The sequence below is a fragment of the Aphelocoma coerulescens genome, chromosome 13 (genome assembly GCF_041296385.1).
Source record: "Aphelocoma coerulescens isolate FSJ_1873_10779 chromosome 13, UR_Acoe_1.0, whole genome shotgun sequence".
In the NCBI taxonomy this organism is placed as follows: Eukaryota; Metazoa; Chordata; class Aves; order Passeriformes; family Corvidae; genus Aphelocoma; species Aphelocoma coerulescens.
Genome location: NC_091027.1, coordinates 12440557 through 12562452, shown reverse-complemented (window position 1 = coordinate 12562452; position 121896 = coordinate 12440557). Strand labels below are relative to the sequence as shown.

Here is a 121896-nt window from a genome sequence, read left to right as displayed (position 1 = left end):
ATACTGCACTAATTGCAAACTTAATGATAAGTGTCACCTTCTCAGAGACAATCCAAGTAATAAATACAAGTTATAAGGTGCCTCAAACTCCAGTGCAAAATTATCTGCTAATAAGGTGTAACTAAATCATCTAGTGGATGAAAGAATAATTGGGAATATATTTCAAAAATTAAATTAAAAAGCAAAGTACCATTCATCCCAATAAGAAATGACAGGGTTTTAATAAAGACCAAATTGATATTCAAGGAAAAGCACTTGATGAAGGTAAATGAAATTTGTTTATTCAGGCTTCTCTTTGTAAAGTTTCAACATCTATGTATGTAAAATTTTCATGATCATATACACTAAAATTGTTTTCATTTGGTTATTAACTTATTGAAATTACTTCTTCTGGAGATTGGGAAGGTTAAGCTTAATTAGGAAGCAATTACATTCTATTTAATTATCAGGAGAAACTTTCAGGAGTCTGATTTATGTAAATATATCCGACAGTATGCATCATGCCATTATTTTTGTAGGGCAAATAAAGATAGATTAAGAAGAGATTTCAAGTCTACTTGTTATTGTAAATAGTTTGACAGTGCTTTTACAAAAATGGTGGGTTTTTACTAAAGTAGTAGAGCTCTAACCAGGAAATAGCAATCAAAGAGGAAGAAGGAAAAGCTTACTTGTACCTAGCTTTGTGGCCTCTCTTCCACTGCATCAACATACATACAACATACAACATACAACAAAAACTATAAATCACTGAGATGTAAAAGTGGAATGTTTTAAAATACCAAATGCAATACAGGGCAATTCTCCTAAAAGCCTTTTACATTTTAAATGGTACTTCAATGCTTTCTGTAAAATGAAGTCTAGCTCCTTTAGAGAAAAATCTTTAGTTTTTAGTGAATTTGCTATTGATCAACCTGAAAGAATTGAGCCAAACATTTAAACAATAGTCTCTATGTTTTTAGGGCCACATTCCTCTATGCTTCTAGTTTGGGTAACATAATTTTCGGTCTTATTTACAAATGTACAAATTTTATTTTTGGAGATTGCTCATCACCTGAAAATGAGGACTTTGAGGTTTTGCCACATTTTAGTCCGTGTTTTAGTTGCTGACAAAAATAGTCCACTTTTTTTTTTTCAATAGGAAAAGCTAAAAAATATGTGTTGCTGGTGGAACTGAGGTTGTGCATATGAAATCTGAATCATTAGAAGATCTTTGATTATACTATGACAAATTGGACTTGCTATATTTTGCTGACACTGCACTGGAAGAGAGGACCTAGCACTTCTTTTCTATAGTCTTTTTCAATATAACTGGTCAGCCATAAATGAAAATATACCAGGACTATAAAATGAGCAATGAAAATGATCCCTTGATAGCTATTAAAAATTCATCCTGTAGAATCTGTCTTGTTGTGATAAAGATGGCAGGAGCAGAATCAATTGTAAGACCTTTCAGAAAAATGACAGATTTCAGAGATAAATATGAATATCTTGAGGGTGGAGTAACTTTATCTTAGAAAACTTAATTCTATCACTTCCTTTTCATATCTGTATAGGCAGGATTGGAGTGATGGCAACTGTCATCAGGCTTGCATAGTATAAGTGACAATATGATCTTAAGAAAATTAGTATGTTCTGTGACTTCTAAGACTTCTGCTTGGGGAGTCTTAGATCCTAAGCTGTAATTGCAATTAATTACTTATAAAGCTATAAAATTTTAATTATTGCTTTTTAAAAAAAGTATTTCAGTGCTTTTATAATGAGATTCAAGGTGATGTCTATCACAACTTGCATAATAATAATTCTGGGAAACTCAACTATATGACCGGAAAGATAACCTATAAGATGTGCACTGATAAGATCCAAAACTAGACTTTACATATTGCCCTGATCAAAAATGAAGCTTGTCAGCTATATTAGAGGCAAAGAAGTTGTCCATTAAAATGGTGATAAATTTAACAGTGATTGATAGAGTAAGTCACTTAGAGTGAGGGCAGCACCAAGAGTCTTTAGGGGCTTTGTCAGCTGCTCATGTTCTATGATCCTTTTTCTACTCTTGCTTCTGAAGAAAGTAATGCTTTATATCACGTATATCCATATCGCCTGTATCAGAGACATTGTGAAGCAACCAGCTAATTCCACCTGAATGAATTTTTTTGTGAATACCTATGTTAGGAAAAACAATGTAGCATGAGAAATGCTGCCTGATAAATCTTGACATGAACAGTGATCACACTGCCATGACTGGGATTATATGTGTGGATTTTTTGATGTGTGATCCAAGAGTGCACTCCCACTGCAGCATTAGTACAATTCAGTTTTGAAAAGACAGTTACTCAGAATACAGGAATAATAGAAGCCCAGAATTTTTCATGCCAGTCCTTACAGGACTACTCTCTCTCATGGCTGGGGCATTCGGAAGAGATAACTCAGGCCAGATTAATAGCCCAGCAAAGGGTCAGAGGGCCCAGCAAGGGGTCACCTCCAAGCACTGAGAGTCTAGAACTCCAGCCCCAAGTACACATCGTGGTATGAGAGCAGATGTGGAAAGAGATAAAAGAAAATAAACATCAGTGACCAAAAGACATGGTCCTTATGTCTATAAAAGTCTTCATGAGTTATCACAGAGGCAGAAGTCTCTTACACACTCCTTTGGAATGTCAGGTCACTTTCCTGAGAATTGAGAGAGAGGATTTTTCCATATGTACTCCACCAAGATTGGATGGTAAGAAACAATGGATCCTAAATTATACTGATTCTTAGCTAGCTGTAAATTTAATGGTACCTTTAACTCCACATGTATTATACTAGTATCCCCTTTTTGTCTTATTCCTGTGTAGTAATAGTATGTTTTAAGTCTTATGTGTGTTAGTTTTGTGCCTATTAATACATAATTCATTCTATAATAGACTGAATCAGCTGTTATTAAAGAACTTGTGAGTAAGAGTGGATCCTGGGGTGATGGACACCTCAATAAAACCACTTCCTGCTGCCAGAGGCCTGGGCAAAAGGCAAGAGCAAATTTAAACCTACATCATCCATTCATAACAACTACACACTCAAAAGTCGGAGCAGTTAATGGTGTTTGATAGCAGTGACGCATTGTAGCACTATTAGCATATGCCTTCTAGCTTTACCTATTTCAAGAACAAGTAATAAGTAGCTCAGGCCACTGTAACTTTGTTTTTTGACTGTATATTTCCTTGCATTTACAACTAACTGTATGTTCTCTTACACTGTGTCCTCAGAATATCTGCCCTTTTTCCCGTGCTCCAGCAGTAGCTTACACACTGCTATGGGTTCCACGCTTAGCTTCATACTGCCTGAATAATATTTAGACAGCTGCCCCTCTGTCTCTGCCTGTGTGTCTCCACTGGAGTGATGTGTGTGCCCCAGACAGAAGAGAACAAACAATATATGAGCAAAAATGGAAGTTTCCAGTTTTGAACAGGAGCAGATACCACAGAGGCATGCAGTCATAAACTGGGAGGCTGACCATCACCTCTGAGACATCACTGGTTTTTGTCATCTCTCAAGAAACCTCAGAGAGGTCACAAACAAATGCTCAACTAATTTCTCTGAAATAAACCTGAAGGTGGACATCCGGGGAGATGCCTAGAAAAAAAAATCTATTCAACAAATCTCTTTAAAAAACAGTTTTGATGCAAAGTACATTTCATGGACTAAATTTCTGTGACGGAACCTACTGAGACTTTGCAAAGATAGGAGATTTCCATCACATTTTGTAATATTTTGTGGATGTAAATTTGAACCAACAAACCATCTATTAAAACTTGGAATGTTGTGTCTCTCACTCAGAATATGTGGAGTCAGATTAAGATTCAGCTTTGGTCAGTAACATTTATTAGTTCCAGGGGGACCTGTGAGTAGAAGCAGAAAAATAATTGGGAAGAGAAGTTGCATCTATATAAAATGGAGGGTAAATTTTACAAAGTGTAGGTTTTAATTTTCTCAGAAGAGTTTCTGAGAGCAATGTTTTTCATGGAAGCAGTTAAAAGGGTATTTTTCCTGACTTGCTTGGGATTTCTTGGGGAGATGATGGCTAAAAATTCCATATCAGTTTGTACTGCTTTGCACAAAGAATGTGAGCTCTCCTGCCTGCATGGTACCATACCCTCAGGGTAGATTACTGCTTGTTATCTTATGAGGTGTATTCAACTCACTCTTTACATTAAGGTGGGAAAATAGATTATTTTTCAAGAAAGGACTGTTGTTAGCTTGGAATTTCCCCTCCCTTTCTAGAGCAATATTTAAAAATGGACCTACTAATTAACTAACTAATTGTGTTAGTGACCAGAGTAGTCGGTGAGTTAGATGTTACTGGTGAAATGAGCTATAGGAAGAAGCTCAGAGTACTCCGTGACTTAAATTTAAATCATAAAAGCAAGTACAATAAATTAAAGCAAAAGAAAAAAAAAGGTCTACATAAAAGTGGGATGTATAGCTTCATGTGAATATTCTTGGAGTTAAAAACCTCCACCTAAACAATATTCACATTAAGGTAATGTTTTTAAGGAGGTAAAAAAATAGGAATGACAAAAGTACAGAATGAGTCAGTGCTAGCCAATGGGAAAAGTGGAGGATCCACCCCAGAGGGGAATGAAATTGGTTATGACTCAAGTGTCTGATATACTGAGCTTCTATTTAAGCCCTGATTTTGATAGGGAAAACAGTGACAAGAAGTTAAGCATTTAGGCTGCAGTCCGAAACCTCCTGACCTTGACAAAATTATGCTTATTAATTTGAATGCATGCTGAATTAGCCTCATGATAAATAAACATAAGCACCTAAAGAAAGAAGTGTGCATGAAGTGCAGCCTGTCAGCCTGGTGATAGGCAAATGAAGAGGACAGGATCTAGTTTATCAACTCACCATCTCTCTTTGTCACCCATTTACTATTTACATCCTTAGTTACCAGATATAATGAAGCAAATTTGTGCTTGACAAATGAATATCGATGAGGAAATGACTCATGGTTTTTAAAAATTTATAATAAAGAGCATAGAGGAGGGTGCCTGATTTCATAAAAGTATTACACAACCCTATGCCATGGAATTCCTGATGATAAACCTCTTTAGACACAGAGGAAAACCGCCACCTGCTTGAGAGCTTCTACTGCTTCTTGTGGCTTTCTCCCTGTATTATGATTACAGTTTAAAATTTAGTTTTTTCCCAGTTATCTGTTTTTCTGCTTTGCACAACTTCTGCTTGAAGAAAATAAAATAGAAGAGTTAAATGTGAAACTTGAATTTAGTAACAACAACGCTTTTCTTTTGGTTGCTTTAAAGGCAAGTTGTGTAGAAATCCTTTCTGCAACCTGAACACAGTAGGTGGTGAATAAGCTCTCCACGTCAAAACCTCACCCTCTTTACACAGAAACTCCAACCTCTCTTTCGGATACAAATGCTGCAACCAGTGAAGGGCACTGAATTTTTTTGTAGTGATTTATGACAAAATATGTCTGTTAACCATTGGGGAATGAGGAACACTGAGAAACTTGTCATGAAATAAAAGGGACAGCTGTGTGGCTTTTGGGGTTTGGGTGTTTTCCCCCAGTTACAATTAAAATTATGCTTGCTATAATAGTAACACTGGTGGTGTTTGCAATAACCTGATACAGATATTTTTTTCTTATTGATCCTCTTTTTTTTACTGATCCTCTTTTTTTCCTTTCTCAGTAAACTGATTTTAAACTGACTTTGCTAAACAAGCTATAGCTTAACAAATTCTTTAACCGGCAAAAAGGAGGGGAAAATGAAATTATTTCTTATAGAATCAGAGTATACCGCCGAGTCTGTTTCCCTTAATCCATGACTGTGAAAGTCTTATTCCTGTTATTGACCATTAACTCAAATTTATAGGGAAAACCCTTGCAAGTGAACACTCGTCCATGAAGCAGGCTATTCCCTACCTGGCTCACAGTCAGACAAAACTTGAAAAAAGGCTGCTTTAAATTGGCCCCCTGTCAAACCTCTTGCTTTATCAACCATTGTAAGATATATCTTCAAAGCATATTTAGTTTGCAAAGGAAACTGGTGTTGAATCTCTCTCTGTGGGCATTTTAAACCCATTGTTTTGTTTTGTGTGCTAATGTTTTCTATTGGTTATGACAATCATTAATGTTCTATGAAGTACTGTGTTTATTTGCTTAATGCTATTCCAAATCTTTTCTAAACAGCCCTGAACCAAGCATGGCTGGCTGCCTGGAATGCTGACAAATACCAATGTTCATGGATGGTCAACAAAGCAATGAGCTATGCACCACCCTGTGTAGAACATACTGTATTTTTGAAAGGCCTAAAAACAAATGTATTTCTTTTTCATGTGTTCCAGAATGTGAATGAGGTTTTTTAGCTGGCAATAGCAGAAATAGATTAATTGGTATGGCAAATACAAGCTACCTTTTGCTTGAGCTTTGGGGCAGAGCACAACAAAATTACTTGTTTTTTGACAGAAAACTCTTTTTGCACCTCATAAATTAGTCAGTCAGTTAAGGCTCACTGATAATGCACCAGAATATATAGGGGGTCTTGTTATATGTATTATACCTGCACTACAGCACCCATGACTCAACCTGGAAATGGGGCAAACTGCTGCTTCACCATTTATATAAAATTTTTCTTCTTTGCTCATGTGAAAGTATTTCTTTGCTTTTTCATTGGTTTGTTTGACTGTTTTTACAGTTTCAGCTTCAATTTGTATTTTACTGGGTAGTGATGGTGACTAATAGGTATTTCATTAATATATTTGTTTCATGACTTTTCAGAAGTACCTGGGACTAAAAATGGGTAATGAAGTACATAATTTAAACTGATAATATCCTCTGAGATGGTTAGTCATGGGCATTTCCTGTGTTTATCCTGATCAATTTGTTGCTTAAAATATCTATATAAAATATCTATATACATAAAATACCTATCTAAAGATTTTTTGTGAAGAAAAAAAAAAGAAAAAAAAAAGCTAAAAAAAATGAAAAAACAATCAAATTTGGTGAGTTGGTATAGTTGGCATATACTGACGCTTTGAGATCAGAATGGTTTGGGTTGCAAGGGACCTTTAGGGTCACCTAGTTCCAAATCATCTGCTGTGGGCTGGGACACATTTCACTCGATCAGGTTGCTCCAAGCCCTGTCAATGAAAACTTCCAGGTATCTGAGTTTCAACCAATCAGACACCAGAGCTTGAGGCAGCTTACAGCAGTCTTCTCCTTGAGAGTAGATCTTCCTAAAAAGCCAGAGGAGGTAGCAAAAAGCACTGGCATGATCAGGTCAGAAGCCAACTTTATCCATCAAGTAGTGATGCAGTAAAGCCCTGGGTTTGCCAGGGACAGAGGCCACTGAGCTGCACTCAGGGTTATTGGCTCAGGCTCAGAACCATGTCAGTGGGAGTACCATGGCCCTTCACATACTAAATTCCCTGACCTCTCAAAATGTCCAACTTTAAACTAGCTTGCAGCATGTAATTTTTTTAAAGTTTTATCGCTATTATTATTATTTTTAGAAACACTGTATTGACTTTGCTGCAGGCAATAGGTAGCAGGATAACAGCAGTGTGACTCAAGAAAGGATTGTTAGCATTCAGTTAGAGTAGATGACTGCTGTTAGCATTCAGCTGGAATAAATGATTACTGCCGAGACAGCTATACTGCAAGCTCTTCAGCTGTTCTGATTCAGTCTTAGTGCTTAGAGTTGAAGAGCCTTCCAAAATCCTGCATTCAGTCTTTCAGAAGAGTTATTACAATATGAGATTTCTACTCTTCTTGGGGAATGAAGGGGTGGGGGGTAGGAATGGGGCAGGAAATAAGTCTAATGTTTGGCATAAGGAAAAAGCTGTAGTAACTTCAGCAGCCTGAGAAACAGTCCATGCTCTAGATTGTTGCATTGTAAAGCTGCTAATGTTGATTAGAGGAGAAAAAGATGGTGAGAGTTGAAATGAGAGACATGTTTGCTTGTGAATTTTTGAATGTGATACCAAATGCAATTAGCCACCTACACACAGAATTCATTAATACAGAATTTTATTTAATGTTGGAACAGCAGGAATTTACTGAACATAATTGGATTAAAAAGTCCAGTCCATTGAACTTCTTTCACAGAAAATCTTTCTTTCAGAAGGTGCTCTGAATTTAGGAAAAATGTAGGTCTCATAGTCATAGGAAGGTGGCCTATTTCTAACAAAAAAATACAAAACAATAGATCAAATCATACTATCATGAAGCTGAGAGCCACTTTGTGTTGTCTCATTTATTGGGAACAACAACTCTTAAAGATTCCTGTGAACACACAAAATGTAATCACATGGCCCTTTCCGCTTTAATCATGCAGGTAGAATGCACAGCCCTTTGCAAACTGAATTCTGGCCTCTCAAAATGTGCACCTTTAGCTTAGCTTCCAGTGTAGGATATAAGAAAACAAAAGGTTGGACAAGGGAAGTGGCTATTGAGAGTGGCAGTCTGTTAGAGGGGGGAGGATGGTTTTCCATGGAGAATGAACCTGACTTTTCCAACAGTGTCACCTGCCCAAACAGTGTTGAGCTTCTGCCCATGTCCTGGTGCTGCAGGACAGAGCCAGACCCAGAGCTTCTTCCCAGGGCTGGAGGGTTGGCTGCTGCCAGCAGCTGCCCATGTGGCATCAGGAACAATGAGATTCTCCTTGCAGCTGCAGGAGGAACAAGGAGCAATGCACTGCTGAAAACTCTTCATCTGTAACCATTCACAATCATGGTCCTATTTCTTCTGCTGTCTCTGAGCAGGCTGTGATCAAAAAACATCAGCTGTGCAGAGCCCTGGGAAGAACTGCAAGTCGACTTCTTGGAATGGGAGTGTACTTGGAAGATTATTTCAGGCTTGCAAGAGGGAAGATAGGAGAGAATAATGCAGGAAGTCTTTAATAATACAATATATAAAAACCAGTTTATGTTTTTTTCTGACAAGAATCTGTCAAGTTTGAGGATTTACCATTACCTCTAAGTGGCATAATTATTCTTTTGAACTCTGCAAGAAAGGATGTTAAATGGTGTACACAAAAAAGTAACTGTCAGTGTACATGGTCATTTGAACTTCCATACAAAATAAAATTATCCCTGTTACTGCTGTTGGTTTCACTGATATTTCCCATATTAATTTCCTGGTATTTGTCATAAAAGGAGTTTCCTTTACTTGAGTTTAAAATTCTTTTCCAGCCAAAATGCCTTTTTTTTTAACAATACAATGAATGTGCTTTTAAAGAACGTTAATGTATACGGCTTCTTTCTGAAGCTCTACAAGTATGAGAAGGCTGAACTTTTAGCTCTCATCTTGTGCCAGCTCAAAATCAAGTACAATATCTAGAAGAAGAGGTAATGGTTCAAAGGCCTTTGTGAATGTACAAAATGTGTTACACAGTTTGTCTTTTTCCAGAAAGATACTTGCCAGTTATTCAGATTTAATTTTAGGCCACCAGAAACAACCCGTTTTCTTATCCTAATAGTTAAAGAAACCCCTAATGCAACCTATATTGGTGTGCTCTTCAATAGGTTTTGAACCCAGCAATTGATATGCTGGGTATGTCCTAAATTTATAGCCAAGTGCTGAGGAAAAGAGCTACAGAATGGAAATGAGGAGAGGGTCAGAGTGAACACTGGAACACTGCTTTATAGAGTCAGCTATAGGTAGAAATTTTTTTGGCATCCTGAAGGCAAAACATCATGTTTGTAATGCCTCAGGGACAGGAACTAAAACAATGCACACAAAAGTAAGATCATGAATAGAGTAAGGACTATGCAGATCCTGGTAGTTTTCTTAAACTATTCAAATTCAAAAGCATGAGGCCAGATTCTTGACTCAATGGAATGTCTCTGTCATTTGACTGACGCTTGGATATCTGTGTTGCCTTTTAGAAGGGAGCCACGCACTTGCATTGAACACTGTTTTGGAGGATTGTAACAGTCTTTACTTTGTTTGAACAATGACAGATACTTCTTCCAATATTTATTGTTTCCACTGCTATCACTGCTGTTGTGTTTACCTCTGGCTAGTTTCTACCTCCTAAACTGGCAAATTTAGCTCAGTGTCTATGAATAGATGTTTTTCATTAAAAAAAAATCAGGTCCTGAAAGCGGTCATCTTCTGATGAATGTTTTAAGTGGCTATCTGAGATCACATATCAGCACCTGCTGGTCAGAGATTTTTTGTACTTTGTGATTCACTGTCTTAAGTAATAGTATTTCAATCAATATATATTTGAAAACATCTTAGTCTTTCATAAAAAAAAAATAGCCCCATGAAAATGCCTTTAAATAGGCAAACTTAAATACCTTCTGGCCTATTATTCAGTACACATTGCACAAGCAGATATTACAAAGTAGTTAATGGTACATTCTTGTCTTTGAACTCATGAAAAAGGACTTCTATAATTGTCCAGAATTCTTTCCTTCCTAAAGTATTTCAGCATATTCTTTTAACAAATATCTATGATCTTCATTTTTTACTTTAGAAATACTGTAGGCTGGATTGCAAAGTTAAATCACAGGCAGCTCAATTTCTAATATTGAGATGTACTGTAACAGCCTTGAATCAGTATTGACTTCATTTCTCACTGTCTCATTGAAAAATGCATACTTTTGATGTCTTGGTTAATTCTGAAGAGTCCTAAGAACAGAGAAGAGAGGAGGGATAGCTCCTATTTCTAAGCCGTAATGTCTTTCCTATGAGGCAAAACGTCATTTTATTTGTTCCTCTCCCTTCACTCTAACCTCGACCTTTTCAACTAAGTATTTAATTCAGGATATTAATACTCTCACTATGTTCGCAGTTTATGACCCTTTTGGACAGTTTGTTACACAACTTTAGGAAAATTGACTTAAGGCTTTCTGAACACATAGTCCTCTGTGCAGGAGCCTACAGTTTCTCAAGGAAGCACTCTGATATTCTGTGACAATTCCCTTCTACTGGACAAATTTGCAACTAGACACTTCAACTCCTTTGTCTGTTCTTGCTCCCAAAGAAATTCAGATTTTCAGATGGAGGATTGGTAGCTTAACTTTACAGCTGTGTGTTTTTTATCCCTGGAGGCTCTTCAAAGAGCCAATAAAGCATTGAAAACTTAGTGAGCTTATGCAGGAAAGCGCATTTAGGAATAAGGATTTTTTTAAATTATTACTTGATTTCTGAAGACCAACTGGATTTCCTATTTTGAAGCTGTCCACAAGTTACAATCTCTACTTGTTTTAATACCTGTGATGTTTGCAAATATTTCAGCTGTTTTATGATGCAATGACTGAAAAATGGGCATTCACTGGCTCCCAATGTTCACAGCTTCAGGTGCACCTGAACCAGGTATACTCATATCTGCCTGCCAATACTGAATATTTGAATAAGGGGATGAAAAGAAACTAGGTGCCCAAAGTTCCTTCTTACAATATAAACTGCTGATCCTGGTTTCCAGTATATCCACAGAATTATCTTTCCTTTCAGGTAATTCCTAGAATATGTTTATGACCTTGTACAATTTGTCCTTAATTGCCTTTTATTCCTGTGTTGATTGCTAAAAATTGTTGCTTATGGCAGTGCAAGTGGCTCCAGCCACTCTGTCTCCTGAGGAGAACTCAGACAACCAGCTGTGGTGGTCAGCAACCCAAGTTTAGCATGTAACTCACAGTCATGGTAACAACCCACGACTCCCTTGTTCTGCCTTTTGCATGTTTTCCCCCAATCAGTTAATGTTTCCCCTCCCTGTTTTATGTATGAGGTTATGTATATTCATTTCCCTTGTTTAATATGTATCAGTTCTAGAAAGTTCTTCGTTCCTCGACACCCCATTGGATCCTTCCCTAAGTCCCGCCTATGTGTTTTTCCCATTGGTTCCCTTCCTGTCAACCCTGCCTACTTGCCCCTATCCCATTGGCTGTGATCCCTTTCCCCACCTATTCTGTACCCAGTATAAAATCCCTGGACCCTCCTACCAATCTGGCTCTTCATCCCTGCCATTTTGCTGGAATAAGCCTGTGTGGAACACGTACAGAGAGTCCCCTCTCTACTTCTTTGCCTCTGCTACTGTGCGCTTACTCAACCAGCTTAGAGGGAAGCAACAGTTCAGGTGGGCATGAAAAACACACTGTGCATTCTTAATGCTTGGAGAAATTTTCTGTTGGAATCCAAGTGCCCATTTCCCATTTGTATGTGGGGTCTAACCAAACTGGCATTGGCATTACTGAATGCAGTAGTTGAGTAATCAGTCTTACTTGTGATACAAACCCAGAAGTATGCTAAGATCATACTTAACGATGATGCATAGCAGAGCATAACTGATGAACTAGCATATTTATTTCATCACTGTAGAAAGCATTTTAGAAAGCCTGCCAATTTACATTTCCACTGTTACAAAAATCTCATAGTTTTTTGGTTTGAGGTAGGCTATACCATGTCCTCTCAAATTTTGTTTCCTGGTCTGTAACCTTTACGGTTGCTCATTACATGTGGTGAAGTAAGACATTTGACATAAAGGGCAGCCCAAAACTAAATGCATTTGACATTATAAATTAATAAATAGTATATGGATGCCAACATGACATTTCTGTGAAACTGTATTCCCAATTAAGAGATTGACTGTATTTTTCTTATTTATAGTCTATCATTTGTTGGTAGACAGTTTTTTGTTGGGTTTTTTTTTTGTTTTTTTTTTTTTTTTTTTCTTTTCTGTCCGGGAGTTCTTGACAGAGAATAGGGTGAAGTCTGCTTGCAGATGAGGAGGAACAGAAGTTGGAATGGCTACTGACTCACCTAAACAGTCAAGTTCTGAGATGCAAAATTGATAAGTACTTTCTAAAACGTAAACTTCGTATTGATGAGAAAATGTACCAGCAGTGACTGTGCTCTTCTGGTATGGACAGCATAATCTGTGAGTGACAGTTCTCTGCTTTCTCCTGTGCACATCATGAAATAATCTGTAGGAAGTGCCACAGCTTGTCATGTATATGCTTCACAGATATAGATGAGTAATGAGGTAAAAAATGTATAAACTAAAATATTCTAAAGCATTTATCAGCTTTATACAAGGATTTTTTTTTTAAATTCAAGATGAAATACAGTGAGCAGGAAGCCTTCAACATTTTTATAAGGCATTTCCTCTTAATAATTATCTTGGACACAAACTTATTACAAGGAATATTTCATTAAGCAGACAAACTGTAAGCTCCAGAGTGAGATTTTTATAGTGACAAAGTTCAGTTCCATTACTGAGAAAATAAGAACTTGGCTCTGCAATCAAATCAAAATGTGCTGACTGTAGCACTGGCCCCCAGATTTAGTGAAAGACTTCTAAAGAAAGTAAGTTAAAATAAGTTCTTAAGTAGTTTTCTTGTTTGCTAGTATAAGGTATGCTCAGGAATATTCACACGTTTCAAATTACAGGATTGCATTTTATTTCTCAAGTGTGAATGGTTTTTAATTTTAATTCGATTGTGAAATGTTTGAATTTAACCTGCTTATAACAGAGATGAGTCTTCCATGTGAGACTTAGAGTAAGGTTACTTTCCAGTTTGTGATGTCTATGGACACTGCACGAGGCATACATACTCTGTTCCACCTGTACCATCACAGGATAAAGAATAAGGGATGTATAAGCTAAATGAGAAATGACATAAACATCATCTTTTAAGGTGTGTTCATGTAAGGTGCTAGAGAAGAGAGTGAAGCTTTTGTTTCTTCATCGAAGATTAAAAGAAAAATAAAGCCCTAAAGCTTGAGATGACAAAAATAAGCTACACCAGTCTGTAAGGCAGCTGAGTAAGAAAAGGTGCATGTGATCTGGTAGTGAGAGCAGTTCTCTTAGGTAGTTAATTATATACATGCATAGACAGATCCTTCCTCTTATAAAGAGGAGCTGTATTTTATTTTAAAAACATGACTATATTTGTCTAGAAAAAAAATTCTAAAAATTCTTTACAGAAGTAATGGTCTGGGACATAAATGGCTGATAACTGCCCAGTAGAGTTTTCATGTGACAGATATATTGCAAAATAGGCATGGTCCTGACCAAGCAGGATTTATGACTGTGAAGGTCAGCAAATGTTGTAATAGTTTCTCTCTCATTTGAAGTTTATTGTGCTTATCTAGATTGCTGTGACTTCCACATGGATTATAAGTGGTAGTGTACAAATGTTCTACAAATTTTAATGCACATTACGTCCTAAGTTATTTTAGTGCTGTTAATAGAGGTGTAAAACTATTACAAGATCAGTATTGAAGAATCCAGAATTTCCTTCCTAATCAGGCCCAATACAAATTAAGAAGTTACTGTTTTTACAGATAACAGGAAGACCAGGAGGGTAAAACATGCAGTGATAAGTTTGAGCATGTTTTATAATGTGTTTACAGTTGCTAGCCTTGTTGGCAACCAGGTTTTTCCCTGGCAAACACAGCCTCTAGTTCAGTTGCCCCAAGCAGTTTAGCTAAAGAAAACCAGTATCAAATAACTTAGCTGACTGATCTAAATGTGAATTTGTATATGCTTCTTAAAGGACCTGCAAGCGGCTGTTTCTATAAGCACAAAGCACCCAGATATACTCAGGACATCACTGATAGCTGAGAATGGCAACTAATTTGCATATTGTTAAATCATGAGATATTTTCCAACCCATAAAATAAATCTGGCTTGTCCAGATATTATCTGCTTATCTTCACAGTGGCTTTGTTATGCATCCTCAGAAAGCAGCTAAGGAAGAGTAGGAGACTCTGCTTTGCTTCTTTTGGCAAATTACTTTGTCTGCTGAAGCTGTGTTCTGGCACCAGTGCCCTTTATGGATCAGAAACAGTGTGGATTATTCTACTGGCTTTGGTTGGGATGGAGTTAATTTTAAATGTGTTTTATATTTGTGCTGAAAACAGTGTTGCTAGCACAGGGATGTTTTAGATACTGCTGAGCAGTGCTTGCACAGCATCAGGGCTTTTTCTCCTCTTCACCCACTGTGTTTTTTCACTTCTGTACTTCCGGTTGTCCCTCCTGTCCCACGGCAAGAGGGTGAATGAGTGGCTGTGTGGTCCTTGGTTCCTGGCTGGGGTTAAACTGTAATTATGCAGGGAGCTGCACTGTGCAGGTCTTCCTTGGAATCCTGAGGGCTTTTCTGTGTCCTTCTGCTAGCAGTGACCAGAGGAGCTATGATGACATTCAGTCTGGAACAGGCACGTCATCCTGCAGCTTTTGGCAGCCAAATCTGCTTAGACTTTCAGAGAGTCCACTGCATTTAAATGAAACACCTGAAAACAGAATCCAAACTTCTCAGGTGCAACATAGCAGTCTGGTAAGCATAGAACACAGCGACCTTCTTTTTCCATTTGGAACATAAAAGAGGATGAATTTAAAGACAGAAATTTTTTTATGATTGAGAGAAATAATGAAGCTTAACATCAGGTCATACAGAAAAAGTGTTGGTCCTCCTTTAATTTCTCCAGTATTTTTTTACAAACAGGACAAGCAGGGGAGATATTAAAATACATGTGTTATTCTGCTAGATCTAGTAATGGCACAGTGTCTAATAGTGCCTCAGTTATGGCACTGGGATAGCAACAGAGCTGTTTCCTATTATGCATCATCTAAAGAAAAAAAAGCAAGGACTTCTGTACTTGTACTTGATATTGCTTTTATAAACACAGGAAATATATTCCTTTCATTTAGAAAAAGACTCCAAGACTCCAGATATTCATCTAGTTATACAGATCAAATATTTAACTTAAAAAATCATGTTGAATAAGCAGCATAAAACTAAAGAAATTATAGATCTTCACAAAGGATGCTATTGCACAGCAGTCCAGAAACATCCTTACACTACTAGTGTAAAGTAAGAATCAAGTCATCACCTGGAACCAGCAGGGCTGCTGTTGCCTCATGTGACTTAGCTCATATCTGGCTCATTTTCTGACTATATTCTACTCCTAAAATGGTCAAAGACAGCTTCAAGGACTAAGCAGTAGAACAATATTTGTTTGTAAAAAGTGTCTTTCAGAGGAAGGTTGTCTGTTATCTCAGAGGTTGAGGGGATTTTAGTGTTTAGTCTTAACATTTTTATTCACAAGAAAACCAACTTCAGACTTCTTGAGCTGACTTAAGTGCAAATTGTGTGGAAATTTACATAAAATAATGAAAATTGGAATGGTTGGAGCTACATGCCTGTTTTAACAATGTTAATATTTTTAACAGTGTTTTCTATAAAAGTAAACATTGGATCCTGCCCAATATACGGTGGATAGCTCTTTACTCACACAACTTTTTCTTGCTTCTTATTTTATGAGAGATTAGTACCGCACAGGTTCAACAAAATACAATATTTAAGGCTTGTGATACATAAACTTCAAGACAACTGTCATTTGAATTTTACTGATCTGTTTTCCAAGCACAATATTCCTCTATGCAACAGAACAGTTGTTTCTCTGTTCCTAGTTAGCAATGTGGAAGATCTGCTTCTACTCACAATTACAGTCTGACTTGCTGGTCTGGTTATGGAGCAGGAACCCTTGATTTGTCATGTGATAAAAGCTGCAGCTCCGTGACAAAGCTGAGAAAAAAAGGGAAAAAGCAGAAGAATATTTGTACAAGTAGAGTTCGACCTCTAGTAGCTATTAAAGCAGGAATAATTATACATTTATATTTTTGAAAGAACTGTGCTTTTTCCCAGTATTCAGCAAATACTTTTTCCACTCTTCAGTAAAGCAGAGAGGAAGAAACACAGGTAGAAAGAGTGAACTAGAAGTGATAATACTGAGGAAGGATAAAGTTTCCTAGACTATGATAATAAAAATAAAATTAAATAAATACTTTTCTAATATTATTTTCCCAAATGACACAGAAAAAAATTCAGGATTTTTAGCAATGGAGTAGTGTTTATTGAGTTACATGGGCTAGATCATTGCAAGGCAGCTCAGAAGTAAACACATGCACAAAGTATATCCCAGGAGTCTTGATATGAAGTGAATGCATAATATTAAGTAGATTTGGACAAAATCTTCTTATATGTAAGAAGCACTAATCCATTATAAGTTTTCTATCCTAATTTTTATTAAATAGGGGACAGTACATGAAAAACCAGAGTATTACAGTTTGATCTGATCAAAATGTCAGAAAAAGTTATAGAAAAATATTTTTACATCTTAATTTTTTGCATTCCATATCTTGGAACTAAAGGTTTATTGTGTTTTGGATCATGCAGACATTATTTAGGGCAATTTTTCCTGTAAGTCCTTAATACCAGTGTGAATCTATTTAACTGTAAAACAGTTCCAGAGAACATGCATTTTAGGAAGATAACAATATGTAGATATGCCAGATACTTCAATGTTGTTATAAAATGTTATTCGATAATTTTATGATCTTGTAAGGTTTATGCTAATGCTGCTATGCCAGGACCCTCTTGTGTACAAGAGGAATTAGAAACTTGGCAACTTCACATCAGAGTAAATATCTGGTGAGTAAAGATGTTGCCTGTACTATTTTCATAATGGGTATCAGTAGCAGCAGCAAAGCCCAGAATTTTCATATCACAGCACTGAAGATTATTCCCAAGCATACACAGAGACTGATTTCTTCCTCATTTTCAAAACCTGAGCTGTCATAAACTACAGAGCATAAGGAAAGCAGTCAAGTGAAGAGAATAAATAGGACACAATGATGTGCACTAAGAGTCTGTGGGGCTGCTGTACAGCTAGAGCTCAAGTGGAAGTAGGTTTCTGAGAAAACAAACAAAAAACCAAAACCCCAAACTGCATCCTAAAGAGGGTACTGAGAGGAATTAGAATCTCTTACCAACATATATAGAAGAAATAAGAAATGTTGTTTAGAAGTTAGACTATGCTGCTTCTGCAAGCTAAGGTAGAAATCAGATCTGTGAGCATCCATAGGCAAGAAAACACACATAAGTCAGTTGTTTTGATGGGAAGCTGTTTCACTACAGCAAAAACATAAAACCCAGCAGCTATGAATAACAGGAAGAAGGGGATTAAATCATATTACATGTTATAATAATGCAACTCTACCTGGAATTAGGGATTATACTGCTGTTAGTATCTCAGTTAGGAAAAAAATAAAAATACATTATTAACTGGAATAGTTACACTAGCAGAAAAGTTAGCAACTTTCCAGGATGCTCCTACTTTTTAATTTCTTTTTACTAATTTTTTCCTTCTTGGGTTTATTGCAGTGACAGTGGTGTATATTACAAATACTTAATTTTATTTCATTTAATTAGGTTGTTTTATAGAAAAGACAGATATTTTTATATAGGCCCTCATGAAGTAATTTCCTCAAATTCTTCAAATACCCAGGTTAGGAACTTCCATTGTAGTGCAATATGTGGAGATGAAAAATGACTGGAAAACTCGTTTTTGTCATTGGGATGAAGGTACCAGGGGAGGGGTGTGAAGGAAGAACTGAGTAAACCACCCTAGCCCTGTCAGTAAGCTAAATAAATATTAAGAAACAAACTGTTGGATTTTAACCATTTTGTATTCCTAAATAAGAGCAACTGAAAACTCACCTTGAAAGAGAAACAAACCCAGAAATACTTTCTCATGTTTTAAATTTTTACATGCTGTTTCTTTTTTTCTGTTAACTTTTCTGTAATATTCAAGATAGGAAACTTATTGTATTCTTGTTAAGTTAAAAGGCTAAGCCAAAAGTCCACAGAAATGTATTTGCAATTGAAATGTAATTTGCAGCAAAGAGAATGCTCTCACTTGAAGCAGTATTGGTTATTTACATGAATCACCTAATCAGAAACTTTAAAAAAATTACATTGCATTACTTAGTTTATTAACACCTCATACATATTTTGAACATGAAGCACTTGTGATAACTACTCCAAATGATATTCATGGACTCAGAATTGTCTGCTAAGGGATGGGATTGAACATTTCAGTTGATAAAGGGAACCACAGGCAGCCTGAGAATGAAAAGAGGGAAAAGTAACTGACTATATCGTTCAAAACAGCTCTGCATCAATGGGTGCAGATTCTGCATCACTGCCAATCTTCAGGAAAAATTAGATAAAAATTTGTGGGAATATGTAGCTAGGCATATCCGAACCTGCTTTGAGGCAGGAGAATAGACCATTTAACTTAAAGGAATACCTTCTTCCCTAAATTTTTTATTTTGTTATGACTCTAACATTGATTTGTTTGTTTTTGTCTTTGTTTTGGTCAGCCTAAATGACAGGAAAGACATTGGAACATTTCTACTTTGCTCTGCTTTGTGCTTAACCTAAACAATGAAATGCTTTTTTTCTGTTCATGAAAGGAGGCATATTTCTGTTCAAGTTTAACAGAGGTTTGGTATCTGTCAGTATAAGTGTTCTAATATCAAACTATAACCTTACAAAAAGAGTTACGAAAATGTGTTTGTTCAAACAATAAAGTTTTTAAATGCCTGCCATTGAACAGGTTCTGTATTGTATGAAGATGTAGATGGTTTGAAAAGAGACAAATAGCATTCCCAAAGACCCTCTTTCTATTAAATAAATAGGGATATTTATGAGACAATGGGAAAAAATATGTTTATGCTTTCTTACTGATCTGTCTGTTGCCAGTAAATGCATTTCAGTGTTAACATAACTGCTCTGCAGTTGGCCGCTGAGTTTGTCTGTCCATACCCTGTACGAAGTGTGATCACCTTGGCACGAGGTGGGGAGATGTGTGAGTGCACTGGCAGAAAGCTTTCTTTTATGGTGATGAAGTGTAACAGCTTGGGAAAATGTCTTTCTGAGGAGTTGTCTGGACCGAAAACAAGCCAGGCACATCAAAGAACCTAAATCCCTGACAAGGGGCTTGAAAAATAGATCTGGGCACACAGAGGAACAAGAACCTGACAAACACAGAAGGGAATAAAAGTCTATAGTATAATGACCAAAAAAATGTTTGAGAATGGACACCTCTTTCTAGAGTCTGGTACCACTTTACTGAAAGCTTCTCTTGGAGGGGTTTCAGTCAACCATGCAGATGTTTTCTGTCAACAATTCCTCCAACACAGCTGCCACTTTATTTATTTCTGGTTTGAATAACACTCTTAAAAAGTACCTTTTGAGAATTAGATTGAGTTGTAGTTTGTCACCTTCAAGAGAATAAAATCTTTTCATGTGTCAGGAAAAGTAATAAAGGATGAAGGGTTGAATTTGGAAGGCTGGCATATTTTTATTTGTTTTAAGGAGACTTAAAAACCAGAGCAGATGTAAGTGGGCAAGGAAACAGATAGGAAGAGGTCCGGAGGAGCAAAGTATATTTTTTGAGAAGGTAGCTCTAGTAAAATAATCAGAGGTTTGGTTGAGTTGAATTTAGTAGAGTTTTTTGAGTTTTGTCTATGAAAGCAGAAATAAGAAGCAATGCTTGAATTGAAGATACTCCAACTATAGCAGTGCAAGGAGGAAGACATCTAAATATGCCTCTCTCCTCAAAGTCAAGCTTTAGGAATTACGTACTCCACATGACCTGGTTTTAAATCTGTTTCATTTGCTTGTGCTAGCTCTGGAGAATTTGAAAATCAAGTTAGAAAATTTGACTTGCTGTGTTTTTTTGCAGTTGTTCTGACTGTGGAGAAGCAAACAGGAAAACTCTCTTTGCTGGTCCACTATATATTTTTTCAGCTTCCATTTAGATCTACAAGCCCTTTTTTGTCAGCAGAGTGTACTGTTTAGTTTGTTTGTGCTGATGTTTAAGGGCATTGTACTTTGTTTAGGCAACACAACTTGGACCCAACCTTCTGGCATTTAAAAACTCTTTTCATTAAATATCCTCATAGCTTTTCTTTTCCCCACCAAAATCACACTGTAATCTTTTAATACAATTGTTTTTCAGCCATATCCATTGCATTATAAAAGTATTTTAGGCAACTTTCCAGAGACCTTTTGGGTTTATTTGGCAGTGCTTATTAGTCATAATTTCTCCAGCAGGTCCCTTTTTTCTGTCCTGCCTCAGTAATAATATTTAATATCTAACTGGTACTTGGCACTTGGCCCAAAACTGGTTTTGGTTACTTCTGGTGACCTGAATTTCAAATCTGAAGGCAATAGAAGCTGTGGTGCTCAGAAGCTATGAAAAAAAGTGAAGACAAAATTAGGTAACATGAACACTGTTGTCTTGGTCTTTCAGTTGCAAAAAGAATTTCAGGTTTGCCTCTGAAGAACGCTGCAGTGACTAATCTTTCCTGACTATGGTCTGTTTTGCAGTACCAGTTCCAGGCAGGACCAGCAGAACTGTCAATACTCTCCTGCCTTTTCTAGGTCACTGACAGCCCAGGAATTTGAGATTTTCAGTCCCTCTCTAATGGATTCATACACAGTTAATTACAAAGGGCCATTTTCCTGGATTACAACCAGTGTAAAGCTTTCTGAAAATCACTTTTCTACAAGTATCTGAACTTCTTGCTCCCCAAAGGTGAGGACTGTGAAGTTTGCTGTTCATCCACAGAGCAGATGGTGGCAGTGCCAATTTCTATAGGACCAGCTTACATGTGGAAGATCAGTCCTTTGGAGTGAAACGTTAATTAAGTGCCTTATGCTTTTGAGTACTGCTATTTCTAATGATGGTGCTGATTTAGTCTCACTGCAAATTCAAATTAAGCAGCACTTAGCAGGTGTCTCTGTCCATTATCTTTCAGATATTCAGGAGCCAGATTCCGTGATTCAGCTAGACCTATTTTTTTCAAATTTCCAGTGAAAAGTAGCCTTCAAGTTTGAAATATTTCCACTCTGTGAGGCAACTTTGGTCAGGCAGAGATGATACTACTACAGCGATGTCTTGTGTCAGCAAAACATTGTCTGTAGTATGAATCAAGGAGAGTACATGGTTAAAACCCTTTTAAATATAATTTTTGGGCTTGAAAATGGAGAAAAAAAAATATTTGATTTATAGTCAACTGTATTTACTTTCATAATATGACACTGTTTCAGAAAGAAAACCAAACTGGCTATTCCCAGACCACCTGGTGTTTCATGAACACCTGAAGTCTTTGCAGTTAGACTGCAGAGAGAGCCAGAAAACAGGCTTTCCCAGGATAAGCTTTTCCCCACCAATTTGTGTAATCCTAGAGTGACCTTATGATCTTAGTTTAAGTCAATGCTGCTGCTATCGAACGATGAATTATGAATTCTCAGTAGATCCATGCCTTGCACGTCTGTACTCTAAATCAGTCCCTGATATTTCATTTTTTCCTAATTAATTAATAATTAGGAGACTCTAGGAGCAGAATGGATTACAGAAAGCCAATGAATGAGATCAGATGCTTTTCCTAAATTATTTCATTAATTAATTTGAGATAATTTTTTTTAAAAGAAAGGAAAAGATGTCCTATTTTTCTGGCTTAAGGAAACTAAAAGAGAAAACAGGAAAATATCAATAGTTTTAAAATTAAACATTACAGACTTTTCTTCAGAGGAAAACTGAAGTGTACTTTTACATTTGGGTTTTTCCATTAGTGCTGTAGTGCTTCAGAACAGATGAAAATATGTATACAAAATGCTTAATAGTCACACTTACTGGAGGTCTAAAGTTACACATTGCATAAAAGAACCTACTTTAAATAGTTCATAGACGGCAACAATACTTATCTACATGTCATATTTGACTATCAATATAATTTGCACAATTTCAGCCTGAATAATCATCAGGAAAAAATTCATCTTTGGGATATGAACAAACTACTTCATTACAAAAGTTGTAAAATGTTACCTCTTGGCTTTTAGAAAATGGGGGCTTTTTGTTGTTCTCCTTCTTTAAAAATTAAATGTTAAAAATGCGGAGGGTTTTTGTTTCACAACTGAGTCCCCACAACTATGTACGTCTTGTTCTTAAGTTTCTGAACAGCTGTTACAACAGGAAGACTAGGAAAGAATTATAGGTTGGGGATTGATAATGAAGTCCTACAATTGAATAAATATTGTATTTCTGTATTTTCCTGTCTAGATAGCTTTTAGTATTTCAGAAGTTTCTAACAAAAGTATGTTCCTGTTTACAGGGTAGAGAGAAATGGAACATATCAACTGCCTGCCTTCTTTTCTCTGGCACAGTTGCTGCTGTCCTGAAAGAGGCACAAACTTCAGAGCAGGGAAACAATGGGGTTATGTGGTGTGCATTTCCATTTTCAGAAAAAGGAAACTTGGAGGTCCATGAGTGCAGCTGAAATGTAGAGGGGTAAATTATTTTCTAAATATTTTGACTTTTAACTAGATTACTAGCTAGGTCTACCATATTTACCCCTCATGTGCTGCCTCTCCATAATTTTCTTTTAAAATGAGATTTGTTTAGTGTGAATGCTGATTAAATGCAATTTTTTATGTAGTACTAAGATTTGTATAATCAAAACCTGATTTTAACAACTAGAAATAGTTTACAAAGTTCATATTAAACAATCAGGAACAAATGTATCTAATCTGAGTTTGGTGATCAAGGCACAGGACTGAACACTTGAACAATGCAATTCATATTTTGAGAGTTCTCTATAGGCTGCAATGCAGAACTTGTAATGAATTGATAAAATATAGATAGTTTTGAGTGAGAAAAAGGGTAAATCAATTCAATTAATTGTCACCACAATGTTTGTGTATGGCTGTTCTGTTCATAATGTAACTATGGAATTTATTTTAATACGTGTATTTAAGGAAATAGGTTTTAATTTTTTTCAGTTTTGATTTTTAGATGGAGCTCCATCAAGATTATAGAAGCTAGGAAAAAAAAAGCTGTCATGATTTTAGTAAAATAACTTATTTAAGAGTTCAAAGCAAGCCACTGATATGCAATACATACAAATTTTTAGGTTAATCAAGAAATTTAGAGAAGTTAAATACGGAGCAGAATGTTTCCTAATGCCAGAACAAGCAATATGGATATTTTAATGTGAGTTTGCTGCTAGAACACCCTGCAATTTCTTGTTGGTACTGAATATTGAAAATTGACAAAATAATTAATAATAATGTATAAAATTATTTTATTGATTTATATTTACAGTGGAAACTGGTGCCAGTTAGTTACAAGAGACTCAAAAGTTTGGACTCCCAATGGCAGAGTTGGAGGTTCAAAAAGGAGAAGGAGATGAAAATGCAATCCACTAATGCCGCAAAATAGGAAGTTAAAAAAGGTTTGCAAACTCATGTATTCCTACTAATAGATCAGATTGCTGCCCATGCTAAGAACTTTCAGATATATATGGTCTTTAGTCTTGATTTGAATTATCCCATTATCCCCTTGTAAACTTAGGATGCATTGGACTTTTAGAGAGTGCTCTGTGTGCAGGATGATGGTCCAGGATGCTTCTTCAACCAGAGACATTGAGGTACAAAGGTATGTGGAGTCAGGGCACTCTACATTTAGTGCTGTCAAAATACAATACAACGGAGCAATAGTTGTGACTTGCTGACATTTTGCTCAAGAGAAAACTGAAATCGAGTATGTCTGTGCTGTTAGAAACTGATGTCAAAGCTTCAGGGAGCTGCAGAAGTACAAGAGAAAAAGATGTAAAACAAAATCACAGCGTGATCTTGGGGTCTTTAGAAGTGACACTCTCAAAATGATCCTTTGTATTCCTAAAAAAGGAAGGAGTACTTGAGACAGTGATGGCTAAAAAGGTTTTGTCCCAGTTACAGGGATTTTTCACCCCAAGCAGGTGGACACAATAGTGCAACATGTTTTCCAAATTCCTGTGGAAGAAACAGGAGGGAGTGTTCCATGCAATCTCAGGCCAACAGCTATGGCTTATTAAAAAACATAGCCGTGGGATGCAGTAGAATCAAAACAGACAGTCTTGCCACCTCTTATCACCCCTGGAGTTTGGTTTTAAAGTGACGAAACAACCAACAAGAACCACAGCTTGAGAACCAATCAATTAAATTCACTGTAGACAGAAAATACTGGCTTGCAACAGCTCATGTTTTATATTGTATGGCCACAGCACACAAGTGCCAATGTTCTGCTGCATCTTCCAAGATTCAAAGTGATTTTCAGAAGAAAACAGGTCAGAGATTTTTGGCTGCTGTACATATGATATAACCTGATCTGTTTTGCCCCATTATTGAGACACTCTTACGGTTCCATTCTGACCTGGGGTACATGCAGGATTGCAATACATTCTCAGCAGGTTTGGTACTGGTGGAAGTGGGTACACTAGGGTTCCATACATTGTGACAAACTTCTGTTAGGGTCTAAGAGATATGGAAGATGCTCACAGTTTGTGATAGCATCAGTTGGGGGTGCAAGGCTCTGTATCACATTGCCATTAACATACTTCCTCTCCAGAATTGCACATGCAGAACGTTGAAGTCCTAATGGACTTTTATCCAGAACAAAACCCCTCTTGTCCCCTCCCGCAAAATTTGTTAGATTTCTGTATGACTTTAAGAAAAGGGCAATAAGCTTGCCTGGTTGATGTAATTGTGAATTATTTTAGGATTTGCATTGTGTCATTCTTTATTCTATGAGTAGTCCCAGGAAAAATTACAAGGGCTGCAGAATTTGTGGAAAACGAGTCATTTATTCAGAAGCATTTGCAGAAAATATTTACTGATCCTCTGTGAGGGATGGTGAGATTTTTCACATATTTTTAATTAAACTGAAAACTTCTGTGTTTGCATAATAGGCTGCTTTGCTTGCTTGGTTGCATACTGGTTTTGCTCTTTTTAATAATTTCTGTTTCTTATGCAAGAATCCTTTTCACCTTCTCTTTGCTCTAAGCAGTTTGTTGTTGTTCACAGTTGTATTTTCACTGACAGTTTGCTTTGCTGTGTTTTCAGTGCATAAAGACCAAAACATACATTTCAGTCTCAATGACTTTCATTTTAGATTAGGAAAACTGAAATACAAAGTGAGAACAAATATAAAATCTTCATGAGAGAGAAAGCAAAGAATCTCTAAGATCTGCAGTTTAAAAAACTCTGTAAACCTTTCATCTTTAATCCTCTTATAATGCTGTCACTGGCTGACAGGCAGGTGGGGAGATTTTCCATTTTATGGCATAGAAAGGACAGATCTGTGATTAAGGCATAAGTTGGGCCTCAAAGGATTCTGGTTCAGTTTACATCTTTTGATATAAACTTTGTACGGATGTCAGTTTAGTCTTCACATTGCTTGTATCTTTTTTTTTTTCCTTTTCTCTGTAAGGATAGCATTCCTCTGTCTATTTAGATGTCAAAGTATCAAAAATGTTGTTTTTTGCAGTGGAGCTCTAAACTTTGCTGTAATCTGAAATTTAGGCCTCCAGTTCAGGGATGCAGTTGTGCATGTGCCTGATCCCTGTGGGAAGTCAGACTAACAGTGTATTCAGTGTGTCTCCATACACCCACCTGACGCTGAAGAAGGAACCCATATCAGAGAAATTCAATGTACCAAACAATGCATCTATTAACAATATAAAATTTGCATAGTACAAACATTCAGCAAATTTCAGTGTTGGAGGTATATTTACATTTCAGTGTATTGCTAACTCTGCACTACAAGCAAAAATGAGTATTCATCTTTTTGGTGCTGCACAGACAGCAGTGATTTCAAGGGCAACTTCAGTAGAGTTTGAAATGCATATCAACATTTTAAAACATTCTTATTGGAAGGTTTCACTTTTTACTCATCATCTGACCTAAAGACAGTCTATTTTGATGTTCACATTTAGTTGTTGAGAGTTTATATCCCATCTTTTATTCTGTTCATCTCATCATGGAATCAGGTTCCTTTTCAGCTGAGAGTAACATGCCTTGTTTTATTTTAACCTAAGTTTTGTGGAATGGGCAGCTGTGTGACCCCTCAGATCATATTCAATCTTTTAGACTTACAGTATCAGTCAAGCAAAGATTTCTACACAAACAAAAGAAATGAATTTGTCATGGTTTGGCAAGCAAAACATTTTTTTTCCAACTAGTGAAAATAGAAAGTTGTTTTTTAATTGCACATGGAAACCTTAAATTGATGGCTCCTTGAGAGCCATCTGACATCCTCTGCTTACAATTTTAATGTCTATAAGAAAGGCAAATGGTGTCTCCAGGTGATTTCTCACTTTTTCCAGAGTCTGTAAGATAGATCAAGGAGGAAACAAACCAACTTGAAAGAATGGAAAAAGTGAGAAGAGGCTTGAACAAATGGCCTGTGCATTTACCACTTCTTCCAATAGCAATATAATCAGAAAAGTTCTTGGCAGGAATAATTGCTTGGCAGTGTGAGCCAATTTATCCTTGTTTTGCTTGCAGATCATGGAGACTATAGAGCACTACAGGTAGAAAGTTCTACCTGTGAACTTGTGAAGGTGTCCCGGATTGCTGCAGTCTCTGTCTCCCTGGGACTTTTGTCATTTTGTCCTAGACAACATAGAAACTGAGTCATCCTCCTACCATCTAGTGGATTTACATTCATTTCCACCTTTTAGTCTTCTTCAGAGACAGCCTTCAGAAATACATTTTCTGTTCCTCATTGCCTCCAAATATGTATGTCAGTCTTAAATGGATTAAGCTCAAGAAATGGGTGTAGGGTCCACATCCTTGGTTTCTATGGTAGCAAATGGAATTTCTTCCAAGACTGCCTGCATGAGTTAGTAGGAGGTACAATTGTAGGGTGATCACCTAGGGTGATCCTAGAGGAGGATTCTGGTGTCTTGAAACAGGAAAATCTTAATTTTATGTAAAATTCTAAGTCAAAAATTAGGGAATTACTATGGGGACAGAGAGACTAAATCCTGGAATTTTCACTGCTCATGAGTGACCTGTTCTGACATGTGAGATCATATTTTCCTTCTGGTGGTAAGGAACGAAGATGACTCCTTTCATAAGGTTAATAAATAAGCTGAAAGAGCCTGAATGTTGGCTATATGTTGCTACAGGCTTTGTTAACTTGAGGTAAAGGGACATTTTAGATTCAAAATAGAAGGAATAATGCAGTATATCTTTATATGTTATCCCCCAACCTGCAAAAACACCCAAACCAGAAATCCCTTGAGGCAAGAGGGTCTACTTCTGTCTAGAGGTGACATTCATTGTGCTTCCCTCCTTAATGGGGTTGGGCAGTTTGCTAGACAGTTTGAAAATGCAAAAGCAGCACTTTTCCTTCTCTCCAAGTAGAATATTTCACAAAGAATGTTTGGGTATACTTATGAAAATCATAAAATGGTCTACTTTCTTGTTTTCAATATTTACTGTAAAATATAAATAATATAAATAAATAGAAGATTACCTATGAAGATGGTACATCCAGCTGGTACTTTAAACATTTAGTGGTAGAGCAAGCATATTAAAGGTATGAGTGAGATACACAGTAATGAATATTGACTCTTTATGCACCTTAATATTTAGCTTTATATAAAAAAGTGTTACAAAGAGATGATGTATCACTGAAGTGATAACTTTTTAAAATCCTGTATGTACCTGTCCAACAATCTGAGGAAAAAATGTTCATTAACTTGTGAAGAACCTTGTAACTGTCTCCTACATTTATCTTTTTTATGTTAATCTGTGGATCTCTGTTGCCATCTATACATTTCTGTGAGTTTGAGTGTCAGAAAAACCCCTGACAAAATGTGACAAGGCACACCTAAGAGATAGTTCTGCAGTTTTTGCGGGCATTTTTGCTAATGCAGGTTAGAACATTGTTCTGCACTTGTGAGTTTGTGTGGGAGATCCCAGCAGGGATTTCTTTGGTCCCTCTTTGGTTCCTCCACCTTACATGGCGGGTGTGTAGGATTGAAGGCTCCTTACGAGCCTGGACACGTCACAGGAAGGAGCTCTGTCCTGTGTCAGTTTGAAGGCCATTTCACCTGAGTTTTACAACATACACTATTGAAATGTCAGCTTTTTCTCTACGTAAGATCTGGAGAAAAAGTGAAGATATGAATTCTGAAGTTCCCATAGACAACTAAGTGGTAACTTGCCAAGTTATGTTTTTTTGGTGATCTAACTTCTCTCCTTAGGTTTTAATGGTCTAAAAATATCACTGTCCTGGGCTCTCTGTGGCTTCTGTGCTGTAGCTCGGGGTGCAGCGATATTCCAAGAGCATCTTGTTAGCGAAGCCACTCGGCAGGATCAGCCACACACTCACAGACGTGTGCACGCACAAACACGCGGATGGCTTCAGTAATACGGCTCGACGGCAAAGAGGCAGGAAGGGTCTCTGTATATACAGAGTTCCACGGACGGAGGTTTATTGCAGTCACACTGTAAAGTGACCCAGGGACAAAGACAAGAAACAACAGAGGGTCTATGGAGGGTCTAGGTTTAAGTTCGGGAGGAGGGCAAGCACCAGAGGCCAATGATCTGAGGGCACAGGGGCAGTACAAAGGTGGGACTGGGGAATGGGAGCCAAAGGGGAAGCTGTGGGAGAGTGGCAAGGGACAAGGGCCAATGGGCGGAACCTGGAGTGGAGAACCTTCTAGGACATGAAACATGTAAGGTAGCAAGGGGGCTGGGCAGCCAACAGCCAGCCAGGAATGCAGAACTGGGGTACATTACCATAACAGAACAAAGCATTCAGGGAGAGGCTTCTCTTCTCACCCTCAGCGGACTGAAGTCTCTGGTATTAGGGACTGTCTTACCCGAGAGCTGTTTGCCTGTTGTAACTCAGGCTAACCAGCCACCACAACAGTATACTAAGGACAGGTGAACGATATTTAAATTTTAAGAAAATTGTGCAAAGAAGGCTTTAGAAAGAAAGTTGGTATCTTGTGCTGAACAGGAGGAAACTAAACAGAAATGCAGATTTACAGAGCTAATTATGGATGGTAACTTTACTTTCAGGTGGGGATATATTCATTGCTAGTTGTGACATAACTCTCCAATGGTTCTGATTTTTGAATAATAATGTATTCCAAATTAGTGGAAAAGAGAAGTGTAAACTTTAAGAATGTTAACTCTTAAAAAGTATCTAGTGAGTTTTTAATTTATGGTTTCCATTATTTTACGATTTTTTCAGAGATACAGTTCTTTTGACTGCTTTCTTTTTACTTTCATTTCCTATGTAATTATTTTAATTTTTTTCTTTGTAAGTAAAGCACTCCTTTTGTATTCTAACTCTTCAAAAAGCATATTCCTCATAACTGGTAATAATTGCAGAACATCTTTAGAAACTGTTGCTGTTTAGGATAAAATGCATCCTGTTCTATTGTGGCATGAATGATTTTGATTAGCATTCTGATTAATATTTTGCCAACTACTTATGAATTAAACAGAACTTTTCAAGTTAGTAAGATTTTTATAACTAAACCTGAAAAACTGGTACCTTCCTTTTCTGTTTCAAAATGTTCATTGAATACATTTTCTAGGCAACATCAGAATGTCAATCCATTTATTGGAACTGTGATAAGTGATTCAGGTAGGATATAATTATTTATTTGTACTAGTAATCAAAATGATGTAGGGATCCGGTGTACTTCTTATAGGAATGGTCATGATGGTCTTAGTCTACCAACACTAATTTACTAAATTACTGTGCTCTTAATTTTTCTAAGATGTTTAGAAAGACAAATAGAGAACAGAAACTAAACTGCCAACACTTGTCTCTTTCTTTACATAGAAATGTTTATTAAAAAGTTAATTTAGAGTTTTTTATTTTTTAAAACTTCCTCCCAAATACCACTTTTTAGTTCTGTGGGTTTTTTTGGGATTTTTTGGATGACACGGTAAAATAAGGGCATCTTTAAAAAGGAGCATCTTCTGCTCTTCTACTTTTCCTTTCCACCATGTATGAATTCAATAGTACTGGGATCTCGTTTCTTCTGTGCCTGGATGCCAGGGAGGGTGGGAGGGAAGGTAGAAGGAGCAATAACAGAGTACTTAGCATTTATTCGACAAAATCCCCAGAAAATTTTTACAATTATCTCAGATGTACATGGGATGTGAACTTCAGCCTGTTTGCATAATCAAAACCCATGTGTCTGCATTAACTCAGCATTATAGGCTCTTCCCCTTTGTACAGGAAGGGAAAACATCCTCTGGAGACTAAAATGTGTGTTCATGCAATGAGCTCGTATTCAGCTTATCCCCTAGGAAATACTACCATAGCAAATATTATTTCAGATTTGGGATGGATTTTATCCTTAAATTACCTGTTTTATCTTTAAATTCCCTGTAAAGGACAAAATCGCCAACAGAGGGGAAAAAAAAACTGGATCAGATTATTTGCAAATTTCAAAGACTTTGAACAGTGCCATCCAGTTCACTACTTTACCAGGCAGGCATCCTGTAGTTTTGTTCACATCTCAATAGCTCTAAGTTATGCAATTACAGGAGAGATGTATCATTTACACTTTACATTTCTTAAGCAGGTTTTGCTGCAGTTTTATTTTGTGGACTGTTTTCATTTTTTAGACTTATTTCTTCTATATGCCGAATACTTGAGCTGAAGAACAAATGTTTTATTTTGATTCAAACATAACATGTAGTAAACTACCTTCTCTCCTGCCCATATAGTCTCTACCTGTGATTCTTTGATGCTGAGAATCTCCCAAGGGCCATCCAGGGTAGATTGACCAGTGTATAATTTTCCAGCAGAGTTGCTGAAGACTCCTAATAAATTGGCAAAGCTACTGGAACCAGCCAGAAATGTGTGGAAGGTGTTACTTGAGGTTTGAAAGAATCGATGATGTCTGTTTTGGCTTGACCATTGTCTTTGCTTTCCATAAATACTTGAGGAGATTCAGCATCTGTAGGCAGTATCCTCAGGTGCTTGAGGCCAGCAGGACAGGTCCTATATGGGAGGGCATGGTTTGGGTGAGATTTATGCCACACCTGGATGTTGTCAGGGTCCGCAGATTATGCCGATATGGGCACTCTCTGCACAATTCAGCATAAAGGGATGGGCCATAACAAGAGCTGGCATCAGCTCTCCTGAAAGCAAGTAAAATAAAGGTGAACTTGAAGTTAGCAATTGGTCAGTCTTACCTCTTTTTTGTTTCCTGGTATTGAATTCATTAACTTTATGATTTCACTTACAGCTTCTTTAGAAGCAGTAGTTTTCAAATTGCAATAATTTTTCAGGGTTGAAATGGAATCACCGATTTAGGTGAAACTGTGGGGTGATGATTTATGGGACAGAAGCATTTGTGCAAGAAAGATCCAGAACTGCTAAATCAGCAGGAAGCTGTCAAATTCAGGTGAATGTAACTGAGGGCAAAGAAATTGGAAAGCGCACAAGGAAAGTGCTCTCTTCTATAAGAAATCTCACTGTGGCAGCAGATTAAAGAGTTGTGATATAAGTAGAACAAGAATGAGAAGCAGAAAAGCTTTTGAAATCAGAATAGATTTGTGAGACTGTAATTGCTAAAACTATCTGAAGAGTCTTTCCCTTCTGGTCCTAAGGGAAACACTGAAATGAATTCCAAGAATTTATGGTTATTCATTGTTTTGTCTATACAAACATGGAGACATTTTAAAATTTTTTTATCTTAGTAAAAACATGGTAAATTTACATGGGGTTTTTTTATTCTTTAATACAGCAAAGTATCCAGCTATGCTAAATCATCTCTAGCAGGTCTGTCTGACTTTCAAGCAGTTTATAGCATGATTTGCTATTTTTATAGACATCTTGTAATATTAGCTGTGTGGATGTCTCTGCGCTTTTGTCTCATTTTAGGAGTGAAGTGAGAAGTCTTGATTTGGAGCCTTTTTGGGGAAAGCTGGTGGCAGTTTTTGTGGGTTTTGCTCCTTTTTTTTTTTCTGTGTGTAAATTAATTAGGCTTCTCATAGCAAAATAACTGAATCTATAGTTAGGCTTATAGCATACACCTGAAAATTCTAAATAGAGTCATGGCTGAGTAAGTCTTACCAGATACAGGTTTTAATATGCCAGTATTAAAAAGCATGTTTCTGGTGGAAAGACTGATATTTCTAATATTTTTCATACTGGCTGAATTAAAGCGATATTAATATTTTCTCTCTTTTTTTGTTTTCCCTTTTCTCACTTTGATAATCAATATGAATTTTATGTGAATCCAAATGAGAATGTGTTATCCAGTCTAACATACCATGGTTTGGTTTTTTGTTTCCCACAAGAAAGACAACCTTTTTTAAAGTGTTTTTGTGAAGTAATTTGACATTCCTGGAATTAATTATTCAAATATGTTTTCTGACTTGTAAGCAAGCTTTTAGTTCATGCCTGTTATTCAAGATCCTTTAAAGGTCACGAGCTGTCTTCGTGTATTCAACAGGTATGTTTTTCATTGTAAATCTTGATTTTAAAAAAAGCCCCACAGTAATGTGTAAGTAGGAAGTCTAAATCTTTTCATCTACAGAATCCTACTAAATAAGGAGGGGAAAGTGCACTGGCTTTTAATTTTTATAAATGGAACAATAGATCTCCCATGGGTATAATAAACTGATTTATCTGTGAAGCTTTTCATAAGATTTAATTAAATTCTCAGCAAAGCAACTGAAATTTTGTTTTAAAGACAACACTTGCTTTTTAAAATGTTATTTTGTCCCCTGGGCTCTAATTAAGTTGCGTTTAGATGGATTCTTTATATTTTACTTTTCTTCTTTTCTTCACTCTTACTACTTGGTTCTGCCTCGGATGATCCCTTAATTTAAAATAACAGGCTTTAGTCCCTCAGCTGCAGAAGCCCATGAACAGACTTTATTTTTCATGAAGTCCTCATCTTCTAGCTAATAATTTCCAAATAACATTAACTTTCTGCCATGGCATCACTAAAATCTGTGCCTTCGTGCATGTAGATGAAGCCTGAATCCCAAAGTTACTTTATTAAAAGTTCAGAGGACTGAAACCTTCATTATTTTAGCCTTTAAAACTATTTTCTGTGGATCATTTTGCCTCTAATATGCCTTCTTAGCTTGTTGTTCTGGGCTGCCACTTTAGTCCATTAATGTATAAATTCTTTTGTTTGCTTGTCTAATTCAGTTCTCAGCTGCAGCCTGGATAAAGCAGATCGGGTTAATATTGACTTCAGCGTCTCTGTAGTATCCAAGCCTCAGTTTCTCTCCTTAATTATCAAATTCTCCCGCAAAGTCTTTTTTCACATTCTCCTCCTTTCCTCTGACGCATGAGAAACACTTCATCAAACCTGGAAAAGTCCTTGCTTTCCGATTCTTTTTTTTTTTTTGCATCTCATGTCTATCATAGTCCTACAAAACTCAGATTTAGTGGTAAGGCAGATAATCCAAAACTATATTTTCCAAAATATTTTTGGTTGCATATAAAAAAATGCTATCCACTAAAATTTTTGCAGTTAACAGATTTTTCTTGTTCCTTTTCTAAAATTATTCACTTGCTTAATTATTTTATAAGTATACTTTTTTTTCCTACACATTTTAATACTGAAGGGCTTTGGGGGCACAGGTGGAAGGAGGTCTAAGTATTTGTACCTCCAATATTTGCTGCAATAGCTGTGTCATTGAAACTGACACGTTATTGGGCCAGTCCAGCCAAGTTATAGCTTTATATAACTGTGGGAAAATGAGGTAGAAATGAGGTAGAGTGGATTTAAAAACAGACTCCGTGATTATTTCCCCCCCTTTTTGTGTGTGTGCGCGCATCGTTAGCATTTTTTATTGTACAGAGGCTAAAATTATTCCATATTGGCTTGGCAGAATGTATTTTTTTGGGGGGCTGGGTAACATAACAAATAGAAGAACTACTGTTGAGTCACATGATCTCCCTGAATACCAGCTCTTTATTTACAATCTCTGTTTGTAAATGGTATAAGTGTATGAAGATTTATAAATGCTTTGAAGGTGTCTTGTTTTGGTACAATCCCTGGGACAACAGTGTCTTGTCTCGGTCAGGATATTACATACTCTTGGAATATAAATAGCAACTGAATAGTTGTGCCACTAGAGTACACTTGATAAAACTTTCAGTGACGATCTGAACACCCTCAGGCACATCCCAGAGCAATAATATTTATTTGCAGTGTGATGAGCTTGAAAACATCTCAGCAAGCCTGGTGCATCAGCAGTGAGTTTCTTCCCTGGAATACAACTGGGAGAGTTAGTATGTATAATGTACATACTAGCATAATATTTTCTATAATATGTATATGTGAATGTGTCTATATAGATAGGTTTCTGGGCAGTTTTCTTCTGAATAATAACAGTTAGCACACCCAACTGTTATTTTGCCTACTGTTTTGTTTATTGTGGTGGCGGTCTGGCTTTACAACACGAAGGTATGTTTCTGTACTGATAAAATAATCCCTGTTAGAGGAACACTTAATTAGGACTAGATTACACTTTGGTGTCAAAATGTTACTGGGAATTATGTGTTTCTCCATGAACCATCGTTTTGAATCTCCTCCATTTTCCCCAGGAGGAAATGACAAAACCCCTCAGTACATGTGGCAGGACCGAGGTGTTGGGTAATGACTAATTAAAGTCTTATTTCCTGTACTTTGTGTCGTGATGTATGGTGAGAAAAGTTCATTCACTTCCTTAAGGCAGATGTGGCACACTTTTTCGGTTTGTGTGGTTTGCATTATTGAGGTGGGGATATAACAATTCTTAACTCATCCATTGCTGGAAGGAGAAGCCAAACTTGCACAAGTGAGGGATCTGATCATTTGTTTCTCATTATTGCATCTGGTTCATCAATACCACAGGTTTTCTTAGCCACAGGTAATCTGATGGCTGAAACTAGGTTAAAGGGCTCGGTGTCACTAATTAATTAATTTCACAGATCATGAAAAAAAAAAAAAAATTCTATGTATGTTAACCAAAATGCACTTGGACTGAGGGCTGGTTTGGGCTGAGTTTCATACTGATATGTATAAAATTTATTTGGGAGCAGAGAAAAAATCCAGGGAAAATTGAAATCTTAAATGTATAACATTAGTCACTCTTATTAGTTGCAAGAGATTAAAAGAAAGCTCTTAAATCTCTGACAACTGGGAAAAAAAAGTTAGAGATCAGTCTGGTACCAGTTGAAACACCTCCCCATGTGAAAGGTGATTGACACTCAATCAGACAGTGGAGACTGTCTAAGTAAATAAAGGAAGGTTATTTCTCTTCATTAGAGTACTTCCAATTCAGTGATTTCCTAAGTATTTTTTTTTTAGACTAAGACAACCTTCAAAGGAGTTAGTCTTCATTCTTGAAAGTTATGTGTAAGCCATTTGACTGCAAAATGAGACAGTGCAAAGGGTTATAGGGATCATAGTCACTTATATTTAGGCAGCTGATGAATCCAACTGGTGAAGCAGTCCAGTTCTCAAAGCATGCTTTTAAAAAACTCATCACAGAAAAACTGTAGTTGAGTGCAGCAGTTTTATTGAAAAAGTCCCAGGTGTGTGCAATTCCTTTATTAAAATGTTTTAAAATACACTGGAGTAGGAGCAATTGATGATCAAGGGATATTCCTTTTTTATACATTTTTATTTCCAAAACTATACAAACATTGGAAAACTTTCCTTTTCCTCCATTTTAATTAATAATAATTCTCTTGTGATAAGTTACAGATCTCCCTTTTCAAGCTGCGAGCCCGGTTTTCTGGAGGTGACATTTTGCATCTTTGACAATAAAAAAAAAATCAAAACTGTCAGTCATATTTACATGTGCTTAAGGTTGCATAATTGAACATCATACAGGTTCTGAAAACCAGTGGTTTTCCAGATTCACCCAGGTGGGTTGAAGGTTTTAAATACATACATAACTGCATACATGTGATTTAGTAGCCAAGACACCCTTTGTTCCATTTTATTTTCAAGGCTATCTATAAACTCTGTGCTAGCCATGGTAAAGGTTTGATGTAGTAAAGGTACTCACTGAGTGAAAGCAGCACTGACAACAACTATTGCTGATCAAGGACATGAATGGGCAAAGAATTGTGTGTATATATACAATACGAAGTCTAATGTTCAAAATTAACTTGAAGCTCTTATGTAAAAATAATGTCTAGAATAAAAGCTATTTCCTGGACTAGATTAACGAATAAAAGACCCCCACAAACACTTGTGTTAGGAAAAAAGGTGGAGCTCAACATGGGAAAGGAACAATAGAAGCACATGGGTTAAATTCGGAAGCTGATCTTGCAATGTATAGTTACTGGAGACTGAGTTGAAATAGAGCAACATTATCAATGGGAAATGAAGGCTACAACTGCAGAGGACACATACATTACACTTTATGAGCTATTATATTGGCCATACAGATTTGTCTATATGTTATTTATTTGAATCCTTAAGGCTTCTCTAATGTTTTGCGTGACAGTGCTGTCTGCTTGGATCTTCCATGCATGAGGGAAACGGGCAGTTTTTCAAGAAAAAAGAAAATTAGGTTTGTCCACATTTCAATTACAATAGCACATCCAGAGACACAAAATAAAAGACAAAACTCTATGGTACCTTTTTTCATTTATTTTGGCCCCAAAAGATGCATGCATTAGACTTTATGTACTACAAGGTATTGAAGTATTTACAGCATTGTACATGTGCTCTTAAAGGGATGGCAAAGGGAAAGTTCTGGTTTCATCTTTGTGGGAGTAGAAGTTAACTTTCCTAGCTTAATAATACCTATTCAAAGTGAGAGATGACTCTTCCAAAAAGAAAAGCCCACAGAGAATAAAGCTATAGCATAATTATAGCCAATGATAACAAACTGTACAGCACTTTACCTAGGAATTCTCCTCTCTCTCACTCGTTTGGAATCACAGTATCAACTGTTAAGTGATGTTGCTATGCTCCCCTTGCCCTGTCTGCCCTGATTCTCTCTATTCCAGTAGATATAGCTGTATATTACCTGTTTACAGGATTTTATTTTTAAATTATTTTGGCATATGGAACGGACATGTAATTCACAATAACCTGATGGCAAATTTTGGACAAACGATATGACTGATATTTACGGGATTATGGCACTAAAGAATTCAGATCACTATAAAGCGCATCATAAATACTTCAAGTGGATTTAGGAAACCATCTCTCTTAAGAAATACAGTGAATAAGGCTCATATCACTGATTTCCTACTGCTCCTACAGGTACAGATAGGATACCCAATACACCAGGTTAAACAAACAGAAGGCAGTTGGGAAGAAGATGCGGGCATAGGAGTCCATTTTGGCAATGCGGATGTGTATTCTGCCATGCCGCCACGCTCCCGTCCGACAATCCTCAAAGCAGCAAAAAAAACTGGCACAGTCCTTGCCATCAAGACACTCATACCCATACTCTTCATCCCTTTCTTGGAGGTGTGTAGCATTGTTCATTTGAATAGTAGCTGATCGGGGGCGGATGTCAATAGTAGGTGCCTAAGGTGGAGTAGCAAAAAAAGAAAAATATGGCAGAGGGAGAAACGTTGTTATTATCACCAGACCAGCCAGGAGATAATGGTCAACATGAGCATGATGGTTGTGCGGCAGGTACATGGGAAATTGCTGAGGTGTTCTAATGGTGGTATTACCTTGAACTAATTAAAGTTAATCACATCATACCCTTTACAGGAAAGCAACACAAATAAGTCTAAAGTTAACAGCTATGGGCAATTAGCTTCAAAGCTAAACCAAATAAATATTAGAGGTTAAATGAAGCACCCAGGAATGTAATTGATGGTATTTTGAATTTTTGTTTTATATTTTACATAGTTGCTTGATATCTGAAAGCAGTTTGTGTATCACATGTGAAAGGAACTGAACAATTAGAAATGCAGGATTTTAATAGGGCCGGTTCATGTTGAGAAAGTAAATATATGTATACAAGAAAAAGGCAAAAACTAGGTCTTTTGAATAAGATTAGGAGAATCTCTATAAAACTCTCCAATTATTTAATATATGCAGTTTGCCACCTACTAATGTTCACCAACTAGAAGGTTCAACATGTTCCGAATTTTATATAGTAGCTGTACATATATATATACACACATATATTTAGAATGAATTGAGCAATTTCAGCATTTAAAACACATTTTAGCCCTGGGTGAACACTGGGATGATAGGCATTGAAATTTCATGGTTTTAGGATAACATAACAATTCTGTTTCATAAGTATGTAAATGCAATGTAATTTATTTAATGTGGTTTCTTCTCCCCCCTTCTTTTTTTTTTTTTTTAATAAAATATCTGCATTTCTGAATGGAGATAAGGTTTAGATGTGGAACACAGCTAGATATATTTGCTAATTTGCTAAGTGTGTTGATCCAGTGACAACATTAAAAATCTGTATGCATCTTAAACCCTTTCAAAACTCTGACTTTTTTTTTTGCAATAGGAACAGCATTTGAGTAATTGGTGATGACATTGAGTTTTGTTCAGGTCAACATCAGAACAGATTTGGTTTTATAATTAGGAGTGAAATCACAAAGGTTAAAAATCCAGGGTCAGAGCTGAGTTCTAAAAGGGTATATTGCAGGTTTTTACGACAGCTGGTGTTATTGGATCCCATGGCAAATTCAGAGAGAGGAGCAGAAATGTTTTAAAATTAAACTCTCTTAATTCATGCAATCCAATAATGTTGGTCATTCTTGAACTTAGGTAAGTTCAGAATTGTAGTCCATTTGTATTTGGGCTGCTGAATCAACTCTACAAATTTTTTAGAAATATGTAACCATTCTACTTAATTAGGAAGTACCTAGAGTAGAATGCTTAGTTGTCTCATTAATTAAAAGATCCAACAAAACACCACTCTTATCTAAGCTCTAACAGTTAAATTCAGCAGTGGCATGCAGTGAATTTCCATTCCAAAAAACATTATACCTTGAAGGAAAACATCCGAAGAAGCTTTCATTTTGTAGACAGAAAAGAGAATCAGAGGGTTTTGTTTTAAATTAAAGAAAGAGAGACAAACATAATGTAAATTAAAAATACATTTCTGAAACATGGTAAGTCACAAAGAACTAAATTTATAGAAAGGTTGGTATTACAGCAATTGAGACAATTATCTGTAGCATAAATCCCCACATTTTCAACTTGTCACTGTCTTGTCTACATCTGGGCCAAAGACATAAGATATCAAACTCCTTTTAGATATTCGTATCCTGAGGGGATTCTAGTCTTTTATGCTGAACTGTTTTGAAAAAGACCATTCACAGTTTATAGAAGCACTTTTTAGAAAGAAGACTTTTTACCTGCAGACTGTGCCCTGAACACTCTACTTTTGAGGGTTTTAGGCTCTGTGATTAGGATTCAGGCAAACATTTATAGTTCTGTTTCTTCCCAGATGCTCACAATAAGCAGTGTAAAGAACAAGTTATTTGTCCTTATATGGATGCTTTAAAGTGAAACAACTAAATCTGAGATGTATTTAGTTTTGCTCCTTTACCTGACTGCGTAAGACACACATACACGCAGACACTTTTATTTCCACCTAACACAGGACACATCACTTTATAATTTTACTTTGTTTTATTACAGTCTACCTCTCAGCAGCTTTTACACTTGAAATTATAGGAATAGTTTGTAGTGAAAGTTCCTTAATTGCTATTTTTTCTATATCCATTTTTGTGATGTATTTTAAAACTGAAAGAAAATATCTTCAAAAGTCCTTGAATATTTTACCAGAGCAAATCCAAATTACTTTATTCTTTGTTAGATGCCTGAAATGGAGATGAAAATACTCTTTATTAACGTAAAACATTTTTCCTTTACATAATTCACATATTTTTTTGGTTGGTTGGTTTGAGGGTTTTGTTGTGGGTTTGTTTGTTTGTTTATTTGTGGGGTTTTCTGTTTTGTGGGGTTGTTTTGGGTTTGTTTTTGTTTTTTAGGTTTTTTTGGAAGATGATTAGGCTAAATGGTTTAGAGATTCTAGACAACACATTTGCCAGCTCAGTTGCCAAAGGCAGGGAGAAATCTGTCCTGGACAAAATAAGCAGCAAATTCTTTTCCTCTCTGGGCAAAAGCCCAAATCACTACTGAAGGTATTTTCAGGATTTTTTTTACTGTTGCTATTACATACATTTTTTTTGTTATTGGGTAGCATATATCATTATAAATAGCATTTATCATTATAAACTACTATGAAATCACTTTCTAAGGCAGAGAAGTAGGTAAATGAGGTAAGAAATACAAGAAAAAGAATTTAGGGAAACAATGGAAAGGAAAGAGATGCTTAAGGGGAAGTTAGAAAAAGCGCACACCACAGTTTGAGTGTAAAAGTTTAACTGTATTCCTGATAAGCAAGATTGTCATGTCAATAATGTAGACATAAGTTAATGGCATAGAATATTGCTAATACCAAGACACAGAAACTGAGATCTTTTCTATAAAGAGATGTATAAATAGCATAAATAATGGCTTTGGTAGTTGTGATTTGCAGAACACTTTGGTTAAAAGGATCTTTATCCTAAGAAATTATTTGTGGATACAAATATGCAGCTAGCAAGAATTTCTCTTGCTTCTTTTCAGTCCCGTGAGATATTTTTCTCTCTCACGGAAGATATTAGTGGAGTTCTATAAACTATGAACACCTGCGACCTTGCAAAGCTTTGTTTATAGTACAGTAGGAAAATATTTTGACAATGGATGTTTTAGGATTTTAGCCAATCACCCCAAGGGGTGGATGATCCTTTGGCCAATTAGACTATGAAGAAAAAAGTCTATAAAAGAGTTGTAAAATAATTAAATAAAAGAATCTTGCTGCACAATTTCTGCCTGTTGGATTTCTTCTCTCCTCCCTTCCACTGCGGGACACCATGATAATTATTTTCTCTGGCATCCAGAAAACTGTAATATATGAGCTTTTGGTTCTCAAGGTGAATATTTGCATTCCTATTGTTACAAAATATGGGTTTATATGTAATAGAAAAGTATGAAAAAAGGTACTATTATAAAGAAGGATTTAAATGCTCTCTCAGAAAAGCTAATTAAATTTTAGGTCTTGCTGGTAAAAAGATACATACTGGGTTTTTCTTCTTTTTGTCTTTATCCTTGCTTGGTTTTCTGTTGCTGACAAAGTAATGCAAAGTTCCATATTCCACCAGTGCAGAGAACACAAAAATAAAGCAGACTGACACAAAAAGATCCATTGCTGTCACATAGGAGACCTTGGGAAGAGATTTACGAGCAATTGTACTTAGGGTGGTCATTGTCAGGACAGTTGTAATTCCTAGCAGGTAGATAGAAAACAACATAAATAATATTACTTCAAGTAACAAACTGATTTTGCCAGTTATTTCTCTCTGATTGGTTTTGAAGTGTGCCTAGAGTTCAAACATATAGCACAAATATTCAATAGCACATTCTAGCAGTGAAATGCCAATTCAGTGGGAGCTTAGAGGATTAACAGGGGTATGCAACATTTTTACATGGTCACTGCCAGTGCTGCTCTGTAGAATACTTGTTTAGATGGATTCTGATTCTAAGAAATTTAATTTAGGGTTTTGGTTTTGTAGTTGGCTTCTGGGGAGTCTTTATTGAAAATTGAAGTTTAGTGTTTATGTGTTAAATGCTTAAACAGAGCAAGAGCAGGGTCTACAAAAGAGAAGTACTGTGACATGCTTCACCATCCCTTCCCTTTAAGAACATTATTGTATGTACTGTGATGTGAAAAATGTTAAAAATGCATCAGAACAGTTAAAATCTACCACATTTTATATGGCAAATTTCACACCATTGATATTACCTTCTTAGTGGTGCACATAGACTTATTCTCAACAGAGGGATAAGTCTGTTTTGTGTATCCAAGTAAAATTTAAAGTAACAGCTGAATGCCTTCATTAATTTTGTACTACTTTAAAGCAGATTTTATAACCTCTTTTTAAGGAGGATGTGAAAAAAAACAATAAAATGCTTAAAGCTTTCTGTTATGGGAGCCACTGGCCCTCTGTTATGTTTCTTTCTAGGGAGACTGGAATGACAATTGTGTCCCTTATTTTACACTCCAGTGCTCTCTGCTGTGGTTCTGTGAAGAAATGAAAATGCAGAAGGAAAAACTGAAATAATTCTCACTTGTGTGAATTTAATGTAGAAGAAGAAAATGTGTTGAAAGTTTCTCTAGCTGAATGTTTGTGCTTTGCTATTTCTTATGGCTACAGCTGCTTTGCACAAGCAAGATTAATTTGGTCTGTCTTAGTTTATTTGTGGATAAGTTGCTACATGTGTAGAAATTTCTAATTCTGATTAATTGCATGTCACATTTTCATGTATAAGGTTTTGGATACTACCAAATTCAGTTGATTTTTTGGCCTGAAGTCTACATTTGATTGTTGGTCTCTAAAGTGGTCATGGTGTACATTCTCCCCTTGTTACCACTTGGACACACACCCCACAAAGATGGATTCCTTCTTGGTAATTATTTAATTTGTGTTGCCAGTAATTATTTATTTTGTGTTGCCCGTCACCGAGATATGGAAGTAGAACGAGTGAAACTAATGCATCCTGCCTCTAATCCAACCATGTGTCCCCATCCTCTTGATGTTTAAAAAAAATACTGCTGTAACCAGAAAAAATGTGACAGCTTTTTTTGTTGACAATTTACAATAGTCAGAATCTGACATCGTGAAAAGGAAGAGATGCAAATACAGCTTAGACCGTGTTATTCCTTGGAAATTACTGCATTCCTCTAAATGAGGAGAGTTCATGTGAAGTTGTCTCTTTTCATATTTGCAAACTGGTGATCTGCAGAAGTGTCAATTAAACATCATAATGCTTGAAGAAAAACAGAAAAGATAAACTCACCCAGTGATGTTCTGGCTGGAACTGCATCCTTATTAATCCAGAAAGAGACCCAGGACAAGACAACAATAAGTGTGCAGGGAATGTAGGTCTGAATAGTGAAATAACCCATTCTCCTGCTCAGGTTAAAGAAGACAGACATGACTACATAGTCTCCTGTAAAACAAAAGCAGAACAAAACAAAATATGTTAAAAAACCAACATAAAATTTGTATGTAAGAGCTAGGGGTTTCCTATTCCATGTCTGGGGTGTGTGTATATAAATATTAAACTGATTCACCAGATATACTGATGACAAGTACATGCATACATCTTCTTCAACACTGCTGTAGCTCAAGAACCGGTGGATTTTCCACACTGTGAAAATAAAGTCGAGCAGATTCACTTAGGTAACTTCACTATATGATTTCAAGGGTAACCTCCTTTGCATAGCATGACTTCTACCCAAGTCACTCCTCATAACCAGACCTGCCTGGTATGATCCTCTTGCAGCAGCCCAGTGTGTGGTGGGGGTCCAGCCTTCTGCCAGTCTCTGTGTCCCTGTAAGTGTGCTCCCAACTCCACTCTCAAATGTAGCATGCTTTCAGATGTACTTCCTAAATTATTCATGTTCTTAACTTTCTTCAGGGCTATGCTGTGTCAATAATTCATTTTATTATTTGCCTGCAGATCATCTGTTGTATTTTCTCCTCTAAAATGATTGGAACCCACATTTCCTAAGTGACCCCAAAAGCTGGGTTAGAAGTTACTCTGGTGTACATAACACATCATTCTTATTCAGTAATTTGTGATTGTCTTTTCAGGTTCTTTTTCCCTCTCAAATTATTAAGTAAATTCCATCTGGATTCAAGGATGCAGCAAAGCTTCAGTTTTTGATCTGTTTTTTTTTTTTGGGGGGGGGGGGGGGAGGGCTGGGGGGGGGGTTGTGGGTTTGGTTTTGGGTTTTTTTTTTTCAGGTTCTTTTTCCCTCTCAAATTATTAAGTAAATTCCATCTGGATTCAAGGATGCAGCAAAGCTTCAGTTTTTGATCTGGTTTTTTTTTTTGGGGGGGGGGGGGGGGGGAGGGCTGGGGGGGGTTGTGGGTTTGGTTTTGGGTTTTTTTTTTGGTTATGGTTTTATTTTTCTAAACTAAAAAAAACAACCCTAGTTCTGAGTTCTCATCTTTACTTCAAATTACAGCACTCCTGGGAAAAATCTTGATTGCAAAGGAATTACAGAACCCCAGGCTACAAAGACTTCATTGCAATTCAGTGAAATGCAGCCCAGAGAAGTCTTTAATGGAAACAGGATATGATTTGCAAATTTAGAGTGAGATAGTTTTCCAGCACTATCAAAGAGTCTCTGTGGCTAATACAAGTTCTGCTTAGATCAGTACCTTTAGTTAACATTGTGTTCCTCTTTTCAGGCATAATTAAAATTTTAATTTCCCCCAGAATAATCCCTTTGAACCTGACCAGAGAAGAAACTTCAGAGATATTTTTCGACTAGTGCTTTTGTTATTTTTTAAAATTTGGATGTCCATATTCCTGGAATTAACTGGTTTTAATTTAATTATGTTATAATTAAACCAAGGACATGAAGCCCCCAAATTTTATATATGCAGTCTATAAGGTGAAACATCTGAATATGAGCAAACAGTTGTAATAAGTACAGTCTTACTATTTCCTTAGTTCACAGTTAACATTGCATTATATGTGCATGTCCTTCATATACCAAAAAAGCCCAACCAACTTATCTAAAAAACCACCACTCAGCAGCAGCAGCAGTGCAAAGCTGAAGCCATAAAATTACAGTATGACTCATTCTTCATCTCTGTGGATCATGTATTAACTTCCCAAGAAGTGATTATTTTTTCAGTTTTGGGAATCGTCCTTTTATTCATTCACCTTCATATATGCTATTAATAGCATTGGTATTTTAATTTTTTTCTGCTGTGATATCCCAGAGGTCACTTTAAGCATTAGCTCTATTACTTCCCTGCAAACATTTTTAAAGAGAAGTGTTTCATGCTCACTGTTACTATATAAATTTAATGGGACAATGAATTTCCAGAAGTAAGAGGTGAAATATAAACCCAAATACAGATGAGAATAAAAAGGTACAAAAGTCTCAGAACTGAAGTTTAAAAATCAGATGTTTTATTGCTATTCTTGTTTTTTCTACTGAAGTTCCAACTGCTATGGGCTCCTTTGGAGTAGATGAGTGATGTACCAGATCCCAGGTAACTACTTTCTCCTCATTTTTTGTCCTATACTTGGACAGGTCTTTTTGCCCAACTGTTTGGCAGCTGCAGCCCTCCTGCCTTGTATTCAAAGGAACAGAAAATATCAGACTCAGTACACAAGCCAGAACATTCCTACAGGTATTGGAGTCAAATCTAAAGCTCAGCACCTGTGCTGAGAAGGAAAAGAGCTGAATAGAGATGACCTAGACCAAGGCATAGTGCTAAGCCCTCCCTCACTGTCCTTGTTTAACAGCTGTGTGTGCAAACCCAGCCCAAGGGTTTGGGCTATGGATAACATATTAATGTTATTGTTAATATACATCTATGTGTGGAGAGAGAGAGAGTAGCCTCAGACCTTCCATTTTATAGACCATTTCCATTTCCATTTTTTTTGGTCAGTTTTTGGTGGTAATCCCCTGGTGTCCGTGAAGACTTGTCTATATTTTATGCTTTATTTTAATTTTTTTGTTGCTGTTGATAATGTAATCCATAAGATCTTTTAAAACATAAACCAACTTGTAAAGGCCTTAGTCCAGTCACTGGTGGTGAAACAGCACTTTGAATTCTCTGTCATCTCTAAGATGCACATCAGAGTACAATTCATTCCCATAGAGCATTAGCTGTGCCCACAGGACATTTGCTACACAAACTGGAGACACTCCAGATACAAGTGTTTCACATCTAATCAAACACAATTCCCTCTGCTTTTCTTTCTTCTTTTACTTTCTTATTTTTTTTAATACATGAATTCATTAACAATTATGTTTAGAAAGAACATCTCTCTGCTAACAGATTCCAAAAGTTAAAAAGTCATTTAATTGTTGTAGGATTTTTCAACCCTCACAAATATTGTTGCGCATTCCTTTATGCAAAGACTTTCTTCCCTAATTGACACTTGCATGAAAAATCCAAACTACTCCAGAATTATATCTGTAGGAAACTCTATCAGTTTCTGAAATTTCAAAGTCCACAGCACTGTTCTGGCAGACCTTATTTCTTATGCATTGTAGAATTCGAAATGTTTTACTGAAAGCTCAAGGAAATAAGAGACCGTATATATTTTATATGAGGTTTAAAGTTTCTACTAATGGAGAAGATAAATCAGGGGAAGCAAAAACTTCAGTGTCAACTATAACTTGCCAGGCAGTGTGGAATTGACCAATCTGAAGAGTCATTCAATGATGTGTAAATTCTTTTGAATTACATTTTACTTTCTAATCTGAAAGCCTGCTGATGCTGCAGACACTGTTGTGTTATGGAATGTTTCAGAGATCCTTACAAAATAAAGGATTAATGTTAATATTTTACCTTGCTTTGTTGGGGTTTTGGGAAGTGGGATGTACAGATGACTTTTTTTTCAAGGTAAAAGTAGAAAAACAAATGGAATTTAGGAATTGCCAAGACAAAGCAAGTCAATAATTCTGTAATGTACTTCCTATCTCTTTGGGCCTTGAATATGTTCTGGTTTTGACTGGGACAAGGGTTTCTTTTCTTCTGAGTAGCTGGCACAGGTCTGTGTTTGCGTTTAGCATGATGATGATGTTGTTGCCACACTGATGTTTGTTGTTGCTAAGTAGTTCTTACCCCAAGTTAAGGAATTTTCTGTCTCATGCTCCACCGGTGAGTAGTTGCACAAAAAGCTGGGAGGGTGTATAGCCAGGACATCTGACCCAAACTGGCCAAAGGGATATACCACAACCTAGAATGTCTTGCCCGGTACATAAACTGGGGGAGTGGGCTGGGAGCTGCCAGTCACTGCTCGGGGATGGGCTGGGCATATCAGTCTTTGGTTGTGAGCAACTGCATTATGCATCACCTGCTTCTCTTGGGTTCTGTTACTTTCTCCCCTTATTGTTACAGTTATAATTTCTAATAATAAAAATATTTCTAATAATAATATTTTGTTTTAATTATTAAGTTGTTCCTATCTCAGCCCATGAGGTTTACCTTTTATTTCTGATTCTCCTCCCCACTGGGGAGAGGTGGTAGGTGGGGAGTGAGTGAAAAGCCATGGGTACACAATGGCCAGCCAGGGAAAACTGTGACAATAAAGAGATAAGGAAAACAGGACTAAGTGGTGGGATGCTCCAGAGAAGTATCTTGCTGGGATTGCCAAGTTTACTTTAAGTGATGTCAGAATGATATAACAGCAGGTGTTCTGAGATTTTGAATAACAAAAGTACTCTGAACATACAAAATAATGCAAGGCCAAAGATGTGAAGTTCAGGACTCAGTTGTCACAACACATACATCCAAAACGTCAAATGCATTAAGACCCCTGTGGAATGTGGACTTGACAGTACTTTGCTTTAATCACACCTTTCATGATAGAATCTTGCCTCAGCCCTGTTTTTATCCAGATTTGGTTTATTTTCTGACTATATTCATGCACTTCTCAGCTCTTTAGCTGAGACCAGCTTAAATACTCTGTTATTTTCAGATTATCTCTGTGCCTCAGGTGATTTTCACTCCTGGTGTGATGCCTGCATGAAGCTGTCAAACTAAGACATTAGTTTAGTAAAAAATGGCCAGACTTGATCCTCAGCACAGTGTCATTTATTAGTCCTCCCTGGGCAAATTGATAATCTTTTCATTATTACTTCATCCTCTTTCCCTGAGCTCTGGCTCTTGTTTGTCCAATATTGTCTACTGCAGCAAGAAAGCTTCTCAGACTGCCAGATTGCTGTTTGGAGCACTAATAGACTTTTGGAGTTTTTTAGAAATGAATGATAGTGCAACCTGGCAGTATCTTTGTAAGACAACATCCTTAAGTACTTGACATTTGGCATCCTAATTAGAAGATTTTGGATTACTTAGCCTTTCACCAGAGACCTTACATTCCTACCGTACATTCTGAGATATGTAGAACTATTACATGTGTCTAGAAAATACTACCTAGATAATTTTCAATTTTTAAACAAATACAAAATTTCTCTGGAAAAAATAATCTTATTGCAATGAGGAGCATAATAACTCATCCTTCATATATTTAGACCCTTCCTCTCTGAATATACATATTTCTCCTATTCCTCTGTAGTCGTCTGTGTTTGCATCTGCATATAGACAGACATAATCTTCTTCCTCTGAAGATACAATAACAAGTTAACCAGTTTCTTCAGTGAAATATATTCAAACCAGAATTCAGTCCCTCAGGAAAATGGTATCCAGGTCATGTCTATCCTCATGTGTAAATGCTCGTATCATATTTTCTACTAAGTGCGTATTCCTCCCAATTATGTTTGGAAGGTCAAGAGAAAGATAAAGAGATGCAGAGCAGTGTTCTGACTTGAGACACAGCATCTTCGTGCTGCCACTCAGAATGGGAAGTTGAATATTTCTCTTGGGGCACACAGAGACAGTGCATGGACCTTAAGTCATTTCCAGAGTAGGAGATAATTTGAAAATTAGATTCATGCATCAATGTTCAATGCATGTGACCTGAGTAAGCCCTTGCAAAAGGTTTTGTTTCTAATAGTCCTGTTCCATCCTAATTTACACAGGCTCATAGCAGTCAACATGAACTTTGGAAATTGTGGGCTTTCTCCTACCCTGTACTTGTGGGATATAGTGATTTGAATACCAGGATTTGGGCTCAGTAGGGGAACAACAGTAGGGGAAGTGAATTCCTGATTTGAAGAACCATCTGTCCTTATGTGCTGGCCTAGGTCCCAAAGGTTCAATAGAAGAAATTAGTTGTGCCAGGAAGCATAGCCGGGGGAATGTACACTGTACTTAAGTGATTTAATCAGCGCGGTGGGTGTGATCCTTCATTGCTTCCTGGTTGGAGAATCATTTATACCTGTGTGAAGCGAACGGGAAATTATATCCATTAGTGCGCTCTTTATGCATGTTTAAGTGACTGTGTAAAGTGTAAGGTACTGGGGAAAAAGCCTCTAATTTGTACTCAGAACTGATTTGGAAGCTAGTGCAAATGCAAGAGAGAAGAACAGCTTTATAACACCCCAAAAAATTGGTGTCTTAACTATAGTTCAGGTAGCAACACTTAGAGATAAGATTGTCTCACACTTAGTATTATGAGATTCTGCTTTCTGTTGTTTAAAATACTGCTGGATTTAAATTATTCAAAGAACTGCAGAAGAGCTTCAAAAATCATATATTGGCCACATGGTCAGGTTATTTTTATGTGTTACTTCAGTTCGTTCTCAGATGGTTTTTGAGTGGGGAAAATTCATTGTTTCATTTCTGTTAAGGATATGGAGTTTTGACAGGGAAATTCAATTAGGTGAAGGGCTGGCCTTGTTATGGGTTCACATTTTTAAGTCATTTTTGGCTAACTTAAAAGCTTTGGAAAACAGTGAATGTGTGTGTAGACATGTCCATATGCATAAGGTTTTTGAAAGTTTATGAGAAGAATTTATTTCTCTCTGTTTCTTACAAAGCTACACACCACTCTGAATGGCACCGCAAAAACAGATGGATGGTAGAAGTGGCTCTCTTCTTCTCAAACTGGGTTCCTCTATATATTCCACTACCTAAAATCTCCAGAATTTCTTTGTGTGCTGAGAGTTTACAGCACATGAGCTCATCACCTCATGCTGACTCCACGGTGTCAGGAGTGTCATTGTGGAGCTCTTCTCCCTGGGGAATGGCAAGTGTTCTATCCCAGGGTCTAAAGAGGATTTTCTTTGAGTATTTAGATACCATAAATATTTTTTTCACTGTTTAGTAGTACAAAAATCAAAGTCTGTTTTAGTAATTCTGAAAATGTTTCTAATTTAGAGCTTTTTGTGCTTAAAATTTAAAAATCTGTGGAGAAAATAAATTATGTAGGAGAACGTTGGTAATGAATCAATAATTGCCAGCAAAAGCTATCAAGTGTCTTTATTATATTCTTTTAAAATTTGAAGTTTTTCTCCACTACATGAATTTGTGAAACTGCCAAAAAAAAGTCAGATAGAAGAGTAATGCATTATCCAAACTCTCCCAGAATTTCTAGCCATCATTTGCTCCTTAAGGACAGATCAAATGACTAAAAACTAGGATTGATGTAGGTCACAGATTATATGGTATGTAATAGGCACAATTTTGCTAGTGCAGCAAATAACAACCACATGATTCCTACAGACACAGAGATACACCAGCTGTCCAGATTCCCAATGGGCTTTTAACTCCTAAAGTTATACAGAAACCATACAGAGAAGAGCAAGCACTTTTAAAAATATTTGTTTAAAGAGACGTGTGAAAATATAGATAGAAATCGAATGTTTTCTCAAAATATAAACTCATATAAGCAAGTATATAAATAAATGACATGCTTCTAGATGGGAAACCCTATCCAGTTCATCTTTCTGGATGGAGTATGCATAGGTGGAAAAGCAAATAAAAAAACCTCGTGCCACAGGAGGGCACTGTCACCTCAGGATAGAAATGAGAAAAGCTTGCAAGTCTGCCAGTGGAAAACTGAATCTTAAAAATTTCTAATTATTCTTGTCATTGAGTGTTTATACAAACACTGAATGGCACAACTGACTTGTGTGGGTCTCTTATTAGAAGAGCACTTTTAAGGACTAAACCAACTCTTGTGTGATAGAAATATCCCCAAAGTAGCATCACCTTTGTGCTACAAGTGATGAATATAAACTGCGTAAATTGTTAATGAAGAGCAACTGTTGCAACAGAATTTATCTTCTTTTTCTCATAAATAGCTAATAGATACATCCTTGTTCTCTCTCTCTCTCTTTTATTGTTAGTATGGCCAGCAGTCTTGTTTTCTGTTAGGCAACAAACAGAGCTAGTACTCTTGGTTTATTTTAAAAGAACAATTGGTAAATGGTAGTTTGATGGAATAGATGTGTTTTCTTGGGTTTAGTTATGGTACGTAGAAATACCATTAAAACAGTGGTGCATGATGTCTATGAACATCTCCTATAGGAGCTTCTAATTCACTCTTAGTTCTTAAAAAGTTGCTGCATTAGTACAGACTATAAAAACAATAGTAAATGCAACCAAAAGGATTTTAAATGCATCCTTCGTAAAAGAGTTAGGCTTGTTGCCATTTTTAGACAGATATTCTGCAATAATAGAAAATAACTAGTTGGTAAACTTACGGGGTTTTGCCTGTAAAGCAGCCGATTTCCTTCCCACTGTGTGCCCTCCTGGCATGCTGGAGGGCAGCAAGGTTACCAAGAGCTGCTGCAAGTGGTGAGAAAATGAAAGAAAAAGAAAAGAACACGAACAAAGCCTTTTCTCTTTTATGTCAAATCAGGTGTTGGTACCAGAGTTTTGGTGTACGCTCTGCTCAGCAGTGGCTGGAGACAGATCCCTGCTGCCAGAAAAGGTAGGAAAAAGGGTAAATGGGAGACAGGAATTACACCTCTCTACCAAATCAAGCAAGTATCAGACGGTGCATTTCATTGTACAGTGCAGCTCTAATCTAGGATGAAAAATCATGTAAATAGTTTAAGATTGGTGTACTTGTCCTGATGCATCTTCATTTTGCTTTTGTGCCCGTCTCTTTTCTTGCCTTGAGACGGTCTATATTTGGAGTTTCGCTGGCATTTACTGTCTTGGTGAGGGTACTGAGCCAGCCTGCAGATATGGTTCAGTGAGATGTCATAAAGAAAATATGATATTTGTTCTAAACACATAGTTTTCTATGAGGATTCACATTTAACCTATTCAAATATTTGTCTTGTGTGAAACCTAAAGTGACTTCTTCTTTTTCTTTTTCCAACAGATCAGGAAGTTCATAAGTCTGTCAAGTTCAGTACCAATGTACTTCTAAAACTGGTATTTTGTCACATGGAAAGATGATATTCCCTCTTACAGTGCAATGTTTTTACATATATGTCAGGAAAATAATTTTGGCTGAAGTATTTGATCACTGGGCACATGACTGAATTCATTTTCATAAAGACAGGACAGAAATTTGATCACAGTGCTAATCACAAGCTGATATGTATGAGACTTATTTGTTCCCACAACCAGAAATGAAAAGTCTGGGGAAAAGGTAAAATCAGAGGGAACAGTGTTCCCTAGGTATCTGACCATGAGACTTTCTTGTTATCTCATTCTTGCCAAGTGCCCTTTGCATTGGTTCTGTCCTTCACAGCTTTTTATTCTTTCATTGACAGATTTTTAGACTGCATAAGGACAGAGAGTTAAAAAAAAACCTGAGTCTCTTCCTTTCCAAAAATGCTCAATAATCTCTTTCCCTCTGAGGTTTAGCTGCAAAATACCACTGTTGTGTCACAGAGAAGTCATGATGTGAAATAAAATGCTGTAAATATTTAGCCTTTAGGACAAAGGAAGAAAATATGCCATGGTATTGCCGGTATTTGCTTTTAACAGACTTGCACATGGAAGCAGTGCCATTCCCTACCTGACTGCTGGCATTGCACAAAGAATGGGGTGAGCCATGGTCATTGCCAATACAGCACAGCAATTGTACTGACTGATTTCCCCCAAAAATATAATAATAGAAATTTTTAATATCCATTTCTAAGCTGTGATTATAGTTTGATTATGCAATGAGTAAAACAACATCAAGATTTTGACATAGCTTGCACTGTAGTCCATTTATATAAGATTATCTCTGAGATTCAGATAGTTGGAAGACTGCTTTTCAATTTTCATTCAAAGGGATGAATCCTAACTGCATTGCACAGCTGGATAGAGAACAGGGGATGGGAGATCTGCTTTCTTTTTGGGGCAGTTTTTAAAAAGTAGGAAAGTAAGGTGTATGTCTGTGTGTGAATATGTCTGGCATTAAACACCTTGATTTCCTGTGGGAGCAAGCAGAAGAGAGCTGCAATTAGTTTATGTTTTTGAAATGAAAATCTTGGCTGATGAAACTTCTGCAAAATGAGATGAATCATTACACTCATCCAAGCAAATGAAATTTCTTTATGTATGACATGACTTTCTGCCCAACAGTTCTGGATTTTGTTTGGTCCTTGGCCGCTCATTCCACTTGAAGTGCTATTTTCTCAGTTCATTTGACAGAATGTGTTCCATATCTCATTAGTTTCTAATTATAGGAGGAAAGAATGTAATGACACTAGACAGTAATTAAAATCTATTACTGTTCCCACCTTCTCTTTGAAATCATAGAGACAAGATTTAGCCTGAGAATTTTCTGTTGCTGAAAAATATCAGTATGTGGAAATGTACTGAAGGATTGAATGTAAACTTCGGTGTGTTTATTTCTAAGGTTTCATCTGTGAGTGCCAGAAGTCTGAAAGGAAAATGAACGTTACTGATCCTATATATTTTCCCATGATATGATTTTTTTCCTAGTTTGTGACATATTTACAAACAACTTTTTTGTTTGCCTGTCTGTGAAGGTGGATAAGCTATTACGTTGGCATTAGCAAACACAGGATGGCTTTTAGTGTGCAGGATTAGTATTTAGATGTGGCAGCAGCAATAAGCTGCAACTTCTGTGAGTGAACCATTATGCTCCAGTGTGCAAATAATCTTAAAACTGTAGAACCTTCTGCTCTTTTTCCCATTCCCCCCTTGCCTAGGAAGCATCAACCAAGGATGTGAGCTCAGTGTCTCATCTCTGAATGGTCAGGAGTCATTTGGGCTCTAAAGAAACTATTTGAGTCACTGTCATCCAGTTCAGAGATGAGAAAATGGGAGGATGACTGGAAATCCCAGGTAAGGTAAAAAGTAGAGAGTCATCATTTCCAGGCAGCAGCACCAGCTAGGGCTCTGTTCTGTCAGGAATTTTGCTGTGCCTGACACATCCTGTGTCCTTGGCTTTTTTGGATGTCTGCTTGTTACCTGAATACCTCAAGAAAAGCTGTCTGCTTCAAGAAAATTATGTACCTATAGCAGGGCTCTGTGAATGTTTAAAATAATGACTTGCTTAATTTTGATTATTTAACCTATTGCCATAATAATACGGGTTTTGATATGGTGCAATCACCAATGTAAACAAATAAGAAAAATATTTTATTATATTTCATTCATTTCAAGGTATCCAGATGGTATAACTACTTTCTGACAGCATCCAAACCGGCCTGCTACAGGGAGAACTGGAAATAACTTCTGTTTCTGTACTTCAAAGCATGAAGTACAACACATCCATGGTACTTCAGATCAAACACACTATTGGAATTATGAAATGGCATGTAATAAATATTGTCAAAACTATGTAAATTTTATCATGTTGAAATTTTCAGCGGTTTGCATCTGAGAAAGAAAGTACAAAATGGTGATTGTCTTTGTTTTATTGGGTGGCAAACCACAAGATTCATACTATACAATAGGTCTATATATTTGACTTTCTAGACAACTCTGCAAAGGATTTGTCTGAAAAGAGAGTTTGGGCAAGTCCAGGTGTAATAAGAGAAATGTAAGATGTAAAAATGGGAATTAAATAAATATGATACTTCGAGTCTAGGTTAAAAACCGCTAATAAAAATTCAATACAGGCCTATGGGGTGAATGCCATGAGGGAAAAAAAATCAAGTATTTATTAATTTTGGGCTAAATAACAACAGTCTTACAGACATGTTGGAGAAGTCCCTTGAAATTATTGCTGTTTCATGAGCTTTGTGCAAGTCCAGGTTGCTGAAAGACTGCACATGACTTACGTAGTTCATGAACACCCCTTCTTATATTTGCTTTTATATCTTTGTGAATTGTCTTGCATGGCAGAGGTCATTCTTGAACTCCTCTGAACGCTTTTCATTTGGAGAGAAGAGGAATTTGAGGATACAGTACCTTTAATCTTTGATTTCGATGTTTCCAGTTATTTTCAGGGCCCGGAGACAGTAGTACATAACCTGAGGCTGCAATAAAACTTGATGTTTCCTTCTACTTCCTCTCCAGAGGAGAGAAGGCATGACTGTGTGGAGGCAATGTTCTGCAGGGGAGCTACAGATTTCACAGATTCATTCTGTCTGAACGCCCCAGCAAAAGAAATATTTATACAAGAAAGTACGACTCAAATACCAGCATCTCACTTCCAGTGGGTGCACAGGGAGATTACTGGGAAGACAGTACCATAAACAAAGAACCCAAGGGATGTTGGGAGGGATACGTCCTGCTTTATTGCTCAGATTCCAGCATTAGATAGACCTTTTTTTTTTCTTATTTTTGAGTGTTTCAATTCCATTTATTTTTAGCTTCCGTTAAATATTTTAGGATATTTCATCAGCGGATATTTAGTCTTAAACCCCCAGGAAACCAATTCAAGAAAAGACTAAATTTTACTCGAATATGAGACCCTGGAAGGCAAAACATCCAAGAACAAAAGTTGTACAGATCAAACCCAATGCAGTGTGGTCATCTACCAAATGTTGTGGGCTTTAGAGATCTCAGTAAGAAAAGAAAATGTCTTTGAGCACAAGAACCCAACAAAGATACATAGTTAACTGTAAATTGTCCTGTTGGAAAACATCGTAGCCCGAAAACATCGTAGCCCAAAAACATGTCAAAGAATGGGTGTGGATTATTGATCAGGACACTGAAGAAGCAGGCAAGAGATCTCAAGTCTAGTCCCATGTTTCTGATGGAACAGCTGTAGGACAGCTGTTTCTCTTAGCCCATGAAAGTCGTTTGGAACATATGCACACTGTGTTCCAACAGCATCTGGAGATTCTGCTCTAAACTTAACGTGGGAAAATGCATGACTGTTTTATTATGTCATTGACATGTAGGATTGGACCTTTCACTAAAAAAATGTTTCCGTATTCAGAATATGACAAAACACTCAGTGATATGGCTTCTTGAATGACTGTGGTAATTCTGAACTTCCTGATACCCTTGATTCTTATGGGATATTTATGTAGTTGAAGAGTAACCAAATGTTTCATCTACTAGTTAATTTATATCTGAGTAAGTGCATAAACCAGGTAGTGATTATGCCTATGAGAGAGACAGTCCACAGTTTTCTGTTTATCAGTGACAGATACAGCTGGCAGAAAAACATAAATGCATTTTAAACCTCTGTTACTTGCCTCTGTTGAATCTCGACTTAAAATGAAATCACATAACAAAGATAATTCTGTTGCTTAAAAATTAATGGGTTTATCATAAAGGCTTTCCATGTTGAAAAGCTTGCAGAAACCTGCAAGGAATTCTCCCAATCAGCTTTCCACGGCTACTTGTTGATGTATTCAGTTCTTCAGAAACCCGTGGTTTACCCAGATACACAGGTAGGAAGGAAGTATGTTCACACACCTCTCTGAGTTCTAATGCTAATTTGTTGCGTGGGAATTCCAGTGCATATCTTAGTGTTCATCTTTGTTAGCAGGTGGACATGGAAACTGGGTACACCAGGAGGAGTTGCTGTTTGAATTAGTCTTGAACATTTCTCTATATGTGTATTTCATGTAAGGGGAAAGAAGGGAGAAGAATAATACATTTTTTGTGAAGTTTCAGTATTCAGTTTTGTTGAGGTGGTGTTATTGTTATTTTGCTTGTTAGTTTTTAATTATAATTTTCATTACCATGGTAATCTCAGTACCTCTGCGTAGCAATGTATGGTCCCTTTGTATACCAGGAAAGGTGTTACATGACAACTTTCTGAACCCACAGCCCAATGGAGCTGCACTCAGGGTTCCCAGCATCACTGCTGCTCAATTATAGGCAGAGTTATCTCTTTGCTTATATAGAATGCCATGGGACTGCTGAGGAATGGAATGATTACTTTTCTTGAGACACAGACGCTGGTAGAATGACCCTTAGAAACAGTTGCCTGATAGAAGTACTGATTTCTTGGACTATCAAGTACAAGGAAGCTTCCCACCTATGCCTGCAACTTACAGTGCTGCTCCAGTTTTGAGTTCCTTCCCAGATGCTTTATGGTGACAGTGGTGATAGGTCTGTGTAAATGATCTTAGTCTTTTTAAAGGTGGTTGAAAGTGCACTTGTTTTCCTCTAATTATTAATATATGGCTGCCTAAAATTGAAGCCAACATAGTTGTGATAGTTTTTAGCTCTAACAGAGTTCTAAAGTGCTCAAAAGAACAAAACAATTTCCTTCATCTTGCGTGGTCTGTTCAAGGCATGTGAAGCACAACCTTCTGTCTCAGTGATTACATATCTGTTGCCTACCTCCTTTGTGAGCAGAACATGCTGTCTCACACAAGTGCATTCACTCCCACATGAGCTGTGCTTTTCTCCTGCTGTGCATGTGAAAGACCATAAAGGAGCAGGCTGCTCCCACAGATGTGCATTTTTCAAGAAGGGTGACTGCCTCATAGGATTTAGAGCTGTAGTGTTACATTTTTCCATGAACTGAGCTTAATAAAAGGAATATAAATTTTATGAAGTCATGTGTATTACAGAAATAAGTGATGTGTTACATATATTACTATATTACATACAGCCACACACACATGACTTCTGATTTTAAAATACCACAAATCCTACAAAACATACATACAAAAGCTCAGAATGAAAGCAAAATATTTTCACTAGAAGAATCTGGAACTGTATTTATGTAGACTTATTTGAGAGTAACTCATTTATTGTCAACATTTTGTAAGTATCTAAAATCTGTTAAAACCTTTCTTTAAAGCCCTAACTATAAAGAGATTACCAAATTACCTGGAAGAGAGTGCTCCAGAGTTCACATCCATGACTTTTAAAAATATGTTCTTAGAAACTTAGAAAACTAGTTGGAAACTAGTTAGAAAGTAGTTAGAAAAACTTAGAAAACTACTTAGAAAAAACTACTTAAATTTTTTTTTTATAAAAATATCATAAATATATTTATTTTTCAATTTGAGACATTATTCTAGAAGAGGCTATTGTGGGTTAGTGTTTGAAAGGTAAACATGATCTTCATTTTCCTGCTATTGGTTTGCCTGAGAACAAGGCCTGCTCTATGTGCAGATTCCAAATTGTTTCTGATTTCTTTAGTGTTTTGTCTTGCAGAAGCCAGGTGCAAATATTCATCAATGTGCAAATTAATCTTGTTCACAATCACAGTTAACAGGTAGCAGCAGAAACATTCACTGGCTAAAGTAGGTGTTGCAAAATTGTCTAAGGTATGATTGGTGAGGAAATGAAATGGAAAAAAACCTTGCTCTAATAGAACAGTTATTTATATGCTACGAAAGGAGATGGCAAATGTGTTTGGGTGTGTTTTTAACCTCTTGAGCTTTCTAGGAGGATATTCTTGACATCAGGTAGAAAGTAAAAATGTTGAAGAAAAAGCCTTTAAAACCAGTATCTCTTTAGCTATTGGAAGGGGGAAAGAAAGGATTTTTAAAATCTGAGAAGAAATAAAGACACTGAATTAGAAGGAACTAGGTTGTTATTATTAAAATAGTAAATAAATGTAGAGTTTAAAAAACATAGCAGGTGTTTGAGAAATTAAGAAAGAAAGCGTGAGAAACTATGAAAAATGGCAAACAAAGAGATGATGTTCTAAAATTGTACTTAATACCAAGAGTAAGGCCACAGGCCTGCATTCAACAGGCCTGAAGGGAAGAACAGAGTTAAAGAGGATGATTTGTTTGAAGATCATGTCTCTAAAGAGACAGCTATGAATCATGAATAATTTATAGCCAATATTGCCATTTGAAGTCAAGCAAATCAAGTACAGGATGTGAAAAAAATCTTTAAAGACTACAGATAACTATCTCAAAGCTTCAGTTACCAGCTTCACAGATAGAGGTAGAGCTTCTAGGTGTATGTAATCACCCTAGTCCAAATCCTACAAGGTATTTAAATGTCTTGCTCTTTTCAAGAGGACACCTTTGAAGAGCTATTTATTTCTCAAATATTCAGGACATATTTCTCAGACATATTCAGGATAACGTTCACAACTAGTACAAAACAGGTTCCCCTGGGAGTCCCCATTCCATGTCACCGTGTGTATTGCCATCACATTGTGTTTTCAGGCCCGAAAGTGCAACCTCTTAATACCTTCTTAAAAGTAAGGTTACAACACTGTGAATCCCATGGGTAATGTCTTTTTAAAACTTTTTTCTTCTAACATTTGAAATGTTATGTCCTGGGAAGCTTTTAAAATTGAACTGGCAATTCTGGATCCGAAGCACAGTGTGGCATACAGAGAAACATGCATTTGGAGTCCCCCAGGACTGTGGTGAGGGAGCTATGGATTGAGGTGTACCATGTGGGCTGCAGTGCACCCTACATATCACGATGTAATATGTCACTGGATGCCAGATCTCTGTGGGGTCTCTTATGGTTTTTTTTGGAAATTCAGGCGCTGTGTTTGTAAAAGAGAGGTAAGGCTGCAACAAGTGGCAGGCATCAGAAAGGGTCGATATGATCAAAAGAGTCTTTCAATGTGTGTTGCATTTATCTTTCTGTAGAAGTTGCCAGACTTCAGGGTGGGGTAACAGATTGGATGCAGAAATGATGCAGTGGTCATTCACTCTCTGGGACAGTCATGATGTTACCTCAGATGCCATAAAGAGAGAAGAATACTCAAAGCCTAAGAGGCAAAGCAATAAAATTGCAAACATTAACTTCTCACACCCAACAAAATATTTGCATTGAAGGGGCTCATGAGTTTCCTGGAAGTGATGTAGGTATGGAAATGCCATCCAGTTTCCTTCTGGAAACCAACATTCCCACCAGGTAAATGCAACACTGCTCCTCCATAGTGCCATGCCCAGCAGCAGGGTCTGCTCCTGGCTCAACTCTGCTGGACACATTCCCTAGGAAGCACTTAGCTGTTCATGTGCACATACTGCTTGTGGGAGAGAAAGAGTACCCAAAAGAGCATTTAAAATACTGCTTTACCCTTTTTTACTCTACTGAACTCGGAGGCTTAGTTTTTAACATGTCTTTCAGTTTTTAACCTGTAAATGGCAGTGGTGTTTTCAAGTGCATTCCAGCAGTTCCCAGCCAGATCAATTTTAAACATTTTATTATTTCTAGAAGTTCAAAAGAAGATGACTGATGGTAGTGTTTGAAAAATACATGTGTCAGAGACTGAAATATTATGTTTATGACTTAAACATTTTCATGAAGGACTTTTAAAACTGTATTATAAAAGCTGCAGAGAAGACTACCACACCCTGAATGGGGCCCTGACTGAGGCTTTACACCGCTCGATGATGAAGATAAGATAAAGTAACTCAGGGCTGGGGACGTTCATGGAGCACAAGCTTAACACCTCAGGAGTGGAGACCACACCCCTGGGGCTATCAGCTGCCAGGCTTGCACAGACCCTTGCACCAAAAGGTGGGGGGAAGAGAGGCTTTGGGTGTGCGTTGGAAAAACCTCTGGTCAGAAGCCATGAACGCCCATCCTCCACTGTGCAGAGGAGCTCAGCTGAGGGGCCCCTGCACCCTGGCAGAAGCTGCATTCACATGAAGGACAGAAGGGGTGACATGGCCCATTAAAGGCCCCTCCCAAATGGGTGCCCTGACCCTACACCAGAGGTGATGTAACAGACCCTCAGTGTTGCAAGGGACAGTGACAAACTGGCCCCCTGCAAGGGAGGCATGTGGGCGTTCCCACCTTCCCAAATCATATATTAATCTACTACTCTTGGTAGCGGCGTGTGGCAGGGTGTGGTGTGGTGGGTGTGGCGGCGTGGCCACAGTGGCAATGGGGGACCCTCACCACCAGCAGACCAGGTGGAAGGGAGCAACAAGACATCGTTGGGACCCTCGGATGGGTGATATGCTTCCACCTAACCCCTGTCACCTCTCCCTGTTCCCCCATCGTCCCCCACACACTTCTTTCTCTGTTTCTTTCTTTCTCCCTTTTCTCTTTCTTTCTCTTTGCCTCTTTTACTATTAAATAAAATACATCTTTTTTGGCACCAGCATCTAACCTCGTTTGGTTTTAATCTCGTTTTTGGGTATATTTTGAACCTTTTAAGTTCTTTCCGGTTTATACTCAGTCTTAATTTTCTTTGCTCTTCTGTGTTTAAAACTCAATAAGAACAACTTGTTTTACTGATGTAGTTTCCTCCTTGTTTCTTGATCCTAACATCTCTATGTGAACGCCTTTTAATGCCAAATAAATGTTGGAAAACACGAATACAGGTGTAAACAAAGTTCTTCAAGGAGCTCTCAGCATGAAAAATTTATTTGTTGTTCATTTGTATTACCTTGAGCTAGCAACCTTGATTTTGGAATAAAATTCCACTATCATAGGAATTTTATCTCTAAGAAAAAAGAGTTTGTATCTCTCAAGTTTACATTTCCAGAGTAAATGAATTCAATGCCATAAAAGTAATACTCCTCGTTGCCCTTTCCTGAAAAGCTACTTTTTCCTTTATTTTTATATTGTAAGTTTTTTTTTTTTTTTTCATGGGTAGTCTCTGCAGCACTGCATGCAGATAGGCATACTAATGATTATCATACATTTATTTTTGACTTTAGCTTTTTAGTCTTTGCACCATTCACTAATAATAAATTCTTTTGGTAAAATTTTTTACTTTTCTTGTCACCAGAGGTACCTTTTTTCTCTCAGAGTGGAAGGATATTTGAAGGTTTTCCTATACCTATACTGGAAAGTATGCTAGTTTTTCTCTAAATATTGTCATACAGTTGTTGACAATTCTTGCTTTCCAAAATAATAATGGGAAGAAAATTAATTAATTTTCTTCATATTCAATAATATTTTTGCTTTTTCCAGGATGAAATAAAATAATAGAATTACTCAAGAACTTTTTTTCTTAGATCAAATCTTTAGCACTAGAGCAAACATAGCTGGAGTGACAGTATGCTGTCATGAATGCCCTGGTTATTGCTCTTGCATTTGTATAACCAAAGTCAACATATGCAGTTCCAAGATACTGCTGTTTCATCTCAGGACTTGGTAGCTGGAACAATCTACTAGCTCTGTTTCAGACCAGACGTTTGCTACTGTAAGATGAGAAAGGAAATTTCGATGAACTACAAGGATGGTTGAAAGCATTCAGACTTGTTTTCTTCGGGTGTTGAGTAAGTATTACTGGGTAGCCTCAGAAGGTAATCAAATACTTTAATGCTTATTCTTTGTTGATTGTGTGTTTTTGCATTTTGCAAAAGTAGAGAAGGGGGGTTAAGTAAGGTCAAATAGTTACTGCTCTCTGTAATTTGAATGGGTAGGGTGTGAACTCATTGTAGGACTTCTGGAGGGAGGCAAGGGAAGTGAGTTGTTGGGGAGTATTTTTAACCTGTGCACTGAGAATGGAAGCAACTGCGTATGACTGGTTGTTACCTACACAGTATGATTCTACTTCCCCTTCAAAGTCATGTTCTCAAGACTAAAATAGAAGAAATTGAGCTCCAATCAACAAGAACACATTATCTGCATTAGTCAAATTTTTTCATAATTTTCTCAATTCTTGGAACAATAGACAAGAAAGAAAAAATAGCAATTAATGACTAGTTTCATAAACATTTCTAGTCTCTAGCATTAAGACTGACAAAGGGTGTTGTGCTACTTTATGCATTAAATCTTGAAAAATATTTTCAAATTCTCCTATGTAGGACATGATACAAGAAAGTATTATTACATAAATTTTATCCTGCAGCTCTTTAGCCTAATTATGCAATCTTCTTGAGAGTAGCAAAGAACTCACTTAATATACTGTATCACTTTTAGAGATAAGTGGCTGTATTTTTAGCTTCTATAATGTACATTGAAATGAGGGCAATTATGCCTTGTTTCAAAAGACAATGTTAAAACACACTATTTACAATTCAAAATTTGTTTTAACAATACAAAATGAGGGAGTTAATGTTTGAGAAGTATACAACGATGATGATAGCTATTTGAACATTATGACCATGCTTAATGTTGGGCTACTATATTCCTCTGTGAGAATGTGTTGTCAGCATTGTAGGATGCGATATGGAATTGTAGGTAACGTATCTAAAAATGTAAGTAGAATATTTTGTAGTCACAAGATAACAACAGGGAGTTGCAGTAGTTTGTAAATCGTGTACACATTTTCATTTAACACCCTAGTGTATTTTCTTTTTGTTTCTCCCATTTTATTTGATAAAAATAATTAAAAACTAAAGCTCGCTGTGAAGGTCTCTTCAAAGTTAGAGATGTTAATTTAATTTTATTTTATGTTTACAAGTTTTTTTTTACATTTGGCTGGATTTGAGTATTGCTAGCTCCCATGGATGCTGCCTAGCTCTTGTTACATGTTACACAGACTTATATGTCTTACTTCCACCCAGACTTTCAATTATATCTATTCAAATACAGTGACAACTTCCCCCAATAAAACAGTATCTTAGATAAGTAGGTTACTAAAAATGCAATATAATGACAGGGGTTTGAGAAACTAGAAATTGCACTTGCAAAGTGAAGGGATTTAACTCTGTAAGAACAGCCTTAGAGGAATATGTTTATTATTTAGGACATATATGTGCCCCAGGTAAAACTAAACTATCCCTACTCTTTACACATTATGAACATTAAGCTGTCCTCGTCTTCAAACATCCTTAATGAATTAATTTTTCTCCACTGAGAAAGGAGGAAGATGGTGAATAATAAAATAAGGCCAAGGGAAGAAAAGGTCCAAGATATTATTTTATAATCATTGTACTACAAACATGTTTTTTTGAACATAAGGGTCTGGAAGGGAAACATCAGTACAGACATGGACTGTCAGTCTTACGCTGAGCAGTTTATAGGCTCAGTTACAGAGTTAATAATTAAACTAATTAGCAGTTACAGAGATTATGTAGTACTCTGCAGATGAAAGGCTGAAGTGCTCAGGAACCTTCTGATTTATCACAGGATTGCTTGAACTTTAGTTATTTGAACAGCGCATTTAAAAAATATTTATTTAAATCAGTAATTTAAACATGCTTATTAACTATTGTAAAAATGCTTAATATTCAGAATTATTTTAATTTTAAAGTAATTGTGACTATACATTGTTCTTTAACTACTACATCACCTGGTCTAATCCTTCTGAACCAAAGATTTCTCCTTGCAATTTGTTATAATTAGATCTAGCTACAACTGGCTAGAGTGACATTACAATGATTTTCTCTTGTGATGTTTCTGAAAGTCAGTCAGTGATTGGAGTAGGATGATTTCATTGCCAAACAGGAATTATAAAAGGGAGTCGGGATAATATGCTTTGTCTCAAGGAGTCACCAGTACTTATGAAAATATATTCATAGGGGCATAAGAGGCATCACAAAAATTTTTATGCTTCGTTAAGTCCAGGAAGTGTTTTAAGATATAGACTCGACCTCTTAACTTGCTGATTTTATAATAAAATAAGAAATGTTCAATATTCTGCTTTTTAAAAATTTTAATAATTCAAATATCCTAAAAGATTTAATTATTTTCTTGCTATCAAATAAACAAATATTATTTAAAGGCAGTGTTCTATTATATCTACACAAGTATATTTAATGCAAAACCAATCTTGCTTGTAACATCTGTGCTTTTGTAATTACCCAGTAATAAGTTCAGGGAAAATGCTTGTAAGATCCTACATTATCCCTTATTCTCTGGTTACTTGTATATTAATTCTTTTTATCTTTATCTGGCTTTTCTGAAGCTCAGTTTAAGCTCTAACAAGCCATGTTTTTAGATATGGAAAACCTTATGAAAGACAGACTCAGAAAAAAACCTTGACCCTCAAGAATCTTTGTTCAGTTGGGAATTCATTAGGAGAAGGATTTCAGGCCCCAACAACCCTTTTCATCAGGGACAGTCATGATTTCATTTTGCTGAGGTGAGTCAGTTGACACTGATTCTAGGAAAAACAGAAAAAAAAAAGGCTGAATTCATGTCAATGGAATTTTAAGGAAGTCTTTAACCCCTCTCAAAAGAAGGAAAGTAATCATCAAAGAGCCTTTCAACTCTTTATGTGATTAGGTAGAAGCAGGTGGATTTGAATGCCTAAACCTGAATCTCTATAGATACAAACCTGAACAGAAAAGTCAGATTTTCTCATTCTGTGAGAATTTTAAACATACTGATTCTCTAGCAATAGTGTTTGGGTTTTTTCCTGCCTATTAAACCAAAAAGATCTAACCTGTCACTGTGAAAGAGACTACAAAGTGAAGGACTGCTCTGGATGCTTTTTGCACTAACTCCAAAGGGTGATGTCCCTTCAATGCCAGTCATGGCTCCGTGGCTGCTGCCGTGGCTGGGTGGTTCTCCCTGCTCACCATCCAGATCTTTCCAAGGAGTCTTACAGCAATCAGCAGGGTGATGGGAGTATATGTCACATGGGTGCAACTCCCCCTGCCACATAAACTGGCAAGATCATTTTTATTGTGGTCATAACTGAACACAGAGCTGAAACCAGAAACCCTGGCTATTAATTATCTGTATTGCTTGGATCCACAGGCTATTTTGTTGGATATGGCATTTGTGTTAAATTCCATGGCCTCAGCCTGTGCTGTTAAGATGGCCTTGGTTTTGCTATTGCTCTGCTGCCACAGGATGTGTCCATAGTGATTTGAAAAGAAACTACAGAGCAGATGATGAAAAGAGAGGTGTCTGAACGACTAAAGAAAGTGGCAAGGCAACTGTGTAGATTTTTAGCCGAGGGCTGAGGCAGCCAGTACAGAAGAGACTCAAATGTATCTGCCCTGAGTTCTTCCCAGCCATTCCAGGACAGGTCTCTGTCCTTCGTGTCTGCACTTCATTGTCCAGCTTCTTGGGAAGCCTTTGGTTTCTCCCTGTAGTCTTGTCTGTCTGTACAGGGATTATATAAGGATAAATGGTTCTAAGGAGTTCTGATTTTGCTGTTCTAAAAAAGTACACGTACATAGATCTTGGAAGTCTGCATGACAGGGAGGATTCAAAATGCCTGCTTACTGAATTAGTTTTTTTATTCAATTGTGTAAATTTTTATGTAGATTCTTATTTGCCACACAACTAACCAACTGAAAAAAAAAAATGTAGAATACAAAAGGTAGGGAATGAAGGGAATTGTACTTCAGTTTTACTCTTTGAAGACATGATCCTGAAATGTAGATTATTTTCAGTGACCAACTATTCAACAGTTAAACTTAGTACTAATGTTCATTAATTGCTATGGTTTGATCCATGACAGACCAGCAGGAGTATCTGGATTATTTTAGGAAAAATTTGTTGTTCACATTTTAGAAATATCTGTTGTCCATTATTCTCCAAAAGAACATGCAGGTGTAATTACCTTAGACTGGTTTTTATCCCCTAAGAGCAATAGGAAACTGTTGTAAGCTGCCACCATAGCAGAATTCCTGCTCAGAGAAGTGTCTGTAACCTGTTTTAATGGTAGTCAAATGAAAGTCAAATAATTAAACTCCTCCTGTGTTTTCTTTCAAATGATGGTATTTGGATGCAGTAACATTAAACAGTGGTTCGTGCAAGTTGAAATAAGGGAGAGTTTGAATGAAAAAAAAATTTATAAGCAAAAATATTTCCTGTTGACTCATTTACTGGGATAGGTGGATATTCCTAATGGGAGTAAAATCTCAAGGTGCATCTATTAAGGTATTTTAGGGTTATCTTAAGGATATTGTCTTAGAATTGAGGATTTCCATTGAGGCAGCAAACATAAAAATAGGCCTTTCAGTCTATTGTGTCTGCCTTCTGCTTTAAATGTTTCACTGTCCTACAGAGAAAGTACTCTTTTAGCAAGCATGTTTAAGGTAATAATTTATTATAGCTTTTTCAAAAAAATAAGGATATTGAGATAAATACCTTCCCATGCCATAAAGAGAACAATGACAACACCCAGAACACTTTAATAGTTATCTGGGTTTTCTGACTTACAGCTAATTATGTCATTATTTGCTCCTCTGCAAAGTGGATACAAATATGTTTAAATTCTGCCAAAAGCAAGACACAGGTAGCAGTATCTTGTACCCATTCACTAGATTAAAATCTTCAGACAGGAAATGTTTTCAGTTCTCCGAGGCATCTCCCTGGCAATGCCATATGCCATATGCTATAGTCAACCCGTCCTAGAACCTGAGGCTGTGTATAGGGCTGGCAGGGATTTCTACATGGTAATCCACTTATGCCTATTTTTAATGTCAGGACTATTTTCCAATGCAGATCTACAAATCTGATTTTCAGCTGTCATATTTTGCCTTAATAAAGAAGCAGAAGAAGACTCCTGGGGTTTTCTGAGCATTATGAAACCTCTGGGGACTGCATGTCTGCCAACAGTTCAATTCATTAGGATACAACATTGAAATAAAATATTAAAAATGTGAAAATACATCCTCTTCCATAAAATAATAGCCCTGACCACATTTTCCTCATAGAACAGAAACCAGACCCAGATTTACTTAGGTGGTTAATAGATGCATAGCAAGATGAAGATTTAATTACTGATTTGTTTCTCAATTATGAGCAATGCACTGTCTCTACTGCACAGCTCCTATTAGCTCTCTAAAATGCAGAACAGGAAGAAAATAAAAGGCATTTACAAATATTGCATGACCAGTCTTGTGGCTCCTGTGCAGCTTGTTGAATTGCTATTTATTAGTCTTATATTGCCTTTGTATCTAATTAAAAATTCAGGACGGGCTCTGTAAATAAGGAGTAGACAATGTCTGGTCTAAATAAAGGAACTACCCAGTCACAGAAATGAACTGGGAATACCAGAAACTCTATCTGTCCTGAATAAGTACACATTTACAAACTGTTTTGCATAGTACAATATTTTGTATGTTCAAAACAACTGGAATAGTGAGTAGAAGTGCAGTTGTCTAGGAATTGCATGAAATTCTTAGAAACCTATTGATAGAAAGAATTTCAAGATTTAAGCTACTCCTTTCCTCTTGGTTTGTGGTATGATTTCATAAACTCTCTGATTGTTGATCATTGTTATGGTTTAAAACCAGTATGCTTGTTTTACTCCTTTGATCATCAATAATATTTTCTTCCAGACTAGTTCCATATTTCCAAGTATTTGTCATGTTTTCTACACTCTTTACTTGTTATAGTCCCCTGCACTACCCTGTCTTTCTCAAAATATTGCACTTAAAAGTGATTTTTTTATTAATCAAGCAGAATGCAGCAACCATTTGACATAAATTTTTCACCGAGCAGCACAGTGAATATTTCTCCCAAGTTTACACACAACACTGAGTAATACATCCCAGAGGCAGGATTTTTGCAATAGTATCACGTTCTCTGTCCTTTGCAGACTACTACAGTCCCCCCCATTATTTTTTTTGCAAAACTACTGATGTTTTTATATTTATGCAGTTGATTATTTCCTTCCTCCAATCTTTCCCTATTTAAATAAAGTAACTAATTACAAATTTTGAAATGTCCTATTTTCCTGTTCCCAAAGTGCAACATCCTTCTTGATATAATCTATGTCTGCGTTCTATTTTGCAAATCTTATACTTCTGAATCACTTGTTGCTTTCTTTGTAAGAACTACTCATAGCAGTGTGCATCCAGATTTTGCAAGTTGGTGAATTTTTGTTCTCTAGACTTTTCCATCAGTTCATCCCTTTTTTATTGGAGAATCTTATTGCCATTCAGTGGATGGGGCCTTACACTGTGAGAAAAAAGGTCACACACAAGAAGTGGTAGTTTCTTAATAAGATATGCACTGTTTGAACAGTGATTATGGACATACTTCAATAATACAAAATATCTTAAACCCATCTCAGTTTCTAAGTGTGTGAGGTCAACTGTAGTAGTTTATATAACACAGATGGTATTAAGTCTTAACATGTACTCTATTGTGCTAAAATACAATGTTTTTATGTACTAAACATAATCATAAACATAAACTAAAATGCTGTTTACACAAGGTAGATTTTAGTGAAAAACCAAAAAATATATACAGGTAATGTATATGGACTATTTTTAAGGAAAGGTTCATAGGGCAGAAGGTTTAGAGTTAACTTTAAGAGTCCCCACCATTACTGGACAGTGTATTCCATTAGCTAAGTAATTTCTTACTGCTTGGTCAGTGACTTTTGAAGAAAATTAAAGTTGCATGTAAATGTTCAGTTTGGAGAGAAACAAGCTGATAACTCAGGATGACTCACTTCAGATAAGAGAAACAGAGGGATGGTTTGTAATATTCCAGTTGGTTTTTTTCAGCTGTTGCTGGGATTTGCTGGGATTTGCTAACTGAGGAACAGAATTCCGACATCTGGCCCTTTGAGTTAATTTTGTATTTCTGCAGTGCGTGCAAAGGAAGAGCAGCAGATAAATGCATTAATTTCAGCAAGACCATCAGGTCTTAGGAAGATTACACTCAAACAAGCCTTGTCCTTCTCTGCCCATAACTCAGCCCATGGCTCAGATGTTCAGCTTTGACATGACAGAAAGAGAGTAGTGGAGTTTGTAATGGCCAAATCTCAGCCATGCTGAGTCTCTCTCCAGACACCAAGCAAGCACAGCCTTCAAGGACTAGAAGGTGTTGGTTGCTGGGAGGTATAAAGCTGGAAACAAGAATTTGTTTTGAAATGGAGTAAATCGACACTGAAAGTTTACTCCAGTTACAAATGTCTTAACACTAGCCCCAGGCTCCTTTTGTTCTCTTAACTGTTCAATTTTGTATTCTCTAACACCCCTTCTTTTGTTCTGATTTCTCTGGGATTTTTTTTTCACCTAAATTTAATTTTGGGGAAGCGTATTTGGGAGTATAGTATAGCGCTCTTTCCAACATCTCATGAATTTTTCCATTGCCTCCTCCACTGTACCTCAGATTCTATCTCCGCCAAAGCATTGGCATCAGTTTTTACTGAAATTCTGCACTGCACGTAATGGCATAAAGTGTAAAAACTTATTTTAGCTGTATGGGCACTCAAACATTTAACTGGCATACTCAGGCTGCACCTATGTTGCTAATAAACTTGGAATCTTTTTTTTGTCCTTACTGTTCATGAAACTATTGAAAATATGTGCATCCTAAGAGTGTAATTATAGGTAGAATATGGGTCTCTCTGAGGAGACTTAATGTAGTGGCCAGCATGTTAATAAGTCACTTAAGTAAGCCATGAACACGCTTTAGGCTCTGGTGGCTTTAGGAAAATATTTGTAGGAAATAGACCAGATTCATGTCAACCCCTATGCTGTTGGGTTTTTTCCCCATGTTCTAACTATACAGATGCCACACCTACCTCAAAATAAAATCTGTTTTTGCATATCTGTGGTCATAAAAACAAGAGGAGTAATGAAAACCAAACATAGGGTAACTGCAGCAGAAGAAATACATACACAGGACATTTTTCCAAATTTTTGTACACAGCAGGCCTGTGAAAGCAGCTCAGCAGTCTGAGTAGCTTTCATGTGCTTTTTGACTTAGGAATTGAATGACAACTTTTCACTGCTTTAAAGTGCATCCTAGCTGCTAATTATTTTTCTTTAATGCAAATTAAATGGATTGGTGTGTGTCGTCATACTAAAAATTACAGATGCTACATTATAGGAATACTCCAGGTGAATACTATAAGCTTGAATGACTTTACACTAAAAGAAGGTTTTCTTTGCATGAGAAAGGGATTTTTTGCTCTTTTGTGTTTTACTGTTTATTTCCCAGTATGCACCTTCTTCACATTAACAGAACATTAGTGAGTGCTTTTGAGTCACCAGTGCACTCAATCAGGGTATATGAAGCTTGTAGCATGTTAAGATTTTATTATTTTCTATCTCTGGTCAAAAAAAAAAAAAAAAAAAAAAAAAGAGTTGATTCAAGAACGGCTCAAGCAGAAAATTAAAGAAAATAGCAAATAGAAGAAACTCAAATTAAGGCTGAAATATAGTTAGTTTTCAATGTGAGCAAGATGAGACTGGAAGCACACTTGGGTACACTGCTGCCATTTGTTTTGTCTGAGGGGAGATGTATGTATTGCTTGTTATATTTTTGCCTTGAGAGCCCTGTGTAATGGTGGTTATTAGCAGCTATGGTTCACACACATACTGTTCTCCTGTCCTCTTTTGCACCTTTATGTTTGTTTTCCTGGGAAAATGAGAAAAGTTAAATGCTTTCTTGAATACTTGACTAAATACCTTCCTTGGCTAAAATGGCAGAAGACTCCATGAGGTGTACATTGCTGCATTCTGTTTTGCCCTGCTCGTGAGACTGAACACATCATTGGCGCCTAATGCCCAGAGCTTCATGAGTTGGAGCTTGAATTAATTCTTCATCTCCTTGTTTGTTCTCCTGTGTAATGTACAGCAGGCTCCTCTCAACTCTGGCGTATCTCACTTTCCTTTTTGAATATAACAGCAGTGCTGTTCTTATTTTAGAAATAAAATGAGTGGGGGTATTTCTGAAGTCAGAATGAACACAGATGTCTGAATTTAAATTAAGATACTTGCCAGAACTATAAAGTAAGGTAAAAATTGGAAGCAGCCTTAAAAAACCCAACCTGCTTACATTTCATTGTTCTATTTGAAAGTAAGAAATGAAAGAGATATCATGCACATAGAAGAATATTAATATGCAGTTCCTCTTTACATCCTTCCTCATAGTCACTGGTTTTCTTTCCACTGAGAAACAAAACAATATATATGTCTAGAAAAATATATTTTTCTGCTTAGTTAGTAGGGTTAAAATTAAACACTGAGTACTTCCTCATTTATCATTCTAAATTCCATTGCTTGTTTCCAAGGAGATAGAAATATGAAGGAAAGCCATCTGAGACTCTGATTTGTAAGGCTGTTCTCTTTAATGAGAGTTGAATGTGCCTTATGTTAAGGAACAAAATAAATTTGGAGCCTCTGTAGTAAAGAGGTTGGGACTTCGAGTGTCATTTCTGTGCAGGCTTACTTTCTGTGTCTGGCAGTGGGAAGGGGACTGTAAAATGTTCAATGCAGTGTCAGATCATCCTTTTGTAGCTCAGTTCTGCTGTTTTCTGCACTGAAGCAGTGCAAGTTCCTTTACCCATCCACCCTTTGTAGTAGTGGCTTTGTCCTGACAGTCAGAGGTTTTTCTTGGAGGACAAGAATGGACAGTAGACACAACTTGTTTTTCTCCCTGTTAGGAGTTCAGAAATGCCAAAGCCTGGATGGTTCCATAGATACTGAAAAGCCTGTAATTGTTCAGTGCAGTGTAAATGCTAAGATCTAACCAGAGGTATCTTTCTTGGTTTAATTCTGTTAATAAAATCCTAACTGAACCTGGAAGTAAACCCGTCAGTTGTCTTACCTGAAGTAGTCTTCACCACCTCAGTTGTATTTCTTAGTCCTGTAAAGGCGAACTGGTAAAGCCTCCAGGACCGGGTGTCCCCCACCTCCACCGAGCTGCGCTTCCACTGGTAAATGATCTCTTCTCTGGGGTAGCCATCTTATTGCAATGGAAAATACAGAATGCTTTGTTTCATAGTCACTGCTAGGGTTTAAGGTGCTTTGGGGAGTAAAAATGCTACTTACTATTTCTGGAAAGAACTGGAGAAGCATATTGTAAGTAAATTATAGATATGTTTTTCTCAAGTTACTAGTGCCTTTTACTTAATGTCACATTTTATTAATTATAAATTATAATAGCACTTGAGATAAATTTTTCAAAAATAGGTTTTCCACTTTTGTGGACCTAACAGGATGCAATTTTGCCCGTCCTCCAGATCCATCTGCAGCTGGATCAGGAATTCACACCTTGATCTACCTGCAAAATGTCAGACTCTTGACTCCAACTAGTACAATAGTAAAACACCCGTGCACAGAGAGAAAGTGGGAGGCCACGACATCTTGATGCTGAAAGTAAAAATTTCTTGTTTCATGCTCAGATATAAGTATAAATTAATCACATGGGGTCCAGAAATGTTATAATTTTTTTATAGCAGTCCTTAATGATATTTGTGAACATCTGTGATACATGATCAAAATAAAAGTAAAAACCAGTGGGGTATGTCTAATTAAGAACATAACCTTTGCTGACTCTAAGTATGTAAAAACAAATTTATAATTTATAATAAGCAGTTCAGTGTGTCATAAAAAGGAATATTTTTAAGCATGTTACTTACAGCTTGAAAATTCCAGTGGGCAGGAGTGGACATCCATTGGGAAGTTGTGTAACTGTAGCTGACACTCAGCATCAATTGTCAGCCTGAAAAGAAAGAGATCAAGATATAGGGAATGCACTTGAGAAGTTTGTCCTAAAATCTACATCATGACAAGCAAAGCAAGATTCTTACTAATACAGATCCTGATTACAAAATATACAAACATTATATGTATTTATTTATATATATATAAAGTAAACTATTTCTATCTATGTAACTATTGGAATATTCCAAGCATAGGAAGACATCATGGTTGCTGATAAGCAATATTTCTTTCTTGGTTCCATAAACCCTGATCATCTACTTTCCAGACTGTGTAATGGAAGAAGGTATTAAAGTTCTGTTCCTGTGCATCTGAAGTGGCAGCATTACTCATGACTGACAAATCCATAAGTAGATATACAGGTCATCTCATGAGCAGTGACAAATCTTTGTGTCACAACATGCCATAATGCACTAGGAAAATGTATTTTATGTGACAAAAATTCTATTTCAGAAATGATGGATAGTAGTCCAGATTTAGATATCTGCATCCAAGACAGCCATCTAGACTCCCTTCACAGCTAGTGCAAAGGCGCTCTGAGGATACACTTCCTCTCACTCCAAAATAAGACATTTAAATTTAATCAGAAGAAAAATGTACCAAAAGATGTTTGTCTCCACTGAATATTAGGAGGGTCTCCATGATAACTCAGGTAGTGTAGGTGCGAAGCTCAGGTAAAGACAATTACTTTTAGAAATCACAAGTGAGATGAAATGTACCCTCTGATGTTCCTGTTAAAAACTCTACCATTTTTCATTCACTCCCAGCCCAGCCATGAGCTGCAGGATACTTGGACTTTGAAAGAGGTGGGGTGAGAGAGGGAAAAAATAAAAGTGTGGGGTAAAATTTTTATTTGTTCCCCAGGGAGTCCCTAGGAAAGCTGTAGGTTTCTAGTCTTTTCTGATTCTGCGGTGTCTAAATGCTGAGCTCTGTGAGTTGGGTTTGTCTCCAGGTTCTTGTATGAAGGTGTTATGGGCATATGACACTGAGTCTCATCCTGTAGGATGCAGAGGAATGCTGGAACCACCAAGTTAATGGAGTCAGAAGGAAACTTTTCTGCATTAGGGATTTAGGAAGAAATCTAATTTTCCTGTTGCCCTTCTTCTCATTTTCATCATCTTCAGTACCACAGATACTTGATTTCCTGCTGGGTAGGGTGGTTCTTAAACCTGGGGGGAGGTGACTGAGAAAAATCAGCGTTCCCTTCTGGATCCCTCTTCAGGACAGAATCCCAGCTGTGTGATATCACATTTCATTTCTGAGTTAATCAAGGTTGAATCCTTACTGGTGCTTGCTGTGACTCACTAGCACAACTAAATAGACATTCATAGCAGATAACGGTTTCCAAGTTCCACCAGATACATCTCTTTCTAATGAGAGGAACCGAGGGATTTAAAGAGAAAGGTAATAAAATCCAAACAGACAGTACTGTACACAAGTCCAAATTTAACATTTGAAAGATGGATCTAAGCTCATCTTTATCAGACTAACTTTGATTTGCATTGGATTTCAATTCTGATCATTCTGTTATCTCTTCTGGCAATGCAATATGCAATGAATGTTAAATAACTATGAAATAAAATTCCTTTTCATAATTCAGACAGTTGCAACATTAAAAGGTTGTCTTAACCAAAGCTTCATATCTATTCATTAAAATTATGAGTGTACTTCAAAACTTTAATTTTGGCACCCAATAAAGTAAAAACAAAAAAAAAACTTTTGAGAAAATGCAGTCTAGAACTCAGATGATCTTATGTCTATCATCTTTGATTCTACATTCTCATTTTAAATTATAAATTGTCTTGAAAAAATGCTGTATTTATCTATATTTAACATAAACCCAAATATTACATGACATGCAAGAAAAAGTATAAAAAAACTCCCACAGAATTTTCACATTTAGGAGGTATGAGCATTTGGAATATGATATTTGAGTTGTTGCATATGGCATATGCATAACTTAATTATTGAAAAGGTAATTTGTCTTAAAAGAAAAACTATACATGTGACTGAGGAACCTGGACAGGTTGAGCGTATCAAGTTCAGATCCATTTTGGTGGAAGGGTGTGGTGCTGTATTCCCCCCTTCCCCTGGCTCTAGCCCTGGCCACACCCTCTGGTTCTCCCTATTGGATCCAGTACCCCAACTTCGCCCATGTACCACCCCTGCACCCTGAGATCATTCATCCATGTGCTTTCCCCACCTCCCTCCTCCCCATATGAACCGCCAAGCTCCCAGAGGATGTGGTTCTCTCTGCCTCTGGGAATCGGCTTGTTGACATGCAGTAAAAGTTCCTCTGAGGCCCGCATGGAGGGACCCCTTCCCGCCTCCTTTAGTGTTACCATGTTGCGAGCTAGCAGGGCCAGGTACGCAGGGCCGTGTGGAAGGACTACAGCAGAGCGGAACTGCCGCCCTATCCTAAGCAGCCTTGCAGCGCTTTCTGAGAAGGCTGCAGCTTGCAAAACCAAACCGAGCAACGCAACAGAGGGGGGCATATCCATAAGTTTGAGTTAAATGCAATGCTGGGATTGCAAAATCTTGTTTGCCTAAGATATTTAAGGAATAAAGTGCTTTTTCTGGGTGGAGTTTCATCTGGCTAAATTGTAATCAATTCAGAATAAGAGGCCTTTGATGTATATAATAGCTCCTTTTGTACCATCTACTTAATTCAAGGATATTTCACATTTATGAGTTTAACACAAAAATGTAAAAGGGACCAAACCAACGGCAAACAATAAAACATACCTTAAAATGAAGGCTAATTACTATAAAAATGCCTATATTAATGTTAATATAGGAATGTAACTATTGTGGAGCAAGACAGGACAATCTATAAGAAGAAATAAAACTTATTGTGCCAATATAAAATAAATTTCATACAATTGGTATCTTCTAAATACTTCCCTTTTTCAGGGTTTTTTTGCATAAACAAATAGGAAAACTCAATATTTTTTTCTTTCAGGTTAATGTCAAATGACCTGAATTCATAGGATTTTTCTCTTTGGCTTTCATTAGAGAAAATAAAATTAAAGTTAGGTATAAATACCTCAATGTGTACAACACTCTGCCGTCATTCCAGATCCTGAGCATCCTATTAGGAGTAGTTATCCAATGAGCATCAGCCTTCTTGGAATTTCGGAAAAATGTGTCTGGTATCCAGATCTTCCCAACCATGTTGCTGTTTAATCTGAGCACTTTTATAGTGCTGTTGAATTTCAGACGTCTGTCATACCACGTTTGGGCGAAAAATATATCAATTGTATATTCCTGTTGTGTTAACCAGAAATACTGATGAAAACATAGCACTCAGCATTCCACATAACTCCTGATATGCTTTCCTTAATTTCATGTGAAAAAATGGTGAGCTACAGAAGGTGATACTGGAACCGATAAAACCAAACTCTTCTAGTGCATTTTTGAGGCATGTTTTACCAAAGATTATTGTTTTAAAACAATGTATTATTTTAACATTGAGGGTAAAACTAAGGTGCAAATGAATGTTGTATGCACCTTTCTAATTCTGTGTCTCTGCATCTCAACCCACACCTGCTCAGGTCAGAGAACAATTACTTATTTCCTTGAATCCAGGACAGGAAAAGCTTGAGCTGACTTAATTGCCTGTGTCCCCTGGTTAATCTCAGAAATGGTGAAGTCTCTGGAGAGGATCTAGGCCTTTTACTTATTATCTCTTGGTGGCAAGAGTGGTAATATCACTCATGAATGGTTTTCCCAATTTTGTAGCAATCTGGAAGCTCAGTTTTAAAGTATTGCAAAGCATTTGAAATCAGAGCACATAAAAATGTGAGGATATGTTAAAATTATTGGGTTTGCATTTTTTCAGCATATAGCTCAGTTTTCCTGTCTTGTACAGATTCATAGCTCATACAGTCCTCCCATCCATAATTTAAATGAGGTGTTAAAAATAATATAGGTATGCCACAACCTTAAGAACTAATGGAAGCTTTGTAATGTCAAAATGATGGAGACTTTGTAACAAGGAAAATGGGCAGTCCTTTACCTACCATGTTGATAGCATTCACAGGGCCAATGCTATTTACGTACATGTCAGTGTGAATTATTGTGGGTTTAACTGCAAAAGAAACAAGAATCAGTAACATCCATGAAGGTCAAAATCAACTACATGAAAGTCAAGCACAAGCATGTTATTATGACACCTCTCCTCTGTGGTTGCCTCACATTTAAATGTACATATACAATAAATACAAATTTGCAACACTGTCTTCAGTTTGAAATTAGTTGGAGACACTTTGAGACAAATTCTTATATAATTTATTCTATCAAAACAAATTCCCTTATGCTATGAGAACAAATACTGAAACCAGTGCTGATAGCTTAGAAAGATTCATGTCCGACTGAGAGGATCTATATTTTGTATCAGGTCACAGCAATGCATCAAAACAAAACACTAGCAACAAAAGCAAACTTATTTTTCTTATGATGTCTTGCATCACTTGTTCTACATAATAATGCCAAATGCAAAATGACTGCTGTTACCTGCAGAGGTGGCTGTAGGTGAGTAACAATTTTGTGAGCCTAAAGCCAAAATAATACTTAAGGCTCTTAGACAGAGATAAGAATAGTTGTTACATTAAATTATTTTGAAATTACTCAATTTCAGCTTTATTCTTCTTATACACCTTGTTTACAGAATGATTGGTTTTTTCCCAGATGCTTTTAGGAATGCTTTATTTCCTTTCTGTTTCTAAAGTCTTGGTTTAAGTGAAGACAAATTCCTCTGCTAATTTACACTGTATACATACACTGAAGGTTAAAGACTCATGTTATCCTTCACTGTGAAAAATTCCTTAGTTTATAAGCCTCTATAAACTTGTTAGAAACAGCTTCCTTCATTAACCTTGCTGCTTTCTGCTTTCCTCTGCCTGCCTCATCCATGAAATCTCTGTGCCTTTTTCTATAATCTTGTTACTGCTGTATCCTCTTCTGTATTGTCTGCCTGCTCTGTGCACTCATGGGGCTTCTCAAACTGACTTGCAGCAATTCGGTGAGATTTTTTCCTTTGAGTTACCTCAGTAATCAGTAGAGAGGGTGATTCCTCCAAAAGGTGATTCAATCAAATAAGGTTTCCATTCTGAGTCCAGGCTTGGCTCTGTATATTTACATTGACTGTGGGGAATCATCTGGGCAGATTGGCTTTGCTTGACTGCAGTTACCTTTTGTGAACCTATTCCTCTGTGCCCTATTCTGTCACTTCCTGCCCTGCTGTGCAAGTGAGGGCTCAGGCTGCATCAGTCTGTGCAGGCCTGCTGCCCTCAGAGGCTCTGTATCCATCACATCCTACAAGGATTAGGCTGTGTTACCCTCTTTTTGGCCTTTCTTTTCAATGTATTATTTGTGATTCTCTAACAGCATCTCTTAGGTGTAAAAAGAAGAGGAAAAACATGCTTTTTCATTCCCCAGAAGTTACATTCTGAACTTCCTATGCAGGTAAATCATCAAAAGCAGCCTGATATCACTCTTAGGATAGATTCAGCAATCTTAATTGATGTCAGCTTCCAAAATCATGACTATTTTACATACCTCTGATGTTTTTCTGCATTGCATTTTATTCTCATAACTACTTTGAATGGCTTCTGCTCCCTGGGTAGCAAAATCTGACATGAAAATTCTTTCTCTTTGCTGCTTAATTGAAAGTGGTCTAAAAACAAAACCAACATACCTCCTATGTCAGGTCTCAATTTGTTGTCATATCCTTCCAGCAAGCCATTTAAAATAAGAGTCACATCACTCTCATGGACTTTGGGAGTCAAAACCCAAGTCTTATTTGAAGTGTAATCTTCATAATCATCATCTCCCTTTTGGGTGGAACTATTAAAGAAATAAAAATAAAGAAAAGAAAGGCCTTGAAAAATACAAATTTGTAGGTAACTACTTTGGAAAACAATACCCACGCTTTTAGATTTTAATAATACTGTAAAAACATTTTAAAAATTTCCCATTTTCAAAATTAGACTCCCACTAAAGATGCCACATAACAGTTGAGGTTACAGTTCACTTTATCAGCATTTCCTTTTAGCATGGTTGAGATCACATTCTGTTTGTTCAGAGGAACATCAGCGCTTATCACCTTTGTTATGCCTATTTTTTCTCTCATTGACTCAGGTGGGACCTGTTATGAAATAAATCTGTCACTTAGCTTATGCAACTCTCCACCAAAATATCACTTATTATGTACACAGTGTTGTTGCTTTACTTCTATAGGAGAGAATGATTTGATGAAACACATCATCAAGACAAGACCAATAATTAGATTCATTCAAACCTCTCACACAGCTTTTCTCCACTCTGATGAACTTGAGTTTACTGTGCATTTGGAAAGTTGAGCACAAATTTTTGTCAAGGATTTTCCTTTTCACTTTTGCTAACCAGAACCCACAGAGGATAAAAAGTCTGTCTGCTGGGGTTTTTCTGCTACTCAGAAGTACGACAGCAGATCTAATTCAACCTGCTTAGCACAGTAAAAAAAGCAAGTTCGGAGTCAGAAATGTGTAGACTAGTCTTAATGGATGTTTTGTTTTCTCAAAATCAGTGCCTCTAGTTCTAGAGGAGAACATTGAAACTACTTTAGAATATGACATAATCAGATATTTTCATTTGTCAGTGGTAATCAGCTGAACACTGCTAGGCAACCATATGGTTTTTTGCATAATATGCCAGTGCCCTTCTTTCCTGACCTGCTTCTGTGACAAAGTTTGAATGCTGCTGGCTGGATATGGAAAATATTAATGATACTACAAATGTCTTAAGCCAGTGGAGAGAGTTTGGGTACAAATGGGTGAAAAACAGAAAAAATAATTATTTTCCAGTTTCAGACAGAATCTGAAAAGGAGTGGGAAAGAGCACAGAGAAGCAGATTCTCATGGGGGCTGAATCTTCTGCTTGACACACAAGATTAAAAGAGGTGCAGCTGGTCATGGTCATGGGTGCAGTAGTGAAGGGATGACTCATCCCAGAGCCTCAGCTGAGGTCTTGCACACTCTTCCATATAGTGCTACCCTGCTGCATCCAGCTTGTACCTACTCAGAGTGCAGGGCTCAAACACTTTCCCGTGTTGGGTATTTGGGAGATGTAAGCCAAATGCACAAATACAGTCTCACTAGGAAAGAGGCTTTGGGTTCTTTCTTCACCCTGGGCACAGCCTAACAGGAAAGAGCTGTAGCTTTTTTTGCCTCTCAGTGTAGGACACTGCTTCCCAGGAGGTGCTGAAGGCACAGGGACATTTGAAGCAGCCTGAGATTGCATAGGTCTGTAGCAACTAGGAATGTGTAGCATGGAGAGAGAGCTAGTCTTGCTCTGAGTTGAGCTTGGAAGCTGGTAATGAATCTGATCTGCACCTTTGTTACATGTGCTGGGTACAAGCACTGACTGCAGCCTCCAGGCACCACTTCACCTGCCCTGCACCAGCCGTGGGTATCTGGGAGCTTCAGCTTCCCAGGCCAAGAACTGGCAACCCAAACTCTTCATTCTGGCTGCACAAGCCTGGACCTGTAGTGTTTTATTAGGAATCAAAAGCAGGGTTTTAATTGGCAATATGCTCCATGGTATTCTGCTAGTACTGACAAACAGGCCAATTTAATTAAATTGGGAGAATTTTTTTTATTAAGTTGTCTGGAGTTCAAAGATCTAGTTGTAATTCAAAGAAACATAACTGAAGCCAAATTCTCTCTCCTGGAGGAAAGGAAATACTTCTGAAATAAAGTCTTTGCAAACAGAATGCACTAGATTATGTTTTCAAAATATGCAAAGTGAATGAAGAAAAATAACTTTATGTATAAAAAACCTTATTCATGTTTTATAACCAATTAAAGAGCTGTTCTCTGAAAAGAATACCTTTTTCTGCATGGAAAAGAAAAAAAACCAAATGCATTCTTTCACAAATGCGATATGTTACTGAATATCAGTGCAATGAGAAAGCTTGAAAACTCAAACCAGCTAATTAGTAGTCTGGTCTACTAGACAGTAAAAGATTAGAAGTATGTTTGTCTAGAAGTTTTCTCAGATCTAGAACAAACTTATTGAACAGCAGCCCACAGTAACTGAAACTTCCATTCCTTCTTGGAAATTATTTCTGTGACAGAAATAGTTATCTGTATGTTTGCTCATCTCTCATCTCAAGCCATTTTGGCACTCCACATCTCCAAAACCAGTAAATGCTTCATGAAATTAGTGGGAGACAGAGGAGAGAAAACACAGCCAATGCAGCTGGGGAAAAATGCTACTGAATTCCAGCTTTTATAAGAATGCCACAAGGATCATAAGTTAGCATGGGTATGCAATTTTCTGTCTGTGTAAACCTGCATTCCAGCCAGAAAAATCAGAGGTGCATCTCTACACAGATGAGCAGAGCTTTAGCCATGCAATGCCATTAATACAATGAAAATTATAATGACAAAGCCCTTTTCATCTCCTTAAGACTTTCAGCTCAGTCTTTCTGATTATATGGCTGAAATTTTGCAAGTGCTTTTAATGTCCAAACCAAATTTGTTAAAGCCTAGATTACACCCAAATGCATATTGAAATCTATTTTTATTTTTCTGACTGCTAGAAATTTTCAAATCTAGTAATATAGATATGAAAAGAAACATATTTACCTACTTGCAGATTAAACCATAATTTTTTGAAGGTTCATCTTTCAGACACTGATACAAAATCTCACCATATGAGATATTCCCACTGTGATATTAATGCCACTGCAAGATGTCTGCAAAACTGCTTTACATAAATCCATAAATACATACATCTCCCTTGCTGGAGAAGAGATTACTTAAGAGGGTCAGAACCCAAGCTTGAAACTTCAAACCACAGAGTAATTAAAGTTAGAAGGCACTTTTGGAGGTCATCTGGTCCAATCCCTGCTCATTTTGCCACCTGAGTCTGCATGTGGTGGCTCTGATGGTAATCACAACTATAGATAGATACATGTGTATCCACAAGTGTTTAACATTTAGGGGGCTCTTTTTATGTCTCAAATTACTTGAAATACTTCTTCACAAAGCAGGAAGAGGGCAGAAATTACTGGTGCTAATAATAATTTATTAATTTAGATCTGGTTTTCTTAATAATCTATGCAAAGATCTATAAAATGGTATCTCACTCTACAATTACATAAAAACCTCATTCTACCAATGAGATTTTTACCATGTCAGGGGCTTCCTCCCTAGAAGAAACACGTATTAATCCAAATCCTGCATTGAAGTTTTTACTTGATTTATAACATTTATGTAGCTTTTTTGAATGCTAATTGGTGAGGAGTAACTTTAGCACAAACTGAGGCTGACACAAACTAAATGTTCAGGAATTTATTCTTCAGATCTTTGCCAGTATATTTGATCCATACATTTCTTTGCAATACTCTCTGGGCAACATTTAATCATTCTTGGTGCAAGTGTAATTCTTGTGGGCAGAGGTGCCCACTGCAGGTAGAACTGGGGTCACCAGTCAAGGGAAAAAGGATTAATGAAGTGATGCTCACTTCCGTTGTCATATCCTCCTTTATGGGCCCCTTAGCACTAAAGTCATTATTTCTGTACTGGAAATACATTGAAATTGTAGAAGAGGATATCTCTGCTGGGAAATCACTGATACATTAGGAAAACAATTTTTTTCCATCTTCTTTATTGATCCTTATTCAGAAGACATGGTCAAGCCCATTACTTAAATGTTTTGTTAATGTGTTGATACACTATTCTCTTATCAGTCCAAAGCCACAGAAGTCCACAATACAGTTCAGGAATCTATTTTTTTTTAAAATAGATTCAGCATGAATTTCTTTTCTTTTGTGCTTTCATTTCCCTGCAAGTAAGTTTGATGCCTATGTAAAAATAATCAGCACTTTAGCAAAATTTAAGAAATAATTATATTAATGGTATCTAACTCTTACATTATTATGCTTTCAAGCCTTTTGGCTTAAATTCTTTAGTTCAAAAATTAACATAAAGCATAGGTTACCCATTTCAAAACTACTGTGTTTTAGTTAGTTGCTAACACAGTCAACACTATAACTTTGGATGATCTCTGCTGTCATCTCTATATCAGAGACACTCTAATGTGATTGCCAGGAGACTCTTATGTAATATTTCTTGGAAAGATAGTACCATGTGTTGGTAAAGATAGGCCACGCATTATTTAATATCACAGACAGCAGCAATAATTTTACAGTCTAAATTGGGGGACAGATTGGGCACATCTTATTTAAGTAGTGAGCAATAACTCACTAAGGATGTCCCTTTGAAATAAGGTATTATTTCCTAATCCACAGGAACATGATTTTCATATCTTGTTACAAGGAATAGAAGGGAAAGCATACTCTTCTCTGGCAAAAAAAACTTCCATGGCTGGTGAGTCTTTCAGACTTCAGATATGAGGTCATATATTTAGCTCATCAAAATCTCTCTAGTTCCAGTGACTTTAAATGAGTTATACAATTTGTACCTGCTGTGACTCTGTCCTCTATGTCTTCTAAATATAAAAAATTAAATTTAACTATTACCAAGAATTTTGTTGTGAAACTTAACCTGAGTTAATTGCCAATATTTGCTGTTTACAAGCAGAATCAGAGTAGCCACTAAGTGCCTAAAGGGAAGGACCTGTAGCAGTACTGAATAACTAATAAACTAATTTAAAACTTAATTTTATTTATCAAAAAATCTGGGCAGTTTCATCTTTTATACAAAGTAGGCTACAGAGCTTTCAGCAAAGATTTAATAAACTACTTGAGCAAAAACCAAGTTTTCCATTGAAAGCACCAATGTTTTCTACATCTCAGGGAAGAACTGAAACATGGCTTGCCAGTTCACTCAACAGCACTGTTTAATTTAATGAAGAGTCAAGTTCAATTCATTCTCTGATGTGCATAGAAAATTGCCCTAATCTATAGGTCATACCTTATTCATGGTGATACTATGGTCACTGGGAAGGAAAGATGTATACCAGGTTCCCACTGTGCATACAGAGATGCTGTAGCCAGATGTGACATATGAGTATGTGGAGATAGCAGATGTGTAAGAGAATACAGTGTCTCTGGAAATATAAGTGTCTAAATTCTCCCTTGTTGACTCAGATTTTAGGTAAAAGTATCTTGATTGAAGCAGAAAATGTTTTCACAAAGCTGTGCCATGAATTCTCTTGTCCTGTTTGTGTTTCTGTTCTGTCCATTTGTCCTTGAATTAAATCCCAAGGCTATGCCCAGGACTGAGTTACTATTCTTGCCATAAAAAGGGCACCTATTTTCTCTTTTACTACTAAATGTTCATCACAAATACCCAACCTTCAATTTTCTTAGGACTGCAAATCATGTAATGCGAAGATTAATCTCTTCCCTAATCGTTTCCCACATCAAAGATGGGAACTTGGATGCTTTGCTTAGAGAGGAAAAGAGAAGATCCAGTTATCAGAAGTTCCATAATAGAAAATGAAGTTGAGAAATTTGGACTAAGAAATCACTGAGAAACTGTCTTGTAGTCCTACTCCTTCCACCTAGAATTGTGGTGCTGTTGCAATTACAATTCTGGATGGAGCTATAATGTTCCAGAAGAGCCTGAAATCCTGGATTTGCAGAGTTTTCAGCAAAGGTTGTTTCACATGGCCACAAGGGAGTATAATCTGTATTTTGGCCGTTTGTTTTACTCATGTAGTAAGGGAGGCTGAGGAAGTTAACAGGAGGAAAGAAAATAGTTTTGACCTCTACTCAGTGATTTGGGTGGGGTGGATTTTAGTTAGGTCATCTGTAGAAGATAGTTTATTTCCTAGGCACTGCTTCTGCTGCACCTATCATTCCATGTACTACACAAATTATGTAATGTAGTTAAAACTTTGGCAGGAAATCATTATTATTTAAAACAAAGCAAAGCTGAATTTTTCTAAGTCACAGAGGGACTGAAGTGTATCTGAAAATAATTATTAAAAGAATATTACAGTTCTCATAAAGAAATAGGTACAGCTGAAACACTTAAATTATGGGACTGACCACACAAGTCTCAAAATGGTTAAGAGCCAGAAATTACTAGAGGAGCACAAATGAGTGGTCCCAGCAATTACTTCTCAGTCATCTTTACTGAACATGAAGGCCCCAGACTGCCAGAAACCAGTCATTTCTGAAAACTGTGGCTGCCCTGAGATTTAAAAGCTGTCTGGATTCCTGTGAATGTTTACACTCTGTTCCCATGAAGAGATGATACCTGGCAACACAGCACCTATGGATCATGCTGTGGATTTTACAAGCTTTCTTGTAGTCATTCAGCAACTCCCAGTAACCTCACTGGTGGTTGTCAGCCATTTTGGGTAAAGCAGTCCAGTTCTTAAACCTCTTCCCAGACTTCTAAAATATTATATGGCAGTGGTGGTTTTGTATTCATGTCTATAAAACTGTCACTCATAGCAGACTGGTTTATCTTACAGTTCTTCTACATCTTGCCCAAGGCATGTACTCACATTTACTGCACCTAAGATGTAATAAATTTTTGCTCTTTGTAGCTATTGTTAAAGCATATATTTTCCATCTTTTCAGATTCAGCTGAATGTGGCTACAGCAAGTGTTTATAAAGAAAGGTTTAAAATTAAAAATTAACTTGGTTTATGTTTTGTTTTGTTCCTGTCAGTTCATGAAAATATTTTTCAAAAAGCCCTTTAGAGTGCATTTATTGAGAGTTCTAACAATAAAATTTCTAGTTTGTGGTATTTACTGTGTTTTCTAGTTCACTGTGCTGAAAAACTGTAGTGCAATTTTTGCATTGCACAACTGATTGGATTCAAGTCGTGAGTGACCATGAGGATTATTGTCCCTTTTAAAATATTTCTAGTGGCAACAAAATGGGCTCACAGCCAGTTGTCACAAAAATTACCAGAAACAGGGACCAGTGTTAGCAGCCCTGGCAAAGAACTAAAAGCTGAAATGTAGCACCCAGTCTAGAATCCGTTTCTTCAGCAGAACATTGAGATATGTTGTAAAATAAATTGATAAGGGATTTACATCTCCAGGTCTATCAGAACAGATTGTTGTTATTAAACAAAGCTGAATTACACCACATTATAAAACCTGTGGGTATGGAGAGGAATTGTATGTTACCTTGAGGGAGGATAGCAAAGAGATAAGAGAGATGAAGGAAACTTCTTTAGGCCAGTAAGGAATAGAAAGATAATTATAGAAACAAGCATACATCATTCATTTTGAACACCCTGAGCTTGAAGTGCAGCATATATACTTACAAGAGCTCTGGAGGAGTGTAAGATGTGATTGGATGATTCAGATAATCCTCCATAACTTAAGATGATTATTTCAATTTTTTTTTTTTGAGCTGGAATTTTGTATGACTGTATTTCTTTATATTTTATTTACTGGAGGTTATATAATCTACTTCTCTATCTGGTTTCACTGTGGTTATGGATACTCATGTTAGCAGCAAGCAAAAGCATTAGAAACAAACAAAAAATGGAGAAACAGCTACAGATATTCTTCTGCTTCATAGGGTTAGCTTGAGTTGATCTGCTTTATTTGAAGGTATCTAGCTATATCTAAGTGTAAAAGTTTTAATCTTGGAATTATTTCATCTTCAGAAGGTTTCTTTTTTGTTTCACATTCCTCTTTTTGCCACTCCCCTCCCATTCCCTTCCCTCTTCTTTTTTGATTTTTTTTTTAAACCACTCTATGCATCTCTGAATGTGAAATCTAAGGCATGATTTTTGCCTGCTGCTATTATTCAGCTCCCACAGATTTCTAATATAGCTAGCAAATCTCAAGAGAAGATGTAAAGGGTCATTACTGAAATGTGATTTGATTGGGTCTGTTTTAGTTTGAGCTCATTTCATTTTTTCTGGCTGTGTTTTATCTTATATAATTGTCACCTGTTAGTATTCCATGTGATATCTCTTCCCCAATGATGCACATTGCTTTTATAAAAGATTGCTCTAAAATCTCACTATAAATTAAAAGCTCAATTCTCAGTGAGTAAGATTAGGAAAACATGGATGCCTTCTAGCCATCTATTTAAACAATATTAACTCAAAAACCCCATTTCTATTGCTCGATTAGACTTGAGAAATGAAAAAAATAGGTTCTTGTTCTGTAATACCCTATGAGGCACTCATATTGGTGGTTTTGAAAAATTCTTGCACAATGTTTTTGTGCAATGATAATTTCACCCAGAAGGAAGTCACTTCTGGAATCAATCACTCACAATGTATTCATCTTCTCATCACTATCTGTCAATGTTTAAAAACAAACATGTGAGGTGCTAGAAATGTCAGCAGTTTTGCTTATTGAGTAACACTCCTGAGCATTTTTTTGAGATTTAAAATACCTTTTTCTTTTATTGGTCTACCAGTGTGAGCTATAAATTAAGTTAGGCTGAACATAAATTCAAGTTAAACTGAATATAAATCCTTATTAGAATTAAATCTGTCAGGGAATGTTTTCATTCTTGTCTTCTACATCTCAGTACACAGCAGAGCACTATAATGAAGTGTTCCTAGTATTGGGCTGGGAGCCAGGAACATGGAATGCTTACCCCAGATGAAGGACTAGTGTCCTTCTACTTGCTGTGCTAAACCAAGTGATACCTGCTCTGCATGTAAGTGTAAACCATTTTTACAACATTCATAAGCACATAAATGTCCCTTATTATTTGTGTTAGATGAAGACTGGGTATGATGCTAAATCATCTCATGATGGAGGAAGAAATAATCTCTAACAATTCCTTAGGGAATGACTTTGCATTGTGCTTACGAGCAACATTAAAGCCCATATTGTTGGTAAAGCAAGCGGGTCAGGTAAGTGTTTAGGGAGCCAGTAAAAAATAAATATGAAACTAATATAGGTTTATTCTGAGTGTATTAATAATTCTTACTTCTCTTAGATCATGGAAGTATCATTACTGGAATGTTTTTAGATAAAAATGTGTCTGAAGAAAGAGCTGAATGAACAGAAAATAGCTGCTCAATACATCTTTAATTACATCATGCTAACTCATTCACAAAATAAGAGTAAGCAAATGGTGAAAATTAAACTGGTTTTTTGTTGTTTCTTTTTTAAACAATGCTTCTGATTTAACTTCATTTTTAATGCACGGTAACCAATAGTAACCCATGTGTTCCTACATAAACCAACCTATATCATGCAAGACGCTGTTTGCACTCATGCTCATAAAACAGACTGTGCAGGGGTGGATGTGGAATTTAGTTCTGATAACAGGGTAGATGTGTGATACATTAAGAATGTAAGTGGCAAACTAATGTCTGTATGTCAGCTGAGTAGGAAAATCATCAACTATTCTGCAATTCCCCTATAGAATTTGTTTTGATGAACTTTCTTTGGTGATTGGTACTACCAGGATGGCTTCATCTCAGGATCTCCTTAATCATGTGGGACATATAAGCATACCAGCTTCTGGGTGAGGACTGTCAGCATCTCTGCTCTAAAATCCACCCAGGTAGAGTTTTTTACCTGTCACCCCATGCCTGTTTAACCTGGAGAAAAGGAGTCTTAGGGAGGACCCTATCACTCCCTGCATCTCCCTGACAGGAGGTTGTAGCCAGGTGGGGGTCAGTATCTTCTGCCAGGTAACAAGGGATATTACAAGAGGAAACAACCTCAGGTTGCACCAGGGGAGGTTTAGGCTGGATGTTAGGAAGAATTTCTTCACTGAAAGGGCTGTCAGGCATTGGAACAGACTGCCCAGGGAGGTGCTGGGGTCACCAGCTGGGAAATGTTTCAAGCCATGTGGATGTGATACTTGGGGACATAGTTTAGTGGTGAACAGGGCAGTGTGGGGTTAGTGACAGGACTCAATGGTTTTAGAAGCCTTTTCCAGCCTTAATGATTCCATGATTCTGTGCCTTTACCCTGCCATGCTGCATTCCAAGTCCATTTCTCAATGCCTCTGCAGTTGTAGTAGCCTTGTATTTCTCCACACTACACAGCAATGTCAGTAACTCATTCTCCATGGAATCATGGCTTGTTACTATTGTTTCAATAAAACTCTGGTTGTACCATACAAAAAGTCAAAAAAATTAGCCATAGATGCCTGGTCAATTAGATAAATGGCTGTGGCAGCTAAACCAAGTAAAATGAAGCTGTGGGCAGGTCAAGAGGAGTTCAGACCCAGCTGGCCTGACAAGCCTCTGTCCCGAGGCCATGCAGGCTCAGTGCAAAGCAGTGGCTGTGGTGTGTTGCTGGGCTGCAGCTGAATTCACACACGGTGGTTCCAAAAATCATCACATAAATTGTGATGCAAACTGCTACGTCTTACTTGCCTATTTATGCTGCTCTTTTCCAGAGACAAGTATATTCAGCTTTATGTGCAAGAATTTCAGAATCTTTTTTCTGAAAAAATGGTCAATTGTTTTAAAGATCCTAAGTAATAAATATTATGGTGACTCTGTAACTTTATTTTAGCGAGAAGAAACTGTGTATGGGCTCACTCAGTGTCTTATCTTTTTATTTCTCTATCAATCTCCAATAAGTAAAAGGTAAGGCACATAACATGCAAATTCTACCTAGCTCTGAAGTTTTTGACACTTGAGTGGGCTAGGCATGATGATCACTGCAAAGCCTATCTTCCCATCCTTTGCATTTGAATGCGACTATTAAGGCTCGTCAAAACACCAGGAAAGTAGGAGCAATTTCTATTCCATACACATACAAATATATATCTCCCAGAATTTTCTTTTTCCTCCACAAATATTTTGGCATACCTTTTTTGACTCTCATCAGCATTATAGAATTTTACTTTATAAATTGTCATTGCTCTGATTATGGTCAGAGAAGTTTTTCTTTGTAAAAGGAAAGAAAATTTTACAGAGAGCTACTAGAAACTTGTTTTATAAGTAGGTGTTATTCAGGGCTAGAGAAAGCTGGATGCTTCACAACTGGAAAAGGGAGCAAGAATAAGAACAATAACCAAGTACAAGCAGAAGCTAAGAGTGGGTTTGATTAATGTGTGTAACTGGCTACAAGAGTCAGAAGTAATCAGAAGTAATATGGGTGACATACTACTATGGATGACATATGGATGACACAGACATATTTCAAAAGCATTATTTTGAAACACTGCATGGGGAGCCAAGTTTATCCAGCACTAGTACCAATTTGTTTCAGAAATTCCTGGAGAGAAGAAACCATATTAATGCCTAAGACATGTAGACTCATGTAACTAGAGTTTGAAAATATATTTAGCACAGGGTGCTGAAGATGCTGCAGGGAATGATACAAAGTCCAGAAAGACATACAGTGGTGAAAATGTTTCCTTCAGTTCAAGAGATTATGTAAGAGGATTTTATTTTTTCTCCTTGTCTCCTCATCTCCTGCAGCTCTGTACTGTGGCTAAGTCAAAGGATCCACTAAATGTGGTGCAGAGACTGTTTCAGTTGAAAACCAAAGTGTCCATATATTCAGGCCACCGTGTCCAGTTCCCCATCAGGTTTCCTTGGCTCCATCAGAGCTCTGTGGAGCACCCACCATGGCATGACAGCAAAGAGCTTTAATGGTGAATCGATACAAGACCAAGCAGGGATGTTACCATCTGGCCTTACTAAGTCATCTTGGATTAGTCCATGCCCAGCTGTGGGGTCTCCCTGGAAGAGATGTAAGCACCAGCTATATGTGGTGTTGTTTATGGAGATTGTACTTGTTGTGAGCATTGAAGCAAGGTCCAGAAAGGAATTTAGGGTATCTGGACAAAGCATCATGGCAACTCAGAACAGGCTCATTGGCAAAATGCAGAGGGTTTCAGACCCCATTTTCTGTCAGTACAGGGGAGGCACCATGAGGCTTCAGAGATTTTGTTGGTCCTTTATGGATCTTACCCAAACTTCATAATCAGGAACTCTTTAAAAACAAGACTCTTTCCATGACTTGAGCAGATGCCGATGGGACCATCAGGTGAGGATGGACACCTGCAAACCCCTGAAAATAATGGCAGATGAACAGAAGCTGAGGATAAAGATTTTTACTAATCATAGCATATCTCCCACATGGATAGATCCATCTTCAGTTTTCCCTTGCTACAAATCCAGCAGCTTTTTATGAGCTACAGACTTATGCAGAATAACAGCAGAGTATTGATAAGAAGAAATTCCACTGGAAGCCACTGAAGTAAAACTTTATATGCACTTTATTCTCCTGAGATCCTGGGGAATTTGGCAAACACACCTCAGGATAATTTGTTAAATAAAGAACAGGTGCTATTCTAAGATCTACAGTTTTCCAGGACAGATTACCAAAGAAATAATTTAGAAGAGAGGACATAAATGGAATACATTTGCTGGCGAATGTTGCATTTTTAGCTTACATCTGTCAGATTTTCCAGGATTATGCTTTCCATACTGCCAGCTGCTCAGTATTCTTATCCTTGTGCAGAAAACCATGTTGGTAAACATTTAAACACAAATAAAAGTGTTCTCCTGGATAAAGGCTTGAATGCTTAAAACCCTGCAAAACTGAAGCCCAGCTTAGCTGCCTCAGCCTGTTTTTCAAGGTGTCATTGCAGACATGACATCTTTGTTAAAGAAATTCATTGTTTACATACCATTTGGAATTCTTACTCGTTAACTAAAAGGAGAGCTATTTAAAATACGCACTATTTATGATTGGACATAATTTGACTATTAAACTTCTGGGCTTTTTCATTAAATCCTTTCATTACTATTTTATTGAAGAGCTCAGAATATTGCAAATGCAGGTAATGATTGCAGGTAACAAATGTTTCTCATTTTTTAGTCTGAATATATATTGCATTGAATTTAATCACATCTATGCTTATCTACTATAGAGAGATGAAGAGAGATAGAGCTTTGGGGATGGTAACAGAAAAATTTATTTCACAGATATAGTACCTTTCCCCTTTCTTTTTCTTTCCTTCCTTAACAAACTGTGTAATTAAAGCTGCTAACAATTTTCCCTTCTAGTTTTCTCCTTAAGCCTTCACATACCCAGAACTTTTCCAAAGTTACCATGAGAGCTGAATTTCTTGGTTTCTGGCCAAAGATTAATTTTATGTCAAAGTCTGAAATAAAATCCACTTTTTGAAATCAGTAAGGCTAAAATTATTCCTATTTCTTTTTAAAATCAAATCTATATATGGGTTGTTTTCACACATGTAATCCCTAGATGAGTGAATAGTAAGTTTTGGAACTCATTATAGAAATAATCCTTATTAAGAAGTATGCCAAAGTGGTTGGCTATTAAGTGGTCAAAATGCATTAAGTGGGTAAAACAGTGGTTGAAAGTGGTTGGATATTAATATCAAGTAATTTAGAATTGCATAATTTAATTTCTAAGCAATGAACTCTCCCTACAGGTGCTGCTGGCATGTGGTGAGAGGAAAGATACACTGTCCTCACCTGGACAAAATAGCGGTACCTTAGATTTACAACCTTTTGACATCAAGGAGGCAGAGCTGTGGTTCTGGATCGCAATAACCAGTGCAGAGAATAATATTTTCATGTTGTTCACCACTGATTTCTTAAATACAGGTTTCAGAGCCTTGTTAGTTATGCTGGACATGGAATTTAGGAATTTGGCCTGAAAGATTTGTCATGACTTTAATCTCATGTGCTGCATTAGAGCCTTATTAAGGTTTTAAGTAATTTTAAGTGCATGCTATAAGTCTTTAAAGCAGCTTAGTGAGGTTTTTATCATTTCCTTTAGAAACCAGGAAATAAAATGAGAAAAGTAATTGTTAATGTATTTTTGATTGTTCTTGCCCCAAAGAGCTTACAAATATCCAATGTTTATTCAATACAATGTGGTCTGTGATACTGGTTAATTTTTTTGTTTCAGTAAAAGAGTAGCAATATTTGTAATTGTATTATAAGGACCTCCAAGTATGTTACTGTTGGTAACCTTCCCCTGTTTCAAATCTTCACCTTCCCAGAAAATAGTGACTTCTTTGCTCCATTACAAAATAAAATTGTAATACTCAAACACATTTGAGCCCTCACAGGCTGGAGGAGCAGAATGCATCATTTAAGTTACATATAGAGAATCCAAAAGGTATCTTTTCAATATTCAAGTTCAGCTATCAAGACAATTCTTGGCAGTGTAAATATTATTATATGGTTCACATGTCCCATCTTCTTTCTGAAGCCACTACCAGCTTTCTCACTTGTGTTTTTGTTCAAGTGTGGAATGTCTCTGGTCTCTGACTCCCAAAACACACCCAGGCTCTCTTCACTTCATGCAAATGGTTGCTCTTCATTTATCATCTTTGTTGATTTGAACATAATAACTCATCATCCCAATCCCTCCACTTGTTTTCTCTTTGAAGCAGGCTTATTTTCACTATGTTAAAAATGTTGTATCATTCCAGTCTTCATAATTCACTTCCAGAGCAGGTTCAGTTCTGCCTCTTATTGATAGCAAGTGTACAACCTTTCTGGACTTATAGCTGAAGTCCTTACTCTCTGAATTAAGTAACTCTAAGGACTATCAGTAATTCATCTAAGAAGTTCACGCTGACTGTAATTTAAATTATGTATCAATTATATGGTGGCATTCTTCATTCACTGACATTTTTATGCCTGTTTGCCTTTCCTGTTTTATCTGTTTGTGCCATGGTTTCACAGTTGTCTTGAAAATATTGTCCATTCCCAAAAATAAGCATGAGCTAATGGTCTACATATAGGATTATGTTATGGATTTTTGGGGGGGGGGGGTCAGGTGATTATTTTTCTGCAGAGAGAGTGAGTTTAAAAGCTTAAGTTTTGGAAGAATGGCCTTAGGGCTATAAAAGTAGAAACCAGAGGCATTAATCAGGGTAGCAGAGGGGAAAAGTCATTGTAGACTCCTTGATAAACTGTTTTCCCTTGCCTGCTTCAGTTTCTGCTGTCCACCTGATTGAAGCCCTTTTAGTGCTAATCTGTAGTGTGAAGTCTTTTGTGTCTTCACCAATTTTGGAGAGGAAGAGCAGATTACAAACTCTACCGCCCTTCCATGGGATGTACACAAAATGGCCAAGAGATAACTGATCTCTGTATGTGGTTGTCATGGGCACATCTCATTCTGCTTTGGTGACACACTTCTCCAGCTGTAGCAAACATATGTGTAGTTTAGTAGGTGTCAGAAGTGCATCACCTAATAATATATTGACTAATACATTGATTAGTTTAGTAAGGCTTTCTAGCATTATCTGATTAATTGCTCTTAATGGTTCTCTTTCTCGTTCTTTCTTCTGCTGTCTGTTTTTCTCTCTCTTGAAAAATAATCTAAGGGAATTAAATGAAAGTGGAATTCAGTGGATAATCCCCAATCTGTTCCAGCAGGCAGATTTCTGTTTGGATCTGAAGATATTTTGCTGTGGATTAACAAAAGCTTCATATGACCAGAACATGCTATTTGTGTTACACAATATAGCATTGAACCACTAGTGAAGAAAAACACTAATTTTTTCATATTACCTACTTAATTTTGGGGGGGTAGGAATTCTGGCAGAAGATTATTATGGGTATGCATGAGATCCCCTTTAAGGTGCATTTCTCATTAATGTATGGAACCAGAAGTATTTTTCAGCAGAACATGGAGCATTCAAAAAGTTGAAGATGATAAGTAGCTCAGAAAAAAAGGTAGTTTTCCATCTCAAGGGTTCACACCAAAGTCCAAGATGACATTCAGTAAAAAATACCATTTTATACATGATTACCTGCATCATTTGGAAAGAGCTAACGCAAGCATAAAAAGTAAATAACTTCTTATTCCGTTCCTTCCAAAAGCTCATTATTATCCTTCATTTATTTTAAATAGCTTTTTTACATATATTTATCTTTTGTTTATGGTAATAATCTGTGTATGTTGCTTTAGGTATGGTAAAAATGATATTTGTTTAATGTTTTGCGGCTGTCTGCAAATAGATGAATGTTCTCTTGTTAGACTAATATTTAGTTTTGTACACAATGGCCAGATTTCACAGCTAGGCCTACACATTATATTGTTCTTTACTGAAGATGTGTGAAAATGTCCTTCCACTAGATCTGAAAAAATAGAACTTAATCTCAAGGTATGAAAATCTGATTTAAACAATAGTGATTTTCTTTCTTAGTGGTGATTTGCTGTTGCACTAAGATTCTTGTATGGGTTACTGAATTTCTATTGCTTGCTTTCATTTTGCAGTAACCATAATGTAGTCATTACTCTGGGTCAAATCAGTGATATTTTGTGCCATGTATTTTGCACCTGGCAGCTGCCAATAGCAGAGGATAAGAGCAACGTATAAGGGCAGAAATATCCCTGGTGAAGTGTCTCCTCTTCCAGAAACATGCACCTAGAGATTTCCTATAATGAAATGCTATCAGTGAATTTAATGGATTTTAATGGATTTTAAAATATTTTTCATCTCTTTGAATCTATAAATATTTGAGCTGTGCACCATCTCACTTTTTAAAAAAAATCATTTTTGTAAGTTTTCAGCCAGGGATAATTTCACTGCATACTCTATGCCTTTTATATAAGAGAGAGCAAGTAAAGCTGCTGTAGTCAACTTTTTCTGTGTTGCTTAGGACATCACGTGAAAAAAACTTTATGCAGCTGAGGTATTCATTTACATGGGAAGGTATTTGTTACATTTCTCTTCTGCTTATGCAGTCACTGGTAGTTTTCATCAGCATTAAAGCCTCCTTTTTTTGACAGCAGTTGTGTTGAAAATATTACTGTTATATAAATAAGAGGATATCGTGTGTCAGACTGACTGACAAGACTCACATATTAATTTCCTGTCACAACTATACAAATTCCCCAGAATCACACTAGATATAATCCTCACTATTCTCTCAATAGTTTTCTTCAACCTACCACCATTGCCCCTCTTTTACCTCAGTTTATCTGAGCCAGTTGGCAGGTGTCGGAACTTATGAAAATATGTACTCACTATCTCCCTCTACCATCCTCTTTTCATATGGATGAAAAAAAAAATATAGGTCTTTTGTAAATTTCTCCCATTGAAGGAGATGGTTACACATTCTGATATAAATAAATTAAGTTCTAACCGCTTCATATTACAAGTTTAAAAGCAAGTAATATTATTTTCTGTTTTGCTATTTTCTCCAATTTCTGGCTTAACGCAAAGCTAAACTTCTTCTTAATTAGAAGAATCAAATACTTCTGGACATCAAAATAGGAAACCAGACCCAATTCAAACAGCAAAGCTCCTACTTACTGCACCAAGCTCTTCTGAGGCAGGCGCTCACATAAATAAAACACCTGTAAAGACATTACACCTCCATAGGTATACACTCTAGGTGAATTCAGACTCTCATGCTCTGCTTTTTATAGCATCATGACAACTTAGGCCATAATCCATTATCACAAGGAAGCATGCAATGAATCCTAAGTTTAAAGTCATCAAAAGTCACTCACCATATTGAGTCTAAAAAGTACATCTAGAATGGAAACTTTATACTGTTCCTTTCTTATCTCTCCATCACCAAAAATATCTCTTCACCCTGGTTATTTTGTGTTGAATATTTTCCCTAGGGGAAGTTGTAGTCTCTAATTTCATCGGTGCTGAATGAGTTTTAGTCTCATTCTATGAGAAAGGATCTTCCTTGCCTGATAATAGTTATAGTTACCTGACTGTGGGGATGAGCTCTTTTTTTCTGGAATTTATGGTTCTTTCCTGGTACTTTCTGCAGTCTTTTTATTCATTGTATAAGGAATTTATCTTGTTCTAAGTAAATAGCTTCCTGCTTTGAGCCCCGAAAGTTTACATCTACTTCCAGTGAAGGTATCTGGATGTCCATTTCTATCATCAGCTGTCATATCTTTTCTGAAAATAAAATGAACACATCTCTTTCTCCTATATTGTCAAAAAGCCTCCCTGGTTCTTGTTCAGAACTTCCATTAACAGAAAACAACTCATTTTCTAGAATGGAGAAATTCCTTTGTGTCCAGAGGGCCAGGAAAAGACCTATGTGCCACTTAAGATCAATTTACATTACAGTCTGTGAGCTGGAGTGTAAAGTTTTAGCTGATCATCTGTATAGAATAAAAAAGAAGGATTGAAGGAAAAAATATTTAAAGGTATTGTAAATCAGTTAGCTGGAATGTAGGTTGAGAGCTTTCTGCAAAGCATTATGCAGTGTAAGGAACACTTTTTGGAGATCCTTACTGAGTTATAATTTAACTTTGGGTGATTTCCCAGTTCCTAGCTGAGCACAAAACTACCTGTAAGAATCTATACTGGGTATGTCCTGGCTTTTCCTTCAGCAACAGACTGACTTCAGTGGAATAGGGATTACCGAGAGGATAAAACAAAGCCTGTCATGTGAGAAGATTCCCAGAACTGTTGAGATTTTCAGCATTAGGTGTCAATAGGGTGTTGGTTTCTTAGTAGGCAAAACTGAGAAAATGGACAATTATATCTTATCATTTGCATTAAAAGAAATTTTTATTGCAATAGAAATCTGTTTCAAAAAGTACAACACTAAATAGGCTATGGAACATGAAAATGAAAAAAAAAAACTCCTTCAGATCTGACAAACTATGTCAGGTTTTGGCAGTTTTTTTCTTAATCTGTGTATTTATATATATTTGTTGAGACTCTCTTCAGTGGTGCCCAGCAACAGGACAAGGAGTTATGGCTGTAAACAGAAACACAAGAAATTCCACCTCAACATGAGAAAGATCTTCTTTGTGGTAAGGGTGGCAGAGCACTGGAACAGCTACCCAGTGAGGTTCCTGGAGTCTCCCTCTCTGGAGAGATCCCAAACCCACCTAGACAGGTTCCTGTGTCACCTGCTCCAGGTGACCCTGCCTTGGCAGGGGGGTTGGACTGGATGATCTCCAGAGGTCCCTTCCAACCCTAATTATTCAGTGATTGTGTGATTTTCTGAACTTGAATTCACATTAATCAAGACCCCAGCTTCCACTTTGTTCTTCACTTGCAGTCTTACACAAGTCACTGCCAGTCTCACACAAGCCACCTCTTTTTCTGCATTAAAGTTTTCTGTGGGTGGAGCTGCAGGTACAACGGTTTGCAAAGCTGCAGGTCAGACTGTACTAACAGAGAACTCCAGTAGACTCCAGTTATTCTGATGAAAGCTAAAAATAAGTAATCAAATGATCACCCTGATGGAATCTCTGTATGTAGTTGTATATAGAATTTTTACAGCTGGAGTGGCTGATACTCCCTGTAACAAGGGGAAGGCTGGAGGGTACTGAGCCAGCTTCGAATGAGCCAGTCCATCTCTCTCTGCAGGACAGTGCCAGTCAGAGCTACTGACCTTAAAACTGCCTCTGCTTTGGAGCTCACTTGAATGTATGTCTACAAGTTACTGTAAAAAATCAACCATCCTATACGCATGTTACTGCTCAGCTGTGTCTAATGCTTTATCTAATAATTTAATAATTTATTTTTCAATTCACAATTCAGTTTTCTATTGGAGAAAGTGGTGGTCATTACTTAAGAATATAGGAGTTTAATTGTACTGGGACTGAGATTTAGAAAGAGTTCCCCTTGACAAGACATTTGCTTCTTTTCCTTTCATCCATTCACTCCTATTCTTCCCTTTTAAATTTTTGTGCAACTGTTACAGAATTTAGTGACCTATGTCAATAAAGCAAATGTAGCATAAAGGAAAACAATGCAACCACAATCCAAATCAACAAGATACTTTTTCCAGATTACCATTAATCATGAACATTTTAAACTTAAGACCCTAAAGCATTATTTGAATGGCCATGAAGAAGACATTTAATATCAATAATATGAGAAATATTATATTAAAAGAGCAAATTAATTTCCTAAGGTATTTTTACTGTAGTTAGTTTCTGTGGTTTTTTATTACCAGCTTTCACTTTTTAGATTTTTAAAGATGCAGACTTTTCAAGAGACAACTAACATCGCTTTGAGTACTCACTGGAGTATTTTGCAATACATGAGTTTTGACATGCAGGTTATGTTTAGGTGGTTTAGTCACTCCAGCAGAAGTTAGTTAAAGGGTTTAATCCATATTTCTAAATCATATATTTTCAAGTAGGGAAACAGTGACTGTAGTCTTTTTTTGCTCCATTAAGTTAATTATAATAGAATTAAACTTAATTTTCAAATCTACTTTAGGTCAGTAGTTTTGGTACTCTTTTTATGACAATAATAGTTGTTCTGAGTTTGTGTCCCAGTATTACAGCTCACAGCAGTCAGGAGTTCAGCATGGCTATGAAAAACTCATAGGTAGACTCATTCTCCTGTTCCCCCTGACATGCTCAAGTAGTGCAGGTCCTGTGTCCACACAGCCTTAGCTGTGCTGATACAAACACTAGAGTATATAAAATATTCAGTTTCATAATATCATAGATAAGGACGAAGTCATATTTTAATAGCACTTAGATTCACATCTTCTGTGATGATGCCTCTTTAAAGGGGACCAATCCTTGTGAGGTGAGGAATTGTCTCTTGCTGAGCAGCTCCTTATTCCAGTAATGAGACCTCTGGCTTAGTGTTAGTGTAGTATACTGTGTATTGGAAGTGTATGAAGAACTACAGCTGCAGGATTAACGCCAAACTGATGTTAGCAAGTTTTACAGTAATTCTAAGTGACTGTCCCTCTGAGGGATAATCTTTTAGTCCTTTTTATTATAACACATCACTTTACAAGAGCAAAACAATTTTATTTACACCCATGTTCAGTAATTTATTAATTAAAAAAAAGTACTCACTTAGACACCAAACTATTTTGATGCTAAAATGATAGCTTTATTTAGGGGGTTTTTTGGATCAGTCTTGACAGTCTTCTGTTTTAGGCATGTAGCTGCAGCGTAAAAACATTGCCATGAAACTATTTGGGCACTAACAAGTGAAAAAAAAAAAGTCCCACATTTCCCACCTGAACATTAATTTCCACTGTATTGTGTAGCTTTTTCTGGCAATTTGTTAAAGCTCTGCAAAAATAACTGATAAACTCCACATATAAATAGCGTGTAGAGTACAGCATTAAAAAATTTTGAAACTTTGCTGGTGAGTTCTATTGCATGTAATGTTTTAAATACGTATTGTATGTTCAATAAGGACAATCAGATAAGTAGTTCCAATTAAACCACATCAGGTGTACAATTTTTTGGTTTTTAATAATAATTTTAAATAGTCTCTGGATCCAAAAATTTTTATATACAAGTTTTAGAAACTGGGAGCATGATCTGACTAATTTTCATTGAACATAGCTCCCAAGTCCATGTGGTGGACTGCACACTGCTGTTACAGTAATCTGACGGGTAAGATGATGAGGGAACTTTATGCAAGGAGTTTGCAGTCCGGTTATGAATATCAAGAAGCCAACTGTAAGAAAGCACTTCCTAAAACTTTAGTGTGCCCTATTGTAAGGATGTATTTTGTGCATTTAATAAAACTGATACAAATTCTGTAAAGGTAAAATACCGCAGTGTTGTAAAATGACATTTGATCTGAATTCATTCAAATCATGATTTACTGAAGTCAATGCTAGTATTTTAGCTACTTCTATTACTGCCTGAGTGATGTCTTAACTCTCCTCTTCTGTCTTCAGTCTTCTAAATATTAACGATTTTGCAACAATAAATTTCTCTATATAGTAATTTTTTGTATTAATAGAGTTCAAACTTCTGCACAGCAATGGTAATCAAATGTGTTCAATTACTTTGATCAGATTCTGCAAATACTTAAAGTTCTGTGTGTATTCTGATTGATGTCAACACATTTATTCAGATGTTTAACATGGAGCACCTTTATTAGTGTTCAGTTGGCCCTTCAGAATTTCAGTGTCCAAGAAAAGTGACACACAATATAATAGTCCCGTCCATCTGAAGTGTTTGATGAGTTTTTAACACAGAAAACCTTTCATCTTGGCTATAAATAAATGGTATCTAAGTTCAACTTTTATAACTCTGTCTTGGTCCTTGAGTTTCCAAAACTAATAATAAGGTTTCTTTCAAAATGGAGGAGGAAAATGTCCTTATTGTTAGAGTTAAAATCATATTTGTATGCTGACTTATTTGAAATGTTTCTGTAAAGCACTAAGAAGAATTTTCCCTTGTTGCTATTATTTCTCTGTCTATGATTTATTCTTTAAAATTATGAGGTTGGTAGGTTGTTAGAGGAAACCATCTTGGCTATCAGATACATAGCTGTGAACAGAATACAGAACTTTTTGCTGAGATAAAACTTTAAGTTGCATTATGAAGGGTTTCTTTTAAAGCCTATGAAATAATTTTGGCAAAATTACTCACAGGCAATGTTTTTCTGAAAGATGAGTGAAAAGAAGGAAGTGTGCTAAAATAAGTATCTGGGATTATTTTAGTGGAAGTTTTATGTCAAAATAATATGAAAGTCCATGTCATAAAATCCTGTAAAAATTTAATTTTCCATTTCTGTGTTCGGGTAGTTAACCATAACTGGTTCTGTAAGGGTCAGACATACCTCACACCTGTCTTACTCCCAACACCAAAGTACCCTCATGGTGGACTCACTGAGCTTTATTTCATTTTCTACTCAATTTTCAACCATTTTTAGTTTCTTCTCACAGGAATTCTTTACAAAGTTCTTTTTGTGGGAAAAAGTTACTTGAAAACCCAGCAATTAAATTTCTCTGGCCAATCATTTTGGCCTTTTATTTGGTTTAGATCTAAGATCCTACCACTGCTGGTATGAAGTCTGATTTTTCTTAAATAAAAAACCCAGAAAGAACTCACTTTTTGGTATGGTTGTGTCCCGGTGGAAGGAAGGAAGGAAGGAAGGAAGGAAGGAAGGAAGGAAGGAAGGAAGGAAGGAAGGAAGGAAGGAATTCGGAAGGAAGGAAGGAAGGAAGGAAGGAAGGAATTCGGAAGGAAGGAAGGAAGGAATTCGGAAGGAAGGAATTCGGAAGGAAGGAAGGAAGGAATTCGGAAGGAAGGAATTCGGAAGGAAGGAAGGAAGGAAGGAAGGAAGGAAGGAAGGAAGGAAGGAAGGAAGGAAGGAAGGAAGGAAGGAAGGAAGGAAGGAAGGAAGGAAGGAAGGAAGGAAGGAAGGAAGGAAGGAAGGAAGGAAGGAAGGAAGGAGAAAGAAGGTAAATTTGAGGAGCCTGTGTGAATCCAGCATTAGTAGTAGCAAAGAGAGTGGGCACTAACGTCTTGAAGATATTAGTGACCACGTCTTATGCAGCTGTGGGGAGCAGTCTATTGCCTCTTAAAAGGCCACACGCTTTGCTGTGCAGAGATATTTTCTCATCTAACCTGTTAAATGCACAGTCCACACATTTGTGCAGGAATGTCTGCTCCAGCGCAATGCTTGGCACTGCAGCAGTACTCCCGCCCTCCACTTTCTGCTCATCCACATATGAACTCCTGCTTCCTCTGCTGTTGGGATTTTTACCCTTTTCCATTTAGGTATCCGATGCACATATGCAGCATGCACAGGTTGTCTGTCAGCAGAGCGTGTCGGGTGTGGGGGGAAATGCTGTTGGAGACATTCAGCTCATGCGAGTCCGAAAACTATCTCATCCCCTGGGGAGCCGCGGCCGCCCGCACGGGAGGGATGTGCCGGGCCGAGGGGCTGTGAGGGACCCGACGGGCTAAGAGGGACACGGGAAGGCTGTGAGGGACCCAGGAGAGCTGTGAGAGACCCGGGGGAGCTGTGTGGAACCGGGGGGACGTGTGCGGGACCCGCATCCCTGTCCTTGGTGCTCAGCCCTGCCCGCCGCTCGCCGCCGCGCAGCCCCGCACAGCCATGATGAGGCTGCCCGCTCCGTGAAAACAAGCAGGAATGCAAGGACATTCTGCTCACAAAACACAGCTGCCGTGTAACTCCATGCACCGGAGCAAGCAATTAATTCAGAGATAAAAGGCTTCATTAATATGGTACCAAATTCTATGAGCACCCCGGCACGTACCACCGTCACACACACCCGCTGCTCGCCCTCCCTTGTCCATGTCAGAGCGACAACAATTTTAAGAGAAATAAAACATTCTAAGATCTCAGCTGCTAGGAGATACACGAATGCAATGCCACTATCCAAACCTCTGGTATTGTCACCACAGCTCAGCAAATTCGCAGATTCTTCACCCCCCAGCCCTCCCTCTCCCCCCACCCTCCCAAACAGAATCAGAAAACACATCTTACCTCTGGATGAGAGAGAGGATCAGAAGTGCCCACACCATCATTTTCAGAGAAAATGCAGGATTCAAGGATGCAGTGCTCCCCAGGCTTGTTGGATTTGGAGGAATCATCTCTATTCCACCCCCCCCCCCCCCCCCCCCAGCTTTTTCCCCCCTTTCCTCTTGGTTGCAGATGGATCCGTCCCCTTCTTTAATTTTTTTTTTTTTTTTCGGTAGTAGTTCTCCCTCCTCCCTACCAGGTCCCGTCAGTAGGATGAGACATTGTGCCCAGCTGCGGGAATTAATATGCAGGGGGAGAGAATTTAGATCTGCTCAAGCCCTTTGCAGATATAATCAGAAAACGTCACCTCAGGCAGCAGGCAGCTTCCAAATCTAGGGAAATAACATAATTTGGAGAAAAGGAAAAAAATAAAACGCAAACAAAAAGCAAAAATCACAGACAGTCACAGAATAAAAACAGTCAAGGAAAGGAGAACATACACATTTATGGAACCACTGACACACATGCAACAAAATCCAATAAAGCAACAATGAGTAAATGAGAGGGGGAAAAAAAAAGAAGGGATAAAGCAATGGAGCTTCTGCCTGAATGCAGATTAACTCTGAGGTCAAAGTGGAAATGATGCACTCCGCTGCAGCACAGATTAACACATGCGTGGTGTCAGCCAGGGTGCTTTTTAACCTTTGATTACACATATGCAGGCAGCCTGGATTTTCGGCAGGCATAAAAGAGGAGGTTGGAAGGAAAAGCTTGCCCTATGCTGCTGAGCATCCTCATTTTTCTAAACAGTGTGGAAATCATGATTGCGAAAGGGGGGGCGAAATGAAAGGTTGGATGGGGGAGTGGAAAAGGGAGGGATAGTTGTTGCTAAGTAACTCAGGAAATGGGGAAAGCAGCATTGGTGGAGTCGGTATGAATGAGGTGATTTAATGTGTGATAGGATTAGGGGGAATATGCAAGGTTTTTATCTCCCCTCCCCCTAATAAAATGAAGCTACACAGACACAGGAAACACTTCCTGGCCAGAGGGGAAACACTAGAGGACTATAAAAGATGAACGTTGCCGAATTTTGGAACCAGAATCCCAAGTTCCATTGTCCAAAAATGCAATTTAACAACTAATGGTGGAGAAAAAATTCAGGGAATCTCATGATTTCCTAAAGTAAGAGCACTTCAGTCTAAAATAGGTACTTGGACTACAACCTACAATAACATTTTTTTTTACCTCCCCTATTTCTTCTGTCTAGATTAAAGTAAATATGGACAAAACCAAGCCTGCCTAATGACATTTATGAACTGGGGGAATGGGCAAACTTAGTCATCAGGAATATTTTTTTCAGTCCCAAGCCCATTTTTCTAAAACTTAAGGGATAAATAAATAAATAATTATCCTAAAGAAAACTTAAATGAAGGGAAAGTGAAATGTTGCCAATAAAATAAAAACATCAATATCTCCTGCTGTACTTCGTCTAGTCTGAACCAAATATGACACAGATTCTGCTGAAACCTTCTAATACCCTGGACAATCTGTTAGTTCCCCGTGTCCAAATGCAGAATGAAATTTATCCATCAGAATTAGATACAGTAGTTGCTGTCTCAGAGTCTCTAAAAACATAGATCTAGCCTTCAGCAATCAAGTTAATTTTTTCTGTTTCCAAACACAATACATTTAACAGTAAACAATAGATCAGTATTATTAGTTGAATGAAATATGTCTTGGTTCCTGGATAGTTCGATGATTATTTGGGCTAGTATCTAACACAGTCACTGTATTTTTATGTGTATTATCAGTGTTTGTAAACACTGTATTATCAGTGTTTACAAACAAAGTAAAAAGTTGCAAGCCTCTTTCTTAATATTTCCAGGCAATGGTCTTATTGTTAATTAAGTTATTCAACCAGCTCATGAAATACAGCCTCTTCAGTGATAGAAAGCTATAAAATATTTCAAATGCTCTCTCTATATCTCTCTTCTTCTGTGTTTTTATATATATATACATATCTATATATATAGGTATGTATGTGTATATATATATGTATGCATGTTCAAATATCAACATTTATTCATGGTTCACTTCATTACCTGTAAACATGACACTTCTGTGATTTTATTGATGTAATCTCTCTCATCAGTTAGCACAACATTCCTTTGAAGGATGAAAATGCTGTGTATATTTTGGTGAGGGAATCAAAATTGTTAGCTAAGAATTTGAATTATACAAACATTTATTGTCTTGGCTACAGCAACTCTGTCTGCACAAGCATGGCAGCTTTGCTCTGCACATTTTTTACTGAAAATTTGTTCTGTTAGCAAAATCTTCTTTTCTGAAAAGAGTTCCTGGACTTCCTACAAAATTCTTACACACTTTCATTCCAGAGAGTTAGCTCATTATTCATGCTAAGAGAGGCAAGGGGTCTGCAATAGAAGAAAAACCTGCAGGTGTCAAAGCTTGAGAGAGTTTTCCAGGCTTCCCATCACATAGAGGGTATGTCAAAAAGAATTAGATGCTGTAATACTAATCCTTGATTGCTCAGAGTTTATTAAGGTACAGGGACCATTGATATTATTCCTGTAGGTACTTTATTAGCTGTACCTTCTATTCACATTGTTAATTGGGTACCAGTGGGTTTTGATAGGCAAGCATAATGTGGAGATTGTGTAGATATTTCTGCATATTAAAACTAGGATCACCATATTATGATCAATTTTTCATCCCAGACGCATCTGCTTTAATTTTTATTTCAGCTGCCTGCAACTGACATTTAGGCATTGACTTGGGTAGTGGGAATTAGGATCTTTGACCTATGATACAGTCAGTGGACCACACAATGGCCAAGTTAGGTTTTTGAGTGTCTTAGATAAGATAATTTCAATATTAAAATACTTGACCCCAATACATAAAACTTATCCACCACTAATCAAGCAATACCAATTTTGTCTCTAAGTAATTTTAAATGCAAATTTGTCCTTGCATTTCTTTGCAACCTCAGCCTGAAAGAAGGGAAAGCAAACCCATGTTTTATGCTTAATGAATTTCAATATTATTATATTATGTTGATAACCTCTGCTAGGAAAATCTTTGTTTATCTGTAGCAGATAGAACTGCCATAGAAAACAAAAATATGCCAGGCTGTTTTCTCTCTGAACACACATAGTCTTTGAAGCACAGTGTTCTGCTTTCTGTGCCCACAAGCTCAATCAGACACCGATGTTTTAGAATTCCATCGCAATAAATTATCACAAAGGATCAAATTTACATGAGGACACTGCCTCGTGTGAAATGTTTTCCTGACACCTTTTGTGTGATAAACCAATCCCACATAGTAACTTGCCCCTGGGCACAAATGTAGTATCTTCACAACAAGTAACTTCAAGTTTTTATGAAAAAAGTCTTAGGAAGAATAATTAAACACACAAGTGATTGTTCCAAAAAGAAGCATTCTGTATCATACTAGAATATTATAAGAGTATCTTAGTGAATTTGGCAGACATCTTGTTTGTTTACAAGGGGGTTCTCAGCTCCCATGATTTCTCTATGTGTCTGTATCCTTAAGCCCAAGGAAAACATAGCTTTTCCTTACCCTAAAATTATTTCTTTTCTGTGTATCAAATATTAAATCACATGTCAGAAAGAAAGAAAAAAAAAGATACATGTAAAATAGCAAATACAAAAGTGGGTGTTACAAAAGATGCATAAAGTGGAAAAAAAAGGATTCTGTCAATGTCAATATCTTGCCAGATTGTCTTTTATCACATGTCCTGTCTGGAAGTTTTTTCTGTTTCAGCTTAGTTTTCCTTGTGTTGCTTTAGACATAAACAAACAAGCAAAGCACCAAAAATAAAGTGCTAATTTCACTCTCTCTCTCTAATGGCACATGGTGTGGGTAGAGATAACTGGTTTATATGGGTCATGTAAAGGATGCTTTCTTAAAGGCATAAGAAGGAAACATCTAGGTAGTTAAATTCTCTAATTATGCTTATGAGACTATTTATTACATATCAAGTAATGTTTTGATGCTTAGAAAAATACATTAATGTCGGGGTCCCTTTCCCCCCTGCCATGTAGCCCTGGGAGAGGGGCCCTGGGGAGAGACATGGGGTTTCCCTAGCCCCTGGTCAGCCTCGTTCCCCATTGGTTGTTTTGTGTTCCCCTGCACGGGCAAGGACCCTCAGGTCCCATGACTGTAACAGTTCCTCAGCAGAGCCTGGCCATGCGGCTGGGGAAATGAACATCTCTGAAACATCTGTCAAGAATGGGTCCATATCTATTTCTTTTCCACAGCCTCCTTGTTTGATACATCGTGTTACAGTAATCCCCGCTGTGACAAATGGTGGTGAATTGAGAGCAGAACGATCCCCAATCCCTAAGCGACTGATTTGTGTGAGTAAACCCTAGAAACTTTGGATTCCTCTTCTTGGTTTTGTTTTGCTATTCCATATCTGAACTATGGAGGAACCATGGGAAGACTCTTGGCTCTCAGAGCCACATATGGACATTTATCTTAAACTTGAAAAGATTCTTGAACAACGATTTATAAATTTTAGCTTAATTCTAGCTCAAAAGGAACTGAAACACTTCCTGACATGGTTGTTTAAGAACTTTTTCTATGTTTCTTGGGATTTATTTCTTACCAAAGACTTTTGGAATACCATTTGGACACAGTTAATTTTTGAGTTAAAATATATGCCAATGGAAGAATATTTTCATGAATATTATTTAATTACCGAGACTGTTGAGCAATGTCAGCTGTGTCTTGGCGAAGGGAAGCCTGGCTCAGGGACCCTGCGACCCAGGCCACGTGGACCGAGCCCTCTGCGAGCAGCAGTGAGGCAATTCCCACGTGCAAGCAGAGCCACGCGAAGCGCAGCAGGAGCGGTGTGACCCGGTGGTGCCTGCCTGGCCTCGCGCAGTGCGTGGTGGCGTGAGCCCTGTGAACACCCAACCGAGAGGGGTGGCGTGTGGGCGGCGGCTGGTGGCAGCGGAGCAGAGCTGTGCCCAGCCAAAACATGCGCTGGAGCAGGGTGCAGGGAGGTCATCTCTCGGGGGCCTGGCCGAGACATGAAAGCAGCGCCCGGCAGCAGCAGCAAAGCTGCGACCAGAGGAGGTGATGCATGGAGAACTGAGCAGCGCGGCCCAGCCCGGCCCGTGCGGCCTTGAATGCGAGCCCGGGAAGAGCGCACAGGCATGAGCAGCCCCAACAATTCCAACAAGGGAGCAACCGAAAGCAAAAGAGACAGCAAAAACTCAGCGAGACAGAAAACAGCAGCCACTCAGAAAAAGGAAAAAATCACCATAGCTAAGGTTTTAGGAATAGTAAAATGGTATAATGTTAAACAAAAATTATGGTTTTATAATGAGGTGTGACAACCAGCAAGACATATTCGTTCATAGAACTGCTATTAAAAAGAATAACCCTGAAAAATGCATCCCAAGCTTGGGAGATGGAGAGGTGGTGGAATTCAAAATTGTACAAGGTAGAAAAGGGTTACAAGCATCGCGGGTCACTGGGCCTGATGATGTTCCTGTGAAAGGCAGTATATATGCTAAAAATTGTAGTCATGTTAGACAATATCTCCATTGTAAGCCCCCCCTAAAGTCTCCCTTTCCTAATCCCACCTTTCCCCTTTATCCTATATCCTATTACCCCCAGTGTATTCCCAATCCATTTTTTCATCCATAGTTTCCCTCACAAAACCATGCCTTTGCCAATTGTTTCCCCAAAAATCCCTTTCCAATGCCGAGTGGGGGATGAAAAGGGGGGGGGGGGGGGGGGGGGGGGGGGGTTGGAAGACATTAAACCCTCTCCTGCCTCAGTTTCCCCACAAAGCATGCTCAGAGAGTTCTGTCTCCCTTCTGTCAGCCTTAAGATGTTCCAGAGAATCTGTTTGGACATTTAAAGACTCAGGAGGGTGGCTTATTTTGTTTTGAAACTGTTCTTGTTATGTTTATCCAGTTGTTTTCAATGTTAAGTTTTAAATCTCTCTTGTTAAAAATAAACAGGTGAAACGCTGGGGTCCCTCCCCCTGCCATGTGGTCCTGGGAGAGGGGCCCTGGGGGGGAGGCACGGGGTTTCCCTGCCCCTGGTCAGCCTCGTTCCCCATTGGTTGGTTTGTGTTCCCCTGCGCGGGCAAGGACCCTCGGGTCCCGTGATTGCAGCAGTTCCTCAGCAGAGCCACGGCCATGCGGCTGGAGAAATAAACATCTCTGAAACATCTGTCAAGAATGGGTCCATATCTATTTCTTTTCCACAGCCTCCTTGTTTGATACACGTGTGTTACAGTATCCCCACTGTAGCACATTAACTGTTTTAAATTATTCTTACCTTAAAATAAAATATCCTAGTTATAAATAAAAAGACTTTTGAACTGCATGAATCAACATATTTTTAAAAATAGCTTGTATAAAGCTATATATAAATATATATTTTATAATAGTAGTTATAACATTGATAACATTTTGCTTTCTTCCAAGATTCTCCTAGCATATTCTAGCCCTGGGTAAATATTTTAATACTGAATTCCTGAGGAAAATAGCATCCAATATAAAGCATTTCTTTGATGGAATTCTAGGATTTGATATAATCTCTCTTTTTTTCCAATAGCCTGTCTTCTGACACATTTTCTGGTCATCAATAGGTGTATATATGTGTCTTAAAACATGGAAAAACTAAAAATTAATATTGGAACACTTCTAGGAGAAAGGTAGGTCATGGTTTTATACATTTATTACTCTACATATGTGTTCATGGTTGTGTATGGGAGGATTTTATTTAGAATACCCAGACACCTAGTTCTCTTTTAATCAATGTGCTCAAAATACAGCGAGTCTGTGAAGGAGTGGTATGGAGGTGGGCTGAACTAAATCTGCACGAGGTAAGTGCTAGACTAAAATCATAGTTTAGAGATGATTATTGACTTCCCAATCAACATGAAATCTGGACCTTTCAAAGAGCTTTGTAAACCAAGACCAACTTCATTATTGCACAAATATATACAATCATGTCAGTACTAAGTAGATGAACTCAAAAGTATATCCAAATATAGTGTATCCAAATATAAATCTATTTTGCCAAATGTAACCTAAATATAACTATCTGTTATAGTATTAAAAAACAGTCCCATCTTAATATTGAATCTCACTGCTACTTTTCCCTGGTAAATATTGGATGGAGTCAGAAATATTGTTTATCATTGTGTAGAATATGGATGTCACAGAATTTCAAACTAGGACTCTAAGTTATATTTAATTATTTAACTGAAAAAGTATTGTTTAAGCATTGTTTCAGTCCTGTTTATTTAGAAGTAAGATGACTCACTTAAACTGTCAGAATAAAAGAAAAAAAAGACGAAATAGGTAAAGATAGTAATTCTTTCAAGAAACCCTTCAAGCTGAAGTCACCTTCTTAGAGGATTCAACCTACTGCATTTTTTTTTTTTAAAGCCAAAATCTTGGGCTGCTTGGGAAATTATTTTTTAGAGAATAATTTTAAAGTTTAGTGATTCAAATTGAGAAGTGTTTCCCAAGACAGGCATACAGTGATATTTCAGGATTTAATGCAAAATGAGTATTTTTACAGATAGATATTGATTTAATCTGTATCACCAGGTTTCTCTTCAAAGCAATCACTTTCCAAGTATTTGACATAAAAGAAAAAATTCTGGTAGCCTAAATACAACCAAAATACAACCCCAAAATACTCTGTTTGCTTATGTGCTTTGATCTTATGCTAAAACAGTAAAGAAAACAAGTTGTTGGCTAAGAGCTCTCTCACTCTGCTTAGATTTACAAGCTCCTGCCAGGAACAGACTTACCAAATGCTATTTTGTGCTGTAAACATCTAAGATTCTGTTGTCATAAAACTGTTGGAGCAAACTGCGTTCCCCATCTCCCTACTACGGACCTGATTAAGCTTCCTTGCCCTGTAACACTACCTAGAGGATCTAGTCCCAGTACTCTAAATTCTTATGTGAAGAAATCACCATGCTAAGGTACTCTCTGAGGAATATATTAATGTTGTTTTCTGAACAGTTTTATTAATGCCTAGGAGAAGTTTCTGCTTCACAAGAGTTTTGAAGAAGCACATTTTTGAGGAGTCATTTATTAATATGTATTCATATATATCAGTCTTGTGTACAGAATTTCACACAGTTTATACTAAGAGCTTAGATCCAAACCCTGTGTTCAAACTATAGCTTCCTCCCCATACTTGCCTTGTGCTGAATCTCTAAGTTTAGGACCACTTTGAAACCATCCCAGCAAGGCAGACTCTGTGTCCTGTACTCAAGCACCAGCCAAAGGGGAAAGGAGAATGCTGGAGTTGTCCACCTCTCACTCCTGGGGTTGAGAGAGGGTGGGCAATGCTGGGCTTATTTCTGGGGTGATGACAGGATCTCTACATGAAGGAACAAGGGAACCCTGTTCACATAATATGCACTTTCAGTGGGAAAAGTTGAGTTCCACTGTCCATAAACATGATTATTACCAGTGACCATTCAACCTACTTGCATCTTGATTTAGATATTTACCTGCATGTAACTTGTAACCATATATATTGTCTATTGAGAAATGAGAGAGGAAGGAATACCATGTGCACAGTCAGTACTAAACACCAAAAGGAAAAACACATTAGAAATTTTGAAAGGGTACTTTTCAGTAACTGTGTTCTAGTACTTGAATATATGTGTATTGGAATGAAATTAAACAGGTCTTCAAATCAGCTATGAAACAGCACATTTCATGGACCAATATGCTTGCAAATATAATTTCATTGGTATATACTCACATTTGGCAGGATTAATGTGTTCTGTAAATGATACGTTTTTGTTCAAAGCATTGTATATCTAATTTTTCTTACTGCTACAAAGAAATAGTGCTCTTGAGGATGCTAAATCTGTTTATTTGAACTGTGCACATCTACAGTAGTATATTTATTCCCAGACGAAGAATGAAAATTCTCATAGACCAGGAAAACATGGTTCATTCGTTTATTAGTTTTTCCCAATCTATAATGCAGCAAGAGCATCAGAATCAGATGCTTAGTTTCTGCCTGAGAAAAATAGTTTGGCTGCCTCAAGAGAGTGATTACTTCTTTCAAAAAGAAGTGTTTTATCAGTTTTTCCACAAATAGATATAGTTTTTTCAGAAGAGTAGTCTAGAAATTCTGACAAAAGGCCAAAGGAAGCAGTTGGAAATGCATGCTTAGGATAGGGCCTAAGCTCAAAGCTCACAAACCTTGATGAGAATTAAGAGCATATTTAACTGCAGCCTGAGCCCAGGGCTTTGCACAAGGATGTGCAACCTTTTTTTCATTAATGCAAGAAAAGGCCACTACTTGACAGAAAACTTAAGCCTCAGAATGTCACTTTTCACACTTGTAATCTCTATATTTTCAGTAAAGATATTTTTACTGTTTCTGATTTTCTCTCTTACCAAGAAAGTGAGACCTTAAAGTAAAAAAGGTGAGATTTGACAATATAAATTCTGAATTTGTTCAGCAGTGAATATTTTAAGACACCAGTCTCCAAGGTCTGTGTGATAGCAGACACTCAGGGATGCCAGTCCTTCTATGAGACCCAGCATCACTGACCTGTAGTTGTTATCCCTTTTGTATAGAAAATCTGATTTTACATACATTGTAGGTCTGGAACTTTGCTTGGTGTTCACTAACACAGAGCCAAAAGCTCTGTATTTCCAGGCCAGATTTGGTATTTCCTTTAGACAGTTTACATAATCCTAAGATTTCTTTTGATGTGTCATTATCTCCTGTGATTGCAATATTCAAAGTCTATTTCCAGCAGCAAGGTAGTATCTCCTCCCAAAGTAAACGTGAGGAAAAGCTTCCTGCCATTTGTGTAGGACCACATCAGGACACAAATATGGTTTCATATAGGTTGAGTGGAGCAGGAATGGCTACATCAGGAATGGATCCAGGGTGCTGAGGTCTGTGAAAGCCTTACAGCTAGCCCTGCCAAGGGAATGTTATGTCCATTCTGTATAATCATTGCAAATGGTTTTCAATTCTTCCTCCAAAAAAGAGGAAGTAATGGAAGTAAAAGGCCATAAAGAATGTTTTCTTAATGCAGAAAGGAAGCAGCCCAGTCTCTCTGTTTAAGAAAGAAGAAAAGAAAGAAAAAAAATCTATGCTAACTCGTTATACTAATTCTGCAAGTGTAAGGATACAAACAGTATAGCTTTCAATACAGTAATCAACATCTGTTTTTCATGTCTGCATTTGAGCTATAAGTTTGGTTTATTTTGAGTTAATCTTTTTAACTTTACATAAAGCTGAAGAAGAAATCTCATAGTTTGGCCATGTTTCTGTTTGGGGTCAGCTCTTTTGATCTTTCAGCATTCAGAAGGATCACATTCTATGCAGTGGATGCAAATACACTTTGGGAGTGATACCCGATGACAGTTCATGTGTGCAAGCAGGTGTACATTTTTTGACTCTGGACTTTTAATGTCATGCTATGACATTCTTATGGGAAAGAAAGGATATATGATCTAGTTCTAGAAATTTCTCTTCAGTAATTTTCAGTGGTTTGCTTTTCCGTGCAGTTGGGTACTGAATAGGATTATTTTTTTTAGTACCAAATGTATTAATTAATAATCTGGATGGTAGTATGAATAATATCCTTACTGTATTCAGTAAAGACACCAAGCCACAGGCAGGAGGGTGTTGGGAATAGGATTAGACCTTAAAAATAAAAGCAGATCTGAAAAAAAAATATTTCAGAACATTCAGAAAGAATGGCCAGAAGTCTTGAAAACTGTTGTCAAAGGAAACATGAGATAAAGGCATAAATGCAGTTTAGTCTGAGAGAAATTATGTCAAATTTTCAAATATGTGCAGGTGTAATGAGGCATGAATAGCTGGCATTTCTGCTTTGTTGGATGATAGAGATTTATCACATTGTCTTAGATTAATTATCTTTGGATAAGTCAAAAAAATGCCCTATGGTAGAAATCCCAGACCACTGGAACAGTTTTCTGAGGTCAAATATGAGGTCCCTTCAGTGTTGCTTTCTATGACTGATAGGTAAGTTCTTTATAAGCTAAATAATGGGCTGAATTTAAACAGAGAATTGTTCAGTTAAGCTTTGAACAAAGAAGAAAAAAGGCAGTCTCATACATATATTTTTTATCTGAAATAACTAATGGAAAATAATTCATTTAATAGGCTAAAGGGCAATGAAAGCTTCTGTTGCCACAAAAATAAAGGTATAAAATTTTCATTATTTAGATGAGAAAAAAAAAGTGTATTGCTTGCAAGATCAAAAAAATGGAAGGAAGAAAGAAAGGTGATTTCCAAGGGTGTTATATAAAGTTCATAGCCTCTTTCTATCTCTTTCTCTTAAGTTCAGTTTTGTTACATGGAAGTTCACTGCTAAGCAATGAATTTCAGGAAAATATTCCTAAGAATAACCTGAACCTTGTTACTTTTCATGTTATTTGATCTTGTATAACTTACAGAACAGCAACTGCATTGAAAATCTCTTCAAACTTCTTGGACTACAAGAGACATGTCTTTTATTCTTCTTTCCTGTTTGCATATGTAGTGGATTTTTTTGCAACTCTAAGTGACATGGCCCATATACTCACAAAACCAAAAAATGAATTAATCATTCCTTCTCCTCTGAAATGTAGATTGTGTGAGGATCTCAGTTGCAGACCAGATCCTAGCTTTTGCCTATGTTTACATATTTCTGTTTCAATGTTTCTCTATGGTTTTAAGATTTTAAGAATCCTACTGCCCCAAAATATAAAGTTCCTAATATAAACAGTGACACATCAAGTGTCACTGAAAAGTGCTGAATTGATATAGTTCCATCTGTTCTACCTAATAAGTCAAGCACATGTTGAATGAAACTGTGAAGGCTTATACTCACTTCTTTGCCCTTAACTGGCTACCACAGTTCATTTTTTCAGACGAAATAAGGCTTCAGAAGCTGCTTTGAGACTATACAGGACAGGAAGTATAGAAATTGTAGGAATTTAGTATTTGACTCTTTTCAGCATTATAAAGTTCTCAGAACTGGGACAGAGAACACAAAATCTCTCTAAAATCCTGTCATATAAAAATGTAACTTATCGCCAGGCTGAAGCCTGAGGCCTGGGCCCATTGTTGGGATGTACACAGGGAATCAGACAGGCAGGAAGGGACAGCATGAGATCTCTCATCCAGCTCCTACTCAAAAGAGGTGTCAGTGCTGATTGAATTTAAACCAGACCTTGCTGTTCGGGTCTAGAAAAGCATGAAGGTAAGAGATTTCACAACTTCTCTGTGCAATTCATTCTGATCTTCAGTTGTGCTCACAGTGAATCATTTGTTCTCCCCCTTTGATTAATGACCCTTATTTCTAGCACTGCCTTCTGACCCTGCTCCATGAAGACCCTGGGGAGCTGCTCCATGTGCAGCCACTTCCATGATCCTCTGGGGGCTCACTCATATTTATCAAATGAATAACTGTACAATTTCTTGTGTTGAGGCCCCCAAAAAGGACCCAATGCTCCAGATGTGGTCTGATGAAGGCCAGGTAAAGGTGAGTGATGACCTCCTCAGATTTGCCTTCATCCCTGCCACGACTCCTGTTTCCCTGCCAGTCAGTCCCCAGCACTATTTTGGGGAGGGATTAGTCCATCCCATATGCAGTACTTTATAGCTATTCTTGCTGAATTTAGTGGTATTCCTTCAGCCAAACGAAGCCTCTCTGAATGGCAGCCCTGCTCACCAGAACATTGACACCATGCCCCAGCTGCTGTCTTCCACAAACTTGGTGGGGCTGCATCCAGTTTCCTTTAGTGCACAATTTAATAAACAAAATGCAAAATCTAAAGGCACTAGCTACAGTAGATTGATAATAACTATGTTAATTTTTCTTTCACACTAAAAAATTAAAATTAAAATTATTACTGTGAAGTACCATCACTGGGAGCTTCCCAGGAGTGTATTTTAGTTTATTTATCTGTGTCTGCTTTGAATGCTACCTCTCTGTGCATCTTCTCATGGAAAAATAATTTAAAATAATTAATCTTAAATGCCTTTATTTTAAAGGATGTTCATTTAGTTTCCTGGTTCTTTTGCACTAAGGCTTTATTATCAGAGGGGCTGTTACAACTAATGAGACCATACAGTGCTATGCTCATGTTTCAACAAAATCCCATTAGAACTTTGGTCAATTAAACGGCATTTTGAAGCAAAAATAACTGAATGAAAAATTCAAATAAGTTTAAACATATAAAACATTATAATGCTTAATCATGTTAAGTTACATATTATTATTGCAATGATAATTATTAAAAAATTGTGCTAATATTAAAGTTGATCATGTGATAATCATGATTAGGCAGCATTGTCTAGTTTGAAATGATGTCTGTGCTGTCATTCCAGGGGCTTGGACTAAAGTAAATATTAATGTATATATTGATAAGAAAGCAAATTAAGAAAATTGGAATTAAACCAAATACTCTGAGAAAGCTTCATTTTGAATATTCCTCTATCTATTGTCACCATCAGATACATAGAACCAGGCAGAAATTAAATTAGAAGAACCCGAAAATGTATCCACTTGGAAATGAAGTGTCTTCTCCTCTGACATAGCAGTGAATCCACCAGTGAATTGCTACAGCAAGAGACCATTCAAAGGAAGCTTTCAAGTGCTTTTTAATTATTGTTTAGATGTTACACATTCCTCTTTCTTTAGAATAGTGTCTCAGGAGCTGTAAACCAAGATTTATTTTACTGAAACTTTAGGTCTTTTTCCATTCAGCAAATATTAATTTAATTTTTCATACTTCCCCCAAAGAACAAGCCAAGAAGCTAATGGACTGCACACTTTGATCTTTGTCAGATGATGTCAACAGTAGTAAATGTCAGGGTGAATCCAGAAATAGAGGTTAACCTGCTTCTTTTCTTCTTGGATATTTAGCAGTGGGCACCTGCACCATCATTTAAGCTAGAAGTCAAACAGAGATTAAATTGGTTGGGTTTTTAAGAGATACTACTAAACTAAGTTTTATATTGTTTCATAGCAATCCTGAGAAAAAACAGAATCAGTGTTTTATGCCTCTGAGTTAACAAGTTAGCATAATCACCTGCAAAACATGTCTTTATTTATGTGTTACTCATCAGGGTCAATGTTACAGGTTATAGGAATACAGAGAGGTGCAATGAATATTACACATTTAGAATCAGAACTGAAATTTCACAGATCTCAGAGGAGATATGGGAAATCAAAAATTCAGAAATTTTAACTTGTTTTAAAGCTGATTACCCTACTGGCCATCTTGAAATAGATGAGTTCACTCCACTGAGCAGAGTTTGGCTTTGAAGTACCCAGGAAGGGAAAGATGCAGCTACCCCAGTGCTTGTGCATCATTGGGGTGTGAAAGGATTGCAGGCACAGGGTACAGCACACTCTTTGAGTTTATAAGTATCATGTTATATAATGTAAGACCACTCTTACCTTTGGTTAAACAAACATTGTTCTGTGAACCTGCTCCACTCAGTTGCACTTCCTAAGTGTTCATTCCAGGCTACTGCTGCTGAACAGCAGGAATGGGATATGTGGACATTTTCCAGGGAGGCAAAATACTACTTGTGCTAGTTTGAAAACAAACCAGTGAGAGGCACCAAGTCAGAATAACAATTTAATGGAAATTAAAGAAAAGGAAAAGAAAGTAAAAGAAAACACTGACAGAGTCAAGATACAACCTGAGTCCCTGTTAGGCAGGGTAGTGGTAGCAGTCTGGTGGAATGGTGGCTGCAATCCTCTGAAGTGGTGATCCTGTAGTAGAAGGGGTCTGCTCTTCCTCAGAAAATCCAGCGGTGGCTGTGTAGCTCCTGTCCTCTGGAAATCCAGTGGAGTCCCTTTGATGCTCAGAGTCCCAGTTATATCCATGATGGGATGCTTGGTTCCTCCCTCTGGGTGGAGCATCTCACAATGGGGTAATGAGTCATGAGGCCAGGTGTTGATTAGGCTCGTTAACAGAAGATAGTCCAGAGGGAGTTATCTCTGAGTCATGCAGCAGGACAATGATGGGCCATTAACAGAAAGATAGTCTGGGGGGAGGAGGCAAGGAGACACTGCCCCACCTGATTTCAACAGCTCATGAGGATGGTAATAGAATACACCTCAACCCAGGACATTATCCACCCCTTATTCTATTACCATCTACATCATCCCAAATCAATACCTTCTTAAACTCTAAATACACATACATATATATATATATATATACAATGAAACCCTACACACCGTTCTCACCTAAGATTAGGTCTCCCTGTGGTACACAACGGGTTTCCCCATCTTTTTGCATTACCCACCAAGTGCAACCAGGTCCTTGAGCAAAGACAATCCCACGGATGGGTTTGCCTTTGCCTGAGGTAGGATTAATCCAAACAGTCTTTCCTAAAATACCTCTCAGGTGTACCACAGGGACTCTATCTCCATCCACTGTGTGCAAGGGTTCGGACTCGGCAGGACCAGCTCGATTGATGGACCCTCGGGTATTGACCATCCAGGTAGCCTTCGCTAAGTTCGCTTCCCAATTTTTGAAGGTTCCCCCACCAAGTGCCTTTAGGGTGGTTTTAAGTAGTCCATTGCAGCGTTCAACTTTTCCGGCAGCTGGTGCATGATAAGGAATATGATATATCCATTCGATACCGTGTTCTCTGGCCCAGGTGTTGATGAGGCTGTTCTTAAAATGAGTCCCGTTGTCTGACTCGATCCTGTCGGGGGTGCCATGTCTCCACAGGACTTGCTTTTCCAGGCCCAAGATGGTGTTCCGGGCTGTAGCATGAGGCACAGGGTAGGTCTCCAGCCATCCAGTGGTTGCTTCAACCATGGTCAACACGTAGCGCTTGCCTTGGCGAGTTTGGGGAAGGGTGATGTAATCAACTTGCCAGGCTTCCCCATACCTGTACTTTGACCATCGTCCGCCGTACCACAGAGGCTTCACCCGCTTGGCCTGTTTGATTGCAGCACAGGTCTCACAGCTGTGGATGACCTGTGAGATGCTGTCCATGGTAAGGTCCACCCCTCGGTCACGGGCCCATTGGTATGTTGCATCTCTCCCCTGGTGACCAGAGGCATCATGGGCCCAACGAGCTAGGAATAGTTCTCCCTTGTGCTGCCAGTCCAGATCCACCTGTGATACTTTCACCTTGGCAGCTCGGTCCACCTGCTCGTTGTTGCGATGTTCTTCATTAGCCCGACTCTTGGGTACGTGCGCATCCACGTGTCGAACCTTCACGGTCAGCTTCTCTACTCGGGCGGCGATGTCCTGCCAAATCTCAGCGGCCCAGATGGGTTTCCCTCTGCGCTGCCAGTTGGCTTTTCTCCAGCGAACCAGCCATCCCCACAGAGCATTAGCTACCATCCACGAGTCGGTGTAGAGATAGAGCCTCGGCCACTTCTCTCGTTCAGCAATATCCAAAGCCAGCTGGACGGCTTTAAGCTCTGCAACCTGACTCGATCCACCTTGTCCCTCGGTAGCTTGTGCAACTTGCCGTGTGGGGCTCCATACTGCAGCTTTCCACTTCCTGTTAGTGCCTACAATTCGGCAGGAACCATCAGTGAAGAGGGCATAACGTCTTTCAGTCTCCGGTAGCTCATTATATGGTGGGGCTTCCTCAGCACGAGTCACTTGCTCTTCCTCTTCTTCAGAAGATAATCCAAAAGTCTCACCTTCAGGCCAGTTTGTTATAATTTCCAGAATCCCAGGGCGATTCGGGTTTCCAATACGGGCACGCTGTGTGATGAGAGCAATCCATTTGCTCCATGTGGTGTCGGTGGCATGATGCGTGGCAGGAACCTTTCCCTTGAACATCCACCCCAGCACTGGTAGTCGGGGTGCCAGGAGGAGTTGTGCCTCTGTGCCGATTACCTCTGAGGCAGCTTGGACTCCTTCATAGGCGGCCAAGATTTCCTTCTCTGTGGGAGTGTAGTTAGCTTCAGATCCTCTGTAGCTTCGGCTCCAGAATCCCAGTGGTCGGCCCCGAGTCTCACCAGGCACCTTCTGCCAGAGGCTCCAGGACAGACCATGGCTCCCGGCTGCAGAGTAGAGCACGTTCTTCACCTCTGGTCCTGTCCTGACTGGGCCAAGGGCTACCGCATGAGCGATTTCCTGTTTGATCTGGGTGAAGGCTTGCTGCTGTTCAGGGCCCCAGTGGAAATCGTTCTTCTTGCGGGTAACCAGGTAGAGAGGGCTCACAATCTGGCTGTACTCAGGAATGTGCATTCTCCAAAAACCTATGGCGCCTAGGAAAGCTTGTGTTTCCTTCTTGCTGGTCGGTGGAGACATCGCAGTGATCTTGTTGACAACCTCGGTGGGAATCTGACGTCGTCCATCTTGCCACTTTACTCCCAGGAACTGGATCTCTTGGGCAGGTCCCTTGACTTTGCTCCTTTTGATGGCAAAGCCAGCTTCCAGGAGAATCTGGATGATTTTCTCTCCTTTCTCAAATACTTCCTTTGCTGTGTTTCCCCACACGATGATGTCGTCGATGTATTGCAGATGTTCTGGGGCCTCACCCTTTTCCAGTGCAGTCTGGATCAGTCCATGGCAAATGGTGGGACTGTGCTTCCACCCCTGGGGCAGTCGGTTCCAGGTGTATTGCACACCCCTCCAAGTGAAAGCAAACTGGGGCCTGCATTCTGCTGCCAAAGGAATGGAGAAGAAGGCATTGGCAATGTCAATAGTGGAGTACCACTTCGCTGCTTTGGACTCCAGCTCGTACTGAAGTTCCAACATGTCCGGCACAGCAGCGCTCAATGGTGGTGTGACTTCATTCAGGCCACGGTAATCCACTGTCAGTCTCCATTCCCCGTTGGACTTACGCACTGGCCATATAGGGCTGTTGAAGGGTGAATGGGCCTTGCTGACCACCCCTTGGCTCTCCAGTTTACGAATCATCTCATGGACGGGAACCACAGAGTCTCTGTCTGTGCGGTATTGCCGACGGTGTACTGTTGCTGTGGCGATTGGTACCTGTTGTTCTTCAACTCTTAGCAGTCCCACGGCAGACGGGTCATCTGAGAGGCCAGGCAATGTACTCAGTTGTCTGATATCTTCTGTCTCCACAGCAGCTATCCCAAAAGCCCAACGATGTCCTTTTGGGTCCTTGAAATATCCATTTCTGAGATAGTCTATG

At 37.5% G+C, this 121896-nt stretch overlaps 1 protein-coding gene and 2 long non-coding RNA genes across 5 annotated transcripts; 2 read left to right on the top strand and 1 right to left on the bottom strand.

The window, feature by feature from the left end:
• The first annotated feature begins 11984 nt into the window (after window positions 1-11984).
• LOC138118261 (uncharacterized) lies at window positions 11985-37986 on the top strand. 2 transcript variants are annotated; one of them, XR_011155066.1, is made up of 3 exons: window positions 11985-12092; window positions 15135-15294; window positions 37911-37986. It is a non-coding gene; the product is annotated as an uncharacterized lncRNA (long non-coding RNA). The 2 variants fall into 2 exon arrangements; XR_011155065.1 differs by lacking the exon at window positions 15135-15294 and adding an exon at window positions 12623-12893 and having other exon boundaries at window positions 37911-37981.
• On the top strand, window positions 23127-24307 carry LOC138118262 (uncharacterized). Its single transcript, XR_011155067.1, has 3 exons — window positions 23127-23161; window positions 23975-24104; window positions 24224-24307. It is a non-coding gene; the product is annotated as an uncharacterized lncRNA (long non-coding RNA).
• GABRG2 (gamma-aminobutyric acid type A receptor subunit gamma2) lies at window positions 36231-103852 on the bottom strand. 2 transcript variants are annotated; one of them, XM_069029147.1, is made up of 10 exons: window positions 103746-103852; window positions 79361-79509; window positions 77685-77752; window positions 76709-76929; window positions 73581-73663; window positions 72767-72904; window positions 43542-43694; window positions 41765-41970; window positions 39621-39644; window positions 36231-38180 (listed from the first exon to the last, which is right to left on the bottom strand). In XM_069029147.1, exons 1-10 carry the CDS (start codon window positions 103850-103852, stop codon window positions 37905-37907), a joined length of 1425 nt encoding a protein of 474 aa, XP_068885248.1. In that variant the 3' UTR covers window positions 36231-37904. The 2 variants fall into 2 exon arrangements, with proteins under 2 accessions (XP_068885248.1, XP_068885249.1); XM_069029148.1 differs by lacking the exon at window positions 39621-39644 and having other exon boundaries at window positions 103746-103820.
• Window positions 103853-121896: the final 18044 nt, after the last annotated feature.

Bases quoted from the DNA above. Each gene is read 5' to 3' on its own strand.
- GABRG2 (XM_069029147.1), bottom strand. From the start codon at position 103,852: ATGATTCCTCCAAATCCAACAAGCCTGGGGAGCACTGCATCCTTGAAT. The intron at 79,510-103,745 runs GTAAGATGTGTT...TTTCTTTAATAG, and splicing joins ATCCTCTCTCTCATCCAGAG to TTCCACCCAAAAGGGAGATG. The intron at 39,645-41,764 runs GTATGTATCTTT...ACAAAATGAAAG, and splicing joins ACAAAAAGAAGAAAAACCCA to CTTCTTCGGATGTTTTCCTT.